The sequence below is a fragment of the Loxodonta africana genome, chromosome 11 (assembly GCF_030014295.1).
Source record: "Loxodonta africana isolate mLoxAfr1 chromosome 11, mLoxAfr1.hap2, whole genome shotgun sequence".
NCBI lineage: Eukaryota > Metazoa > Chordata > Mammalia > Proboscidea > Elephantidae > Loxodonta > Loxodonta africana.
The window spans coordinates 53,158,256-53,302,434 of NC_087352.1; the positions used below are offsets into that span (position 1 = coordinate 53,158,256).

The 144,179-nt window shown below is 39.0% G+C and overlaps 1 protein-coding gene across 1 annotated transcript; it reads left to right on the forward strand.

Moving 5' to 3' along the window:
* Nucleotides 1–3,329: 3,329 nt before the first annotated feature.
* MBD2 (methyl-CpG binding domain protein 2) lies at nt 3,330–65,331 on the forward strand. Its single transcript, XM_064294505.1, has 7 exons — nt 3,330–3,889; nt 17,721–17,880; nt 35,229–35,366; nt 52,625–52,715; nt 54,068–54,245; nt 61,048–61,186; nt 64,847–65,331. Exons 1-6 carry the CDS (start codon nt 3,345–3,347, stop codon nt 61,172–61,174), a joined length of 1,239 nt encoding a protein of 412 aa, XP_064150575.1. The 5' UTR covers nt 3,330–3,344; the 3' UTR covers nt 61,175–61,186; nt 64,847–65,331.
* The last annotated feature ends 78,848 nt before the right edge of the window (nt 65,332–144,179 follow it).

The following is a 144,179-nucleotide window of genomic DNA, read 5'->3' on the forward strand; positions in this document are numbered from 1 at the left end:
TTCATCAGATCTAGGATCCAATCCAGGAACAAGCATAACATTTGATTATCATGTCTCTTTAGTCTCCTTTGATTGGAAAATTCTTTAAATGCTCTTTGACTTTCGAGACAGTAGTGTTTTTTTCCCCCTTTCTTTAAATTTGATGGTCTTTTCATTTATAATTTATTTTTTGTTGTTAAGAATATACACAGCAGAACATAAATCAATTCAACAGTTTCTCCGTGTACAACTCAGTAATATTGATTACATTCTTCGAGTCCTACAACCATTCTCACCCTCCTTTTCTGAGTTGTTCCTCTCCTAGTAACATAAACTCACTGCTCCCTAAGGTTCCTATCTAATTTTTTGATTTGCTGTTGTCAATTTGATCCTCATATAGATAGATCTTGAAAGAACATAATGCTCAAAGTATTCTTTACTAGTTAAGCTAAACTTTATTGTGTGGCTTTTAAGAAGTCTTCAGGGGATATTTTTGGTTTAAGCGTTTTAAAATTTTTTTTTAAGGTCAGGCTCAGTGTCATGGATTGAATTATGTCCCCCCAAAATATGCGCCAACTTCGCTAGGCCATGATCCCCAGTATTCTTTGGTTGTCCTCCATTTTGTGATTGTAGTTTTACGTTAAAGAAGATTAGGATGGGATTGTAATGCCATTACCAGGTTACATCCCTGGTCCAATGCAAAGGGAGTTTCCCTGGGGTGTGGCCTGCACCACCTTTTACCTCTCAAGAGATAGAAAGAAAAGGAAAGTGAGCAGAGAGGAGGCACCTCATACCACCAAGAAAGTAGCACTGAGAGCAGAGTGTGTCCTTTGGACCTGGGGTTCCTGTGCAGAGAAGCTCCTAGTGGGGAAGCGGGGGTGGGGAGATTGATGAGAAGACCAACAGAGAGAGAAAGCTTCCCCCTGGAGCTGACACTCTGAGTTTGGATTTTTAGCCAACTGTGCTGTGAGGAAATAAATTTCTTTGTTAAAAGTCATCCACTTGTGGTATTTCTATTATAGCAGCACTAGATGACTAATACACTCAGAGATAGACAAGCTGTGTCTATTAGTTAGAGTCTGGCCGCACATACTGTGAAGGCAAATGAAATAAATTTTCTATTATTTTATATTAATCAAATTCTTCTACACCTTAAACTTGGTCCTCAGCACAGAGGAAACCCTGGTGGCATAGCGGTTAAGACCTACGCTGCTAACCAAAAGGTCAGCAGTTCAAATCCACCAGGCACTCCTTGGAAACCCTACGGGGCAGTTCCAGTCTGTCCTACAGGGTTGCTATGAGTTGGATCGACTTGATGGCAACGGGTTTGGTTTTGTTTTGATCATGTACACAGAAACCCAAGATACTGTATTATCAATATCATAAAATATGCTTTCCTTTTTTAGTCTTCCAAACACTTCATAACATACTGTCTTGAATTTCTATAGCACATTTCTATAAACGTTAAACAACATATACAAAATGTTTTTCTAAAATTTAAATCAGTCTCCTTAATCACTTTGTCATTACCTTCAAAATCACACTTCAATCAGGAGTTGGCTGACCCAAATGAATCCCAGTCAGATTCTCAAAGGCTTGTGACAGTGGGTTAAATTGGTTATTCAACATCAGGGAGTATTTACCAAGTCAAAAGACTTCGGGTTTTTTGTGTTAGACAAGTAAGCTCGAGTTAAGGAAAAAATAAAAATAAAAAACTCATTGCTGTAGAGTTGATTCCAACTCATAGCAGCCCTATAGGACAGAGTAGAACTGTAATTTAGCTTGAAATTTTTCTTCCTTATGTATCCTCAGGTCCTATTTATTGTTCAAAATATGTTAATGACAGTGTTCTACAAGTTGGGTGGCTAATAACAAATGTATCATAAACCAAAACCAAACCCATTGCCATCAAGTCAATTCCGACTCATAGTCAACCTATAGGGCAGAGTAGAACTGCCCCAGAGAGTTTCCAAGAGTGGCTGGTGGATTCGAACTGCTGACCTTTGGTTAGCAGGCAAGCTCTTAACCACTATACCACCAGTGCTCCACGAATTAAGAAAAGACCGTAAGAAATCTGGTAAATTACAGATGGAGTCACAGATTCTGATCATTGTAAGCAAAATCTAGACACGAAGCCAGCGTGACTGGCCTTAGAAAGTTATGAAAAAGCTAGTCAATCCAGAGTTTTAGGGCTCTGAAAGCAGGTCCTGGACGATAGTGATACATCTTATGGGATACTTTCTGCATTCCTTCAATCCGAGCACCTAGACCAGCCTTGGTGGTGGAGGTGTTGCTAGTTCCGCGGAGTCATTCTGACTCGTGGCCACCCCCCGTGTCCAGAGAAGAACTGCTCCATAGAGTTTGTAAGCCTGTGACCTTTTGGAAGCAGCTCACCAGACCTGGCTTTTGAGGCATCTCTGGGTAGGTTCGATCCATCAAACTTTCAGCTAGTAGTTTAGCGCTTAACCATTTGCACCACCCAGGGGCTCCTAACCTTGGTGTAGAGGTGGGAAGCAGAATGCCAGACCTCTCTTCTGGAGTGCCTCTGGGAGGTTTCAAACTGCAAACCTTTTGGTTAGTAGCCAGGAACCAAGTGCACCACCCAAGGACCTTCCCTAAGATTTAAGCCCTTGAAAACCCTGTGGAGTACAGTTCTACTCCAACACACATGGGGTTGCCAGGAGTCAGAATGAATTGGATGGCAAGAATGGCAAGGCACCAGGTTTGTTTTTGGTAAACTTATGGAAGTAGATTACCAGGCCTTTCTTCTGCAGCACCGGTAGGTTAATTTGAATCATCAACCTTTCAGTTAGTAACCAATCACAAACCACTTACTGTGTCATCAAAGTCGGTATTTATCACCCAGCTAAACAACGTTAACAGTCAAATTATTGACTATAAATTCACATATATTTTGTTCATTAATTGGGAGTAAATGTAGGTAAAAAAATCACATAATGTGGGCGGTTAACCCTATTTGAAACGAATAACCGCAGTCACGTTGACAGTCCTCCACAAGCGACTCGGTACTCAACGGCCCACCGAGCCTTCCTCGCTCAGAGCTCCCTTGGGGATGTACGGGGCCGGGGGGGGGCACGGTAGGGGGGAGGCCGGAAGGGCGCGGCCGGGGGAGGAGCGGGGGCGGGTCCCCGAGGAGGCGGAGACAAGATGGCTGCCCAGGGTGCTTGGAGGACTTAAGAGGCGCGGCCGGGGCCACGCCCCGGGCAGGAGGGCCGCTCTGTGCGCGGCCGCTCTATGATGCTTGCGCGCGTCCCCCGCGCGCCGCGCTGCGGGCGGGGCGGGTCTCCGGGATTCCAAGGGCTCGGTTACGGAAGAAGCGCAGCGCCGGCTGGGGAGGGGGCTGGATGCGCGCGCACCCGGGGGGAGGCCGCTGCTGCCCGGAGCAGGAGGAGGGGGAGAGCGCGGCGGGCGGCAGCGGCGCTGGCGGCGACTCCGCCATAGAGCAGGGGGGCCAGGGCAGCGCGCTCGCCCCGTCCCCGGTGAGCGGCGTGCGCAGGGAAGGCGCTCGGGGCGGCGGCCGTGGCCGGGGGCGGTGGAAGCAGGCGGGCCGGGGCGGCGGCGTCTGTGGCCGTGGCCGGGGCCGTGGCCGTGGCCGGGGACGGGGCCGGGGCCGGGGCCGGGGCCGCGGCCGTCCCCCGAGCGGCGGCAGCGGCCTTGGCGGCGACGGCGGCAGCGGCGGCTGCGTCGGCAGCAGCGGTGGCGGCGGCGCCCCCCGGCGGGAGCCGGTCCCTTTCCCGTCGGGGAGCGCGGGGCCGGGGCCCAGGGGACCCCGGGCCACGGAGAGCGGGAAAAGGATGGACTGCCCGGCCCTCCCCCCCGGATGGAAGAAGGAGGAAGTGATCCGAAAATCTGGGCTCAGTGCCGGCAAGAGCGATGTCTACTACTTCAGGTACCGCCCCAGGGACGGGGAGGGGCCGCGGGGTCAGGCTGGGGTCAAGGGTCAAGAGCTGGTCGGGCTCGGGATAAGAGATTGAAGGGCAGGGGTCCGGTGATTGTGGCCCAAGCCCCGGGGTGACAGTTGAGCCCTGTGCAGTGACAGGTACAGTGTTTGAAAGGTGAGGGCCCAAAGGAGGGAGTCTTCGTTGAAGGTGTCAGAGGAGGGAAACTGGTTTGCCAAGAAAGGGTTATTCTGGCAGGGATAGTTTGTCCACTGAAGGGTTAAAAGAAGGTGTAATTCATCGAAACTATAAAACCCAGTCACTGTTGGCTTCTGTCCCAGCCTGTCCCAGATTCATCATCTAAGAGTGTTTAATCATACACATGTGGAAGAATTAGCTGTCTGCAGTAACAAGGTTTTGGTTACTTCGGGAGAGTCAGGAAAGTTTCCTGTGATGTAGTTATTTGGACTGCCCGAAGTTTCTTGGAACTCCCTTGTTGTTGCAGGACATACTCTCTTTTGAGAAACACTGTAGTAAGTTTAGACTTAATAACGTGATCTCCTGACCTCCCCTCCCAAAAGTGTATTGTGTAGAGCATGGTTGTTCCAAGAATCACCCATAATGATTCTAATATACATCTCTTGATATTCTACACATATTTTTAGGATATTTTCTCCACCTTTAGCTTTCAGTCACAATCCTTGTCTTTTAGCTCCTTCTGAGTTTTGTAACTTTGCATACTTGAGGGTAGTTCCCCTCCTTCTCCAAGTCATTATTTACAGCTTCCCCCATTTAAACCTCTCAACTGGGGGCAAGTTTGCACCTCCCCCCCCCCAAGGACATTTGGCAGTGTCAGGGGACATTTTTGGTTGTCACAGCTGGGGAGAGGGTGACTGGCATCTAGTGGGTGGAGTCCAGGGATGCTGCTAAATTTCCTATAATACACAAGACAGAGCCCACAACAAAGAATTTTCTGGCCCAATATGTCACTAATGTCAAGATTGAGAAATCCTGGCCTAGATGATTCAAGATTTTTCATCTTAATGTGATCTTGCAATCCTGTGGTTATGCTCCCCATATTTTTAGTGTAGATGACCCAGTAAGCTCAGAAAGGTGTCTGGGGCTGTTGATGTCAGTGGAATTATATACAAATTCACTGAATTTTCTTAGAAACCAGCTATTTATAGAAGGGCATATAAGCATGTTCTATTCAGTGGCTGTGGAGGGTGTGTTTGTGGGTTGATTGAAGCATTTTTCAGGCCATATAGTTGAGTGTTGGAGCTGGTTGCTGTCAGCCATTTAGGAAGAAGGGTTTCAGTAATGTTATTAAGGAGTTCCTTTCTTTCTTCATCAAGTAGGTTAATGCATTGCCCTTGGAAAAATGTGTGTACGTACATGATATGATATTTATGAATTGACAACACACTTAAATAGAATTAAAAATTAAAAAATACACACGTGTGTGTGTATATGTACACACACACACAAGGATATCATCACTGCTGCTGTAAAATGCAAATACGAACATATCCCTGATGGCTGCTCAAATATATGAGTAGTTTCAGTAAATTTGTTCAACCTTGTCAAGTGCAAAAAAAAAAAGTGGTGTTGAAATAAAACTTATTTTTTCTCTTGATCCAAGACTAATCTTGAAATCTCAAATGATAAAATAGAAAACTTATTTTAAATAAATATATTAATTTGATTATCTTGTTTTGTATTTCCCCATCATTTAATGTTTAATTTACTTCAATAATAATGCTAAGAACGTTATTATGGAAAAAATGGCCACTCCTCTCAAAGCCCCTTAGTACTATTTATAATTGTTCACTTCTGTGTATTGTTTCATTAACAGCCCGTTTGGTGTTTTTTCTAAGGAGGCAGTATGCATAACCTGCCATGAACTATGGCTGATGTCTTGTAACAGGCAATTATATTTGAAAAGAACTTTCTGTATGTGAAGTTTTTGGAGAGTAGGTAACTAGTCTTTTGTCAGTAGAGCATCTTAAAGTCTGAATTCTCGCTCCCCGTGGCAGATCTCCTGGGATGTGGTTGGTCGGTTTTTGAGATAACGTACTTGTTCAAACTAACTTTTGGTTACTGCACAGCTTTTTTGTTGTTTTCCTTGCAGTAGCTGACACAGTTATTTTGGAAAGTCAAATTACTGTAGTACCCGTTCTGACTTGTTGCTTTGCATTTTTTTGGATGTCCTGTAAATCTTTTGATGTTAGCTTTTTTATACAAACTCAATGAATATAGTAGAAAAGCCAATATGATCAATTTAAAAGCAACTTTCTAAATAGATTTATCTTAGGGTGAATCACAACCAGTATAGTGATAGTTACTTACTAAAATTAGTTTTTTTATGAGGTACCGCTGTATAATTTTCTTTTTACTTGTCTATGCAAAATGGAAAGGACACACATGAGCAGATTCATGCCACGTGTATGATTCAGAACTGAAAGGAGTGTTATTTATTGTTTTTTATTGACCACCTAAAAGTGTTAGGTACTATGCAGGATCTTATCATCTAACCTTGATTTCCTTCTACAAGATTATGTTCTAAGGCAGTAGGATACATGTGAGGAGTCCCTGAGTGGCACAAATGCCTAAGCACTCGCCTGTTAGTCTAGAGGTTGGCGTTTCCAACCCAAGTAGAGGCGCTTCTCAAGACAGGCCTGGCGATCTGCTTCTGAAAGGTCACAACTTGGAAACTCTTTGGAGAGTTCTACTCTGCACTCAGAGCCGTCACGAGTTGGCAGCTAGCAACAACAACCACAGGATTCATGTGAGGGCAGTGGTTGCTGAGTGGTAGAATTCTCGCCTTCCACGCAGGAGACTTGGGTTGATTGCTGGCCAGTGCACCTCATGCGTAGCAACCGCTTGTCTGTCAGTGTCAGTGGAGGCTTGCATGTTGCTGTGATGCTGAACAGATTTCAGCGGAGCTTCCAGACTAAGACAGACTAGAAGGAAAGGCCTGGAGATCTACTTCCAAATGTCACCCAGTGAAAACCCTATGGATCACAACAGTTCACTTCCATTTTGTATGGGGTTGCCATGAATATGGGGCTGATTTGACAGCAGCTAACAACAGGATACATGCAGCATGATGTGATACAGTAGTTAGGCTGACTTGTGACTTCAGCTTTCAGTGATTATTTTTCAATTTACGGTGTTACTGCTTTACATATCAGTGTCTCTATATACCATTCTGCCCTTAAAAAAACCAGTAGCTCACAAAACATCTGCCATATCTGTTAACAGGTGGGTTAAGAGTTAGCTTTCCCATTGGTAATGTGAACATCTGCACCCAGCTGTTCACACAGATTCTAATAATGCTAACCCCTGAATTAGCCTACCCCTAGGGAGATTTTTTTTTTTTTTTAGGGAGATTAATTTATACAAATCTGTGCCTGTTAACGTAGGGTGTGGCTGGCACTTATTAATTGGGCTGAAATTAAGCTCATGGAGAAAGCTCAAATTTTGGTAGAATGTTTTTGACTGCTTCCTGAATCTGCCAAGTTCTCATAGGAAGGCGTGCCTCTGATTGCGAGTTACGCAGTATAATTATGGCTTCTGTCAGAATTACTGATAGTATTGTGGCAGTTCATATATTATCATCCAAAGTGTCTTTTTAAAAAGGGTGTGGTTTGATAAGGCATTGGATCCATTTGTATAGTTTCTGAGAAAGTTCCTTGACCATCATTTAAACCCATTATTTGAACAGTCATTTTCTAATTGGTCTACTTAATGCTTGTCATTTCTGGTGTTTGGTTTCCTGCATAATACTTGTAGATAGATTTTTTTTTGAAATATGGTTGTCCTCTGCATAGGAACCTTTAGTAGCTATATCTTTTCTTGTTTATCAAGTCTAAATTTGTTCGGTTCTAGATTCTAGTTTATAACCTGCATTAAAAACAAGGGAGCCATGGTGAACTATTATAGTTGCTATCATAAAACATCCACTAGTTGGATATTGGAAGCAGACTAGTAAACATTTTTGACTTTTTATCAAAATTATGATGCATTTGCCCCTGAAATATCATATGTAGCTCTGAACTTTTCTCTGAAAAAAAGATAAAATGGAAGTCGAGAACAATTAAAATAACATACAGAGCAGGTGCATGAACAGAGACTAAAAATATTTTCTTGGTCTGGAAAGAAGAGAACTCGGAGGAAGTGTAATTGAGGTCTATAAAATCATGAGTGATACTGATAAAAGTAGGGGTCTCTAGGGAAGGCAGCAGGGCACAGGAGTTCAGAGCTCTGGGGTTGGTGTTCCATCTTACCAGTGGTGCAGCCTTGAGCACATGACTTAACTTCCCTGTGCTGTGGCTTCCCCATTTGTAAAATGGGTATGATTGCCCCTATAGCTCACGGGGGAGTCCCTGGATGGTCCAAACAGTTGACATGCTTAGTTACTGACCGAAATACTGACAGTTGTGTCGTACTCAGAGGTGCCTCGGAAGAAAAGCCTGGTCATCTACTTCCAAAGAGTCAGTCATTGAAAACCCTCCTGAGCATAGTTCTACTTTGACACACATGAGGTTGCCCTGAGTTGAAATCAACTAGACGACAGGTGGTTGTAACTTATTGTATTATACAGGTCGAATTCCAGAACAGTAGGATGAATATCTTGAAGCCTAAGATCAGTTTAGGATTAAGGGAAATAATTGTATGGGCTGAACATATAAATAGATTAAAAATGTAAAGGTATATACCATTTTTTACTAAAGGCTGGTGTGATGCTTTGAGGGGATGAGTTCTGAATCATAAAAATTTCAACCAAGCTCTTTTTTTTTTTTTTTTTTTTGGCCTGGTAGGGAGGGAAGACTCTCCCACGTTGTAGCCTTTGTTGGAGAAAATTGGCTGAATGGACCAGGGTAGAGACCCATTATCACAGTTCTTATATATTTATGTTAAAATCTTCTTTGGCTTTCAATAAACTGGCCTCCCCCATACCATTTTCTTTCTGGTTATTCCTATGTAGTTAAACTAGATGTTCCCTGTATTAGTCTCCATATTCATTTGCACAGAACCTGTGGTTTTTTCATATAGCTCTCTTCTTTCTCACAGGGCACTGTGCTAAAGACACAGATGCTAGATAAGTGTTTTCCAATTGACGTGACACTCAAAATTTTGCAAAACAAGCCTTGAATGATTTCTTAGCTTTTGCTTTATTTACAATACTGTGGTGTTGTGTTGGGATGAAATTGGTTGAGATTTCTTATTAAATCTAAAATTTTTCAAGCATGTAATTTTCATCATTAAAGTGAGGGTACTGTTGAAGGACACAAAGCCTTTTTCTGGGGTTTTGGATATTATTATTAACACAAACCAAAACCAAACCTGTTGCCATTGAGTCCATTTTGACTCATCGTGACCCTGTAGGATAGAGTAGAACTGCCCCATAGGGTTTCCTAGGCTGTAAATCTTTATGGAAGCAGACTACCACATCTTTCTTCTGTGGAGTGGCTGGTGGGTTTGAACCGCCAACCTTGTGGTTAGCAGCTGAGTGCTTAACCACTGTTCCACCAGGGCTCTTTATTATTAACACTATAAAGGTAATAACTAAATTATTAATGTATTATTAACATTATAGAAATATAACAAATAGTGAATAAGATGCTCATAGTCCATAGCACAGTGCCAGACACAGAGTAAAGACTCAGCATTTGAATTTCATTGGTGATGTAGTATAGGGTCTTGTGTGCCTAAATTCTCAATGCATGTGGCACTATTTTGTGCCACACTTGTAATTTTGGCAGCTATTAATATTATTTTCTTAAATGCTTTACATGCATGTATTATCTCACTGGATTCTTATAACTCTATGAGGTGTAATTATCTTACTAGCTGGTGAAATTAGCATAGGGAAGTTAAGTAATATGCTCAAAGTTGTACCCCTGGTTAAGTGTGGTTTGAACTCTGACTCAGACAGGCTGACCTCAGAATGCTCAACCTCCATGCTCTGCCTCTCAGAGATCCTTCCTTACATTTTCAAATACTACAAGACCTCATGCCTAATCCACTTTATTGAGCTTGGTGTGTCACTAAAATAATGTAATTATTTGCTCTTATACTTGCAACCAGGAGTTGTCAAAGGATAGATTTAAATCCAGTTTGGTGGCAAAACCATTGTACCAAAAGATGACCTCAAGCTTTAAGTAATGTTGGAGGAGAAAAAATGAAAAAAATTGTGGTAAATTAACACAGTTAAAACAGTATTATTTTGGGTAATAAGAGTGATTATTTTATTCAGAAATGTATTTTTTTGATATATGCTCAACCTAGGATTGACCCTGTTATTTCTCAGCCATTCAGATAGGCAACATATATTCCCTAAGGGGCAAACTATAGCTTCTTCTTTATTTTAAAAGCTTTCACTTAAAATAGAAAAAATCAAGTTATGACTTGCAGACTGTAGCTCACAGGCTTGTTTTATATGGTTCCTACAAAAAACAGTAGCTCAAATGCATCTTTCAGAGTTGAGTTGAGTGGAAATGTACTCGAGACTAATTAAAAAAAAATTCTCTTTAGTTTGAAGTAAATCCAATATTGAGTGCTTATTGTGTAGTAGAAAGTCTTCTTGCTTTTAGTCTTTTCTATTAATATTGCCTGTTTAAAGCCTAGATCCAGAACTAAACCAAAAACCAAACCCATTGCCGTTGAGCCCATTCTGACTCATAGTGACCCTATAGGACAGAGTAGAATTGCTCCATAGAGTTTCCAAGGAGTGCCTGGTGGATTTGAACCGCCAACCTTTTGGTTAGCAGCTGTAGTTCTTAACCACTACGCCACCAGGGTTTCCAACTGGAAGACAAGTAAGTGTGGTGGAAATTATGCTCTGATTATTCTCTCAGCTGAATCATCACTATTTTTTTTAACAATCCTGTCTTTTGGTGATGCTTTATACAAATTTTTGTTAGGGTGCAACATTGCATCTGCCCTACATTTAATTTTTGAACTCTGACATGCAAAGGTTCACCTACCAGCACACCCCCCATACCTGTTAGTTTTTGGAGGAAATACATAGCTCAAAAGGAACTGATACACAGACATTCTAAAAATAATCTACAGTAGATATTTACAGATGATTTTTCAGATTGCTTTTAAAAATCTCATATGAAATATGTAGTCATAATTTAATTTTAATTAATGGAACGTAACAGGTGATTTGCAAAGGAGGTGATTTTTTTTATTACTGTTATTATTATTTATGTTTTACGTCTTATCAAGACCTGCATGATGAACTAGAAATAAACGATCAGCTTTTATCATGGATTTACTGTTTGGTTTGGAATATTCTTTGCAGCTCTAGCTTATGGTCTTTTTGTTGCTCTTTGCCACCTCCACTAAGAAATGATTGGGGAGATTGTCAAATGAAGTTTTATTAATTTCATCAGACCTTCAAAAAACCAAAACATTCTTAAGGAAGGAGAATAAAAATATGGAATAGAGTGAAATTTGAATTATAGCTGTGGCTGTCAAGACTGTCTTTTTCCCTATTGTAATATAAATTCAGATTCTTGTTTGGGAACTTAATGTATATAAGCTCAGTGCAAATATAAAAATCAATAGTAGATAAAATTTAAAATTAGTTTTTAAAATTGAGCACTTAGCATTTGTCGGGAACAATTATGAATGATTTACAAATGTTAGGAAAAATGACCTCTTTCCCTTTTAAAGAAAAGAATGTTAATCTTCATAGAAAATTTGCGAAGTAAAAAAATGTGTAAAGGACTGTTAACATATTGGAAAGTTTTCTACCAGCCTTTTTTCTGTGTAACCTTAAACATTTAGGTGAAATTGTGAAACTACAGTCATTTGTGATCTATCCATATAAAATATGAAGTTTTACAGACTCAAATTATTATCAGGGAGGATAACTTGCTTTGGTATATGAATGGTTATATGTGGTTTTGAAGGATCCCAGGTAGTGCAGTGGTTAAGATGCTCACCTACAAACTGAAAAGTTGGCAGTTCAAACCCACCAGCTGTTCCTGGGGAGAAAAGACCTAGAGATCTGCTCTCATAAAGATTACCGCTCAGGAAACCCTATGGGACAGTTCTACTCTATGCTGTAAGGTTGCTGTGAGTTGAAATTGACTGGACTGCACACAACGAGAACATGCAGTTTTGAATGAAGTATCTTAGTATTCTTTTTCTTGATCTTTTTGTACTGGAAGAATCCATAGATAAAGCGAGGGTGAATGTCTTTAAAATTCTTTTTTACGTATATGCACTTGTATGTACCAACTTAAAAAAACCTTTCCTGGAGGCCCTAGTGGAATTAGGTACCTTCTGTGACATTCTGAACATAATTCTGTTAACTCTTAGCACATTTGCTGTCAAAAAGAGTTGGTAAGTCTTTGTAGCCCACCAGATTCTGAACCTCCTCCAGTTTAGGGGATGAGTTGGATTCATTTTGGAAGCCTCTGGTACATGGAAGGCATCTTAATAGATGCTTACTGAAGGAAGCAAATGATTAATAATACTTCTCTCTCATATGTGATCCCAGAGACTTCTATTCTGGTTAAGGCTGGCTGTAGATAGGCCTGACTGTACTGTATGCTGCCTTGGTCCCCTGATGTACCACAGCCTGCCTTGTATATAGAGTTTCTGAAACTCTAATTTTTCTTGAAGCAGACTGCCAGATCTTTCTCCTGCAGAGCAGTTGGTGAGTTTGAACCTTCAACCTTTCAGTTAGCAGCCGAGTGCTTAATCACTGTGCCACCAGGGCTCCTAGACATATTGAATAACTGAAGTAAATATTGTTATTTCTCTTTAAAATGATGTGTGTGTAGTGTTCTTGTGTGTATAGTATATATTTATATGGAATTTTAGACCTGAAAGGAACTGTGGAACTTATGATTTCTCCTTTAATATTTTTTTAAAAAAAATTATCCTTTGCCTTAAAAATCTACCATCAAAAATTGCTTTTGTATCATCTTGGGAGGATGATACGTAACAAGTAAGCTTTAATATTTAAAAAGGTAAAAAAAAAAAAGGAATAGTTGATGTTTATTCTCAGACTTTTTTAATGCTATGGTTTATAGAATTTTCAGTGTGAGGATTTTTATTCCTCACAAAGTACTTCCTGATATTGTTAGGTGGTGACGCACTTCTGAACACTGTGTAACCGTGTAGCTGACCATCTGCCATCCCTGATCCCCCTCACCACTCACAGGCCTGTTCATCATATTCTACTCTGATCACTGCCACCCCCACAGTTCATCCTGTTAGAAATTGATTAGAAATATCTATATTATATTTGCTTAGACCTCAGGTCTGCTCAGAATGGTTTGACAAAATATCATGATTATCCATATAACTGAAAAAAAAAAAATAACTGAAGTAACATGAAAAAATATATTCTGATGTACTAAAGGGATGGTTTCAGAGTACAGTTTCACCTGCAAGCAGCAGGCCTTCTTTAACAGTTCATTTTTGCTTCACAGACTGGTAAGGCATAGCATGGTTGTCTACTTCAGTTAATGGTGATTACAGTTGAGTTTATAGCATGGCAACATGTGAAGACCACTAAATTAAAGTGACCATAATCTTAAGTATTTCTGATGTATCAATTAAATTTTCTTTGGATTTGAAAATAAGCATCAGATAAAATTTCTTTCTCTTAGATAATCTGTACTTTAAAATCTCTTAGAGTTAGGTTTAAGAGTTCCATTAAGCCCTGAATAGAAATGAAAGCAGGCAAAGACATTGTTCAACTGATGAAATGTTCTTGTAACAACTGGAAAAATACAACTCATGTTGTTAGTTTTCATTTAATTACACTTAGTCATTTCTTTTCCTCAGGGTGTTTAAACAGTGGGTAGGAGGAGTTAAAGGTGTGATCAGAAGTGGTTCCGTGATGGCCTACCTAGGGGGCAGCTTGTAGGGAAGTTTTCTTGTGGTCGAAAATGAAATATTAGTATTTAATTACTGAGATTAGAAATAATCACTTTGGGCATAGTAAACTGAAACTGACTAATACTCCCCACTAGCCTGCTGGAGTTAAGAGAAGTAATTTCCCTAAGCTATGACTTGATGATTTTAAAATAAAAGCTTAGTCACTTTAGATAATGGTGTTTCAGAGACTGAGAGCCGCAGCATCCATCTTAGAGAGCAGAACGATGACTGTGTCACTCTAAGAGCAGAGTTTAAACGACATTTGTTCTTTTTGTTCTTGTAGCATTTACTTCCCCAGTTATTCACTTCCAGAGTCAGGTTACTGTTTTTAAGGGATTTGTCTCTAATGGGCAGAGGTTCTGCTGAAACAGTGCCTTGTGCCTTGCCCACTATATGCTTGCTTTTCACTCATGCAGAGAAAGGTCCCTGGTCTTAAAATCCCTTGGAGCAGCTGGGTTGACTTTCCTTATAACACCATGTACAAGCTGTAGTGTTTAAGAAAAAGAAAATGCTTCTCCTGTTTTCTGAAGGGACCAATATATGTGACAAGCACTTGTAGCTATCCAATATAGATGCTTAATGGAATTCCATCTTTATGACGGGAAGTAGTGATTCAGTATGAATAAGAGATTATTGAATACCAGTTGATATTCAGACTTCCTTTTGGATATGCTAATAGTTAAAATTTAACTTCTGTCCCATTTCCTTCATTGCTAATGTAGTCTAGCAGTAAAAAAAAAAAACAAATCAAACCCGTTGCCATTGAGTGGGTGCCGACTCATAGGGACCCTATAGGACAGAGTAAAGAACTGCCCCGTAGAGTTTCCAGGGAGCACCTGATGGGTTTGCACTGCGACCTTATGGTTAGCAGCCATAGCTCCTAACCACTATGCCACCAGGGTTTCCAGTCTAGCAGTAATGAGTGTCAAACCAAAAACCAAAACTCTTATCATCAGGTAGATTCCTACTCATGGCAACCCCATGTGTTACGGAGTAGAACCGCTCCATAGTGTTTTCTTGGCTGTAATTTTTATGGAAGCAGATCACCAGGCCTTTCTTCCTCAGTACTGTTGGGTAGGTTCAAACCACTAACCTTTAGGCTAGTAGTCGAGCACAAACTATTTGCTTTACCCAGGGACCTAGAGAGTGTCAGTACTTTCCATTTGATTTTTAAGATAATACATTTAAGAAATACTTTAAGCCACATTAAACTGCTAATCTAGAACGTGTACTATGCAATCACATTTCATGAGTATAGCCTTTTAATTGCGTTCTCAGGTACTTAATTACATTTCCTTGATTTGGAGGAAGAGTGTCTGATTTATCCTCTAAAGGGTTTTGTTCTGTAGAGGAATGCTGTAGTGACGCTCTAGTATATTTTCAGTTGCAGTAGATAACTGGCATTTCCACTCTTATGTAAGGAGCCAGTACTTATAGCGGGGTCCAGTTTGTGAAGTTGGTCAGTTAGGTTCCTTCAGAAGTGACCTTCTAGTTGACTCTAAGTCATATGCTAATAGTAGTAGTGCTTATCTTTTTGTTTAAAGTTGCTACCGTAATATTCTTATCTTCTGGAAAATTAGTTTTGTCTAAACAAGGCCTGGAGCCCTGGTGGTGCAGTGGTTAGCAGAGCTTGGCTGCTAACCAAAAGGTCAGCAGTTTGAATCTACCAGCAGCTTCTTGGAAACCCTGTGGGGCAGTTCTACTCTGTCCTGTAGAGTTGCTGTCAGCCGGAATCGACTCGGTGACAACGGGTTTGGTTTTCATTTTTTAAATAAGGTCTACTCTTGAGCTCAGCTTTTATTGCACCTTTGAGTTAATCTTAAATAATTAGAAGCTTCCTTACCTACTTGAAATACTCATTTTGTGCAGTTTTTTTTTTTTTTTGAAGTATATCAAATAGTTTATCAGAACTACAGTAAAACCTTCGAAAGCTAGAACATGTGTAAGGTGATAACCTATCAGAAAAGAAAAAATGAAATACTTTTCACAAAAACGAGTGATGCAAAAGTGGTAAGATTGTACCCTACCAAAGGTGGAATACTTGCGAGACCCAGAAAGACTAGGCAGTCCCATCGAATTCCTTGCTTTCACGGGTCTCAGTGTACTAGTTTAACAGTAATTTTAATATCCAGTTATAAGAACTGTATGGCTATTACTAGTTTAATGAGATTAGTGCTTGGCTGTTTTAGAAAACCCTATGGAAGAGCTTATTCTGTAACACATTGGGGTCACCGTGAGTCGAAATTGACTTGACAGCAGCTTTTTTTCCTTTAGGTGGTGAAACCGTTTTGTCAGATCTGAGTCTGAAAGTTTAGAATTTGGTACTGGATGTGTGGCTGAGGGACGGGAGTATTAAGGATTATGATCTAGCCTTCTAGCTGGGATGAACAGATACTAGATGGACAATGGTGTCACTAACAAAGATGGAGAGTACTAGAAGAAGATCAGGTTTAGGGGTGGAAGTGTGTGATGGGTGGAGATGATTTAAGTTTTGGATAATATTGAGTGTTACACATGGCTGTTTTATTTTATGATACTGAGCAGCATATTTGGAGATCTGTGTTAGAACTGAAGTTGAGGTTTGCTAAACCCTACACTCCTTGCTCTGTTACGTTCTGGTTGTTTTTTTCACTGTTCCATTATGTTTCCCTCTGGTTATCTTCATCTGTAGTCTGAATTGTATAGCTTAAATTGTGTTTCAGGAATACTTAGGTCATGTGGTTGTGGAGAAAGAATGTTGATGGTATCTTTAGTTATTTTGAAGTCTGTAGTAGCAGAATTCCATAGCTTTTGTGACAGGATGGCATGATGTATCCTTTGGATTTGACCCAGAGAGAAATAATTCGCTGTACAGGAGAGTATTTTATTGCTTGGTTTCCCTGCCTTTTCCCCTTTGTCTTCCTGTTCAGTTATTTTCCTTTCTGTATGGTCAGTTGTTACAACATTAAGTTCTATATACAATATGTTGGCTTCTTTGAATGAGAGGTATTCTAGAATTCTCTTAAGTCTTTTCTGGTGACATACAATGCTGATTTTAAGTTTATTCCATCACATTTGGCTAAGAAATTTTACTAGATAAGACTGGGCACATTCTTCATATAAATTTTTTTTTTTACAGATCATTGCTACATAGGAAAAATTTTTTTTTTAAGTGAAGGACTAGTTTAGTTAACCTCTGTGTAATTCTGAGACGTGTAGTTTTCCAGCTTTGACAGTATTTCTTGTAAGTAAATTATTTTTGCTCTGCTTCTCTAAGGTACGAGTTGGGCTAACAAAACATATGTTCAAAATGAGTTCAAATGTATTTACAAATGTTTACCTTAATTTCCTTGTTTCAGTAGTTATATTTGGGAGCATTTAAATATTGCTGGCATTCAAGATTTTTTTTTTAATTGTAAATGTTATAAGCCCAAATATTATATGGATACTAAGTATTTGTAGGCATATGTACATATTTAACAAGGGATGTTGGCTCAGGGTATTTTGATGGTGCTCTTTGATTACTACTGGCATCTGTGCAATGCTTACAGAAAAAATAGCATTTCCGAAGTCAGTTTGGAGAAGAAAATACGCGAGGTTGAAGATGTTTGCGTTACGCGTGTTGTGCTGTGCACGCAGTTAGCGTTAGGATTCTGTCAGTGGTTGGTGAGTGAGTGACCAGTGGGATAATCTGCGGTTACATCTGCTAAGGAGTCCAGTGTTGTGCCTAGTGGAGCGTTGTATTAGGTGACACATTATCCCTTCTTACAGGGAACTTAAGAAGTTTCTTTAAAGCATTAAAATTTCTTTAAAAATATTGACCTACCTAAAATGATACTATGGTAACAATTGGAGGCAGAAAGGAAGGCATGAAGAAAAGGTGTATTGTAGAGGTCTGGTATTAAATATTGTCTTTTATACAGTTACCCTTATCTGTATTTATTTTTCTAGTCCAAGTGGTAAGAAGTTCAGAAGCAAACCTCAGTTGGCAAGGTACCTGGGAAACACTGTTGACCTCAGCAGTTTTGACTTCAGAACTGGAAAGATGATGCCTAGTAAATTACAGAAGAACAAACAGAGACTGCGGAATGATCCTCTCAATCAGAATAAGGTTGGTTAATTTACTTACTGCATGTGCATGCTATTTCAGAAGTTCTCTGCAAATTTTTTATTTTAGATTGTCACTGGAATTTTGGTTGCCTGAATATGCTTTCCCCCTTCCTCTGCAAAATATTCGATTTTTAAATCTGATTTAGTTTCTCATAGCTGGCAGTATTTATGTAGGTAGGTATTAGCAGTAGTAAATTGTGCATAATTGAAAACATGTCAGTATCTCTCTAGGCCAACATACATTAGCCACGCTTTTGGCCAGTTGGGGCTATTATTTGCAGAAGATTTTCTTTATTGGTTAATTGGCCTTTTGATTTATTTATTTCCTAATAGTCCCCATTACCCCCCAAATAGGCAAAATTTTAACTTGGCAAGCATCCTTACCACATACTTGATAATTACATATAATTTTTTAGATTTAGGATTTGAGGATGTTTTTATTTTCAACTTTTAATGATGTTGACGATATTAGCTTTTAGGAGTAATAGTCTCATCCTAATATTGTGATTGGAGATTTTTCCATTAGCTCTAAAATTTTTGGCTTTTTTAGCTCTAATTTTTATTGAGCTGGTTAGTTGACAGTTTAATGTTTAGGAATCTAAGCAAATAAGCATTCTGAATTATATTAATTTAGCTGTATTGAAACACCCAGATATCTTTACAAAGAAACTTCTTGCCCCCATCCTCTGCACACTGCCCCTCACTCCCTCCCTGCACGTACCCCATTCCCCGCATGCACCCCCGCACCCACCTCCCTCACGACCAGCTGATCTTTACCATTTTATCTCACGTTTTTCTTTCTCTGCATTTCAGAGATACGTGTGTATGTGTGTTGCCACCACAGTTGTCTCACACCCAGGGTGTGAGAATAGTGGAGGGAGAAGTAGGAGCTTTTTTTCCTGGGGAGATGACTGGTAGAACCTTGCTTGCACTTTGGAAGTATTGTGTAGGAACCCAGAGGCAATGTAATAGAGTGGAAAGAACCTTGGACCCAGCCAGGCATGGTTTGATGTGTGACTCTGCCACTTATTAGCAGATACAGTCTTGGCTGAGCTTCTTAACCTCTGAGGGCCTTACGTTTCTCATTTGTAAAATAAAGGCAATAAGATCTTACCTTTAGCAACATTGTATTGAGTAAATGGGAGTTCATGTAAAAATACTAGCTATAGTGTTTGACACATGTTGGTGCCTTTCCGTTCCCTGTTGCCCCTTGCATATGCTCCACCTTCCTAAATAGCAAGCATCTTTGGTGAACGATGTCAGAGAGGAAACTTTCTGATCTAAACTCTCTTATTCCTCATCTTTTTACTTTTCTGAAGGGTATGGGGGTCTCTGTTTCATATCTGTCTTTATTCAGAATGTCATGTATGCAGTTGGTTGTACTGATTGAGAGGTCTGAGCTGGAAAGTCATTAGCACATAGATAGTATTCATAGTAGTAGGACTGGAGAAGATCACCCAGATACAGAAAAGCTTCCAGGACTAATAGTTTGTTTTACTATTGGAAGTTTAATTTCCAGAAATTGGTATGAGGTCAGAACGCATTCTTTTTTCACATCATAATACCTTGCATTGGTTTCCTTAGGGGCCTTTGTGGGCACGAACCTCATTTAGAGAGGCAGAATGGATAGGGAAGGCTGAAATTGCCTCTGTATTTCTTGCCTATGTTTGGGTTGATCATTATGAAGATGTTACGAAGGATAAGAAATAGGGATAGGAGCAGAGGGAGCTCAAGTTAGGACCTTGTGTGTGTATAGAGGTGAAGATCCCCAATTTCAGCTTAAAGAAACCTTTATTCTAGGTTTATTTTGCTTCTTAAGTGTACAGAGGAAAATTAAAATTTATTCTAAAGCTGCTTTTTTAAAATGTAGTTATTTTAACCACATTGCTAGGCATTTAGAGAAGGGGCTCAAATATTTAAGAAGTGAATGAAATACTTTCAGATTGGCCTATTTGTTATCAGTCACAGTTTAGCTACATTAAGCGTAATGTGAAGATTTACTTTCTGACAGTTAATGATTCATTAAAAGACAAAACCAAAAAAACTAATTCGTCTCTTTAGTTTGTGTGCACTTTTATGCTCTAGCCACGCTGGACCACTCATCATCCTGCACCATGGCATGTACTTTCAAGATTCTGCTTGCTCATACGCTGTTTGCTCTGCTTGGAATGTGCTTCCCCCCTTCCCCTCCATGGCGAACTCCTCCTCATCCAAGGCCCAGCTCCATTGTCTCCATCTCTGTGAAGCCTGCCCTGCATACTCCAGGCAGAACCAATCCCTCTTCCATAATGCTTCCCTGGTGCTTTGCCATTGTATCTGTGGTGGTTTGTCTGCTTCAACTAGACTGTGAGCTCCATGAGGGCAGGGACCGTGTCTTTTTTTTGTCTTTGTATCTCTAGACCAAAGCCTAGCAGCTGGTAGATACTTAATAAATGCATGCTTTGTGTTTATTTGATTTAGTGTCTACCTCTTTCCAGAAGTTTATAGTGGTAATAAATGTTTGTTCAATGAATAAATTAATATACCAGATATTATTTTGGAATTGCTTTCATTTTCATTGTTTTTTTTAAGATTTCTATCTGAATTTGGGTGGGGGGCATGGTCTTACTTTTTGCATCTGATTTTAGATAAGTAGTCAGAAAACAAAGTTTTGCCTTTTTTAGAAATAAACTCTTTTGGAGCGACACAAATGTTAAGTACTTCTGTAAAGCAGAGAACATATTTCTGGCTAAGTAATGACTGTATTATATATTTTTTATAACAGTACAATATAAAGAAAGTTTCAATGACCAATATGTTGGGAGATTTAAAGTGATTATTTAGAATCAGAGATAGTGTGTTACTATGTAGTTATAAACATGGCTGAAGTGCAATACTATAATTATGTTGTTTTTGAGGTGTTTTTTTTTTTAACTCCCATCTTGGAAGACTTGGAGATGTATTAACAAATAAACTTTGAAACAGGCTAAATTGTAGTTTATATGGACTGATTATAAGCTGTGGTTTTAGTATTTTTTCCATATCAAAGGTGACTTTATTAGTGGTGAATATCTTCAGGTGTGATTGGAAAGATATCTTTTGAAGGTCTTGCAAAGTATTTTTTTTTTTTTAGGATGGGTGAGTGGGGTTGAGTGGGTACTATCTTTTCATTAATATCTCCTACTGTTTTACAATAACCTATTCCTGCTTGTCTCAAACTCAGTCTTAATTTTTCCCTGAAAATCCTTTCCATCTTTGATTATATTGAACCTGGGTAATTCTCCTGCCACTGTCATAACCATTTGCAGCCACCACTCCCATCTCCATCTGACGAAGTAGAGTAGAGGTAGCAAGTAGGTTACTGAAGATATTCCATTAGGTTAATTAATAAGAAAAGACTAGAAAAAGATTTGGAGATCATCAAAGTAGAGTTGATATTTGAAGTCATGAAAAGCTTTCTGGGTTGTTAGGTGCCATGGAGTTGGTTCTAACTCATAGCAACACTGTACAACAGAATGAAACACTGACCAGTCCTGTACCGTCCTCACAGTCGTTGCTGTACTTGAGCCCATTGTCGTAGCCACTGTGTCGATCCATTTCGTTCAGGGTCTTCCTCTTTTTCACTGACCCTCTACTTTACCAAACATGATGTCCTTCTCACCTCCAGGTACTGGTCCCTCCTGATAATATGTCCAAAGTAAGTGGGACAAAGTCTCGCCATCCTTACTTTTAAGGAGCATTCTAGCTTTTTCCAAGACAGATTTGTTGGTTTTTCTTACCCAAAGAGCAAAGATTTAGAGCAGCACTATCCAATAAAACTTTCTGGGAGGATGAAAGTATTGCAGCCACTAGCCACATGTGACTGTTGAGTACTTGAAAAGTGGCCAGTGTGACTAAATAACTGAATTTTTAATTTTATTAATTAGTCACATATGCCTAATGACTACATTATATAACTGCATAGCCTCTCAACATTTAAGTAAAACTTTTGCTTCAAAAGTTAAAAAGGCAGTCTGTTCAGATTTGTGAATATAGACTTATATGTGTTCTACACATCTATGGAATCTTTTCAAGCAATACAGAAGATATTATTTAGACATTTATGTAGGCTTTGATTTTTCAAAGAGGAGATGCATCAAGGTCTCAGAGATGTGACCCTCCACATTTTAAGAAGGAAGCTGAAGAAGCAAGTAATGTTCATCTCAAGATCGTGGTTCCTAGAAAAAATTAGGATTTAATAAAGAACAGTATAATGATTCTAAGTGCAATATGTGTTCAGGGAGCTGCAACTAGCTTAGTTTGGTTGCTAGAAATCCCTTTTATTTTCATCTTCTGGATGTATAAACATAAAACTGAATTCCTTGTGTTTCTAGCTTGTAGCACCACCACCAAAATAAAAAGCTACAAAACTAATAAGTTCCCTAACATTAATGTGACATATGCTGTACTTTACAAATTACAATATGAATATGGTATGGGACAAGTTATTTTTAGTTTGCTTGCCAATGCTGCTAATACCATGGGAAGACTCGGTTCTGTCACCACATTTCTCTGTTCACACAAATTAGAGACATTTGGAAATACAGAGCATCATATTCTCTTGGTTGGATGGAATCACTTGTAGTATGAAGTCTGCCATCATTCGCTTCTCATGAATTGATTTAAGGCAGTATGCCATTGTGGTTATATACACAGACTTGAATTCTGTATGACTGGTTTTAGGTACGCATCCAAATGATCTAGAAGGTGCTTGTTTTAAATATCCTCAACAAAATAATAAGCAATTTTTTGTAGAGAGCTCATATATCTTGGAGACAATATCTGTGGAGTTCGAGAAGCTCTTAAGTGAGGAGGTTGGGATGGTGGAAATCATTTGGGTATTAGATTGGGATGCAGTGTGGTTAATGGATCTGAGAAGGGGTGAAATTGGGAGTGGGGAGACTGGGCGGTTGTGATTTTGGGAAGAAATAATGACCTGAATCAATGCTGTGGCGGAAGGTACGGAGAAGTGAGGATCAAGGGAAGAGACTAGTAGGTATAAGTACCTGTTTGATTGTAGAGAGAATTGTTGCATGACTACAATTCTGGCCTGGGTTACTTGTTGGAGGGTGTTGTATAGGGAATAGAGGAGGAAGAGTAAGTTTGGAGATGGGATGAGGAAGATTGAGTTAAAATAGTTTTGATTTCTTGGACTTCTGAAGGATCTTTTGGACACTGGGCATTCCCAGGCCTCTCTTTGAGAACTGCTGCTGTTTGTCAGAACATGTTGGTATTGCCCAACATTGTAGGACAGGCAGAAGAAAAGTATCTTGGCACATTGAAGGTGGGTGAATGTTTATTAAATGAATGAATAAATCTTGAGAGTGAGAAGGAATTTCCAGAGATGTAGTATGACAATCAAGAGGATGTGGTGTTCGAAAAGCTAGGGAAGATTTTTTGTTAAAGGCCGTGATCAAAGAGGATGGAGTCTTCGTAGTGTTAGCCATTGGATTTTCAAATTAGAAAGTGAGTGGTGACCTTTGCATAATCAGTTTCAAGGGATGAAAAGGGCCAAAGAATTTCTAGGAAATGAGAAAGTAGAAACAAAATATAGCTTTCTCTTTTAAAAATTTAAGATTTTGATTTTTTTTTTTCTGATTGGTAATTGATGCACTTGGTACATGGTACATGACACAAGAAAGAGAGAAAGCAGAAACAACTCATTTGAAAGAACTTTAGGGGAGGTAGTTTTCTTCTAGGGACAGCCAAGTTTCACTAAACCGGGAACTGGAGAGAATGTTTAGAAAAAATATTGAGAATATAGGAGAGCCTACTGATCAGCCATTCAGGAGTGCATGGTATAAGGATTGAGGGTGGAATGCGTAAGGTTACGGGATTGTTTTTCAAGCTTAAGATTATTAAATCAGCGTAATGGCTCATGACTAAAATTTTTAGGATATGAAATATAATAGGATGAAAAATAAGTATCACATTTAGTCAGGATAAGTATTGTTTTATGAGGCTTTTATGATACACATTTGTGTGTACATGATGTAAAATGTATTCTTACTCTTAGTTGAGGTTAAAAAAGTTTGAGAGCCACTGAATTAAGGGGTGGGTGTACGGGGTAAGAAGAGGATGAGTGGTGAGTGATATTGGGTTATCTAAGAGACATGGCCATTTGGTTATTACCTAGGTAGACAGATGTGAGGCATACGGGATTAGTTTTGATAACTACTAGAAGATAGTACACAGTTTAAATATTACAATCCTGACTTTTTAGAAAGGAGGTATGTATACCTCTGCAGAATTATTGTTATGTACAAATTTACAGAACGTTTCTTATGCAACTGTGACCTGTATAACTCTTGAGTCCCAGAAAACTGACTATTCCTGACCTTAGTGCTCAGTCTTCTACAAAAGTCAACTGTCACAGGGCTGCAGAGGGGAGCATGTGCTCCTTTAACTCCTTCACTTAGATCCCTAAGGGACAGTAGTAGTTTATCATTTGGGGCAAAGTTGGTTTTCATCTAAGTTTATTAGTTTACAAGATCAATTAGCTCTATTTTTCTCCAGGTTGCTATGGGTTTCTGTGCAACCCATCCAAGGAGTAGCCTTGGCACATCTCTCTAACTTGCCCATTGACATCCTTATGAATTGACCTTTCCACTTTGCCCTCAAGTGTGATTAATCTTCATACCAGTCTTTTCAGTTCCACTCTTCCAAGGAGAGTATGTAAGATCTAAGGCCACCCAGAGGGCCTGTCATTGGGCTGCCAGGGATTTATGAACCCTTGAAATTAAATGCAAAGTTTTGGCGTATTGTATGTTTTTCTCCAGAGATTTCTCAGGGTTGTTTGATAAGACCACTGTGCTAAATTTAGGTTGTTCTCTTTTTTTTTTTTTTGTAACTATAAAAGAAAAAATTACTGTGGCAAGTTAGTTTCAATGAGATGATCTAAGCTCTCAGGTTCATAATGAAGAAGATATTCCTCCTGAACTCTTCAGCTCTAAGAGCAACATGACAAGCTTCTTACCACATACTACAAACAGTTTGTTTTATTGGCTTAATCTCGTTTTGGCAATCTGCTTAGTTCTAGATTCTTTGCCCTCTTTATTTCTCATTATTTCACGCGCTGACGGCACTATGATTGACAGTGATTTTGCCAGAAATACCATCTGGAGACTGAGGATTATCTTCCCCTGGGACACTTGGGCAGGGCCAGCTGTGTGATTCAGAAGAGGATGCTGGCCATGTAAATCAAAAAGCTTCGCTAATGTTAAATAGTAATAGAACAAGTCTAAGTGTTATCGCTCCTACATTCATAATCTTGAGGCAGATAATACAAATGACTCCATTCCTAATGATTTTGAGATGGATATTGTGGATTACAATCAATTGTAGTACTATCCACTTAGCTCTTGTAACTGGTTTGAGCCACTCAAGGTTGGGGGGCTGCATAGCAAACACAGGACCTTACACGCAATAGACGTTTTCTCCATTCCACAAAGATTTCTGATCACATTCTATAAGCTCAAGTATTATTCCAGATTCTGGGAATATAGAAGAGGAAGTTTCTGTGTTCATGAAGCTTATATTCTAGTGGAATGATAAAACAGTAAATTCTATTCAGTGAATTAGAGTAATGTAAGAGTGACTGGCTAGCTATTTGAGTGATCAGGAGAGATTTCTCTGAGCAAATTTTATAGGCAGGCCTGAAAGACAAAAAGGAGCCAACTACAGAAAAAACAGGGAAGAACAGTCCATGCAGAGGGAATACCTACTGCAGTGTGGTTGATTCCAACTCATAGCAACCCTATAGGACAAAAGTAAAACTGCCCCGTACAGTTTCCAAGGCTGTAAATCTTTATGGAAGCGGACTGCCACATCTTTCTCCCATGGAATGGCTGGTGGGTTTGAACTGCCGACCTTTCGGTTAGCAGCTGAGCGCTTAACTACTGTGCCACCAGGGCTCCTTGCAGAGGGAATCCTGTTGCCATCGAGTGGATTCTGACTCAGTAACCCTATAGGACAGAGTATGACTGCTGCATAGGGTTTCCATGGAGCAGCTGGTGGATTCAAATTGCTGACCTTTTGGTTAGCACCCAAGCTCTTAACTGCAGCGGTACCAGGGCCAAACCAAACCCACTGCTGTCGAGTCGATTCTGACTCATAGCGACCTAGGACAGAGTAGAACTGCCTGATAGAGTTTCCAAGGAACATCTGGCGGATTTGAACTGCCGACCTCTTGATTAGCAGCCGTAGCACTTAACCACTACACCACTAGAGTTTTCCTACCAGGGCCATTCAGTGCAAAATCCTAAGACAGATGCACTTAGTACAGGAGGACAAAAAGCAAGCCAGGGTGGCTGGAGTTTAGTGAGTGGGAGAGTAGTACTAGGTGAGGTCAGAGAAATAGACAAGCCTGATTACAGGGCTTTGCAAGCCAACATGAGTGGTATGGAATGCTATTTGAGGTCCTTAGATAGGAGTAAGATTACTTTGGCTGCTGTGTGGGTAATATAGAGATGTAGAAGTCAGGGACCAGTTGGGAGGCTATTATATTTGTCTAGGCAGAGATGATGGTGACTTGGACAGTGTGTGTTTAATGAATGAATAAAGGAAGGAAGGTAATACGTACCAAAGGACACTGGAACTATATAGTTTTTGTCCAAAGAAGGAACCCTGGTGGTGTGGTTAAACACTGGGCTGCTAACCAAAAGGCTGGCGGTTCAAATCCACCAGCCACTCCCTGGGAGAAAGATGTGGCACTATGCTTCTGTAACGATTTACAAGTTTGGAAACCCCACAAGGCAGTTTTACTCTCTCTTATAGGGTCACTGTGAGTTGGAAGCTATGAGTTGGAATTGACTCAATGGCGCTGGGTTTGGTTTTGTCCAAAAAACGTCTAACCTCCTGTTATATGTATAAATATCCATAATAAAGGATATCTGTCTTTAATATTTTCAGCTAATTAAAGATAACAGGTTATTGATTAACAGCACTGACCCATTTATTTTGTGGCAAATTTGTGCCATGTATTTAGATATTGACTGGACAAAGATTACTGGGAACCAAAAAATGAACAGAACTTTAGCCATTTTAGCAAATAAGCTTCCTGGTTAGTATAATCTGGTCAGTACGATGCTAGGTTTAAATCATAGTACTTCAAATGTATCCAAGTGTTGTAGAAACTATTGAGAATGCTTGGGCTTGCCTATGTGCTAATAATGACAGTAGATATGGGTCATAGCTGCCCAGGCTTTGGCAAGATTTATTTTGGATGCCCAAGTTTCTGTTGATGGTTGAGGTCTATTTCAACAAATTTTATAAATCCAGAAGTTAACTAACTTTGTAAACTCGAGGTCAGAGACATAATTAAGCCCTACAGAAAATGATTTTATGACTTTCTCTGGAGGACAGGTACATAGCTAATGCCAACCTAGACGTAAATGAGATTAATTACACATAGTGGCTACCTTAGTTTGAGTAGTGCTGCTTTATGTGTTTGGTTGAAACTCATGAGTGCCTTTTGCTATAGTCTGTTAATAACTAAAGCTCCAAGAAGTTATTTTTGAAGAGTTTTGAAGCAGAGCTCTTCAGAGCTTGTTTTCAATGATGACTTCTAGTCCTCCAGCTCTTGTATAGCCTGTTTAAAATGAACTCAGAGTTCATCCTTCTAATGTTTTAATGTGATACTGTTGATCTTAAAAACAAAAGGAATATCTTGTTCCTCACATAGGTTATTAGACTAATTGGGTTTTCCATTAAAAATTATAGATGCCAGTTTTAGTCTTCTTTACTTTCTGCAAAAACCTGTGAAAATAGTGTAATCTTGTTAATATACTAAGAATCACTCAGTTGCCACATTAAAATGATAAATTTTATGGTGTGTGCATTATCTCAATTAAAAAAATGAAGGATTTTAAGGCACTTTGCGTTGTTGGTTTTTGATTTTGTGGAAGGGCATTAGCTGTTGGCCACTGTATAAATCTAAAATTACTTTTTGAGGATAATCTTCGTTTGACCTAATGGTACCATTCAGGGACACCTTTGTGTGAACTAGGGCTTTCCTTCTAGATAAGCTAGTTTTCTAAATTTCAATAAAAAACAAACAAAAAAAACCCATTGGCGTCGAGTCGATTCCGACTCATTGCGACCCTGTAGGACAGAGTAGAACTGCCCCCATAGAGTTTCCAAGGAGTGCCTGGCAGATTTGAACTGCTGAAATTTCAATAGCACGTTCAAAAACCAAAACCAACCCGTTGCCGTTGCATGGATTCCAATTCATGGCGACCCTATAGGACAGAGTAGAACTGCTCCATAGGGTTCCCAAGGTTGTAACCTTTACAGAAGCAGTTTTCCACCTCTTTCCCCTGCAGAGCGGCATAGTGTGTTCAATAGCATATTAATGCTAATGATAGAAATAAACTGTTTATTCAGTTTATGGGCCGAATAACTCTATAGTAAGCCTATTTTGTTAATTTTCTCTCTCCTACCCCAGAATGTAAGCTCCCAGGGCAGGGATTTTGTGTATTGTTCATAATGGTACACTCAGTTTCCAGTCAGTGCCTGTCAGATAGTAGACATTCAGTATTTGTTCATGACTGACTGAGAGCTGCATCAGTAGCAGCACCATCAAACTGGTGTTATCCGTTTGATCTTTATAAGAATCTTGTTCAATAGTTATTGCCATCTCCATTTACAGGTGAGGAAACTGACCTTAAAAAGGTGAAGTCTTTGCCTTTCACATTGGGGTTTGAATATCTCTTGGGGAGAAGTGGTATATGCAGAACCACAGAATAAATGGTACTTGAGTGATACTTGGGAGGGTCAGCTTCAACATTATGGGTGGGAAGAGCAACATTTTTACACTAAAACAAACATGGTTAATTTTTATAATTGTGTACTTTGCACGGATTTTAAAAAGATGAAACGAGCCTTCCTGGCTCTTGTCATTGAATGTGTACAATTTAAAATTTCCTGTCATACACCTTCATTCCAAAGGCAGGCTGAGAAAAGTGGTATTTAGAATATATAGTTTAAATCCATGGTGTTCAAATTATGTTATAATATGTTATGCGAAGGCTTTATAAGGTATATGCAGACGTGGATGGTTTTAAAGGAGTCTGTTTTGATATCCTGAACTTCCCTATGAGACTCAGTGGTAGAATTTTGCCTCCCACGCAGGAGACCTCAAGCACAGCCATCAGCGAAGGCTTGCGTGTTGCTGTGTTGCTGAACAGGTTTCACTGGGGGTTCCAGACTAAGACAGACTAGGGAGAAAGACCTGGTAACCTACTTCTGACAATCAGCCAGTGAAAACCCTGTGGATCACAACGCAGTGATCTGATCCTTTGAGCATGGTGTTGCTGAGAGTCGGGGGGAGGGGCAACTTGGTGTCAGCTAACAACCACAACGACTTCCATATACTTTTACTTTTGGTTAATCTGAGAATGTACCTGTGACGGCAGTACAGGTTCTTTTTTCCCAATTCTCTTTTTGTAGTCACCCTTCTCACATTTAACGAAAGAAAGGCACACACATACCTGCAATATTACCATGGTGTGAAAGGTTTGATCCCAGTAAAGGGACACTTTGAAATACTGGTGTAATGAATGACTCGGTAACTGTCAAATCTCTCAAGTACAATTCTTTGCTTTAAACAAAATTTACAGAGGACAAGGTAGACATCAGCTGATTATTAAAATTTTTTGGTGGTCCACTACAATATTTTGACATATGACTCAAAAGAAGTTCAAAGAATTGAGTGACAGAGTAAAACTTATCTACTCATTTATATAAATAAAGTTTCTCAGTGCTTTATCTGTAAAACAAAGAATAGGAATAGAATTGATCTGCTCCCACTCTAAAACCCATTGCCATCGAGTCAATTCTAACTCATAGCGACTGACTATAGGACAGAGGAGAACTGCCTCATAGAGTTTCCAACGAGCACCTGGTAGATTCAAACTGCCAACCCTTTCGTTAGCAGTCATAGCACTTAGCCACTACGCCACCAGGGTTTCCATTCTAGCAGTTATTAATACCCATCTAAGGATTTTTTTTTTTTTAAGGATGTGAAGTTTTTTTTTTTAATAAAACATTTCATTAAGGTCTATATTTCCAGTAAAATGCTATCTTTTATGTTTAATTATTACAATTTATAATTTACGATTTTTAGTTAGGTATGTGGTAATAATGGTAATATATTACAAGAAATTTATCACTATGCTTTATGGTCATAAAAAATAAAATTTTTTTCACGGTATGTATTTAATCAATTGAAGGTCTTCAAGTTTTAAATAGGAAATAACTATACTGGAATGGAATTACTAGTTCAAAAAGAAGAAGGAGTGAAATAAAATTTGTTACCGTTGGAGAGTTTATTCATGTCTTAATGGTTGATGGGAGGTATATTTAGATTCTGTTAGATACATTTTAAAGTGATGTAACAGTTTTATTTAAAAATGCCTAAGATACCCTGTTAAGTGCTTCCATTGCAACTGTTTACATTAACACAAAATGTTCAGGATGTCAGTTTTAAAATACAGATGAGGTACATGAACATTTTTCAAAATTCTTTTAGTAGGTACCACTAGTTTTTGATACATGTTCTTCAGGAGCTCAGTTATCTGGTTTTCTATTCTTAAGTTAAAAAATCAGTTGCCATTGAGTTGATTCCAACTCATGGTGACCGTATGTGTGTCAGAGTAGAACTGTGCTCCATAGGGTTTTCAATGGCTGACTTTTCTGTAGATTGTCAGCCCTTTCTTCTGAGGCACCTTTGGGTGAACTTGAACCTCCAACCTTTTCGTTAGCAGATGAGCAGGTTAACTGCTTGCACCACCCTGGTACTCATTTAGTCAAGTTAGATCACTGAAAGGCTACCCAATAATTAGGCCACACTAGTTTAAGTCTCTTTCAGAATCACTCTCACTGAATTGTCCTTTAAATGTTATATTCTTGGCTTTTGTGGAAGGACATTGAAAAAGGAAACTATTTGAAATCTGCTTAATATGTGTTATGATGTTGAGTGCCTTTATACATTAGTTAGATGTAATACCAGGACAGTTTTTATTTTCCTCATTAATTTGAGGCTTTCCCTTTTCTGACCATTATAGCTATATAATTTAATGTTCCTCTTTTTGCCCACATCCTGGGAAAGTTCAGATCTACTTTTGAGCTCAGCTCTAGTATCATTATTGACCTTGTCAAAAGGAAATTTGCTGTCTTCTTGTCCTTGATTTCCTATTTTTAAAAATTAATTTTTATTGCATGTTTGTCCATTGTGAGTATACAAAGAGCCACCTCAAATACTTGTTGAAGAGAGAAGAAATAAATGTTTGAAAAAGAAAAGATTTGTTGTTGTATTTAGAGGGATAGAATAAATCCAGAAGACCCTCAAAAATTGTTTGAGTTATTTAAATACTTTGAGCTTAATTTACATATCAGTGTAAAAATTCTTTAAATTTTAATTTGAGGTCTAGTCTGAAAACAAGATTTATCAAAGATTGGAAACTGTTAATTTTAGTCTTAGAATGTGTGTGTTTATCGATTAAATTTTGTAATATGAAAAACAGCTTCACTTTTTCATATATTGAAAGGGAAGAGTTCAAATATACAGTAGCTTTAATCTTGTCCCATACAAAAGTGTTTGCTTTTTAATTCCTAATTTCGTGACAGATTGGTAGTTATGAAATTAAGTAGAAAAACTCTGACACATAAACTGGGCATGACTCAACAGTAACTTTTTGGCAGTTCTTAAGGGTGAGTGGTAATAAAATTCGCTGTGACAGATTCCGGGAAAACCAGTTGGTCCATCTTTACAGATTACTCAAATTTACATGATACTGTTTTCGAGTACAAAATTAGTAAAAAAATTCTGTCTTCTGATTTCAAGCCAGTTAAAAGAGAAAAGAAAAAACCAGAATAAGATTGAGAGAAGAGTACTACAGCACATCTGGAATAATGCCTTGGTTATCCCATGCTACTGGAGAGTAAAGCGTCTGATTGCCAGACAACAGAAGTTAATTGTGTATCTTTTTCTTCTAATTTTATTTATTGCACCAAAAACAAGTTTATGAAAAATTCAGTATTATCACAGGATCAATAGTTTTACATGTTCCACGCCTTCTTCCTGACTTTGCAGATTCAGGAGCCATAGTTTAGAATAGTCCCAGCTACCTCCAGTCTTCCCTTGTAAGGGGAATCTTACAGACACTAAAATGTTTTCTCATACAAATAATTGAATACACTTCTACTGATGTCATTTTGCTTCTAATACTAGAAGAGTATATTCTTTTTTTTTTTATTGTGCTTTAAGTGAAAGTTTACAATTCAAGTCAGTTTCTCATACAAAAACTTATATACACAGTGTTAGGTGACCCTAGTTGCTCTCCAATTAATGTGACAGCACACTCCTCCTCTCCACCCTGTTATTTCCCGTGTCCATTCAACAAGCTCCTGTCCTCTGCCTTCCCATCTCACCACTGGACAGGAGCTGCCTACTTAGTCTCATGTATCTACTTGAGCTAAAAAGGACACTCCTCACCAGTATCATTTTATGTCCCATAGTCCAATCTAATCTGAAAAGTTGGCTTTGGGAATGGTCTCAGTTCTGGGCTAACAGAGAGCCCAGGGGGCATGTCCTTTGGGGTCCCTCCAGTCTCAGTCAGACCATTAAGTCTGGTCTTTCTTCTAGAATTTGAGTTCTGCACCCTACTTTTCTCTGCTCCATCGGGGCTGTCGGTGGTTTTCCCTGTGAGGGCAGTCATTGGTGGTAGCCAGGCACCATCTAGTTACTCCGGTCTCAGGCTGATGGAGTCCCTGGTTTATGTGGCCCTTTCTGTTTCTTAGACTCATATTTTCCTTGGTGTTTGGTGTTCTTCATTCTCCTTTGCTCCAGGTGGGTTGGGATGAATTGATGCATCTTAGGTGGCTGCTTACTAGGTTTTAAGACCACTGACGCCATTCACCGAAGTAGGATGCAGAACGTTTTCTTAATAAACTTTGTTATGCCAGTTGACCTAGATGTTCCCTGGAACCATGGTCCCCAGACCCTCACCCCGGCTACTCTGTCCCTCGAAGTGTTTGGTCGTATTTAGGAAACTTGTTAGCTTTTGGTTTAGTCCAGTTGTGCTGACTTTTCCTATACTGTGTTGTCCTTTCCTTTGCCTAAGAGAATTCTTGTCTACTATCTAGTTAGTGAATACTGTATTATTTATTAAAGAACAAATGCATTAAACATGAAACAAGGTATTGTTTAGTGATAGATAGTGATGTATACTGATTAAACCCGATTAGTGACAGAAGGAGTTATTAATTTCCCTCAAGCATTTATGTATTAAGCTTCTTTAGGATTGAATAACCACCAAACCAAACCCACTGCTGTCGAGTCGATTCCGACTCATAGCGACCCTAGGATTGAATATTGACTATTTTATAGGTTTTTGGGGCTTCATGTATGGCCTCAGAGAGCCCTCTGAGTGTCATTAATCAGAGCTGTTCAAACCTGCTATGCATCACAGAATTACCTGGCGAGATTTTAAAAATACATATTCCTGGGCCTTCCAATCTTAGAGATGGCATCCTGGGTGGTTATTTTGTAGCCAGCTAGTCAAGGTTTGTGCATTTCTGGATTAAATGATTTATTTTAAAATATGTAAAGATAAGAAAGCTAGATACTTGGGAAATAATATTTTTAGAGTCATCTGAGATGACTATCTTTTAAAGGTAAGCACATACATTGGGAGAATATTGAGTGAGAAAAGGAATGACAAGCCTGCCTGATACAAAGAGGGAGGGTACATGGGGGTACATGTAAAGGTGGGTCCAAGTAATACTGTGATTTTAGCAATTGTCAGATTAATTTACGATAAGGCTTAGCTTTCTAAGCATGATAATGTTTAAGCAGAGGTTACAAACTCAATGCCTACAGGGCCTGGGCAGGTAATGCAAACGTGAGTGTTGCGGAATGTTGAAAACGGAGAATCCTTGACCCCTCTATTGGGCAGCCATTACTAATCAGTCATGGCTTGTTGCAAAACCAAGTCCAGTATTTCTAGATCTTTCAGTGTTTGAGAGAAACTGGAATCCTGGATTTTTGTGTGATATCTAAAAAATTTAAAATGTTGGCTTAATTTTTTAAAAACACTAAAAACCAAACCAAACACACCTTTGGGTTAGACCTGGTCCACCTGCCACCAATTTGCCATCTTTGCTTTTAGAACAGTGGTTTTTCAAGTATGGTCCCAGGACCAGTGGCGTCAGCATTACCTGAGACTTTAATTAAAAAACCATTGCCGTCGAGTCTGACTCACAGCGACTCTATACGCCAGAGTAGAACTGCCCCATGGAGTTTCCAAGGAGCGCCTGGTGGATTCAAACTGCCCACCTTTTGGTTAGCAGCCCTATTCTGATACACGCTCAACTTTGAGAACCACTGTTTCAGAGTGTGGATGTTTATATTGCGATTTCTATCCGGAGATAGTGGTAAAGTTCATAGAATTTCCTGTAAATCTATTGATTATGTATTTACATAAAATATATCAGGTTGTATTGTTTTCAGATATATATGCCCTTTTATTTATCTTTGCTAGAATCAGGATATACAATGATTACATTTAGGGTTTTGCTCCTTTCTTTTTCTTGTTGTTAGGGTATTGCAAATCAACTTAATAGCAATTCTGTGCCACATTTTGATTTCACTAGAACATTGTATATGTACTGATTGATTAAAAATAGATACGCATGTTGCTTGGCTTTCCAAAGGTTAAATTTTAAGTCTCTTTGAAAAAATATTAAATGTGATATATTTTAAAAATAAGGAATACTTCCTATTTATCAGATTTTTTCAAAATTGTGTTCTGTTTGTTGAAATTAGAAATTCCATTTCTAACTATCTTATTTACATACAAAAAGGAAGGCTAATTTCTGTGGCTTTATATAAACCTGGCCTCCTAACAGCTGACCAGGTTGTCTATATTTTGATGCCCAAGTACGCTAAGATTTTCCTCCATTGCCAGCACGTAGAAATGATTGCTATCCTGATAGCTAGCCTTAAGGTTCTCCTACCATTTGTATAACCCAACCTTAAACACGTTTGTTCAGTTAGAAGTGTCTTGCTAATAAAAGTAATTATGAATGTTATATAGAAAGAATTTTATTACATTTATATGCATATACAAAAAACTTTTTCATTTATTATGAGAAAACTTCATCTCTGTCTTATATAATAAAATATTTAACAATATACTTTAGAGTATTTAAAATGCATTTGATGAACTGAGAAGTTTGGAGTAATATAATTAAAGAATATTGAATTTGAAAATGAATTCATCTTGTGTTTATATATAATATTTATTAATGAAACCACACTTGTATTCACAGGGTAAACCAGACTTGAATACAACATTGCCAATTAGACAAACAGCATCAATTTTCAAACAACCCGTAACCAAAGTCACAAATCACCCTAGTAATAAAGTGAAATCAGACCCACAACGAATGAATGAACAGCCACGTCAGGTAAGGATCTAATTGGTTCTTCAATCTTATTTTTCAGAAAATTCTGGTATTTTTACCAGATATAGTTCAAGTAAATTCTGGTTAAAATGGAATATATTTGGAAATAAAATTATTTTCTACCCTAGGCTATTACATGATTACAGAATAACTATAATAACATAAAATTTAGATAAAATGTTTTAAGAATTTAAAGTTAATTAAAAACTAAACTAATGGAACATTGTGGACTACATTTTTATTGTTTTTATGTGGTAACATACATCAGACTTGGTTCAGCTAATTTTAATTTTTTTCAAGATGACCTTTCCAAGGATAATATCTTGTAGAGGGATGAAGCATGCAGTTTGTGTTGCTTAGCTTAAAATTATTTTCTATTATTTATTTGGAAACTACTTTTTGTTCTGATTTCTTATTTCATGAAATCTGTCCCTACCCTTTTGAAAAACATAATTGAATAACATTTGTCGATATAGTATATTGTCCTGTGACTTCCATTTTTGTACAAATTAAATTTATTTTTCTCTTTCTTTATTGCTTCAAGCTGTATTCCACCAAATCTTTTCTTAGGAAAAAAAAATATCTGCAAGGCCTCCCTGCTGGTTAATAATGTCACATAGCCAGGGGAAGGACACTTGATAAAATGCTTAAACCTTCCAAATAATCTTGCTTATTCACTCCCTAATTGTGTTCATAAAGTTTAGGTACTTAGTGAATTTTTAGTGGTAACTGGGGTGAGGGAGTGGAGGGAGAAACATCTGTGCATTTTTTTTCTCTCCTTTCTCTGCCTCCTCCCACCTAAGGATTAGAAACACTGATTTACCTATGACGATTGTCTTTTGCTCTCAGATTCCCCTTTTAGATATCTCACTCCACCTTTTCATTTGAATTTTGTTTTTCACTAGTCCCTCAAGTGTCTCATCTCCAGACTTCATAAAGGATTGGGCCAAAACTTTCAGACAGTTGCTCTTAGAAGAAACTACATAAAGAAATTCGGTTCCCACATCCTCTGTAGTGTTTTTTCCTCTTCAGGTGAGCCAGGAAAACAGAAGATATTTGGAGCCACATTGGATCAGCATCTTGCTATAGATGTCTCAAGATTTGAAGTTCTAAACTTGCTTTACTGTTGGTCCCCAAGAGATTCAACAGGGGCCATGTAAGTGTATCACATCCAATATAAAAGATGCGTACCTGCATGTGCCTTTAGGTTCTTGACACCACTTAGGTTTTCTTTGGGCCATTCAGCTTTCTGTATGAGGCTTTTACCTTCTGTTTTACTACTGTACGCAGTAGTAGTCACCAAACCCTCGGTCATTGTTGAATATTCATTACAGTAGGAAAGGAATTCTGCCATTCTGAACTTTGCCCACCTTGATAAAGCCTTTCCTTGGTTGTACTCTTTTTCAGATACTGTCTAAAGTCTTGAACATCTTGTCTTTTGGCTTTTTGGCGATTTAAGAATCATTTCCTCACAAAGATTTTTATTAGTTAATATTTATGCTGGAAAGTATGTGATTGGGTAAGGTGGTTTGCTTAAAAAGCCCCAAAGATAAAGAAAGTGGAATGTAATCTCTAATGACACCATTCCATATTGGAAACTTGAGTTGTCTTACTGAGAACGGATAGTATTTAATGAATTTTATCCTCATCTTTTCTTTGCCAAATCATTCTCAATACACTCTATAAATCCAAATGTTTTGGTTAAAGAGTCATTGAGTAGCAAATTTTGGGCATTTTAACAGTAATTTATTTTTTCCACCTAAGTTCAGTTACAGGTTTTTAAAAGGCTAGTAATTACATTTACTGGGTGTTTACTTAGCTGTAGATATATTGATAACCTTATATATTTAAGTAACCAGGCTAGTTACCTTATTTTTTAATATGTTAAAGAATAGTCTAATTTTTCCTTCTTTTATTATGGTTTATGAGATTTTTCTCAAATGAAGAGAATATTTCAAAAAACTAAGTCCCATTCCTTTGCATTTGCCCCCCTAAGAACTTCTCCCATTTTAGCCCAGAACTTCTGGAGGTTTAATCTTCCCTTTAGCTTGTATGGACAGGGAGTGTTCAAGTTATTTAGCAGGTTACTTCTGAAAAACCTTGAGCTGCTTTTCATTTTATTCTTATGTCACCTGACAAGTTTTGCTAGATGCTTTTGATTATACTAAGACCTTAGTGTCTTTCCCCCTTCTTTATCTTCAACATAAGAATTGAGGTAATACTTGACTACTTTCTCACCAATTGACTTCAAAATACAGATGTGTGCATTGGGCAAATACAGGAAAATAGTAGAGAGACAATTTTTGTATTGATGTTTTAAAAATCATGATCTGTCACCCCTATTGTTCCATTTTAGATTTGGGTTTTGTAGTGAAGGAAAGATGTTGATCTCAATTCTATTTTGACATACAAAACTGTTAATGATCTATTAGATAGTTGGCAAAAAATATGTAGGCAGAAATGACTTTTCTGATTTTGCTACATTTTGCTTAGATTCATTGAATTAAACTGAAAATATAAGTCGCCAAATAAGATATTCAAGATATCATTCCTTTTAAAGCATTAAATTTTGAGGCCTAGAACTAGGTTTCTGAATCTTAATTTGGGTTATACCTTGAATAAACCCATAAAACCCATTGCCTTGAATAGGTGCGATTAAAAGAGATGCAATCAAAGGAATTAATAATTGTCTCATGTCATGAACATCTTATCCCCAGTCATTATATGGCAGTCTAATTTTGATTTTCTAAAATATAAAATGATGAACTACTAATACATTGATTCCTTGGTAATGCCTTAGCTTTAAAAGTGCAAAATAGCACATGTAGAAGAAAGTGTCTTAAACAGAATTCAGTGGTGATTTCTGCCTATAATCAAAATTACAAGGTAGAGATGGGATTTGTAAAACCTGTTGGTTGTAGGAAAAGGAGCCAGCCATATTTCATACATACTGTTAGCATGTTTAGTGAGTGCTTGTCTTTTCACTAGATTAAAAACCAAACATGGAGTTAGGTGGAGGGAACTCCACCAACTGTCAGACTATGAGCCCAAACAGTAAGATCATCAGCATGGTCTTTATCAGCCAAATACATAAAACACATCCAAGATTGTTTTTAGTCTAATTGAATTGCGATTTTACTATTAAGGGCACCTTTCCTAGTTTACCCCTTTCAATACATGAAAAACTCACATTTCTGTTTCTTAGTTCTTTGATACTGTCATCTTTGATATGTTTTGGTCTCTTGATTGCTTATTTCTCTCTTTTATCCTCAAAGCGAAGAATCTTCTTTGAGATATTACTTCTTCCTCTTAATTATTAGGTTATAGGGTGCTGGCAGGCTTTAGGTGTTTTTGATAGTCTTTGAATATTAGTTGCATTTCTTATAGAATATTTACTTTTTGCTGGGAGTAAATTTTTAAAGCTAGTGAAGAAGGAGGTTTGAATATTCCATTTAATTCTAGATGTATTTCCTTTTTGTTTTGCTAATTCTCCTTTCAAAAGATATGGATCTTTCTTTTACTTCCTTCCAGAAGTCAATGTTTTCTTTTAAAATAAATGTTTTAAAATGTATTAGAAGAAATTTTCCAAATGAAAGGTAAAATTTTAAAACGTGACTTTTGAAGACATTGTTGTGTGAAAAGTTTGTAAAATATTTCTGTATTGAGTTATTACAACCTAGAAAATCACTATTCATTCCAGGCATTCTAGCAACATTTACTTCCTTCTAACCCCTGACAATTATTTCTAGCATAGCCTCATAATGTTTTTATGATTGAGAAAGGGATACGCTTAAGCACAGAGTCCCATAGAAGACTCTTCTCTAGGCAGAAAATTGGCTACCTGGGAAGGGGAAGGAAGGAAGTCCTAATAGCCTTGAGGTTTCTAGTTCGTTTGACTCTATAAAGGACAGGTTGTTACACTTTACTTAAAAGCATTATTCTAATGATGCTGGAAAGATGGCATGCAAAAAATGTCAAATAAATGATTCAGACAAGTGCTATAGGTGTTCAAGAAACGCTAGGTTTTTATGGCTAGGAGGTTTGGGAAAATCTTTAGGAAAGATATGAGACATATGCTAGGCTTTGAAGATTGAATGGAATTTGGAAAAGCAAATGGGAGGGAGAGAACATTCCAATTAGGGAGAGTAATGTTAACAAGTTGTTATTTGGGAATGCGCAAGGAATGAGGAGACAAGTTGGTTGAAGATCAGGGTTTTTAAGGGAAGGAGTGAGAACTCTTCATGTTGTCAAAGGTTTCCTTAAATGTCAGCCTTTTAGAAGTTTTAAAATGTTACCATTTGCCTCATTTATAAGAAAAATTTGGGACAGACAAAAAAAAAAGCTCATAATTTCTTCTTTTTTTTTACAACCACAACTGCATTTTCTTTCAATATTTTTAATGCAGGGGTCCTGGTTGCACAGTGGTTAAACATTAGGGATTCCAGCTTAAAGCTGGAGATGTGAACCCACGAATTACTGGAGGGGGAAGAGACCTGGTGATCTGCTCCCATAAAGATTTCAGCCTAGGAATCCTCATGGGGCAGTTCTACTCTGTCCTACAGGGTCAGCGTGAGTCAGAATCAACTCAATGGCACACAACAACAACAACATTTTAAACGCATCTTTTGAAAATATAGTGCTGATCATAGCATATATATAAAAAAAAACACCACCCAGTGCCGTCGAGTCGATTCCGACTCATAGCAACTCTATAGGACAGAGTAGAGCTGCTCCAAAGAGTTTCCAAGGATATACACCCTTTAAAATTTTTCCTCTACCACTATATTATACATATTTTACCCAAGTTTTATGTAATTTTTGTGCTATAATTTCTAACTGGATATGTTCCATCAACTACTTAGCATATGATTTCTAACCATTTCCACACGGTTGAAGATTTAAGTTACTTTCAATTTTTCGCTATTATTGGTAGTATTGCGATGAGTATCTGTACGCATATAAGTTCCTTCCTGTAGTTTGCAATGTTTCCTTGGGCTAGATTCCCAGAAATATAATTTCTATAAACATTTATGATGCCAAATTGATTTCTAAACAGTTGTACTTAAATAAAAGTCTACCAACATATGCATGTGTTTTGTGCATTCCAGTTTCGCCTTACCTCCTGTAGAATTGAGTATTATAATTTTTTTTTATAATTCAATAGATCAAAAAAGATATTTTAAATTTGAATTCAGTTGAATGCTTGTAAAGTATTTGTGTTTGATTTTGCAAATGAGAAATGCTTAGAAGATTTTGAACAAAAGAATGGCTTTTCTATTACCTCTCAGAACTGAACTTGAACTTACCCCTTGTGTGGCCTAAAGCTAATTCTAACATCTGTACTCCAAGGGCAGATTCCTTCCTACCTTCTCAGACACCTCACTCAATGGGTTATGTCAACTACCTGTTATTTTCAACCTTTCTCTCTAAGCTGGCTTCTTCCCAAGAGTATTTAAATATGTTCAAAACTTCCTCATGTTAAGAAATTATTCACTTTACTTCATATCCCCTTTTAGCTTTTGTTCTCTCTCTCTTTCTTCCCTTCTTTATAGTCACACTTTTTGGTGGTGTGTGTATTTACTATGTACATCCTACCAAACTTTCATTTCTCTTTTGCTCCCACTATGCCACTGAAACTGTTCTTATCTCCAGATCGCTGATGATCCTTGTTAAATTGAGTAGATAAATTTCAGTCCTTAAATTACTTGAGTTGTTTTGGCATTAGGAGGCACTATAACCACCACACCTTTTGAAAAGCTCTCTTTTATTCTTTGATACCATACTGTCTTGGCTTTCCTCCTTTCTTTTTTTCTCAATGTCCTTTTCAGTTTCCTCTTTCTCTGTCTTTTAAAGTTGTTGGGTTTCCCTAGGGAGTAACAAACCTTCTGCTTTTATGCAAGTTCTCTATGAGTGATTTCATTAACTCCCATGGCTTCAGTTACCATCTATATGTTAATGATTCCTAAATCTATATCTTTATCCTGAGCTTCAATTGTTTGTATCTACAAAACTGTACTAAATTTCTTTACTTGGAAGTCTCACCAGCACTTCTAATACATCTTACTTAACTCTTTCATCTCCCCATCAAACCTGCCCTGTCTTCTATGTGCTCAGTGAAGGTACCACTGTCCACTTGGTTGCCTAAGCCAGAAGCCTGAGCATCATTTTTCCCTCTTCACATCTCTCACCCCAAACATCTAATCAGCCAACAAGCCCTATTGACTCTACTTCCTAAGTGTTCTCTTGCTCCGTCCCCACACCAGGCACTATTATTTTGTTTCATCTTGCTGCTTTTTGTCTTATTTCTTTCAGTTCATTCTTCATACTGCAGTAAGAAGCTCTCATTGACGTGAAGATGGTGCTATTCTGTTGAACACTCTTTAATGCTTCCTGTTAGTTTTTAGAGTGAAGTCAAAAAAGTAGTCTCCTACTTAACTTTTAATGTCTTCTAGTCCAATTCCTGGAAGCATTTATTCTCAATTCAGGTCATTCCCCTTTGTAATTACCTCCATATTTCTAAATAATGCCCTTAATGGTATTTCTTTACTTGTTAATTCTTGACATTATTTCTTGACTTCTCACAATGGTTGATGAGTACGTAATTCTCTGTGCTCTCATGCTCCCAACATAGCTGTATCACAGTTTTAGTTAAATAAGTTAAATAGAGTTGACATTGTTATGACTGCAGATACCCATGGGTAGGGCAAATAATGCCCAATCACCACCATTTCTTTCACAATTCTTTGCTGTTGTTTTTAATCTTATTAATTGTATGCTTGGTTTTCTTTATAATTTCTACTAATGCTACAACCTTTCTGCCAAATGCCCATCAATAATATCTTCCTTATGCTGAAACTTAGGGGATTTGTTCTTATGTTTTTTCTGGAGTCATCTCTGCTCCCATTCCAGTCTGAATTACTTCTCTGGTCTTGCTGTTCAGTTTTATTTGTTGTTCTCTGTTGAAGTTTGTCTTCTGGATTCCTGTCTTCTTTCTTATTATTATATTCCCTCAATTTGCAAGCACGTCCTCCAGTAGCTTTCAAATAAAACATAATGGGAGGTACATTTTTTGAGAACTTGCCCATTTGCAATAATGTTATACCACCTGAACACAACCAAGTATGTCTAGGTATGGAATCCTAGATTTTAAATAGCTTTCCCTAGAGTTTTGAAGGCTTTGCTTGATAGTCCTGTAGCTATAATGTTGCCGAGGAAAAGTCCAATGCCATGCTGAATCTCTGTTCTTCTTATTATGGACTTTTCTTTCTTTCCAAAAGTGTTAATATCTTTTTTTATTATCTGTGGTGTTTTAAAATTTACTCATAAGTGCCTTGTAGATTTTTTTTTTTTCATTCACTGCCCGGGAACTCAGTAGGTGATACAGTTACAACTTTTGTCTTTCGGTTAAGGAAAATTTCTTGTGTTAGTTCTTTGATAATTTCTCTTTTTTCTGTACCCCTCCCCCAATTTTCCATGTTTTTTATTTGGTTAATGTTAGGTTTTCCTCTTATCTCTGCATAGGCTCCCTCCCGCCGCCCCCCCCCCGCCATCTTTTCCCTTATTTTGGCACTGCCTTTCTTGTTGGCTATTGTAAATGTTTCTTGAATGACTATTCTAGTACTTGTTTTTAGTTTTGGATTTATACCTAGGAGTAGAATTGCTGAGTCATAGAATATGCATGTGTTCAGCCTTATTAGATACTAAACTGCTCTCCAAAGTGTTTATACAAAGTTACACTTCTTCCAGTAGTGTCCAATTGCTTCAAATCCTTGCCAACACTTGACATTTTCAGTCTTTAAATTTTTAACCATTCCATCATGTGTTTAAGTGTAGCTCACTATGGTTTTAACCTGCATTTTCTCAGTAATGAATGGTATTGAGTACCTATTTATACGTTTATTGACCATATGCATATCCTTTTTTAATGAAATGCTGGTTCAGGTCTTTTATGCATTTTTCTAGTAACTTGTCTTTTTCTTGTTGACATGTGGGAGTTCTTAATATAGTCTGAATATGAATCCTTTGTCAAATATATGTATCACAAATTTCTCTCAGTTTGTGGCTTACCTTTTTACTCTCTTAGTGGTTCTTTTGATAAAAAGAAATTCATAATTTTAACAGAGTTGAGTGGTGGGGTAGAAGGTGTATGGGAAGGTGCTAGTAATATTCTATTTCTTGATCTAGGTGGTGGTTACACAAGTGTGCTTACTTTGTGAAACTGAGTAAGCTGTATACTTAACTTTTTTTAAATACTTTTCTGTATGTAATACGTCAGTAAAGATTTACAAAATGTAATGAATGAATGTACTTTAATTTATCAACTTTTTCTTTTTTTTCTATGACCTATTTAAGAAAATTTTGCTTACCCCAAGGTTATCAAAATATTCCCTTGTGTTATCTTCTAAAAGCTTTGTTTTACATTTAGATCAACAGCACATCTGGAATTGACTTTTGTGTGTGATGTGAGGTGGATTTTTTTTTTTCATATGAATATCCATTTGGCCCAGCACATTTATTAAATGACCATTCTTTTTCCATTGCTCCGCACTGTCACCTTTGTCATACATGAAGTGTTTGTGTATGTCAGAGTCAGTTCTTGGTCCCTCTGTTCTATTTTTTTGTTCTGTTTGTATACGCGAACCTGTTTCTGAACTCTCTATGCTTTTCCCTTGGTCTGTTTGCCTATTCTTTCCCAATACCTCAATGTCTTAATTACTGCAAAGAAAAAAAAAAAATACTGCAGCTTTATAAAATTCATGATATTTGGTACTATAAGTTTTCCGGGTTTTTTATTCTTGGATCAAGATTGTCTTGCTTATTATATTGTCTGTTTATATTCCAGCATAAAGTTTAGACTCAGCTTATCCATTTTCCTCTAAAACCTGCTTGGATTTAAATGTATAGTGAAATCTGTGAGATCTGTAACTTGTATATTCTTACAATATTTAGTCTTACAATCCACAAATCTTGTATATCCTTCTATTAAAATTTTGTAATTCTTAGTCTGGATATCTTGCACATCTTTAGGATGATTCCTAAATATTTGATATTTTTGATGCTTTTTTTTTTTGTAAGGGGTATCAGTTTTTAAAGTTTTTGTTTTCTAATTGTTTGCTGTTAATTTGTAGAAATAAATCGAGTTTTATATATTTACCGTGTATTCAGTGATCTCCCTAAATTCATTTTTAATCACCTGTGATTCTGCTGGACTTTATACTTGCACAAACATGTTATCTACAAATAAGTATTTTATTTCTTCCTTGCTAATCCTTAAACCTTTGCTTTCCCCACTCCCTTTTTCTTATGTCATGGCTAGTGCTTTCATACAGTCTTGAACAGAAGAGGTGATAGCAGGTATCCTTGTCTCATTCATGATACCAGGAAATATTTTAAATGTTTCTCCATTAAATATTTTTCTATAGATTTTTTCATGAATTATCAGGTTAAGGAAATTCATTTATTTTCCTAGTTTACTGAGGATATTTTTCATGAATAAGTATTGAATTTTATCATTCTTTTTCTCCATTGAGATGACCAAATGATTTTAGCTATTTATTCTATTAAAATAATTAATTACGGTAAAGAGTTTTTATGTGGTGAATTGCACTGCTTGATTTTTTTTTTTTTTTTAGTGTTAAACAAACCTTGAATTCCTGGAGTAAGCCCAACTTGGTCATGATGTATTATCACTTTTGTTTATCACTGTTTAGATTTGATATTATTTTGTTTGGAGCCATGGTGGCATAAGATTTTTTGCATTATATTTGTGCGATTGACCTGTATTTTTCTTTTCTGGTAATTTTGTTGTCATGTTTTAGTATTAAGGTTTTGTGTCCTTGTAGAATGAGCTGGGAGGTGATCCCTCTTTTTATATTACCTGGATGAGCTTGTGTGAGATCAGTATTTTTCTTTAAATGGTTGGGAAAATTAATTGTGAAGTCTTCTCAGCCTAATATTGTTTTATGGAAATGTTTTTAATTATAGATTGAATTTATTTGCTAGATAAAGGGGCAAATATTCATATTTTCTATTTCTTCTTATGCCAATTTTGATAACTTGTATTTTTCCAGGAATTTGCGTATTTCATAATTTTCCTTTAACAACAGATCACGTTATAATTTGCATAGCCATATGAATCAAGTTTTTCCTTGAGGTACATAATTTTCAAATTTAGTATAAGTTCATAAAATTTTCTTATAATATTTTTAATGCTTTTATTGTCTGTCGTGATACCCTTTTTTTCTGATATTGGTGATGTCTAGATGGAAGGTGGAGGAGGTATTGGGAAGACTTTCTTAACAAGTTTTGAACTCAGTTTGTACATGTACTTTTCGCCATGGAAATTCAAACTCCATTTTATCATCAAATTTATTGATGAGATATTTATCTTTTTTAGAATTTAGTTAATTTAAGGGATTATACTTTATCTTCAAACTTGTTGCCTTGAAGTAATCTTACTTATAAAAATATTGGGATTTTTGCTTTTTTCATATTTGTATTTTCTTGCTGTTTCTTTTTATTTTCACCCTTCTGAGTCCCTTTGTTTTTAGTTTTTTTTTTTTTTGCATGAAATATATGGTTGAGTTTTGTTTTTTCTTCTAATCTGAGGGTCTTTTTTTTTTTCTTTTATAAGTGAGTTTGCATTTATTGATATCACAGATATGTTTGGTCTTAAATCTATCATTGTGTTCATATACCGTTTCTTGTTTTCATTTTCTGGTATTTCAGTCTTTGCTCTATTTCTGGGTTTTCCATTTAAATTTCTCCTTCTGGTAATTTAGAGGATTTATAACTTGATTTTAGTTCTAGTGGTTGCTTAGCGTCATACTTTAGTGCATATGTATCCTATTTCTTTATTGGTATTAAATTGATATTCTAATTTAATATTCTCTTTCTTGATTTATTAGTATTAAAAAGGGAAATGGTATCTATTAATATCCAGGTATAAAAAGTGAGGAATTAAGTTACACTATTGAAATTAGTGGAAACCCCTGTGGCGTAGTGGTTAACTGCTACGGCTGCTAACCAAAGGGTCGGCAGTTCAAGTCTGCCAGATGCTCCTTGGAAACTCTGTGGGGCCATTCTGCTCTGACCTGTAGGGTCACTATGAATCGGAATTGACTCAATGGCAATGGGTTTGGTTTTTCTTTGGATTGAAATTAGTTTCAAGAAAGATTTTCTGAAGGGCATCTTTTCCGGTAAGCAACTAACAATAGTTCTCTATTAGAGATCAGTGTTCCTGCAATTGAATGAGTTTTGAAATCATTAATGCATTTATTCAGCATCTTATATTGCTGATTATATTGCAGGTGCTGTGTAAACAAAAAAGTCAGACGTGCTCCTCATAAAACTTTCACTCTGCTAAGGAAAACAAACACTGAACAAATAATTCCAAGTATGCTGGAGAAGTGACACATAAGTGAAAGTGATGGAGCATGTCTCAGTCCCCGTATGGGTGTATGTGTTAATAAGAACGTTATTATAATAACTTTTTCTGTGGGTATTTATATGAAGTACTTCTGAGGTACAATGACTGAGCACTCTTATTCCATGGTCATCTTAGGATAAGCTTCCCTTTTCAGACATTTGAGAAGAACTACATGCCCACTTTGTGTAAGTTAGAGAGCATTCATGTCAGGTTTTAGACAAACAAATGTAGCAGATGTTACTGCACTGCCATCTTGATCAACCCTACTTTTACCTTTTGCTGCAATCTTCCATCTTCTTCAGCCACAGCTGGTTTTTTGTGTTTTAACAACAGATCACATTATAGTTTGCATAGCCACATGAATCAAGTTTTTCCTTGATGTACATAATTTTCTTGTCATTATCTAGTCTTTTCTTCCTAGGCCACCCTGAAAAAATAAGGGGGTAGCTTATGTTTGACTTTTGGTGTTTGTAAACCATGGTATTTAAGTTAGATAGTTTTTGCCAACCATAACTAGACAATTCAGATATAATATGGGGCTGATTTAAAATAGAACAGTTATAAGTTGGACAGTGAACTCCTTCTGGACAGGAAACAAGGTTCTTCTGTATAGCCCTAACCCAATGTCTTGCATACTTAGCTTTCCATGAATTGGTGAATATAAAATGCACCTTTGTTTTAGTCTACAAATAAGTGACAAGACCTTTTGTTCTTTGATTAGACCTGGTAAAACCCTTAGGAAAGTGACTAAGATAGTCATTAAATTTATGAAATCCTAATATTAGATAATATTATTCTGAGCAATTCAGTGAAAAACTTATATTTTCAAGGAAATTTCACATATTTTATCAGTGTTTTGGTAACCTTTTTGAGATAGATTAGATATGGCAATTATTAGTATTTCTATTTTACTAGTGAAGATACATGCAAAGAGATTAAATGACTAGCTTAAGATGGCAAATCTACTTAATAGTTGAGTCAGGCCTAAGAATTTAGCTCTCAAACCAGTGCTCTATTACTGCATACCTGTTGCCATCAAGTCGATTCCGACTCGTAGCAATCCTATAGGATGGAGTAGAACTCTTCCATAGGGTTTCCAAGGAACGGCTGGTGGATTTGAACTGCTGCCGGTTAGCAACCAAGCTCTTAACCACTGCACCACTCCGTACTCCCTCTATTTACACAAATTCATTACACAAACATGTGAGGGCTAACTATGTTTCTAGCGTCATGCTGTTGACAGAGATGAAGGATGTTCAGACTAAAACTCTTAAAATGGTGACATTTTATGGTAACTTTGGTTCTTCTGTTTTCCAAAATATTCGCACTCTTGTCCTCACATACTTTAAGAGGTATGGTATATCATCTATTTTATGTATTCTAAGTATTTTTTCACTAGAAAAAAAGAAAAATTCTTATAGTCTTGATTCTTTGACAATTTCTGTTAGAAGTTGTCATTTGTTGCTTAATAGTGGTAGAATACAGCAATGTGCTGAGGCCCATCATAAAGGGCCAACTTTCATAAGTACCCTGGCTGTAGGTGAAAGCAACAGTAAGGTAGGGAAAAAGGAGACTTGATTCAGGAATTGGATTTGGTACTTAGAAGTTACAGTGACCTTGGGCAGGTCAGTGTTAATACAATGGTAGGGGGGGACCTCAGGTTACAAGGAAAAGAATGAATGGAAGGTGAGGCAATGAGAGAGTTTTTCTGCAAGTGGAGAATGTAAGATTGCGGTGGTTTGAGTCAGAAGCAGTATAGATAAGGACATTTTTAAGGTTGTCAGTGTTTGAGTATATTCATCACTTCTGGAAAAGAAGCCCCAGGAGAGGAGAAGTTGGGTGAATTGATGGAGCAAAATCAGGAGAAGGCAGGAGAAGATGTGATAAGAGCACAGGTGTAGGGATAATCTTAGAAAGGTGGCAGGATACTGACTCCTCTGAGCTAAGAGATGAGAACATGGAAATGTCAGATGGTTCAGAGGAAATCTGAGGTGGAAGGGAGGATATTTAAAGAGGTTCAACCCTTAACCTTGAGCTGCTATCTTGTCTAGTTAGCTGTAGAGTCATTTATTACTTACTTTCTTCTTAGGGGCTACTATTCAGCTTATGGAATTTAACATAAGTGGTAAGAAATAGGAGTTTAGATACATAGGAGTTTTAGATGAACTTTAATTTGCTTAGTTTTCATTATTGAAATGTCAGTGTGTTCCACTGGAGATTATAATTTCAAAAGATGCATTTAAGATGATATATGAAGGCTAAAATAAGTTTTTGTATGGCTCAGTTTGGTGAGATGATTTTTCTCTGGCTTTTAGTTTAGAGTTGCTCAGGTCCTACTCCTAGCTATATACTAAGAATTTATGGAAATTAACACCTTCAAAATGAACCTGACTTATTTTGTTGCTATACCTGTACTTGAACACCTAAAGGCATTCTCAGTAGATCTGTGTGCTTCTCAGTAGTGAGTGACAGATTTGCACATGTGTGTGATTCCTCATCCTGTGGTAAATAGCTCAGAGCTCCTTCCGAAATCTATAGATGGATGTTTTCTAACTTATAGGTTATGCTACAAAAATTCATGTTTCAGCTGTTTGGAACTCTACATTTTAGAGTATAAACAATATTCTAAATGGTACTAACATCCCATACTGACCCATAAAAGACCATGTAATCTAAAGTGTGTCTAAATTATTAAAATAATTAGTTTATAACCATGTTTCTATCAGGAAATGCTTGAATTTCAACTTGTAAGGGTAAGATATATTTCTCCCCACTTCTAGTAGATCTCCCCTTTTCCTCCTCTCCTCCCCAGTTGTCTGGTAGTGAAAAAGAGGCATCTAGCTTTAAGCCACTTATGGTGGTTCTTGTAAGGCTCAGGAATAAGCTATTGGGATAGAGACTCTTGAAAGCTAAGGAGGGAGAAGCTGGCTGCAGTGATGCTGTTTGCCAGTGGAGGGGTCTCCTTTCTGTTTCTGCTGTGATTTCTAGTCACCTACCATTTAAACTTCTCATTCTCTTTCTCTTTCTCTGAATCAGTGGTCCTCAACCAGAGATGCCCAGCCACCCACCCCACACCCATCCCTAGGGACATCTGGCAAGGATCTGGAGATATAATTTAGTTGTCACAGTTGGGGTGGTGCTAATGGCATCTGGTGAGTAGGGACCAGAGATGCTGCTAAATATCCAACAATGTTAAGGACAATCCCACAACAGAGGATTACCCAACCCATAATGTCAGTAATGCCTAGATTGAGAAACTCCCTGCTGGACCATTGCTGCTGGTTGAGGTTTTTCCCCCCTCCCTTCTTGATTCACTGCAGAACAGAAATGTAGTAGCCTGTGTTTCCTGGTTCCCTCCTACCTTCTATTCTTGAAGGAAGTTCAGAGCCCTTTTGAAGTTTTCTAAGTTTTACTGTCACCACAACATGAAAATAGATGGAGTAAAAATAGGAACAACAACAAAAAAAATAGTTTCAGGAAATCGTAATTAAAAGCTACCCATGTTATCCACTGGGCTTTAAAATAGAACAAGATTTTGATCCTTCTTTAACCTTCAATCCATTCGCTCCCCTTATGGTTTCTTCATTTCCTAGTGTCTCTCCTTCCTTACCTATATTTTTCAACTGTGGAGAGCCTTGGTAGTGATCCTTTTCATTGTTCTTCCAAATGAGGACTGACAAGCACGAAAAGTCCTTGGCTGGTGGTTATTTTAACAAGGAATTAAGGGGAGGGTCCTTTGTATTGCATAGATCCAACCAGAACTCTTTTCTGTTGCCCTCCCTCTTTTAAGAATTCACAGAATGGTATTGTATCACAGCATTTCCCTAAGTACTGCTACACAGCACAGAGTTTCCTTTCTTCACTCTTCTTTCCTCCTCCCCACAAACTCACTATGTTCATCACCAAGGCTGGCTTCATGGGCAGGTGACCTTTGTGGTTGCATAGGGCCCTGGACTTAATTAAAAGGGCCCAATGCCTGGTTTAATACTCTGATGCTGCCATCTTGAAACTCTTAATAAGTTTGAGCAAGGGATTCATATATTTTTTTTTTATCATTTTTCCCTGGGCTCTGCAAATTATGTAGCTGGTCCTGCCTGCCCTAGTACTCCCAGCTGTCTTTGGGCCCAGGTGAGTGGCAGTCTGGTTTGGGTAAGAGGGAGAAGAAGAAGTTTTAAGACATTTGTAGCTAATTTTTTATCTTCATTATTGCAGTTACCATAGTCTGTCTTATACAGTTGTGCTTGTTTTCCACCAAACAGTAAACTCCTAGAAGGCAGGGATCATCATTTTTCCTATTACCTAACCATCCCTGAGGCCCAGCTCAATGCCTGGCATATGATGGACACTCAAAGAAGATTTGTTGAATTTTGATTGATCCTCAAGTTAGTTTGTTTTTTCCTAACCTGTCTTGTTTTGACTTCCCCAAAAGAGCTCGAACCCCTTCAGAGTATATCTTATTAAGCTCAGTGTGAAGGAGAACAGTAGTAATAAACACTATCAGCCTTAGTTGCCAGTGCATCAAAATAGAGGTGTGTGTTTGTGACTGGTTGTGAGGATTGTGGTTTGTGATCCCTGTTTCTTGCTCGTCCTTCTCTTTGGATATTCTTCATGAGGCAGGTTGAACAATTGCCCCCCAAAGGTCAATTAAGGAAACACTGCAATTGTATTTTGGGTTAGTTTTATTCTCAGTAAAGAGATTTCATCATTCATCTCCCTAAAGAAGCAGCTTTATTAACACCCCATCATGTCTGTCCTCTGGGACTCTAAGATAGATGAAGTACATGGAGCTGGGCTTCAGGTAACAATCACTCCTATTTCCAGTCATTCCCACAAATACTTTTCAGGACCTACTATGTGACAGGCCCTGGGTTTCCAGGATAAAAGACACATAGAGAGTCCCAAGGAGTTATCCTGGCCTGTAGTAAATGCCAAGCAGAATAGAAGAGATGAGACTCGAGGACAAGGACAGTGTCTCTCATATATACTGTCGTAACCACAGTGCAAGCATTGCACACAGTAGGAGCTCAATAAATATCTGTTGAATGGATGAATGGTATTAGTGAGCTGTGATAGCTAACTATGAGGAGAGAGAAAAAAGAATAAAAAGGATATAAAGATCAAAAAACACTAGCTGTCTTGGACCATTTAGTGTTTGAATAAGCAACTGTGTACTTTCATAGTCCCGGAGGGCGTGAAGAGCTTTTCTGTACCCTCACCGATGCCCGTGATGATGATCTGGCGCTGCTGAGTGACTGTGGCAACCCAGGCCCTGTGCAACAGGGAGAAAGTCACTTATGAGCGTGACATCCAGTTTAAAAAGCAAGGAAGTATGTAAGACATTTTAGAAAGGTTTCCATTTTTTTAAAAAATGGTCTTTTTTCCTCTTAAATTGTGTGAAGGGGCTTTACTATCTTGGAAAAATCACATATGTGGAGCAACTCTTTGCCTAATGCTATTGGATAAAAGATAATATAATTTGTTTTCTTTTTCTTTTACCTTATAAATTGTAACATGAAAATTTCATGCCAAATGCATCTTTGACAAATTAGAAATATTTTTATAAAGAACTCTTTATAGCGTACAGCAGTGTAACAATATATAGTACTGTAAAAGTGAATAGGTCGCATAAAATAAGAAAACATGTTTTCAGTAATGTCACTTGAAAGAATTATGACCTATAAAAATAATTCATGTTTGGAGTATCATCCAGATTTTTATAAGGAAAAAATTAGGAGACTATTGAAATGATTTCAATTTCATTATTCAACAGCATCGATGTGCTACTTTCTTGTTTCAAGAATGTATCTATTAACAGTACTATTTTGCCTTACAGCTTTTCTGGGAGAAGAGGCTACAAGGACTTAGTGCATCAGATGTAACAGAACAAATTATAAAAACCATGGAACTACCTAAAGGTCTTCAAGGTATTATCGAAGTTCAGTTGAGCAGATATTTATTAAGTACTTACTGTGCGCCAGGCAGTGTTAGATGCTGTGGATTCAGAAATGATTGAGATAAGGTCCCTGCTCCGGGGGACCGTATGCCCTGCTGGACGACATACCTCTTGTTTTAGTAAACCCAGGGAAAAGGTACATAAAAAACTTGAATGTTGCAGGGATGCTTCAGTCCAATATATGACCCAAGATTTTTTTTCCGTGTAAAGATATTGGCTGACGATAGGGCCATCACGTCAGTTAACCATGTGCTGCTTTTAGCAACAAATGAGGATGAGCAGCAGAATGTCCCAAGCTTCCTGCTTGAAGCAACACCTGCCCCAGCACTCATTCTTTCTCTCATCCTCCTACCAAAAGAACAACTAAGAGCTCTGCTTCCACCTCTCCCTCCATGAAGTGCTACTGTAAGTAGCAGTGGCAACAGAGTACACCTTGGTCCAGTAACAGCCATGAGTGAGATCTCGGGTGGAAAACTCAGTTGCTGGTCTACCTGTCACATCATAATGAACTCTACATCTCAGAGAAGCATTATTTTTCAAGTCTTAGAACTTAGGCTTCTGAATCTTGATATATTTTGGTTCGCTCAAAACTCCTCTCTCTGACTTACAGTTAGAATATTGTCTCATCCGTTTATGTTCTTGGAAATCATTGCTTTAACTAGTTTAACAAATTCAGGACTAAGCACTGAATTTAAATGTGGCCATGGTGCCTGTCTTCTACAAATAGCCAAGGCGTGCAATTATTAATTCTATTAATTTAGATACTTTGTTGTTGTTGTTATTAGCTGCCCTCAAATCAGTTTTGTTAGGTGTTTGAAAAAGTTACTAAAGCTGCAGCTACAGCTTGCATTGGCTTTTCCACTGAAGTCCTGAAGCGAAGAGATAAGCATTGAGATGTCGCTGAAAATTGATGTTCAAAGCTTCAAGGAAAGGCTGCTCCAGAACCCTCAGAATACATTAATAAGGATACTTGAGTTCATTATAATGACTTTAAAAGAGACTGAAATCATTAAAATAATTGACCTTGCTTGAGGAAAGGAAGCCAACTTCTTAAAAGTTTAGTACCTTGGAAAATGTATTTTAAAGTTATGTTAAGGTTTTATTAAAATGTTCAGCTATTTTATTACTATTTCTTTACTGTTAATTCTTTGGTGCCTAATAACTATTAAGTGTGTATGATGGTGTTCTCTGCTGCTTTGACTTACGTCAGTTGTAAAGGGATGATCCCAAATGAATGTCAACATCTCAGTTGTTTAAGGTTGCATGACGTTTGCTCAGTGCAGCAATAGATTTCCTTTACCTAGTGCATATTTCTAATTGCAGGAGTTGGTCCAGGTAGTAACGATGAGACCCTTTTATCTGCTGTTGCCAGTGCATTGCACACGAGCTCCGCACCAATTACAGGGCAAGTCTCCGCTGCTGTGGAAAAGAACCCCGCTGTTTGGCTTAACACATCTCAACCCCTCTGCAAAGCTTTCATTGTCACTGATGAAGACATTAGGTAAGGCAGTTTAGCATAACTTCAAAAATTTGGGTTTCACATTTGGATAAATTTTATATTGTCCATTAGGTTTAGCCAGAATCAACCAGAAAGCTATAATTTTTTTTTTTTAAACAGAGCTTTCGTGAAAAGCATGGAAGGTGGTACAGGGCCTTTTTAACAAATGCATGGTTCAAAAAGGTAGAAGTGCTGTGTATAAGAGACCTCATTTCGATCGTGTCCGAAGGACAGGCACCAGCTCAGTTGTACTCAGTGAGCATCGTTTTTGCAGTTTGGATTCTGACTTCGCACTCTAAAGAACCCTTTCATGCAGTCATGCCGTTTGTGATTGCTCCCTCCATTGGCCTGTCTGCAAACCAGTCCCTCTTTAAAGCAGACCATAGCTACGGGGCCTTAAGCTCATTTGCATTTTCAAAGTTCCATTTGCTTATCTTGATTATGTTTACCTCATTTAACCTTCAATTTAGAGATTTATTTATCTTTACCTTGTTCCAAGTAAAGATTTAAAGTGGCTCCAAAGACACACACGCACACACAGTAGAGCAAGATGAAAAGCAAATGAGAAAGCTGAACAAGGATAAAGCCATTAAATAGAGCCAGGAATGGAGAGAGGACACAAGCTGCGTCTTTTAACATCTTTCCCTCTTTCTATGGTTGGGCCACAAATTAGGTTTTTAGCAACAAATAGAAAAACATTCAATTCAGATATTGTTTGCAAGAAGAAGTACAGCTCTTCCAGAAGAAGACCGGAAATAAATTCTCATATGGGGTTTTTGAACTTTAATATCATTACTTTATAGTGACACTGTATTATACTGTATTTTCTTTAAAAATGGGAGTTTGTATACTTCACTCTTTCTATCCTCTGAATAAATCAATTCCTAGGCAAATCCAGCAAATGGCATTTTTTTTTTCACAAAAAAAGCTATTTTTTTTTCAGATGGCATTTTTGAATCATATAATTTTAAAATATATTTTATACTTGTATTTGGTTTTTCTAAAGCCGTAAAAAGTTGGCATGAAAATGTGTTTAAATGCATGGATCTAGTTAGGGTTATAATTGAAAAACCCTTTTTTGAAGTAGTTCCTTTTATAAAGATAAAATGATTCAAAGTTGTATTCATATGCCTTGATTTCATGGGATTTATGATCAGCTTTATTTTTAAAGAAAAACAAAATGTAAAATCAAGGAGACGATCAATTTGCTCTTTGGATCGTGCTTACCATTGAGGAAGAAAATTCAGAGAAGGACCAATTCTTCTCCAACTTGGAAGAGTACCCAAGTTATCAGCAGGGATTCCACCAGCTCTCCCCTGCCACCGCCAGAAACAAAAGTTCCTGTCCAGTTGACTAGGCCATGATTCCCAGTATTGTGTAGTTGTCTTCCTTTTTTTTTTTTTTTTTTTAATTGTACTTTAGATGAAGGTTTACAGAGCAAACTAGTTTCTCATTAAATGGTTAATACACATATTGTTTTGTGACATTGGTTGGCAACCCCAGGACATGTCAACACTCTCCCCTTTTCTACCTTCGGTTTCCCATTACCAGCTTTCCTGTCCCGTCCTGCATTCACATCCTTGCCCCTGGCCTGATGTGCCCATTTAGTCTCGTTTTATTTTATGGACCTGTCTAATCTTTGGCTGAAGGGTAAACCTCAGGAGTGACTTCAGTACTGAGTTAAAAGGATGTCTGGGGGTCATATTCTCCAGGTTTCTCCAGACTCTGTCAGAACAGTAAGTCTGGTTTTTTTTTTTTGTGAGTTAGAATTTTGTTCTACATTTTTCTCCAGCTCTGTCTGGGACCCTCTATTGTGATCCCTGTCAGAGCAGTCAGTGGTGATAGCCAGGCGGCATCCTGTTTTCCTGTACTCAGGCTGGTGGAGGCAGTGGTAGTCATAGTCCATTAGTCCTTTGGACTAATCTTCCCCTGTGTCTTTGGTTTTCTTCATCCTCTCTTGCTCCAGATGGGGTGGGACCAGTGGAGTATCTTAGAAAGCTGCTGACAAATGTCTAAGACCCCAAACGTTACTCATCAAAGTAAGGTGTAGAATATTTTCTTTATAGACTATGTTATACCAATTGAGCTAGATGTCCCCCATGTCCAGTAGGTCTTTATGGGTATTGACTGAGGTTGTCTGAGTGATGCATGAGACTGCTGATGACTGCAGCACCACATCTTTTGATAGTAAACAATCTCAAAACCACATCTAGGTGGCTTCCTTTTAGGGTTAACTTGTCTAACAAATTGTTCACTTGATTTAATTATTGTAAAAAATTATTAAGCAAACATTTCCTGCTGAATTAGTACAGGTTCAAAATAAATTGCTGCAAATAAAATTGTTACTCTTTTTCTAATTGCATAGCTAGTATTATGTTTATTTTAAACCTTCAACTGAAGATCTCCACATGAAATATATATTTTTCAATATATTTGATCATATTTTTCTCCATGGGTGTATTTATTTTCTAATACTGTGTAACAAATTCTAAGACACTTAGCAGCTTAAAATAACACCCATTTTCACCTGCCCGTTCTGTAGGTCAGAAGTCTGGGCACGGTGTGACTAGGTTCTCTCTTAGGTCTTGCAAGGTGGAAAGCAAAGTGTAGGCTGGACTGCATTTCTTTCTGGAGCTGGCATCCTCTTTCAAGCTCACGAGGTTGTTGCAGAATTCACTTCCCTGTGGTTGTAGACCTGAGGCCTCTGTCCTCTTGTTGGCTATCAGATGGTGACAGCACTCAGCTCCTACAGGCTGCCTGTGTTTCCTTGCTGCATGGCCCCTTCCCGATGCCTTTGTACACTTCTTTCAGGAAGCCCCGTTTAAGGGTTCTCCCTAATAAGTCATGCCTGTTAGGATAATCTTTCTTTTAATTAATTCAAGGTCAATTGATTAGTAACATAATTTTGGAATGATATCTCATCATATTCACAGGTTCTGCTTAAACTTTTGGGGGTAGGATTAGACAAGGAATGTATTCCAGAAGCAAGAATCTTGGGGGCTTAGAATTTTTCCTACACAAAGGGCAAATTCTTTAATTTAAGCTTTCATAAATGTGGAAAGTAATACTCAATATCAATAGCAATTGTTAGTCTTTAAGAAATACCTCTCTCACCAAAGGCTCCATTCCCTCCATTTTTCCTATCTTCCTAATGGGACAACTCTCGCGCAATTGTGCAGACTCTAATATTTCATTGTTAGGTATGAGGGACTGCCACTGAGACATATTCCATTTGTCATAGCCTTGAGTCTCTGAGCCAAAGGCAAAACAACTACTTTCTTCCTGACCCTACTCTATTATGTGAGAATGTGTTGAGTTCTAGTATCTTCTGCTATGACAGAGGCTACAAAACTCAGGCAGACTAAGAAACAGCTACCCTATTTTGAAGATCCATTTAAAAAGTGGAAGTCTATACCTCTTAACTCTTTGTGCTGTTTTGGGAGTTTAATAAAGATGGTTTCTGAAGTTTTTATGGCTTCATAATATATGTGAACTTCACTGCCTTGGGTGTTGGATCATTGGATAAAGAGAAATGTTTGCTAGAGTATGTACAGTCAAGGTAACTTTCCAGCTGCTTCAGCACCCCGGGAGTGAGTATTTCATGAATCTTTTTTAATGGAGTCATCCATAACATTGCTGTCCTACCTTTTTGTCCAAGGTTTGGGGCAGTGCTACTTTCTCTCTTCTTCAATTATTTGTAGAAAAAAATCACTTTTTTTTTTTCAGGAGAGCTCAGTATTACTTGTCACATCTCTTGTCACTGAACTGCTTCATCTCCCACTCTGCATCTATCCTTCCCTCTGGTCTCAGGAGATGAACTATCTGGTCTCTTCAACGCTAACCATCCTACCTGTGGCTCTGCCTCTCTTCCTTCCTTGTTTTATCTGCGACCTTTATTTACCAGCCTTCTCCCTTCTCTTGTGTTTCTTCAACCTCTTACCCTTACTTGGCTCTGGATGTGAACTATTATTTACCATGCTTTGCTTGCTAGAACTGTCATAGGCATCCTTTCTATGCTCTGCCAGGGAGCTACACTCAAATTTGTTTAGCTTTTTCAAATTTAAACTGCATACCAGTATCTTTTTTCCTGTGCCTTGTTCCCCAAATAAAAAAAAACAGCCCATTGTTCGAACTGCTGACCTTTTGGTTAGCAGCTGAGTGCTTAACCATTGTGCAACCAGGGGTCCTATATATGTATATGCATGTATATCTTTCTATCTATTTATACACATATATGCATACATAGGAAAGAGATTAAATCAATGTAAAATGTTAACATTTGTGAAATCTAGGTGAAGGGTATACAAAAATTCTTTGTATTATTTTTGTAACTTTTTCATACATCAGAAATTATTTCAAAATAAAAAGTTTTTTTTTAAAAAATCAGAGTACAGAAAAATGTGTAAAGTCAGCTTCAGTTTGTGTTAAATGAAAAGGGGACATACATACACTCTAGTACATACACAGATTGTTTCTGAAGAATACAGGACATGGGTGATGGTGTTTACTTCTGGAAGCATGGGGGTCTGGAGTTGAAGGGAAAATTGTCGTTCACTGCATACTCTTTTGTACAGTTTATATATTTTAAAGTATTATGTGTATACTCTTCCATAAAGAAAAAAAAAAACTGCTTAAATATTTTAATGCCGATATTGCTGTTTACCCTGGGCCCCCTCTTTTCTGTGAGAACTTAATCTTGCCAACCCAGTTTTGCTGTCCACAGCATTTTCAGGATCCAGGCAACAGGCGAAGGCTGCTGTACTGTAAGCCCCATAGGGAGCAGGGCAGGCCTCCGAGTGTCCTGGTGCCCTGGCATGTCTTCCCGGTGAGGACTGAGATGGGGGTGCCATCTTTGGCACTGCCAGCAAACATCTCTGATACCTCCCAACGACGTTCACGGAAACAGCACATCTCATCCCTTGGTTCAGTCTTAATCCAGATAACTCTTCTTCCTTTTTTTTTTTTTTGTTTTTTCATTGTTAATTTTGGTGGGGGTGTGCACAGCAGAATGTGTACCCATTCGTCAATTCCTGCGTGTGCAGTTTGGTGGCATTGGTTGCATTCTTCATGTCGTGTCACCATTCTTGCTGTCTCTACCCATGTTATTTTACCACTATTGACTTAGACTCACTACCCCCTAAACTTCTCATCTGTGCTTTAGAGTTACTGTTGACAATTTGATTTCATATAGACAATTCTTTAAAAGAGCAAAATGCTCATGACAAATATTCTTTACTAATTTAGCTAAATAGATGTTTAGTTTAAAGATGACTTCAGGGGATAATTTTGGTTCATGGTTTGAAGATTTCCTCAGAGTGATAGATTCTGGGATCTTCCAGTCTTAATAGATCCAGTAAGTCTGGATTCTGTAAGAATATGAAATTCTGTTCCATATTTTTCATCTTTTTGATCAGGATTCATCTCATATTTAAGAAGCAGATAACATTTCTTTGACTCCAATAATCAAAGCCAACATACAGCACCAGAGGGTGAATCTGAACATAAGATATTCTTAAAACCAAATACGAAAATACCACATATTGTATGATTCCATTTGTATGAAATGTCCCAATCTATAGAAACAGAAAGAAGAGTACTGGTTGCCAGGAGCTGGTAGGGGAGGGTACTAGGCGACTAGCTACTATATGGGTATATGGGTGTGAAGTTTCTTTTTGGGTGATGAATATGTTCTAAAATTAGATTATGGTGATGGTTACACAAGTATACTAAAAACCATTGAATCGTACAATTTAAACAGGTGAATTTTAACATGTGTAACATACCTCAATAAACTATAAAAAAATAAAACAAAAAACAACCCCATTGCCACTGAGTCAATTTTGATTCATAGCGACCCTGTAGGGGTGAGTAGAACTGCTCCATAGGGTTTTCAAGGCTGTAATCTTTATGGAAGCAGACTGCCACATTTTTCTCCTGCTGAGTGGCTGGTGGGTTTGTACTGCCACCCTTTCGGTTAGCAGCTGAGTGCTTAACCCTGCACCACCAGGGCTCCTTGATCCCCAACTGGTATTTCAGAATCTTTTTTTATGACTTAGAATTATTAGTTCTTAGTTTTGAGATCCTGTTGCAATCCCCAAGATGCTTGGGATGTGAAATACATTGAGTAGCATGTGCTTAGCCTACTCAGCTCATCTCAATGGGAGAGATGCTTTTCAGTTTCTATCCTTGGTATCCAGGATCACAAGGTATTGGTTCCTTCATGATGACAGGTTGCCCTTGGGCCTGAGAACTGAGACACGGTCATAGAATGCCAAACCAAATCTCAGCTTATTGTGCCTTTGCTTCCTCCATCTTTCTCAGTGCTTCATTGCACAAGCCTCTCTTCCTTCTTTATTCTATTCTTCATTCGATCTGCTTCCAAGTTATTTCTAATTATCCTTTATAAAAACCTGTCAAACCAAATACATTGCTTTTGAGTTGATTTTGACTCATAGCAACCCTCTAATTATCCCTCATAGAAATAACAACCATAAGAAAAAATCTCCTTCTTCTTGAAATTCTTAAAGTTGAGAAAAAGGTTACTGAAATCTATTCCTACTAGAATTCTCTGTGAGATGAGTAACTGCCTGTTTGAATATCCTTCCCTTTGGCAAGGCTCATCTCCTGGGTGACTTGTTTTTGTGAGAGTGTAGAAGCAAACTTTGGAAAGTCTGAGAAGTGTTATTTATTTATTTATTTTTTAAGAATTTAATAACTTCTGAAGTAAAGATAAGAATTCAGTAGCGGCTTCATATTTTCCCTACCGGCCAAATTTTTAGTGTCTTTTTATTCTGTTTTTAAAAAGAAAACAGGAAGAGCGAGTACAACAAGTGCGTAAGAAATTGGAAGAAGCTCTGATGGCAGACATCTTGTCACGAGCTGCTGATACAGAAGAGATGGATCTTGAAATGGACAGTGGAGATGAAGCATAAGAATATGATCAGGTAAACTACAACCAGCGGGAGAGAGAGACCTGGAACTTAAGATGTTTTATGGTCTTGTTACTGCCCTTATATATCCTGTCTGGGCGGTGAATAGAGAGGCTTCTTCTTTGTGATCATCAGACTTGTGTCCCTGCATAGGTTACACATGCGTTTCTGTCTGGCCCTCTCTTTGTACTCAGAGCATATAAATTATTAAATCCTCTTGTTCTCATTGTGAGAACATTCACGTCCCTGTAGCCACTTGCAAGGGATGTAGCTTCCTTTATGAAAACCAAACAGAAAACTTCCAAGGTGTTACTGCAGAAAAGCTCCGGAGGAAGAAAAGGACTATGCCAGGTAGGGAGGAATGGCCACCCTCATAGTCCAGACTGCCCCTTTGGGTGTCCTCTCTCTCTGAAGGTGGCTGTCATCTCCACCATACTAGCTTTCTGGGATATGCTGTCCCCTCTTTAAAATTATGGCCCCAAAGTAGGCAAAATCCATCCCTTTGTCTAGGTTTTCCTTAGCACGACTTGATGCAGGGAGAACAAGAAAGATGGAAGTATTTAGAAGTATAATAAATAGTTTACCTTAAAAAATTTTTTTGATTCCATAGCTTTTTAAGTTTACTTAAAAAAAATAATAAACTCACATATAAGGCTCGTTCCATTTGGGGATCTATTCCCTGTAGACGATAACACTCAAACCCCTAAGGGCTTATGTAGCATCTTGCTTCCCAACTTGTACCCTGCTTAGCTATGGCAGGCATTGTCTTAGTTTCTGCACCCCATAAGCTGATTATTTTTTCTTTTGAAGCCAAAACCAAGAAGGAGGAACAGGAGGAGGGAAAGAGAAAAAAGAGAGAGATTGAGAGGGAGAGATGATAAGAGAGAGCGTTCTAACTCTGTAGCTCTGTTGGAAGCCTTCCTTTCAGTCTGGTGGACATGCGTGGTATCCTGATAGTCATTCTCCAGTTCAGGGCTAGTTGCAGGGGATACAGTGTTGAACACACCCACTCAGTCCCTGCACTCACTGAACTTATAGTGTAGTCATAGTAAACAAACGCTCACCTAGCTCTATAACTACCAGCTGTGATAAGTGCTGTAAAGGAAAAATAAAGGTGCTGTGAGAGCTGATAGCAGGGGACCAAATGTGGCTTAAAGGGTTAACCAAATAAAGCCCCTCTGAGGTGTGACTTTTACATTGAGCCTTGACAGGTGAGTAGGAGTGAGTCAGGGGACAAATGGGTAAAAAGTGTTCCATCAGAAGAAACAGCAAGGCAAAGCTTGGTTCCTTTAAGGAGCTGAGAAAAGAGCAGTGTGGTTAGAATGTAGTTAAGTGAGGGGAACGCGTGGGAGATAAACCTAGTCATGCAGGGCCTGTGGGTCATCGCTAAGGATTTTGAGCTTTGTCATTAAAACCAGTGGGAATCACAAAAGGGTGAGCAACATGACCAGATTTGCTTATTTTAAAAGATCTGCGTGGCTGCTGCAGGGAAGAAAAAAAAGATTGAAGTAGGGCAAGCTTGGAAGCTGGAAACCAGTGAAGAGGTTATTGTGGTAGGCCTGCAAGTGATGATGGCGACTTCACAGGGTGCTGGCGGTGGATGTGGAAAAAGAGGAAAGGGTAGACATGTATTTGGAGGTGGAATCAATTTGTCCAGGTAGTTGGACGTGAATGTGAGAGAGTGGCCGGGACGACCACTGGGTGGACGGTAGTCCTGTTTGATGAGATGAGAAGACTGGCTGAGGCACAGATTGGGGTAAGGGGTGTAGGGAAGATGAGTTTAATTGTTAACACAATCTCCCCTTTCCGTGAGTGCTGTTGTCTTAATTCAGAGAGTGGCTCGTGCCACAACGATGCAGAAATCAGGCAATAAATATAATGTCCTGTATTTACATGTTCGGCAATAGCAGCACCATTTGGTCACACGGAAGCGTGTGAATCTAGGCCAGTACTGTTGTAATTCTTTTTTTTCTTTTTGAGCACAGGAAGATGATATGTTGACAGTTTTAGTTTCATTTTCCACTCTGACAAGGGTGTGTTTTATGGGCTTTGATGAATGTACTTAGTATGTGTAAAGTCTTTCAAAGAAAAGTCTGAAGCTTGTTTTGTTTTGTTTGTTTGTTTAATCAGAACTGATTCTTGGAAAGCCCTCCTCTTCTCTTGAAGTTTTTTAGCCTTTTTCCCACCTCAGACTTTTCTCCTGAAGACAACTGAGGATAATTAAAGGCCATCTAATTGAGGTTTTACTAGACCCTAACTCTGCAGACAGAAACCCTGGTGGCATAGTGGTTAAGTGCTAAGACTGCTAACCAAGAGATTGGCAGTTCGAATCTGCCAGGCGCTCCTTAGAAACTCTATGGTGCAGTTCTACTCTGTCCTATAGGGTCGCTGTGAGTCGGAATCGACTTGACGGCAGTGGGTATAGTGGTTAACTCTGCAGACTGACATCAAGCCAGCACTCTAACTTACGTCAGCAAGCATGTGTTTTAGACCCTAGGCACTTTGTTCTTATAAAAGCTGACAGTTGCTCACTGCCTTGAACAAATGTGAGTAATGGTAGTAACAAACTAATATTGGGTGAGTAATTTTTATTGATTCTGAAAAAGTAGCCATTGTGGCTTGTTGAATGTGGGGAGATTCATATTATGTATGTTGTACAGTAAATTTGAGAATGGCTTCAGTATTACTAGGCCATTAGACAATTTAGAAGTACTTCTTAATGATAAAAATTACACTTTCCATGCTCACTCAGTTTAGCCCTATATGCCCTTAAAGTGTTTAATAAATTAGAGCACTGCCACATGACTTAATTAGATGTTTGTAATAACCCGTAGAATAGGTAGGACAGGTTAGCTTGGAGAAGGGTGGGGGCATTGCCAAGTTCATATGGCTGGTAAGAGATGGAACCTGAGTCTTCAGGTAACAGTTCTGTTCACGTCTGGCTACCTCATCATGTTCCTTTTAACGCTGCTTATTAGCGTGATGGATTGTAAAATATATATATATATATATATAGTAACTGGCTGAGATTTACTGTGTTACTTAGATTGTACAATTTTAGGGAAATACCCAGGTTATCTGACAAACGTAGGAGAAGGTAACTATAAAAGACAAAGATGTTAAAATACTTAGCTATGAATGAGATATAGTATTGAATACATAAACAGTTTAATTTATAATTGCACAGTACCATTGGCCCAGGTTAAGCATCTATCATCTATAAATGCTCTGAAGTAAAATAAATGAAATCTTTGAGAAGTAAAATATATCATTAGAAGTAGAAACTTTCCTGAATTTTCTTAAAATATGTTTGGATTTGGCTGTATCAATTATGTTTTTTCATTTGTATCCCCTTTGCTTTCTCTTTTAATGCTCATTTGGTTCATTGTGGATAGAAAATATTTACATAAGCATACAAAGGAATGCATAAATGGGTATTAAAGGTTGTTATCAGAATAAAACACTTGAAACAATGAAGGGACAGGCTGGAAGCTTTTTATATACTAAGTGTTGTAGCTAAAAGCTGTGCTGAAAAGAATGCTAATTAAGGCTTTAAAAACATATAGTTTTAAGTGAAATTTAGTTTCAAATTACTTTTTCCAGCTTTGCAGACCACTTACCAGAGAAATCATTGAACTACTTAAGCTTTATTTTTGTTTGTTTGTTTCCTTACAGGTAACTGTCGACTGACTTTCCCCAAGAGCAAATTCCTAGAAATTCAACACAAATGTTTCCACTGGGTTTGGTTTGTAAGAAAAAATGAACCCGAACATATAGAGCTTTTTAATAGCACTAACCAATGCCTTTTTAGATGTATTTTTGATGTATATATCTATTATTCAAAAAAAAAAAAATGATGTTTATTTTGAGTCCAAGGACTTAAAAGTAGTCTTTTTTAATATCAAGCAGGACCCTTCAAATGAAGCTGAGCTTTGATGCTAGGTGCAATCTACTAGAAAAGCAGCACTCACATGGAGTATTTGTTCCCCCCTCCCTCCCCGGTTTTAATATGAATGGATCAGGAGTACCAAATAAATTTCCCAATTAAAGATTATTGTGACTTCACTGTATATAAACAGATTTTTATACTTCTATTGAAAGAGGACACCTGTACATTCTTCCATCATCACTGTAAAGACAAATAAATGATTATATTCACAGACTGATTGGAATTCTTTCTGTTACAGAGCACACACAATCAATAGCCCTCCCGCCTCCTTAGAATTCCCGATTTACACTCAGCTTTGCTCCTTGGGCCTTAGGTTTGAAGTGGAGGTGGTGGAGATAGTTCATACTTTGGCAGTATGCCTCCGAATAGATACAGGAGAATTGTGCTGCTTTCCCCAGAGTTTCTAACTTGTCCCCTAGCATGTGCTAGTACTCCTGATAGTTCTATAAAATAAGTCTTTTTCTTTGCTTGACTGTGAGTAAGGTACACAAGTACCCCTTGGATGCTACTAGAAGCTTGTGTTCGTTTTTTCCCAGAACATTTTGCACTTTCTAATGTTCACTAGCTTACTGAGGTAACAGATGAAGGTCAGACCCTTTGGCACAGAGAGCGGCGGCCTCTAGGCAGAGTTGCTTGATGAATCTTAACTAGTCAGTACCTGGCCTCCAAAGTATTAACTTTTTTTTTTTTTCCTGTTGAAAGTCATAAGCATAGCTTCCATTACCACTTAAATTCCTTGCTATTTAATGACTAAAACTGGCATAGCATTGTTAAATGAGTTTGTTTTTTCTTCAGCAAAGCATACTTTAATTAATCTGATGCCAAGGAAGGGAGGAGGTGGTTATAAGCAAATTTAAGCAATTTTTGAGGAATAGAGCACAAATAAGATCTTTCTATAAGAAGGACTTATGTGTTTCTCCTTAACTTTGAGTTATTTTTAAAGTAGACCCAGAAATGATGTGATCAAGGAGGTGACCAATTCCACATCAGTGTCACCTGCACATTTTACTGCCACTACCTTCAACATCCTTCCAGTCCCCAAGGCAGGCAAAGAAGAGGGAAATAGTCAAAGCTATATATGACTGGCTAGGTTCAGGCTGCTGTTTGTCTGTACTAAACTATATAAATAGCCCCTTCCTGGAATTCCTGATTTACATTCAACTTTGATCCCTGGCCTGTAGGCCACCAACTTCCTCGGAGCAGTCCTGCTGACGAATGAACAGGGACACTTGCAGGATCTGGGAGGACTATTGGCAGAGAGAACGTTGGTGCCCATCAGACTGTCCCAAGTGGGGTGAGGTGGGGGTTAGTATCGATTTATTTTTAAGAGCTGGTTTAACTAGTTAGAACGGACATCCAAAGGCTTTTCTCATCCTCCCCAAGTTCGTGACTCTTCATTTGTAATCAGACTTGGGATGACTTCACCTTGGTGGCCATAAATGTTTTTACAAAACAATCCAAGCAAAATATTCAAGTTCTTGTCAGCAGCTTTTGTAAAAACAAAAACACAACATACAAAACTTCGATTTTTTTTTCCTCATATCCTATGCTCAGGTGGAGAACAAGATATGAAAGCCATTACATGGTGTCCAACTGGGGACCATCCCATAAATCCAGAGTGTTCCCAGTATTACCCTAGGACAACATGTCCCAAATGAAATTCATCATCTTATCCTCACAAACCTCCTACCATCTTACATTCCCTGACTCAGGTAAAAACAAATCACCATCTTATCCAGTTGCCCAAAGCAGAAAAGCCCAGGAGTCATCCCAGATGCCGCCTCCAACGTCCATCCCACCAGTCCTGTTAGAATTGTTGACTGCACTTCTCACCGATCTCTGTCTTCTCCATTTGCACAACCACTACCCTCAAGAGAGCCTCGTTTCCTCTCTGGACTTTCAGTGGCCTCCTCAGGGGGTTCTTGTCTACCTGCCCACTGTCCTCTTTCCTTTCACTTTCCCTCTCCATTCCTCCTTTTTCCTCCTCCATGTAGTCGTCAGAGTGATTCTCTAAACAGGCAAATGTGACCTGATCATTACCCTGCTCAACATCCCTCACTTATCTCCTTACACAGTTTAGAATAATTTTTAAGAGCAAGCACTTTGAAATTAGGAGAACCTGTGTTTGAATCCTGGTTTTTGCCATTTGTGTGACTTGTCAGGTTAATCTCTTTGAGCCTGTTCCTCCTCAGTGAAATAGGAATTATAATACCTACCTCATAGAGCTGTTGTGAGGATTAAATGAGATACTGTCTATAACGTCTCTAGCACAGTGCCTGGCGCATGGTGACTGCTCACATTGTAGCCCATCGTTGTCATTAACCCTGCAGGTGTCAGTTTTATGTCACTTCAAGAGACATTTGCTGATAATCCTAAATCCTCCCTCCGACACTTTACTTTCTGACAGAGCACCCTGTTTATTTCCTTTGTAGCGATTTTCAAAATCTGTATTTTATTTATTTGTTGCCTTTTTGTCTATCTCGCCTTTAGAATGTAAGCTCCACGGGAGCAAGGATGTGTCTGTCGTCTTCCCTGTTATAGCCCCAGCGCTTAGCCCAGTGCCTGGCACATAGTAAGCACTCAATAAATATTTGTCGAATAAATGGAAAAATGATCAAAGGCTCCTCATGATCTGATACCTACCTATTTGGTCTCATCCTATCACTATCCCCATTGTACCTTGGGCTTAAGAAAAACCGCATTACTTGCTCCTAGGAAGTGCCCACTGGGGCCTCCATGTCTTTGCACAAGCTGTTCCCTTTGCCTGAAACAACCTCCGCCTGCCAGTCTACACAGCAAATTCCTGGTCATTGGTCAAGTCTCAGTTCAATGGCTACCTCCTCTGTGAAGCTGTCTCTGAGTTCTCTAGGCAGATAGTCTTTTCCCTCTTCTAAGTTCAGATTGCACTTTGTAAATACCTCCATGGAAGCACTTTACTGTATTGTATTGTAATTTTTTTTGCATGTCCATTTCTACTATCAAACTGTAAGCACCATGAAAGCAGAGATTGCGTCTTTTCATCCTTATGTCCCCAGCACCTAGCACAGTGCCTGGCACACAATAGCTTGTTAATAAATATTTGTCAAATGAGTTCCTGAATGGAGTTCCATGCAGTTGGAAAAGTGTTGCAAGATGTATGTATTATCAAGGAAGGGAGTTCCCTAGTGGCTTCTAGAGTATTTTTTGTTCTAGAGAGGAGATCTAGAAAGCATTATGTAATTTCTTTGAATATAAGATTACTTGTTAAAATAAAAAAAAAGTTTAATAATATAGACCTTCATAAAATGAACTGCAAAAGGTATCAAAAAGCTTTGTGATCTCTCAAATGCTACAAAGTCCAAAATAAATATTTGCACTATTAGTATTTCCATAGTCAATGCTCTGAGAAAATGTACAGCAATAAATTTTGAAGCTTTAAAAATGTTTGTGTAAGTCATCTTCAATGACTTAATTCATGAAGGATGTCTTTGGCCTTTGTTTCCCAGATACAAGGAGCTTCAGCCTGGGGTGTAGGGTCCCCAAACCTTCAGAGCTTATGCAGTAACACTGCTTTTTCATTTCTGAGATGGTTGTGCAGTCATTCTGCCAGCATTTCTAGTAAACCAAAAGGACTGAAAAGTTCCCCACAGAATCAGGTGGAAGCCATGCTAGATCTCATGAAGTTACATAGCCTCCTGACCTCTAGGGCTATCATAGCTTCCTCTTCCCCTGCCTTCATTTCTGGGATGTGTATAGGACCCCTATACAAAATCTCCTTCAATTGCCTCTACAAGTCCACAGGTGGAGTGGGGAGCCTTGGTCAGTTACAGGAGAAGGCAGGGAATAGCTGTGAGAACGATGTGTCAAAAAGTCTGGGTGGCCTTTAAATTTTTAAGTCACACGCTGATCTTCCTTAAAAGGGCACCACTAGGACTTAGGTCATAGTTGCTTTTTCAATAATTTGGCTTTTGTTTTTAATATGACGAGGACAAATGTTTTTATTTCCTCTCATATCGCATTTTGTAATTTACAGAACACTTTTACCTCCATTAATACCTTGTTTGTATTTTAACCTACAGGTCAACCATGGGATACGCACATATTATTATTATCCCCATTTAAGAGTTGAAGACTCTAAGGAACCTGGCAGGTTAAATGACTTACTTAAGTCAGTGAGGTGCAGAGAGGAATTTGAGTGTGGGGGTCTTCCGGGTCTAGGTTTGGTATATTTTCTAGAACACCAAGCAACCTTCCAACCCTATCTATCCCCTGCTCCCCTACTCAGGTCTCAAGCTGCCTTTCTGTGTGCAATGTGATAAACAGCTTGGTTTATCAAGGACAGAATGACTGTGGCCTGAAGGCTTATATAGGAAAGGAGTGATCCTTCCTAGGAAACCTGGTCCTTTCATGTGTGAATAGTCTAAGCTCTTCGAGTGAACCTTTCCACTCAGAAATCTTTAGTAGGATTATTTATCTTACATAAGAGGTGGGAGCAGGTGCAGCGTCTTAATCACAGAATGCTGGGAGTTATTTTTATCTGGGGGCTAGCGTTTTCTTTCTGCTGCAGTACTTTCAGCTTTAGGCTTCCTGAGTTTGATGTTCTGAGGAGGCTTGGCAGCAAGATGTGACTGGACCCTACACTGTGGGGTAGGGGTTTTCAGAGTCGGGTGCGTTCATCTTCACAGTGAGGGGCATGTATCTCAGGGGATGCGTAGAACTATTGGGGAGGTAGGAAATGCTTGACCTTTTAGCATTTGTTTTTCATCTCCTCTGTGATTTTGATTTTTGAGTGTTTTATTATACATATAGTATTAATATTAATAGTATTGTACGTGTATATAATCTAAGAAATACCCATAAATTTGGGATGTGTGCTTTGGTTTTGAAAGGGTATATTATTGAAAGACCTTTGAGATCACTGCTCCAGGGCAGGACTCATTATCTGGGGTTCAGGTACCTCTGGAGTCACCTCTGCCATGGTATGCAAAGTTTTGTGACAATGTGCCCTTCTTCTGGGGTATTGTCCACGGCTTCTATAAGATTCTCAATATGGAATATGTATCAAAAAAGAATGAAACACTGAGGGGACTATGTATCTAAAAAGTTCAAGAAACACTGCTCTAATTTTCATTCCACTCATCTAAGGCTTGGGCTGGTTTAGGCTTGCACATACAAATTCAGATAACCTGTAGCTTGATGTTCCATTTTGATTTAATGAAATAATGCTTACAAAGTGCCTAGTGTATGGTAAAAAAAGAAAAATGAAAGCTGTTGCTGTCATTGATTCCAACTCAGCCACCTTCTCCCTCAAAAAAATCCTGGTCCCCCAAGATTATGGCCCCTAGACACCCTACTAACTTAGAACTGAAGCTACTCCCAAAGTCCACCTTTCAGCCAAAGATTAGACAGGCCTGTAAAACAAACAGTAACATGCACGAGGAACGTGCTTCTTAAATCAAACAAGTATATAAGACCAAGTGGGCAACACCTGCCCAAAAGAAAAGACAGGAAGGCAGGAAGGAACAGGAAAACTGGACAGATGGACACGGGGAACCCCGGTGGAAAGGGAAAGGGGGAGAGAGCTGACTCAATGCTGGGACTGCAACCAATGTCAGAAAACAATTTGTGTGTAAATTTTTGAATGAGAAACTAATTTGCACTGTAAACTTCTACCTAAAGCATAATAAAATTAAAAAAAGACAAGAAAATTGGTATTCAGAGGTAAATACCTTGAATAATGATACAAGTATTCAGACACAGAAAAAATTCATTCTCATTATAGATTAAAACATTGATTTTCTGGTTTTAAAAAAAATCCTGGTAAATTTTTAGGGATCAGAATCTGCTTTTTGGGGGTGGGGGTCACGCTGAATTTTTGCTGACTGAACTGATCCTCCTGGGACTGAGAGAACCAAAGCTGGGAATTGAGCATGTATGTTGGTGAGGTTGATGGCAAGCTGGGAGGAGCCTTGTTGAACACAGCGTAATTTATAATGAAAGGTCTTAGGCCCAACAATAGCTAGTTGTGTGAAAAATAGAAACATTTGGAAACTTTAAGGGAAGAATACAAATATCAACATGGCAGAATGTGCTATTTATGATGGGAATGAATGGTTTCTTTTAAAATCCTTTCTCTGTCTTGAAAATTCCATACTAAGTCAACCCCCTCCCCAACAAAATGCAGAGTCACTTAGTATAGTATTATAAATGAGAAAGCCACAACCTTCCACCTATGACTGTTATTTTTTAAAAAACTATTGTGGCTTTTTGGAGCAAACTAGATTTTGGTTTATCAGAAGCTGGTCTGAGAGGGGGACGAATTAGTCACCTTGAACTGAAAATACTTAACCCTAGGTGGGGAAATGCATTTTAACTTGGTGAGTCAAATGAGTCAAAGACACACTCAACTTTTCTGGAACTTTAAATTCATTTGAGGAGTAGTCACAATCTTTGTTCCTTTGATTTTTTTTTTTTTTTTAGTGAAATTCTATAGGCTGTACTACCACAGTACAATAGAGTAGCAAGAGCAATACGGGTGAGAGTAAAAGCCAAACTAAAAACCCACTGCCGTCAAGTCACTTCTGACTCACAGTGACCCCATAGTGTTTCCTAGGCTGTAAATCTCTGTGGAAGCAGACTGCCACATCTTTCTCCTGCGGAGCCGCTGGTGGTTTTGAACCGCCAACCTTTCGGTTAGCAGGTGATTGCTTTAACTACCTCACTACTAGGGCTCCTGAGAATAAAAGAAAGGGAGATTATTCAAACCAATTGAGGAGATTTCTACCTGATATAGAAATAGATACTTCAGAGGATATTTGGGAAAGAAATAAATATGACAAGAAAGAGACTTAGAGTCTCACAAACATGTCCACCTGTCAGCATGTCCTCTTATTAATTCAAATGTCCCAAACTAAGCTTAGCTCATATCCTCAAATAAAAGGTGAAACCTCTTTTCCATCTTTTTATTTAATCACCCCACATACGGCAGATGTAGAAGGCTGGCTAACGCAATAGCCATTCATGCCCCTAATGAAGAAGACCTGATGCCTGCATCTTCAGCAGCTGTTGTGTGGCCCTGAAGAGACAAATGTGAGGATGAAAGCCAATACTACAAGGATGGTGCATTAGAAAGCCAGAAAACGCCCAGGTTCTTGATGACATCATTCAGTTCTTGGACCGACTCTGATAAAACCTCACCCTGGGCTGTTTGTTAACTGAACAATGCATGAATACATATGTCTATTTTTTAAAAGCTACTCCTAACTGCTCCATTCCCCAGACTAGACTCACCTTGACCAAGAATATTTAATTAGTCACGGGAATCCCTGTCAAGCTTTTTTTTCTCACTGTCATGGTTCCATATGCTACAATTCCCGTGCAGAATTTTGTTAACCCCTGCCTGGGTTACTACAATGATTTCTATCTGCTTCCACTTTGCCAGCCTTCGTTCCATTTTATATGTTACCTCCAGATCTTTTCATATACCTCTTAGATTGGCTGATATTCTGGGTCACATTTACAATGGCCTTCTGTCTTTTTATAGAGCCCTGGTGGTGCAATGGTTGAGAGCATGGCTGCTAACCAAAATGTCAGGAGTTTGAATCCACCCTCCCCTCCTTGGAAACCCTATGGAGCAATTCTACTGTGTCCTAAAGGGTCACTATGAGTCAGAATCGACTAGACCACAGTGGGTTTGGTTTTATTTTTCTCTTTTTGAAGTTCATCAGAGTTCCTCAAACGATATTCATGGCCATTGGTCTACATGTCTTACCTATGGATACTCCCCAACTAAACCCATTAATCAATTCAGATACTGTATGTTAATTTTCTAGTGCTGCTATGACAAATTACCATCCATTGTGGTATTTCTGTTATAGCAGCACTGGATAACTAAGACACCATGTAACCTAACATGTTTACAGGTTCCAGAGATTAGGACGTGGACGTTTGGGGGTGCCATTCTGGCTCCACACACAGCAGCAAGGAAGAGAAAATCAGTCCTAAATGGCTTGAACAATAAGAAAACATATATAAATTCATATAAAAGACAATTCTAGCATAGGACAGATCCCCAGTGCAGACCACCAGGGCTTCAGCTTTGCTTCTGTGTAGTCCTCTGGCTCTGGCCTTCCTTCTATGCATTAACTCCATCCTCAATTCCGTAATAGGATGGCTATAGTATGTCCAGGTGACACGTTCTGATGTGACAATGGCCAAAAACAGAAGACAGACTGTTTCTTCCTGTGACTGCTTTTTAGAAGCCCCTGAACACTTTCCCATACACTGCATTGGCTAGAATTGGGTAACATCCCATTCCTAACTCAGACTCTGGGAAAGGAGGTTGGAATTACCCCAAATAGTTTGGATTCATCGTATAAGAGTGATATGGCTGTTGGGGAGTCAACCACAATAACTGCTTCAATATTCCATCCCAAACTGCTCGCTATTCTTTTATGCTGTGCTTTTCCCTAACTTTGTGCTTTCATTTTTACTGGTTTCTTTGTAGAATTCACTCATCTTTTTCACAATGAGTCTAAATTCTATATTTTATTTTAGCCCAAGAGCATCACATTTCTTTCCTGAAGACTTGTCAAATGCATTGCTTCTACAATCTGTCCCTTTTTGACCCACACATTGAAACATTGTGTATGAGTACCAATTACCTTTTCCTCAAATGTTTATCACGTTAACTAGGTTATAAATTCCTCTAGGACATGAACAGTGACTTTTAAAAATAGTGAATTTGGAGATGAGTTTATCAACTTTGTGATAAGTGCACCCTCTCCTCCCTTATGGACATAGTTAGGTTCTAAAGACCAGGTTATTATGCGAAATCAGTGTTAAGCAAAAATGGAGGATTACCACATCAGATCACAAAATGATGACATCATTATGTAACTGTCAAGTGACATCATTACATAACTGCCAAGTTACATCATTGTATAACTGCCAAGTTACATCATTATGTAACTGCCACACCACTGAGAATCATGGCCCAGCCAGTTTGACACAACCTTAACCATCAAAACCAGTCTTACTCTTATCTTGCACCTTGGTGTTCATTACTGCCCAATGTATGTTGTTAATGCACAAAACAGTCAGATAGAGGATTTTTTACTATTGTCATAGATGTGAGACAGTCAATAAGTGAGGGAAAGGTGTATTTTGGCAGCAGATGCTAACTTGGTTATCACCAGGGCTTTTAGAAAAGTTCCGTTGATAATCAGATTAATATTTAGATATTCTAGAATGATAAAATTTAAAGAGCTATTAGCATTTAGTGCCATTCCAATAAAGCTTTATTTTGCAACTTTCCTCTTACTATGCGGAGATTCTCACCTGCAGTCATCACATAAAATAAGCAAAAGAAACTCTCTGCTGCTCTTTCTACACAAATTATATAAGATAATTAAGACACAATTGCTTTCTTCTTTTTTTTAATCTGGAGAAAATAAATGATTTTAGAATAAACAACAAGGCCACAGACTGAGTAATCTTGCAAACACTTTACCTCCTGGAAAGAAAAAGCAATGATTTCTGTTAGACTTCAGCAACAATACTTAATTTACAGCAATTACAAAGTCTTATGGTTTTCCTATCTTTAATTTAATACAATTTAGACCTTTTTTGTTCGTCTTTTACCTGTATTACATTAGAATATTCTTGGTTTTAATCCTCTGACTCCAGTAAAATGGACAAACTAACTTCGTGAGTCTTTAGGATAGATGAGGTTTTGACTTATTTTATTTCTACCAGCCCATCTATCTGGGGGTTCCTGAGATTCCAAAGTCAAGCCATACGGTGAAATGGATGTGTTGTGTGTGTGTATATTCAAAATCATCCTAGAAAACTCTTTAAACCTCCTATAAAGTACATCATAAATGATTTGTCATATAGGACTCTTTAAAATAATTCTATAAAATAGTCTATATCAGTGATTCTTAATTTTGCCCTCCAGGGGACATTTGGCAATGGTGACTCATTCTGGGTTGTCACAACTGGGAGTGGTGGTTGCTACTGGCATCTAGTGCGCAGAGGCCAGGCAAGCTGCTAAAAATCCTACAATGCACAGGACAGCCCCCAAAATCTCGGTGGTGTTGAAACACTGGTCGAAAGAAAGAGATGTAATAATAAAAAAAAAGGTCTATATGGCAGTATCTGGGCACTTAATTTCGCTTTTCAAATAAATTTCGGTCTCCAAAGGTGAATGGAGGGTGGGTGGGTAAAGAATTTTTAAGTGTCCCTGTTTGACTGAAGAGTTACATGTCATTCTGTTATTTATTTACAGTAAAATTCATCTTTTATGTGAGTGTTAACGAATGCATAGTCATATATGCATCACCACAGTTGACACAGAACACTTCCATCACCCCCCAGATTCCTTCATGCTACCTCTTTGTAGTCAACCCCTCCCTACACCGACCTCTTGGCAACCACTGGCCTGTCTGCTGTGCTTACAGTTTTGCCTTTTCCATAATGTCGTGTAAATGGAATCACGCAGCATGTGGCCTTCTAGGTCTGGCTTCTTACACTGAGCATTATGCACTTGAGAGTCATTCATGCATTAACAGTTCATTCTTTTATTGCTTGGGCTATCCCACAGTTGGTTTATCTAGCCATCTGGTGGAGGACATTACTCCATTCTGTTTTAATATCAAAGCACCATAGCCTTAACACATCTTTAAAGATTTGTTTATTATTCAGCGGATCAAACAAAAGAGCTGTCTCATATCCTGTGCATGGTGAAGTTCCAAATTCAACGCTCTAAATCAAATGCATGTAGGAGGCAATTGCTCTGTTTTTAATCATTCTGTATTTTGCTTCAAAGAGCTGTATGCATTCACCTTAATATACACTCAGGATTATGCTGGATATGATACTCTCCAAACACAGCACATATCTCAGCATAACAGTGAGTGCCCAGCAAAAAATTAATGCCATTCTCAAAGGGATTAATGAAACGAATTCAATGAAGGGGCTATTTACAGACCTGTGGGCAATGTTAGAACCAAGTGCTGTGAAACATCCAGAGACCAGCCACACCAAGAGGCCATTAAGACTTCTGGCCCAAAGGGGCAAGTTGGGAAACTATTACCTGATCCCACTGAGAGCTGGAGCCCTGGAAAAAGGGCCACCCAACAAAAGCTGTAGCCAAAGAAGGGTATAGCCACTTCAGAAATGCAGTGAGGCAGGAATAGAGTAAGGGAAATCAATTCTCTGACCTCTTTCTATTCCTTCATTGCATACTCCTTGGTGTCTCTCATTAGCTGAACCCAACAGGAAACCAGAGGGCAAGGGTAGTACAGTTGCAGAGGCCAGCCTCCTGGGGCACCGGGCAGGGCAGAGAAAGATGGGGTGGGAAAAAAGGGGCAAACTGCAGTACTAGCACACTCAGTTAGGCTGGTCTCTCAGTCTTGCCTTTCCATCTGTGTTGGTTTGTGCTTTTGTCCTCACCCCAAAGCCATCCGACCAATTCTTTAAGGCCTTTTCTCCATTAATCACTTCCCACTCACTTCCATCTTTTCTCACTCCTACTTTTCATAGCAGAGCCCTGGTGGCACAGTGATTAAGAACTTGGCTGCTAACCAAAATGTCAGCAGTTTGAATCTATCATCCACTCCTTGGAAACACTATAGGGCATTTCTACTCTGTCCTATAGGATTCACTATGAGTTGGAATTGACTCGATGGCAATGGGTTTACTATTCATAGCACTAATTGTATCCTACATTCTGGCATTGATTATTATCATTTGAGGATATTATTTTATGTGGTCTTAACTGATTCCTATCTTTTTGTCTCATCTCCATAACTAGATTGTAGCGACCAAATATGTATATATATTTATTTATTCACCAGAGTTTATGATATATAGGAAACTAGACATTTTTGAGTGGATGGTAGCCAAAAAACAAACAAAAACTCTACTTATCGCTAACTTTCAAGCAGCACTTCAAAAGTTGTGTCAGAGAATGAGTTAGACATCATCTTTGTCCTCTGGACTAACCCCAGTATAATATGGGAATGCTATTTGCTTGATAATCACAATCTTTGTAAGGTTAAAGAGGAAATGAAAACAGTATAAGTTTAATGACATTTTTATGGACTCATAACTTAATCCTGGTGTTCATTTTCATATTTCCCTATCAAATGGTTTTGAATGATATTTTCCTTGTCTTAAACTACTTTCATCCTTGGAGATTAGGATTTCTTTGGCTATCCTAGCATTAAGCCAAATGTGAACAGGAGGGCTTCCCAGCTGCAACACCTATCTTGCCACTGACCCACAGGATAGACTCAGCTGGTCTGACTAGAAAAGGGTCTGTTGCTTTTCCCATTTATTAATGTGTGACTCTCTTGAATTTCTGTGAAAAGGCAGATTTTTCAGGTAGATTTTGGTCGATGGTAATAAAATGTGGAATTTAGAAGTCATAATAGTATCTTCCCACTGCACAAATTTCAGTTTTAATTTCTTTCCTCTCTTCAAGGAGAAAACCGACAGCTAAGTACAGAAAGTATCTGGTTCTCCCTCCCCTCAGGGATTGCTGTTATTGCTTGATGTAGGCTGTGTTCTGTTTGTTTAGTGCCTTTCCCAAGCTATTTGGCAAATGTGAGTTCTAATTCTATTCTTTTTGCAATCAGCCAGTGCTCTGACCCTTTGATTCTACTGACAATGACATCAAAACCAAACCCATTGCCCTCCAGTAAATTCTGACTCATGAGGACTCCATGTGTTACAGAGTAGAACTGTGCTCTATAGGTTTTTTTTTTTTTTTTTGCTGTAATCTTTATGGAAGCAGATTGCCGGGATTTTCTTCCTCAGCACTGCTGGGTGGGTTCAAACCATCAACCTTTTGGTTAGTAGCCTAGAGCAAATGATTTGAGCCACCCAGGGACCTTGACAATGACACAATGCTGGGAAAAGCCCAGAGTCTCCACCCTTGCTTGAACGTTTCAGAGCACCCCTGGGCTAGTCCATCTCTACAACCTGTAAAACCCTGAATTTTGGAGGTTAAAGTCCCCACTGCCTGCTCTGTCACCAGTCAACTAATCTGGGAACACTGGTTACCACCCTAGCCCTGTGGCAGGCCTGAGAAATGGGGGATGTTGAGGAATAGGAGATGTTGGCAGGTTGGTACCTGTTGTTCCCCTAGAAAGATCAGTGCCTGTCCTTCATATGGCACTTCCCTGATCAATTTAAAAGTCTGGTCTGGGCCCCAGAGTATTTCCCAGGGCCCCAAAGTATTTCCAGGAGCTCTTTCAGGGGCAATAGATACTTTAGTGGAGAGGTGAATCCTTACAAATACCAGATCCACTCTTTTTTTGTTTTCTGAGTTTTAACCCATGGGGTTGCCCTGTATCAGAACTGAAACCAATAACTTTTACCATAAATTTTCCCCTCCCAGCACAGGCCATTCACATGCTCAAGCTCTGGGAAGTTTATTGTTTATAGTCCTTGCGGTAAATTATTCCCAATTGTTTCATGGTGCCTGCAGTCATTTAAAGGAACCCTGGTGGTATAATGGTTAAGCACTGGGCTGCGACTGAAAGGTCAGCCTTGACCCCACCAGCCAGTCCCCGAGAGAAAAGATCTGGAAATGATTAAACCTGTTGCCATCAAGTTGATTCCGACTTATAGCTTCCATAAAAATTACAGCCTAGGAAACTGTATGGAGCCTTCTACTCTGTCTCATAGGGTTACTATGAATTGGATTTTATGGTGGGTTTGGTTGTTGTTTTTTTTTGTTTTTTGGAGCTATTTGTAAGAGACACTCCCTCCCACCCCCTTCCTGCCAGGAGCATGGAGCTGGCTTTTGCCTGAAGACTGTTATCCTTCTTAGTCTTTCTGGGTGCCCCCAGACAGCTATGAAGCAACTGACACAACAAAATCTAAGTCTTTTTCTCACACTCCTGTACGTACAGGGAGAAGGGGTGGATGGTTGCAGGTCATGGGTCACAAATCAAGGCCTATGTTGAGAAGAGACAAATTTCCCTGCCTTTTTTTTTTTGTTGGCTTGCTCCTCGCTCAGCTTTCGTTAGATGCTGTGTCCTTCTGACCGATTTTCAAAGTTCTAAGTCCCTTAGTTTCACTACATTGTTTATTTTATATTTGGCTTTCCGCAGTAATTGTTGTGGGAGTGTGTGAACATTCAGCTGTGTATGCCGCCATCTTGGTCCCTTCTCTCCCCCTTTCATCTCTTCGTGGAAGAGCTGTTTATTTTGTTGGACAGTTTCGGGACAGTTTGTGTTACTTCTTGAAGGAAAAAAGCTGAAGTCTGACTTCACCTTCTATGGTGATGCTAAATAACAGACAACTGCCAGGCTGGATTAAGGTCCCTGGGTGGCACACATGGTTTGAATGGCTGTTAATCAAAAGATTGGCAGTTGCAATGTACCCAGTGATGCACAGAAGAAAGGCCTGGCCATCTGCTTCTGTAAAGATTGTTGTTGTTGTTGTTAGTTGTCTATGAGTCAATTCCAACTCATGGTGACCCCGTGTATGCAGAGTAGAACTGCTCCATAGGATTTTCAAGGCTATGACCTTTTGGAAGCAGATCACCAGGCCTGCCTTCTGAGGAGCCCCTGGGTAGGTTCAAATTATCCTCCAAAGTTTTGTTTAGAAGTCCAGCACTTAACTGTTTGCATCACCCAGGGACTCCCAAGAAAACCCTATGGAGCATGACTCTACTCTGTAACACATGGGTTTGCCATGAGTCTGAATTGACTCCATGGCAACAGGCTTTTTTCCTTTATTTTGGCAGGCTGGATTACTGAGCATAGTAAATAACAATCAGTGTGACCTGCTTTTAGAACTGTGTGTGAAGATACAAAAGCAAAGGGGAAAGGGCACACAGGGCATGGGTGGAGGCTCCCTGTGCAGTCATATTAAGGTGCTGCACTTGGAGAGGGAGATGGTCTCCTGCAATGAGTGGGCCTTTCTGCCCTACCTTTCTGCGACTGCAGCAGGAAATGACGTGCATTAAACACCTCCTGGACAACATTACTCCCCTGTTTCCTTTTATAATCCATTTTTATCTCCAAGAAAATGGTTTATTAGTTCTTATTAGAGAACTTTCTTCCAGAGGATGACTTGTGATATAACAGTAATGATGCTAGATATACATGTGATCTCTCTTTAGACTCCCAATAACCCTGCAAGACAGATATTACTATCTCCATTTTGTAGATGAGGAAGCTGAGTCTTCGAGGACTTTACCAACACCACTCAGAGCCAGAGCTTGAACCTGGGCAACCTGGTGCCAGGGTCCACACAGGTTACCATCTTTCCCTCTCCTTTATCCCTGTGTGGATGAGCTTAGTTATATTCATAGAAAGGACAGTCTGGAGAGCCACCACAGTCCTAGAGAAAAATGGATAGTTTTCAAGGGAGAGAACAAATGTTTTTGCAATAGTCTAACAAAAAACTCACAGTTGAGGGAAACACATGACCTAACAATTGGAGAATGTGGCATTTGAGGAGGGTAGGAGAACTGGGAATAAGGGTAGTTTTTTTTTTTTTTTTAATGTGGAAAGAGAAAGAAAAATGTAAAGTACAAGCTTGTGCCAAAGTCTGAAAGAAAATAGAGGGAATAGTCCCCTGAAGAGGCCACCTTTAGATACTTTAGAAAATATTGCTTCATCAGCATTTTGCATCTTTGCTTAAATGGCATGCTTTATTTCTGTAATGCTTTCCTTTTCCCATCTTGGGGTTGGAGAGACAGCCTCATTACCTTCATTTTTTACAGGCTGTCGAGATAGCTCAGGTTAGATGGGCCACGTTGAGGTAATGACCCAGGCAGGGTAAACGGGAAACTTTCTGTTCTCTTGGGAATAAGTCATCAATTTCCTATCTTTCCTGAATGCTACATTCTTTCCAAAAATAATTTAAAAATGTATGCAAGCTAGTTTCTGAACTGTTTTTATTCAAGAAAATTTAAGATGAGCTTTGGAAGCTCATTCATCAATGTCCACGAAACACTTAAAATGAAATGTGCTCCAAGAAGCAGACGTTGAAAATAACTCTTCTGAGGTTCTGTCCAAACTTAACCATACTCTCAGACATTTAGTCCTGATTCTTTTCTGGAGCTCGTCTGTAATTATTACCCAGGCTCAATCAAAGGGAACCATTTCCATGGTGGGACTGCTAGCCCTTCTTCTCATTTCCCTTCTACTCTCCTTTCCCTCATCAGTTCATACCACAACGTGCACAGCTTCCTCTTAGGACCTGTTCTCAGAGAGAAGAAACCCATACCGCTATTAATGGTGACCCCCTGTGTGTGTCAGAGTTGAACTGCGCTCCACAGGTTTTCAATGACTGATTTTTCAGAAGCAGGTCATTAGGCTTTTCTTCCGAGGTGCTCCTGGGTGGACGGAACCTCTAGCCTTTTGGTTAGCAGCCAAGCATGTTAACTGTTTGTACCACCCGGGGCCTCCACATGGAGTCACTATCAGATGGATGCAATGGGAAGTCAACTGGTAAATGGTAATGGTACCACTATTAATGCAGCTCCAGGCTTGGCTCACAGAAAGGGGCTATTATTTCATTGGAACGAACATTTGGTGTTAACATTCAGGTACTATTTTCCTGAAGTAGCAGCCCCACTATTAACCCCCAATTATGTATGGTGATATGTATTATGTATGGGTAGGTATGGGAATGTATGATGATAGCGTAAGTATTGTACCGGGAGAAGCAATCTCTTCTTCTGGCCACACATGACTTGTGCTTTTGACGAAGGTCAACCATAGTTTTCTCCCAAACATAAACACCTACATCTACATCATTCGAGTTGGATGTACTTGCCTTTGAAGACTTTTCCCCTTACCACGTAATTCAATTTCTCTGGATATGAAAAGCTTTGGATTTATTGCTAGCTCATTGGGATACTTATATACCATCCCATATTGTAATATTTTAGGAATTTCAAAGGATGTAGCATTTTGAAACAAAGCCCCAGTTAAATTCATAACTATTTTTCTTAACTTTTTTTTTCCCCAACAGGTGCGCATCAAAGAAACAAATGTTCTTCCTCTTTTTTGTGACCATTTGGAGCAGTGGATCCTATTGCTCCCACGATTCTTATTACCCCAAATACTTGGTAATGCATCTTAGATATTGACACTGATTATGATTTATATTAACGGTCATTATTCTAGCATATTTTCACTGTAAACATGACTTCAAAGTAATGCAATGCTTCTTATCTAGAGCCCATGGGCAACTTGAAGTCCATAAATAAACCAAAATTGTATGCCTAAACTTACTGTGGTATACATATGGGGACCTTTCTGGGACCTGAGTCCACATTTTCATCATACTCTTAAAGGATTTTTTTGGGGGGGGAGGTAGAATCTAATGTCTGATGTAAAAGGTTTTCTGAATGTTTATCACAGAATATCTTTTCTATAAATAACAAGCACTCCATCATTTGATCCTGCCTTCAACATACTCTCGTATAGCATGTACAGCCCTTATAACATACCAGACACTGTTCTAAGTGCTCCATAAATATGAACCCGTTTAATCTTCTCAGGGATGGTATAAGGGAGGTAATATTTACAGATGAGTAAATTGAATCCTACAAAGGTTAAGTAACTTAGATCACAAAAGCTAGTGAGTCACTGAACCAATATTCAAATCCAGGTAAGCACCCATGGGCTAACCGCTACCTTCACTGACTCCTTTCTCGGCTTACTAAGCATGAGGAATCCAAGCTGTGGTATTTGCGCCTATAGAATCAATGATCTTCACAAATGTTGATATGACTTACGTTTTCATCCACAACTTACGTTGGAAAGGAATGTGAAAGTTACACAAATGCCTCTGCTGGGTATGCATGTCACTTTTGGTACCCTTCAGGATCAGCTCCCTCCACCTCCATTTAGTCAATAGTTTCCTGTTACTTCAATCACACATTCAGATAATTCTCATACCTCTTTTTAATGAAACCCTTTTATTTGGCTGTAATGTGTGGACAATGAATAATTGCTTCTGAATTGAATAACAATCAGTAAATACTTTAATAATATAAATAACACCTTTAAAACAGGCCTGCCAGGATGTTATAATCATTTTATGTTGGCTCAACATTTTGAAGAAAAAAAAAATGCATTCTCAATACAATGTTTACTTTCCCCTAGCTTGGAACAATAGTGTTATCATAGGAAAAGGAGCCCTGGTGGTGCAATGGTGAAGTGCTTGGCTGCTAACTGAGAGGTCAGTGGTTGGAACCCACCCAATGGCTCCACGGGAGAAAAGACCTGGCAATCTGCTCGCATAAAGATTATAGCCTAGGAAACCCTATGGAGCAGTTCTACTCTGTGATATGGGGTCCCTGAGTCAGAATCAATGGCATACAACAGCAACAGCATTGTCATTGGGCTTTTTTAAATAGAACATTATTCCCTGGAGGAGCCCCTGGTTGCACAGTGGTTAAAGCACTCAGTTGCTAACCGACAGGTCAGTGGTTTGAATGCGCCAGTCTGCTTCTATAAAGATTTATAGTCTTAGAAACCCTACGGGGCAGTTCTACTCTGTCCTATAGGGTCGCTATGAGGGGGCATCAACTCAGCAATGGGTTCATTTTTTTTGTGTATCATTTTCTGGCCAACAGATTAAATTAAAGGAGCAGCTGCATCTTGCCTTGAGCTGGGGTGGGGACAGGAGTTATCTAGTCCCTACTTGGCTGCCCTCCCTTTTCTTCTATCTTCCAGTTCCAGGGGAGAACAAGGAATGCTTCATTGCCTTCAACAAATGATGCTTAAATAACAAATGAAAAATTGAAAATAGAAGTAAACGTAAATCTCTTTTTTATGTGATTTTATTTTCCCAGCCTTTCAGAAATTATAGATGTAACCATGAAACCGTACAATTTTGTGGCAGGGGTTTTCCTGAAACTCAAAATATGTCTGGGAAAAGAGATATATTTTAAGGCACATATGTGCCCTAAAATTTTGCTGAAGATCATTCAAAAATGACTGCTGCAGTATATTGACAGGGAACTGCCAGAAACTCAAGCCAGATTCAGAAGAGGACATGGAATCAGGGATATTACAGCTGATGTCAGGTGGATCCTGGCTGAAAGCAGAGAATACCAGGAAGATGTTTACCTGGGTTTCATTGACTGTGCAAAGGCATCTGACTGCGTGGATCATAACAAATTACGGATAACATTGCAAAGAATGGGAATTCCAGAACACTTAATTGTGCTCATGAGGAACCTGTACATAGATGAAGAGGCAGTTGTTCAAACAGAACAAGGGGATACTGCATGGTTCAAAGTCAGGAAAGGTGTGCTTCAGGGTTGTATCCTTTCACCACATTTACTCAATCTGTATGCTGAGCAAATAATCCAAGAAGCTGGAATATATGAAGAAGAATGGGGCATCAGGATTGGAGGAAGACTCATTAACAACCGGTGTTATGCAGGTGTTGCAACCCTCCTTGCTGAAAGTGAAGAGGACTTGAAGCACTTACTGATGAAGATCAGAGACCACAGCCTTCAGTGTGAATTATACGTCAACATAAAGAAAACAAAAATCGTCACAACTGGACCAATAAGCACCATCATGATAAACAGAGAAAAGATTGAAGTTGTCAAGATTTCATTTTACTTGGATTCACAATCTATACCCATGGAAGCAGCAGTCAAGAAATCAAAAGTGCTTTGGGCAAATCTGCTGCGAAAGACCTCTTTAAAGTGCTGAAAAGCAAAGATGTCACCTTGAAGATTAAGGTGTGCCTGAACCAAACCATGGTGTTTTCAATCTCCTCATATACATGCAAAAGCTGGATGATGAATAAGGAAGACCAAAGAAAAATTGACACCTTTGAATTGTGGTGTTGGTGAAGAATATCGAATATACCATGGACTAGCAGAAGAACAAACAAATCTGTCTTGGAAGAAGTACAAGCAGAATCCTCCTTAGATGCAAGGATGGCGAGACGTCGTCTCACGTACTTTGGACATGTTATCAGGATGGATCAGCCCCTGGAGAAGGACATCATGCTTGGTAAAGTACCGGGTCAGTGGAAAAGAGGAAGGCCTTCAATAAGGTGGATTGACACAGTGGCTGCAACCATGTGCTCGAGTATAACAATGATTGTGAGGATGGCGCCGGAACGGGCAGTGTTTCGTTCCGTTGTACAGAGGGTTGCCATGAGTCGGAACTATCAGCACCTAACAACCAACAGCAACGTGTGCCCTGTATGCATTAGGACTAAAATTGTCAGGATTCCTTAGTAAATGAAAATGAAGGAGGCCAACAGTAAGTTAACAGTAAATTAATAGTAAATTGATGTGTTAATATATTCCTTTAGCTTAGCTTCTTGGCTTACTTTGAGTGACAACTACAGTGGCAAATTGGAAATTTCTGTGAGTAATTATGATGCTCTTTTAATCTATTGGAGTAAATGGCATGAGATCCTAATGGATAAAAGATGGCATGTCAGTGAACTCCTCATCTGTGAAAATTGTCAATCCAATTATTCCAGCTAACTCGCCCATCAAATCAGATCACCACCCAATCAGTTACTAGATTATCAGTTGTAAAGACAGCCTGGAATTCCAGAGGAATAGTGTCTGGGCCAGTGTATAAGTCACAACTGTAATTTTCATGAACTGGGCAACTGGTTAGCCACAGGACGTGAGGTCTTTAATTACATCTCATGTTTTTATTTGGTGTCAAATCAAATGTCTAGATTAGAAACGACTCCCTCCCTTTTTAGGTATTCATTTCTAAAAAGAAGAATTTCACCTGTATATTTACATGCTCAGAAGCCTTTCTTCCACAGTTCATAGGGATAAGATTTCCCCGAGGCAATGTTTCTCAGGCTCACCACTTCTCAATATATTCAGCCTCTTCCCAGGTGTCTGCTCTGCAGAGGCTGGCTTTGTTTGAGATATTAATGATTATCCCTGCTGAAGAAAGGAGCTTTAGGGTAGCTGTCTTATAGGTGAGACTATTACTACCCAGAGGAAGATCAATTAAGAAGGAGTCTCTTCCAGACTTCAATTCTTGTATCCTCAAACAAAGGCAATGTGAGAATGAGGAGCCCAGACACCACTGATGGCCAGAAACCTGCATGGCAGTCCATGTCCTCTTTGGGGGGCATCTTCAGAAGATTGTGCAAAGGGGCGAATTAACCAGTAAGCAAGGTATGCACGGGCTTACAATGAGCAAGTTACACGTGGGTTTAATTGTGTTTATTTACTAATCTGTAGAGCACAATTTCACATAGGTTTCACCATATCATTGACATAGTGAAAAACAAGTGAAATTGTGCACTACAGATTAGTAAGTAAGTTAGCGCAAGTAAGCCCATGGGTACCTTGCTTATTGGGTAATCTGTCCCTGCTAAGTGATGGTCCAGTTCCATCATGTAGCCCGGAGCCCTGATGCTTGGCCAGATGCAAGCAGAGCCACTTTGAAACCACAGCTGCTACCTGGGAAGGGCAGGCCTAGACTGCTTCAAGGATAAAAAGTCTCCACGTGTCGTTAGAGAGTGACTGAGCTATTAATTTAGAGCTGTGGTTTTCCAAACACCTTTAAATTTTTCCTTCTTTCCTACATGTATAGATTCTCTGACCACAAGTGTGGATCATTTGAATTTTAAATACATATCCCAGTCCCCTTTATACCTCTTACTCAGTGCCATCGAGTCGATTACCTCTTACTGGGTTGGAAACTGATTGACTCGGACTATCTTCCCTCACTCCCTGCCACAACCCTGGACCAAAAACTAAGTCGAAACATTTCCCAACAAGTTGATTCTGACTCCTGGCAGCCCCATGTGCGCAGAGTAGAACTGCTCTCCACAGGGTTTTCAAGTCTGTGACCTCTTAAAAGCAGATAGCCAGGCCTTTCCTTCGAGGTGCCTCTGGGTGGGTTCAAGCTGCCAACCTTTTGGTTAGCAGTCTAGTTACTAACCATTTATGGCACCCAGGGATTCCTCAACCTTAGACATTTGCCCTCAAAATTGCCCATCCCCCAAAGTCAGGCTTGCCAAGTTTAAATCTCAGCCCTGCCCGCTCATTGTCCCGAGCACTCCGTTTCCTTCCTTCCCCTTGCGCATGGAAGCAGATCCCTGGCTGGCTTGTAAGTTAAAAACCAAACTTTTCAGTTTCCAGAAGTGTGTCATTAAGATTCTTGTGAGAATCTGACCTGCCCCGTTTTTTCCCCCTCCCCTGTGGCATTGACGAAGCTTGCGTCCTTGTGCAGGGTTGGCGTTTCACTTCAGGGCCACACGTGGGCCCTCTGGGATCCGACCTTCCACTCTGGGTGAGAAGTGAAGCCAGGCAATCCAGGCGGCTGGGGCTTCCACGCAGGGACCCCACCTCCTGCCTCCTTCCCTGTCTTGGGAGGGGACCTGGCGGGTTGCAGCTGGCTTAGGGTCTCAGCTCCTACATGGGGCAGAAAATCAAAGATGCGCGTTTAAAATGCAGGCGCTTGTTTCCAATCTGCCTGATTAATATCGTAGCAAGTTTAAGGGCTAAAGCCTGGGGCCTGAGAAATACTCTGACTGAGTTTGCTTAGATTACCGATGTTGAATGAGAACACTCGGCAGTGAGATGGCGCTTCCCTCCCTTCCCCGGCTCTCTAATCCCTTTGGATTTTAAGAAAGCAAAACAACCTTTTAATTTATTTTCCTCTTGGAAGAGCTCATGGCACATTCTGCAAGACAGGGAGACCCTCTAGGGGTCAGTGCAGCATAAAAAATGGCCACGGCTCAGGCGCCCCTCGCTGCATCCTTAACGTTTCCTTCATAGCTTCTCTATTTCATTCTAATGAGGGAAGGGTTTCATTATTGCATGCTAAGCCTGGCTCCAGAAGCAATCCCCTCGATGGCCATTTCCCTTTAATATAAGTTTAAACATTTGCAATCAAAGGCAGCTCTAATTTGAAATTTAGGACTTTCAGCGCTGCTTTCAGTGTGTTGCTTTTCACCTTTTCTTTTTGAATTTAGAAGGTTACCCCCTCCTGTTGTCCTTTCAAAGCTTCATTCCAGAGGCCCTTTCACCTCGCTTTAGCCTCTTTTAAAAAAATTTCTTTTAGTAAAAGAGCTGGGGTGTGTGTGTGTGCCCTTGTGTAAATATGCCTTCTTAGCCGTTGTCTTTCACATTTGAAAAGTCCTAATTTCTTTCAATATATTATGGAAGGATAGGTGTCCCTGAGTGGTGCAAGCGGTTAGTGCTAGCGGTTCCAGCTCACTCAGAAGTGCCTCAGAAAACAGGCCTGGCGATCTGCTTCTGAAAGGGTCACAGCCTTGAAAACACTATGGAGTGCAGTTCTACTCTGCACACATCGAGTCACCGAGTCAGCGCCCACTTGATGTCAACTACCAATAACAACAACAGAGTGAAGTTTTAGGGCATGGAGATGTGTGGGTGTGTATGGAGAGAATGATAAACAAGCACATGGTGTACTAACATGGTAGGTGGGTGGGAAGAACCTCTGGTGAGATATCTGGGCAGACATCATATCTAGAACATGAGGGAGGATGCTGGGAGTCTCTCTAAGGCTTAATGTTTCCTCACTGAGATAATTTCAACCCCTCCTGCTTAGTCCTCAGCCCTCCTCAGTGTTACCCCCACTACACCACCGAGACATCTCAATTAAGTCACAAATGTCCAAATTCTAAATCCAGCATCTCCTTTTCAGCCCTTAATTTTATAGGATCGCTTGATACTGCTGACTATTTCTTAGATGTGCCTTCTTGCCATTCTGTTGTACTGCTCTCATAGTAACACTGAAAACAGATTAAAAAAAATTTTTTTTATAGGCAACCCCATCTTCCTAAGATCCTAATTTAAGGCCAGAGCTCCCTGGGCCAGAGGATAGTCTGAGGGAAGGATACCTGCAGGACCCAAAATTATTCCTCCTCTCAGATTTGAGGTCTTTGCCATTGGACCAAACATGTGGACCTGATGGGTTCCTAGGATGAGTTCTCCCCCAGGCTCTCGCTTCCGACTATAACCCTGCAGAGCCTACGAGACTAGCCTGCAAAATGCTCCCAGATGTGACTTTTCCCTAGTATGAGTGTAATATCCAGTCAGGATGGAATCATACAACTCTGCCAGTTCAATAAAGCTGTCCCTCTAGTTGCAGGCAAATTTCAGTTTCGGGAACCAGAGTAGCCAGGCCTGATATGCTAATCCCATCTTTCCACCAGAGGGCAGATATGTCATATCTATTGAAACACACTGAGGTTACGTTTTTACGATAAAGAAGAGCATGTTAAGAAAAAAAGTAACATAAAAATTATGCCTCTGTGTCTTTCACTGCATATCTTTAATATTTACAAGCATCTACAGGGTATATATATATATGTTTTTGGTGGGTTACAGGGGTATATCAGTGCATATAATATTAATATCCATCCTTAGCAAATATATATATACTCATAGTGATTTTATGGGCGTAGAAAGGATATTTAGCAGTAGAAATTGTTTTGTATTACCCTGCTTCTCCATAAAACATGCATCATGCAAAAGGAGATTTTAAAAAGAAATAAATGTAGAATTAATTGGTATGGTGTGCTGTTTTGCAAGAATTTTTGCTCTCATTTCCCTGCTTTTACCTACTGTATCTTTGAAACAATTTTGAAAGGCTGATTTCTTGTAGCTTCAAGATTTTTTTTTTTTTAAATCAGCTTCGAGAAGAGCCGTCTGCAATTTCAGTGGCACTATTTTGGTTTTGAGTCTCCTTTTTGCCAGTTTACTTCTGTTGAACAGGAAATCAAAACCACTTGAATGTTATGGCTGACGTGGTTTTAGGAAGTTCTATAAACCATGTGGCCGTGTGGAAATGGAAGCCTTATAATGACAACGTGGGGAATGTCTTATTTTGGATTTCTCTTTGGCTATGGAGAAGACCAAAGTGTAGAAATTATCCTAAGGTCCAAGTACATTGAAGGTCTTTGTGTGCTGCTATTTGGGCCATGACATTTTTTTTTTTTTTAAGTGGTACAATGGGAATATCTACAGTTTTCCAGTAAATCTGTGTTTCTAAAAATATAGAGCTATAGTCTCATAGTTTCAAAGTTGATGCAGTGCTTAAAGCCCAAAGGTGCTCTGGGGCTTATGTACTCCCTTAGCCCCAGTTCAAAGGAAAACTTTACATACCCAGCACCTCTGCATTGTTCCAGAGACATCTCAAGAGGAGAGCAAGAGTAAAAGGCATTGCATTAATTTTGTTAGAAGAGTGAGCATAGGGTGGTTCAGTGGAACGATACTGCATGAGATCAAAGCTGAAAACTTTGGCCATCCCTGGTATGCCCTGCCTTTTTATAGCTGTTATGAGATACAAAGACTCTGCCTAAAACTTCATGGTAGCCGATTCTTTACTTTAAACAGAGTCCCATAGCAATGGTGGGGATGGGAGTGTGATAAGAGAAAACACAAAGAAGAGAAAATGTCTCAGTGAGTCCCCTTTTTCTCTAGTCCTTTTCCTTCACTGATATGGTTTGGAAACCTCAAAACCTTTTTGCCTGGATATTCAAGCTGCTAATGAACTGCACAGATGCTTTGAACTACCCACCTCAGCAGCGTGGCTTAGGTCCTTGCTACTTAAAATGTGAACCAGCAGCGCGAGCATCATCACGTGGGAGGTTGTTAGAAATGCAAAATCTCCAGCCCTCACCTCAGAGCTACTAAATCGGAATGTACATTTTAACAAAATCTCTAGGTGACTCGAGCACATTAAAGTCTGAGGAGTGCTAGCTTACAAGATACTTTGGGGTTTCCTGGAGTAGAGTTCGTTCCTTCCTAGTGTGGGTATTTCCTGGAATACTAGTCTACCTGGTATGAGTTAGCCAAAACTGGAACAATTGATCTCCTGAATCTACTGACCAGAATGCATATAAAAATCAATTCAGTCGGTGTTCTACCATTACCTCAATACTTATTTTTTATCATAAAGTATAAGGTGCAGTTTGCCTTTTGTTAAGCAAACTTGACAAATTACAAGACCTAAAAATGAGGAAGTGATTATTCACGTTATAAAAAGGGTCTTTGCTTTACAGAGAAATTTACTAAATTATTCCTTTAAATTGCCCTGGGGTGCATTTGAAATAGAATTTGACTTAAATGTTGATTCCCACCCCAATCTTTAAGCTGCCGTATGATATGGAAATTGAAACATGATTGCACAGATAGTAGTTTTGGGCACATCATTAATATTTCTGGAAGAGCTCTTGACCACCCTATTCATTTCTTTCTCCCATTTCATCCTAATTTCTCTAAATCTACAATCTGGAAGCACAACTCTTAATTCATCTGCCAGCCCATATAACTCTAATGCTTCATATCTCTGCAGAATCAAAAACTCCACTGAGGTTGAATTAGCAGAGGAGACACCTAAAGATGATTCCAAGAAAAATGACCCTTCAGCCTGATGAATAGTTATAGTGGTATTATGCTTGAATTGAGCTTGTAAAATCCTTGCTGGTAGTAAAACCTGGCCTAGGTAAAGCCGATACCTTCGTGTGGAACACTGAGCAAGAGCACAGAAATAGTTCTTGGGCCCAGGATATTTTCTATAGGTGGTGAACCACATTGGAACAGCTGCTCCGGGTCACCAGCTCTTCTGTGTTCTCATGGCCTTTGTAATATCTCTATTATGGTACCTTTATTTCTATAGTGTAATTCCTGTGCTTTTGACTCTTTCCCTCAGGAGTTTTTGGAAGGCAGGGGCTGTGTTTTTCTCATCTTTATGCCTCCAGTGCCTAGTACATAATAGTATTTTACACAAGCTTGTTGGAGGAAAAACTTAGAAATCTACTGCACATTTACTAATACCTTTAGAAAGGACCAAGAATATGACATCTGAGCAGAGCAGCTACAAGGAGCTGGTGAAATGCCGATCTGTTACCTCTTTTCACAAAGGCAGCAGTAACGTGGATCATCAAAGATATGAGAAAATAAACATTAGTATTTAGCTTAGAAATTGTGGCTGTATTTGAATATTAATAACTATGAAGTCCTGGAAGCATTAAAAAATAATAAGAAGAAACAAAACACTGAGCTTGCTTCCTTGAAAAGCTTTGACTATCTGGTTACATATCAGATTGTTGTTTATCTCAGCGGCTAACCCAGCTTTTTGAACTGGATCACTTCTCAGGTCAGTCCAAAGGGGTGCTCTACTCTGCTTGAAACCTTGCTTGTTCATGTAGGCAGATAAGATTTTTTAAAATAATAGGCTTTCTTTTCTAGGTACTGTTCAGAAAGAAGAATCAGAATCATACCTTTCTTGTCTAAATATTGAACTAAATGGTAAGAGCACTCCTGGACAGACAAAAGCTTGCTAAGGTAACATTCTAGGAAGTGGGTGACATTGTAGAGTAACATTCTTTAAGTGGCATCCTCTACGTGCTAGAATCTGACAGCTGTAGTCTTTTGAATCCACATGTTCAGATGCCTTCCTACCATCCTACCTGGAGGTATTCTTTCATTCAGAAATTTGTGAAAACAAAAATACGTTAGTTCATAATAACTGAACACACATTTTGGAATGAAAGCTATGTAAGTTTTCTACACAGTTAACATAAAATAATTATATACAACAATTGAAAAGTGAAACGGTAGGGTCCTGGTAGAAACTCCCAATTCCTTCCCACTCAGCAAATGATAGGTGAATGTAGAGAGAAGGGACCTTGTTCTTGTCTAGTCTGGTTATCTTGTCTCTGCATGAATTTTGGTTCTCCCCTTAAGTATTTCTCATACTGTTCCTTTTCCATACTGGTAATTATGAATTGAATTGTGTTCCTCCAAAAGATATACTGAAGTGCTAGCTCATAATATCTGTCAATGTGACGTTGTTTGGAAATATCGACTTGGAAGATGTTATCAGTTAACATGAAGCCATACTGCAGTAGGGTGGGTCCTAATACAATCCGAGTGGTGTCTTGATAGAAAAGAGGTAGACAGAGATACAGAGGGAAGATGGAGGCAGAGATTTTGAGCAATGCTTCTGTCAGCCAAGGAATTCCAAGGATCTCTGGTCATCACCAGAAGCTAGGAAAAAGAGGCATGAACAGGTTCTCCCTCAGAGCCTTCAGAAGGAATCAACATGACCACCACTATGATTTAGGACTTTTAGCACCCAGAACTGTGAGACAATACATTTCCGTTCTTGTAAGCCAAGTACACAGTTTGTGGTGCTTTGTTACGGTAGCCCTAGGAAACTAATACACTGGTATATCTCAGGATCTCACCTGCTTCTATTGGAAAATACACAATTTTTGTTTTTAAGAAGAAGCAAAAATTATTTTAATTATAGTCTTTATCCACTGTATTTCTAAGGAAGCTCGTTACCTCCTACAAGCTCTGAAACTGTTTGTTGTTGACTATTATTATCCCAAGGATGGTGATTATAGCTTTTTGTTCCTGCTGTTTTCTCACCATCATCAGAGGCATAACTAAAGCACGGCAGGGAGGGCTCGCCTGCACACTGCTTGAGGAGGGGGTGCTAACATAACAGTTTCTATTGGCCATCACAGTTTCCATTGCCACCTGTGAGAGATCATATAGCAATTTAAAACTAATTGCCATAGGCGTCATTTTCCATAGATGGGCCCCTACATCCTCTACTGCAATTGCTCTCAAGACCTTGAACATCTGCCCTTGTGTTTTTTATGATCCAATCTTGACGTTAGTGATGGGAAGAATATTTCACAACTGTTCACGGGAAAAGTAACTTCCTGATTAGAGTCAGAGCTGAACACGGGCACTGAGGTGGTTCCCATGCAACACAATTCAACACTTCCCATCCCCAACTGCAGCAACCACTTGGTGATTTTCTCTAAAAATTCCACATCCAATATCTCATAGAGTTCTAAAACCATAGTGGCAAGAAGATTTTGGAGGGACAGAATACAGAAGATGGTAACATATAATGGGGGTAAATCTTTGAAGTTGATTGAGCTGGCATACGCAGTGGTCCAGGAGCACAAGATTTCACATGACTGGAACAGAATAGGAGATTAAGGCTTCCTCGTTAGTGATTTGTGAACTGACATGACAAGCCATCCTCTCCCATCTCCTTTCGAAATAGCGGACACTTGGAGATGTGAAACTTACTGTGAGCATTCGCTTTATTCAAGCCCATTTTTATTTATTTTTTAAGAACTTCCAGCACATTTACCTGCATATTTCAGAGGTGAAACGAAATATACACTTGATCGATTCCCTTGAATATCCATCCCTTTTTTGCTTGGGTGATGCATGAATAATTTATGAGAACATGGGCTTTAGCCTAAGACCTGGAAGGGAACGGGAGCTAATGAGGCAGGTGACGGTCCTCTGCATTTTTCTACTCTGGGACTTTACAAGCTGCCTGATCCCTTGGACACCTGTAGCATATGAGTCTAAACCCCTTGCCATCGAATCAATTCGGACTCATAGCGACCCTATAGGACAGAGTAGGACTGTTCCGTAGGGTCTCCAAGGAGTGGCTGGTGGATTTGAACTGCCAACTTTGGTTAGCAGCCGAATGCGTAACCACTGTGGCACCAGGGCTCCATGATGAGTCTAGGGAACCTTTTTGTTGCTGTTGGTTGTGTGACCAAAATTGCTATGAAATGTAGCTCAAGCAGCTGACAAATGATAAAATGGTTGATCTCTCTCTTTTATGGGCTGTTTTATGCTCTAAGAACTCTTTTGAAGGAGGCAGGAAACAAGGCTATTCATGTTTGTTCCATGTGGGATGGGACAGGCTTTAGTTGTATTGACAGATGCTTGTCCCCAGGGAGCTTGTTGGGAGGAATAAATACTTCTCTGGGTAAGACAGACCCTTTCTCCAGAGGGTTCTAATGAAGACTGAACATGGAAGGATTTCTCAGATTCATGTTTTAAACTACAAAGGATCACTACCAGTAAGCAGGGGAAGTAGGCTCTTATTATTTCCTTTGCATAAAAGGATTTGGAGCCTTTGGGATTTTCCTATAATTCAGGGTCATCAATCCCGATTATCCAAAGATCAGAACTTCTTGCCACAGGCTAGAATCATAAGAAGAAGCTGTCTAATGATGCATCCAGGTTCCCCAACATCTGCCAGCCATCTAGAATTATTAGATTAGCCTGTCATTGTTGGTTTCAGTGTTCAAATTGTTTTCAGACAGGAAGCTGTTTGTAGTACATGATGTACTTCTTGGAAATATTTATAAGAGGAAAATAAAACTGCAGCATATTGAGGAAGTATACAGTCAGGCTTGAACCATGACAAAATGGGGAGGGAGGCAAAGCTTAACTTCAGTGCTTCGGTCTTCCCATTGGGTGTTATTTTTTCTTTTCTGTGGTGTTTTCCTTCCCTTAGGTATACAGTGTCCCTGTGTTTTTCCACACATCTTCTTATCAAAATTCACTTTCAGAAAATTGTCTAGTTGGAGAAATAACTATGCTTTTAAATTTATTCAACCAACACTTTATGAGTAAAGTATAGTGGTGTTGGGGTAGGATGGAGGGATAAGGGGAAGATGTTAAGAGGGCTGGGTGGTGTCTTAGTTTATCTTGTGCTGCTATAACAGAAATGCCACACGTGGATGGCTTTATCAAATAGGGATTTATTCTCTCACAGTCTAAAAGTCCAAATTTAGGGCCCCAGCTCTAGGGGAAGGCTTTCCCTCTCTGTTGGCTCTGGTGCTTGTCATCAATCTTCCCCTGGTCTAAGAGATTCTCAGCACAGGGACCCTGGATCCAAAGGATGTACTCTGCTCCTGGCCCTTATTTCTTGATGATAGGAGATCTCTATCCTCTCTGCTTGATTCTCTCTTTTATATCTCAAAAGAGATAAACTCAAAATACAACCTAGTTCTTTAGATTAAGTCTTGCCTCGTTAACATAACTGCCTCTAATCCTGCTTCATTAACATCATAGAGTTTAGGATTTACAACACATAGGATAATCACATCAGATCGCAAAATGGTGTACAACTACACAGTACTGGGAGTCATGGCCTAGACAAGTCAACACACATTTTTGGGGGACACAATTCAATCCACAACAGGTGGGAATAAGATAAAGCATACCCTCAGTGCTTGAATTATGTGATATTTTTCCCAGAAAAAATGTAATTTTATTGTTATATCTAGCCCTACAATCTTATTTTCTCTTAAAAGAATTTTAGTCTCCACAATAGGGAGGAGTGCAATTGTGGGAGTAGGGAGACATTTTCAACCATGTGTGACTTTCGCAGGTGAGGTCTAGTATGTGAGAGTTGATAAGTGCTGTCAAGTTGGTTCTGACTTATAGAGACCCTGTGTACAACAGAATGAAACACTGCCCAGTCCTGAGCCATCCTCACAATTGCTGCTATGTTCGAGCCTATTTTGCAGCCACTGTGTCAGTTGATCTCGTCCAGGATCTTCCTCTTTTTTGCTGACCCTCTACTTTGCCAAGCATGATGTTCTTCTCTAAGGACTGGTTCTTCCTGATAACATGTCTGAAGTAAGTCTCACCATTTTTGCTTCTAAGGAGCATTCTGGCTGTATTTCTTCCAAGGCAGATTTGTTTGTTCTTCTGGCAGTCCATGGTATATTCAATATTCTTTACCAATACCATAATTTTCTGTAAATTTTCGCCTAAAGCACACACACACACACACACACACACACACACTACGTTAGAATTCCTTTTCCTCCAAACCCAGCCTGTACTGGTCTTTAGAATTTCTTTTAATGTTCATTAATTGGAGAGGTAAACAATGGTTTTTCATTATTACAATTTTTGTTGATTTATTTTTAAAATAATTTTTTTGTGCCTTACATGAAAGTTTACAGCTCAAATTAGTTTCTTATTCAAAAGTTTATACACACGTTGTTTTGTGATAGCTGTTGTAATGCCCACAATGTGACAGCACTCTCCCCTTTTCCACTCTGGGTTCCCTGAGTCCATTCATCCAGTTTTCCTGTCCTTTCCTGCCTTCTTATCATTGCTTTTGGACTGGAGTTGCCCATTTGGTCTCACATATTTGACTGAACTAAGAAGCACGTTCCTCACACGTGTTATTGTTTGGTTTATAGGCCTGTCTAATTTTGTCTGCTAAGTAGGCTTCGAGAGTGGTTTCAGTTTTGAGTTAGCAAAACTGTGTGTGGGGGCCGTAGACTCGAGGGTTTTTCCAGTCTCTGTCATACCAATTAGTCTTGTCTTTTTGTGAATTAGAATTTTGTACTACATATTTCTCCTGCTCTGTCCAGGACTCTCTATTGTGCTCCCTGTCAGAGTGGTTGGTGGTGGTAGCCAGGCACCCTGTAGTTCTGGACTCAGGCTGGTGGAGGCTGTTTTTCATGTGGTCCTTTAGTCCTTTTGGCTAATATTTTCCTTGTGCCTTTTATTTTTTTATCCTCCTTTGCTCCAGACAGGATGCGACCAATAGATGCACCTTAGATGGCTGTTTGCAAGCTTTTAAGACCCCAGACGCTACTCACCACAGCAGGATGTAGAACATTTTCTTTATGAACTATGTTATGCCAATTGACCCAGATGTCTCCTGAGACTATGGACACCAACAGTTTTTATTTTTTAATTACTAGTGGTCGTAAACATCTTTTTTATGATTTCCAAGATTTTTATAATTTTAGCTCTTACATTTAAATTTTTGATTCATTTTGAGTTAATTTTTGTATATGGTGTGAGGTAGATGTTCGATTTCATTCTTCTGTGTGTGGATATTCAGTTGTGTTAGCACCATTTTTTTTGCCCATTAAATTATCTTGGCATCCTATTGAAAATAAATTGACTATAAATGTAGGGGCTAATTTCTGGATTCTCAGTTTTCCTATTAATATATACGTCTTTTCTTATGTAAGTCGCACACTGTCTTGATTACTGTAGCTTTGTAATAAGTTTTGAAATTGGGAAGTGCGTCTTCCAACTTTGTTGTCCATTTTCAAGATTGTTTTGGCTAGTCTTTTCATGAGTTGATTGACTATTCTATTTCTCTTTTTGAGTTGTCAATTTATGGCTACAGCTATTTATTTTTTACTTGATTTTTGAAACTAGAAGCTTCTGAATCACTCTTGGCTTTGGGGACCACATCAAATGAGCTCATGGAGAGGGAAGGACCCAGTACAGCACTATGGGCATTATTTATCTTTTACTGACTTTATCGTGAAAAAAATCTAAATCAGGCCAAGTTGTGAACAGGAAAAAAAACAACAAAAAAGACAAAAACCAAAAACTTCAGTTACTATCATGATTAAGACAAAGATGGCAAGAATTAAAAAAAAAAATCAGACACAATATTTAAAAACAGACTCCCTCAGTCAATTCATCATTGGCATCCAAATAGAAGGGTGAGTGTATTACAAGATGTATAATGATCTATTGGTGTGTGGAAAAAGAAGGTTAACTTTTATTTTTACACTAATTTCATCTCATATTTTGTGGATGTCGTTTATAATGTTTGTAATATGTTAATATAGTGACACATGTATATGTGTTATAAATATGTAAGATGCCTATATTAAATACATATCATGACAACAGAGATTAGGGTTCAGAAAGTTGCTGAAAACATTTGCTTCCCTCACTTAAAAAAAGTTGTAAAAAGTCTTGCATCCTAGACTAAATGAGCTAGACATTATCCTGTAAGCAGTGAGGAATCAAAACAGATTTCCAACAAATGGGAGTGACAGTCCTTTTTCTTTGTTTTAATAAGAAAATTTTGGCAGCAGTATGCGAGATAGACTAGAGGGAGAAAAAAAGTGGAAAGAAAGAAATCTATTGAGAAACTTCTCCGAATACCTAGAGTAGAGATGATAACAAACCTACATGAAGGCAGTGGCCTAGAAATATAGGAGGGATGCAGAGATATTGTCATGGATTGAATTGTGTGTGAATGTGTGTCAACTTGGCTAGGTCATGATTCCCAGTACTGTGTTATTGTCCACCATTTTGTCATCTAAAGTGATTTTCCTATGTGTAGTAAATCCTACCTCTATGATGTTAATGAAGCAGGATTCAATCTAGAAGATTAGGTTGTGTCTTAAGTCAATCTCTTTTGAGGTATAAAAATGAGACAGGGGGACCTCATACCACCACAAAAACAGTGCCAGGAGAATAATGCATCCTTTGAACCCAGGGTTCCTGCGTGGAGAAACTCTAGAACAGGGGAAGATTGATGACAAGAACCTTCCTCCAGAGCTGACAAAGAAAGACTTCTCCTGGAGCTGATGTCCTGAATTTGGACTTGTAGCCTCATAAACTGTGAGAGAACAAACTTCTGTTTGTTAAAGCCGTCCACTTGTGGTATTTCTGTTAGAGCAGCACTAGTTAACTACGACATATTTACCAAATAGTACAGACAGGACCTGATGCCCAGTTGGCTGTAGAAAGTGAGGAAAAGGGGGAGTCATGGACGGGATGGGAGAGCAGTGCAGTAGAGGTAAGACAATAAGTTTAGTTTTGCACATATTAGGTTTGTGATACCCATAAAATTTCAGGGAACATAGCATAATTGGTAGGTAGGTAAAAAATAATGGTGCACTTATTTAAATACACACTTACATAAATTTACACATATGTTTAGAGTGATAGTATATAGACATATAAATCCCTCAGTAGAAATCCACCATTCACTGCAATAATTTCTCTATAGATTTGTCTTCATATTATTTATTGTAGAAAATCTAGAAAACAATACATATAACTTTAAACATTTCAATACATATAAGCTCATATATTAGAATTACCATTCATATGGGGATATATAATAGATATCTTGGAATACAGAGACTATTAGTGCTAAAAGAAATGGAAGACAGCAACTAGCTCAACTGCCTCTATTAATACATGACTACCACACTTCCTATTCAAAACTGCACGGTATACTGAACAGTGAATTCTTCAATACAGTTGCTTCAGAAGAGGAAAAACAGAAACATTATAAAAAACTTGGAGGGAGGAAAATAATACAGGAGAATAATGGAAATACTTGGAAAACCTGAGTTTTATGACCAATTCAGCCATTAAATAGCTAAAAAATCTTGAATAAATCAGCTAACCTCTCTGGAAAAAAAAAAAAATTCCTTAGTGATGAAAAATAAAGAAAATCGGAGGCCACTGGTCTGATTCTGTCCTGGCTGTCTGCTCTTTAGCATCTTCATGCGTTTTCTTTATTTCTGTGCACATCTCAATACAGACTCAATTTCCCTGTAGCTTGACTCAAGCTGCTTGGCAATCCAGTTTCCGTTCCTCTTGGTTAGGCTGGTCAGTTATATTTGAACTTTTTGGCTTGATGCAAGTCTCTGCCTTTGACAGTTACTCTTGGCTTCTTACATGTTGGCAGGGCATTCTCAGATGCATACTGAGGGCAAGTGGCAATTAGAAACACAGCGCTGTACTTCTCTCACTCCTTCCTGCTCTCCTCCTTACCCTGTTGTTGCTGTGTGCTGTCAAGTTGTTTTTCAACTCCTAGGGACCCCATGTAACAGAGTGGAAGTGCCTCACAGGGCTTACAAGACTATAATATTTATGGGAACTGATCATCAGGTCTTTCTTCTGCAGAGCTGCTGGATGGGTTTGAACCTAGTACTTAATAAATATTAACTCTTATTGTTTTTGGGTATTATCATTATTATATTATCATAAGTATTATGAACATTACACAGTTTCCTTAATGAGAAAATGAATTAAAAGTAAATATTTGAAAGACAAACATCAGTAAGTCAGGATCTGCCCTTATTGGAGATTTGTTTGATCCTAATGAGTGAATTGTGATAGGCCGTTGTGTCATATCAGTGAACTCAATCTCTCTGTGGGCCAACAAACCAGACACAGGATGGACATCAAGGTGGACGGTTTCTTTTTTTCTGAACATAGCATAAACTCGGATGGACTGTATGTTTCAGTAGCCAGTCTTCGCATCACTCAAGCCAGTACCGTGGGGTCCTATAAAATCTATTCTGCTTGAATTCCCCCTTACATACCTTTTGGATTGGATCTGTTTCATTTTATTATAACAGCATATTTATGGAACACCTCAGAGGAGAGTAATCTTTCAAGAAAATGATGGCTCACAAAATTGCCCTGGGAGAAAAAAGCAAAACAAAAAAGTTCTAGTCTTTGAAACACCTGTCAGAACATATTTTTCTATGTGCCAGTTGTTTTAGAGAATTTCTCTTCACAGGCATGCACATACATATTTTTGGTAGGGTTAGAGCTCAAGTTAAGTAGCTTGAGGTTCCCTGCATAATTATTTGTAAAAAATTTAAAGAAGAAAAAGAAACACACACAAATACATACACATGCAAACACAAAGAAAACCCATATTCACTTTCCTCCTCTCCTTTACAAAGTTTTTCTGGTGTGCATCTTAACCGAATGTTACATTTTCGCAATTTTTTTTTTTTTTTTTGACTCAAATCTCTTGAGAGAATTCTGTGCAATTTAAAGACCATTATAAACCTTTGGGAACACATTACTATTATTTACAACAGCTCTCACTGGAGGGGGCAAGGCGGAATAAGGTCACCACTGTTACTGAGGTAATTTTTTTTCTTAGGAAAAAAATCTAAATTGTGCTGACAAGAAAATTAGATCATAAAGGAGAAAATGGGACAGCCTGGTTTATTTTGTAAGAGTAGCTATTTAAGAGATACACTTTTTAGTAGGAGTTTTATAGTATTTCCAGCATTATTTCCTTCTGTCATATTTAGTGAGGGCATTTATAAGGCAAAAAAATGAAATACCTTCTGGTTTTTTTTTTTTTGCTTCAGACTCTTCAGGCCAACATTACTATTGTGTTTAGAGTTTGGTTAATTCAGTGAATGGAAGATTACCGAAAATACAACTCTAAACAAGTTTTGTTGTTCTTAGGAGCTGCGTAGTCAGTTCCAACTCATAGCGACCCTATGCACAACAGAACGAAACGCTGCCCAGTCCTGTGCCATCCTCATAATTGTTGTTGCGTTTGAGCCCATTGTTGCAGCTACTGTGTCAATCCATCTTATTGAGGGTCTTCCTCTTTTTCACTGACCCTCTACTTTACCAAGCATGATGTCCTTCTCCAGGGACTGATCCCTCCTGATAATATGTCCAAAGTACATGAGACAATGTCTCGCCATCCTAGCTTTTAAGGAGCATCCCGGTTGTACTTCTTCCAAAACAGATTTGTTTGTTCTTCTGCAAGTCCATGGTATATTCAATATTCTTCGCCAACACCACAATTCAAAGGTGTCAGTTCTTCTCTCTTCCTTATTCATCATCCAGCTTTTGCATGCATATAAGGTGATTGAAAATACCATGGCTTGTGTCAGGCAAAACTTAGTCCTCAAAGTGACACCTTTGCTTTTTAACACTTTAAAGAGTTCTTTCGCAACATATTTGCCCAATGAGATATGTTGTTTGATTTCTTGACTACTGCTTCCATAGGCGTTGATTGTGGTTCCAAGTAAAATTAAATCCTTGACAACTTCAATCTTTTCTCCGTGTGTCATGATGTTGCTTATTAGTCCAGTTGTGAGGATTTTTGTTTTCATTATGTTGAGGTATAATCCATACTAGAGGCTGTAGTCTTTGATCTTCATCAGTAAGTGCTTTAAGTCTTCTTCACTTTCAGCAAACAAGGCTGTGCGATCTGCATATTGTAAGTTGTCAATGAGTCTTGCTCCAGTCCTGATGCCATGTTCTTCACAGCAACTTCTTAGATTATTTGCTCAGCATACAGATTGAATAGGTATGGTGAAAGGACACAACCTTGACACACACCTTTCCTGATTTTACACCACACAATATCTGCTTGTTCTGTTCGAATGATTGCCTTTTGGTCTATGCACAGGTTTTTTTTTTTTTTTAAATTGTACTTTAGATGAAGGTTTACAGAACAAACTAGCTTCTCATTAAACAGTTAGTACATGTATTGTTTTATGACATTGGTTAACAATCTCATGACTTGTCAGTACTCTCCCTTCTCAACCTTAGGTTCCCTGTTACCAGCTTTCCTGTACCCTCCTACCTTCTAGTCCTTGCCCCTGGGCCGGTGTGCCTCTTTAGTCTTGTTTTGTCCTATGGGTCTGTCTAATCTTAGGCTAAAAGGTGAACCTCCAGAGTGACTTCATTACTGAGCTCAAAGGGCGTCCAGGGGCCATACTCTCGGGGTTTCTCCAGTCTCTGTCAGGCCAGTAATTCGGGCTTTTTTTTTTGAGTTAGAATTTTGTTCTACATTTTTCTCCAGTTTTGTCTGGGACCCTCTATTGTGATCCCTGTCAGAGCAGTCAGTAGTGCTAGCCAGGCACAATCCAAGTGTACTGGACTCAGTCTGGGTGGAGGCTGTGTAGTTGTGGTCTATTAGACCTTTGAACTAATCTTTCCCTTGTGTCTTTAGTTTTCTTCGTTTCCCCTTACTCCTGAAGGAGTGAAACCAGTGGAGTATCTCAGATGGCCACTCACAGGCTTTTAAGACCCCAGATGCTACTCACCAAAATAGAATGTATATGCAGGTTTTGCATGAGCACAATTAAGTGTTCTGGAATTCCCCGTTCTTTGAAATGTTTATCATAATTTATTATGATCCACACAGTTGAATGCCTTTGTGTAGTCAATAAAACACAGATAAGCATCTTTTTAATATTCTCTGCTTTCAGCCAAGATCCATCTGACATCAGCAATGATATCCCTTCCCTAGTTCCACGCCCTCTTCTGAATCCAGTTTGAATTTCTCGCAGTTCCCTGCCAATATACTGCTACAGCCATTTTTGAATGGTCTTCAGCAAAATTTTACTTGTGTGTGATATTAATGATATTGTTTGGTACTTTCTGCATTCTGTTGGATCTCCTTTCTTTGGAATGAGCACAAATATGGATCTCTTCCAGTCATTTGGCCAGGTTGCTGTCTTCCAAATTACTTGGCATAGATGAATGAGCACCTCCAGCACTGCATCCATTTGTTGAAACATCTCAGTTGATATTTCATCAGTTCCTGGAACCGTGTTTCTTGCCAATGCCTGCAGTGCAGCTTGGACTTCTTCCTTCGATACCATTGGTTCTTGACCATATGCTATCTCCTGAAATGGTCGAATGTCAACAAATTCTTTATGGTAAAGTGACTCTGTATTTTCCTTCTGTCTTCTTTTGATGCTTCCTGACTTGTTCAATATTTTGCCTACAGAATTCTTCAATGTTGCAACTTGAGGCCTGAATTTTTTTCTTCAATCCTTTCAGCTTGAGAAATGCTGATTGCGTTCTTCCCTTTTGGTTTTCTAGCTACAGATCTTTGTGCATCCGTTATAAAATTTTACTTTGTCTTCTCGAGCAGCCCTTTGAAATCTTTTGCTCATCTCTTTTACTTTTTTTCCTTTCCCTCTAGTTGCTCTATGCTCAAGATCAAGTTTCAGAGTCTCTTCTGACATCCGTTTTGGTCTTTCCTGTCTTTTTAGTGACCTTTTGCTATTTTCATGTATGTCTTTGATATCATCCCACAACTCATCTGGTCTTCGTTCATTTGTGTTCAATGTGTCAAATCTATTCTTGAGATCTTCTCTAAATTCAAGTGGGATATAGTCAAGGTCTTATTTTAGCTCTCGTGGACCTGTTTTAATTTTCTTCAGCTTCAACTTGAACTTGCAAATGAGCATCTGACAATCTGTTCCACGGTCAGCCCCTGGTTTTGTTCTGACTGATGATATTGAGCTTCTCTATCCTCTCTTTCCCCAGATGCAGTCGATTTGATTCCTGTGTATTCCTTCTGGTGAGGTCCACTTGTATAGTCACATTTATGTTGTTTAAAAAAGGTATTTGAAATGAGTAAGTTGTTAGTCTTATAACATCCTATTGTGTGATCTCTGGCATCGTTTCTATTGCCAAGTCCATATTTTCCAACTAAAGATCCTTCTTCTTTGTTTTCAAGTTTAGCATTCCTATCACCAGTAATTATCAATGCATCTTGATAGCACCTTCGACCAATTTCAGACTGTGGACATTGGTAAAAATCTTCCATTTCTTCATCTTTGGCATTAGTGGTTGGTGTGTAAATTTGAATAATTGTCGTATTAACTGGTCTTCCTTGCAGGCTTATGGGTATTGTCCTATCACTGACAGCGTTGTACTTCAGGATAGATCTTGAAATGTTCTTTTTGATGATGAATGTGACACCATTCCTCTTTAATTTGTCATTCCTGGCATAGTAGACCATATGATTGTCAAATTCAAAATGACCAGTACCAGTCCATTTCAGCTCACTAATGCCTAGGATATTGATCTTCAAGTATACCTTTTTATTTTTGATGACTTTCAATTTTCCTAGATTCATACTTCATGCATTCCATGTTCCAATTATTATTGAATGTGTGCAGCTGTTTCTTCTCATTTTGAGTCATGCCACTTGAGCAAATGAAAGTTCTGGAAACTTTACTCTATCCACTTCATTAAGTTGGACTGTACTTTGAGGAAGCAACTCTTCCTTAGTCGTATGTCTTCCAACTGAAGAACTCATCCTCCGACACTATATTAGACAATGTTCTGCTGCTATTCATATTGTTTTCACTGGCCAATTTTTTCAGAAGTAGGCTGTCAGGTCCTTCTTCCTAGCCTGTCTTAGTATGGAAGCTCTGATGAAACTTGTCCACCATGAATATTTACTGATATTTGAAATACTGGTGGCATAACTTCCAGCATCACAGCAATACGCAAGCCACCACAGTATGATAAACTTACAGATGAGTGGTGGAAACAAGTCTTACAGTTTGGAATTAGGTATTTTAAAAGGTGGACATGAAGTATAATATTTTTTTTTTTTAGGACGGCTGAAGTAGTGCCAAGAACACCGAAGAAGGAGTCAAAGTTCTGGATTCTTATAGTTTTGCCACTTTCTAGCTGTGAGTCTTTGGGGGAAGTTCCTTTATTTCTCTGGGCATTAGTGTATTCATACATAAGATGAGGGCATTAGGCCACATCACTGGCTTTCAAACATTTTTAGTTACAACCCACAGTAAGAAATAAATTTTGTACCGTAACCGAGTATACATATACACATGTATGAATAGATACATAAACATAATTTTTTTTTTTTTTTTTACAAAAAAGACTCTTGTCTAAGACATGGATATTTTCTAATCCATTCCACCCCATTCCGTCTCATTTAGGGGAAAATGCTGATTGAGGCTCACTAAACTGATTTCACTCATAGGTTGTAATCCATAGTTTCATAAACACTGGGATAGATGATTTTTAAGGTCCCTTTAAGGGAGAAAAACTCTAAAAGGAATAATGAGATCATGCATTTGCTCTTAAGTAAGAAAATACTACTTCCCAGTGAATGAATAACTCTTTCCTTTCTATGAGACTTGTTACCATATTTGAAGTAATCAGTGTTGCCAGACGAAAACATGATTTCTTTTATGTTAGGTGTGGTAGGAGGAGTGTCAGCTCCTAGTATCCACTATGTTAGTGGTTGCCCCATTGGCCACCAGGCCAGCTTTAAGTGAAATCATGAAATAAGTAACATTTGTTTGCAGAATCTGCCCCTCTTACTTCGTAAGGCCTCCATTGCAAGGTTCTTGCTTCCCTCTAGGAAGTCCCAAGTGACATACATGGTCACGTTAGCATGCAGCTGGGCTTGGGCCAATCATGTCCTTGGGGATTCAACTAAGTTCAAAGCTTATTTAGTAGAACAGAAGCTCAGAACTCATCCTTCATGTCTGAGGACAGACTTGCGTGAAAACAAGTATCAAGCTATTCAGAGAAAGACTCAATTCCTCTCCTTAAGCCTTTCTGACTACTTCAGTATTTACTGTTCCCTTATTTTCCTTGTGGATGTTTTAATCTATATCACCGTTTTGAAGGACTCCAGAAGAATTATGATAAAATGTGTCATGATAACAGCATCTAAAAAGAATGAGACATTTTGGTAAAACACAGTTAACAGATTTATTTATTCCTAATGAATATTGTGAATCTTTGAGAAGGGGATACAGTATGCCATATTTACCACATGTACTTGATCATGAACCTTTTTTAGTCTCCTCTGGACTTATTGGTGTGGGCAGGGAGCTTACTGGTCTGTCTCAACAGTGCTCTGAACACCTGACACGTATTTGTAATCATTCGTGGAATGAATGTTGCTGAATGTAAGCTCTATGAGTCTGTTAATGTATCATTAAAAAGAGTGAGTTATATGAGTCAGAATCGACTCAATGGCACACAACAACAACCTGTATTTGTTCAACTGGCCAACAAGTACCCTAAAACAAATATGAGAAGGTAAGGAAGCAGGGAAACTAGATTACTGGAAGAGGAACAACCAGAACAGAATTAATGAGTCTTTTGATGAATTGTGGAAAATGTAACCAATGTCACTGAACACTTTGTGTACAAATTGTTAAAATGGAAACCTAATTTGGTGTGTAAACTCTCACTGAAAAAAAAAAATTATTAAAAAAAAAGAGTGAGTCAATCTGTCTTAGGCTGGGTTCTCTAGAGAAGGAAAATTGGCAATGGCTCATACGATTGTAGAGGCTGGAAATTCTCAAGTCCGTCGGTCAGGCTGGAGGCTTCTCATGACTCAAACAGGTGCAGGGGCTATGGGACAAAAGATTGGCAGGTCAGACAGCAGGCCTCTGATTCATAGGCTGCAGAGGCTGATGAGCTCCAAGATCAGCAAGTGCTCACAGGCTGTGGAGGCTGACGTATCCCAAGATCATCAAATAAACTGCTAGCTCAAGTCCCATATACAGGATCCAGAGTGAGCAAAAGCCAGTGAGCTTTGCCAGAAAGTCCACATATATTTGGTGCAGGCCACGTCTACAAGGAAACTCCTTTTCAACTGATTGGCTGCTCAGAGCAGATCTCATCATGGAGGTGATCACATTATATCAGATCTCATCATGGAGGTGATTACATCATTACATAGCTGCTAAACTACATCATAACTACCAAACCACTGAGAATCATGGCCCAGTCAAGTTGACATCCAACCTTACCCATCACACAATCTAAGGCAGTTGGTCTGTGAAAATACTGGAAAAGTGGAGCCTTAACAGCACACATTAGCAGGCCTAATGGGAGGAATTTTAGCTATTGAATACTTCCAGTCCTAGGGATTGGGTTATCTTTCTACTGGAGTTTAATGTTGAGGACTCTGGTCAATGAATTTTTAGTGTTGATCTTCCACTGTATGAGATGGATATGTCAGACTAGGTTGGTGCATTAAATATTGAATTCACAAGATGCCTCCCTCAGATTCATTATTCACTGAGCCTCATTTTGATTTCCATGTAGGCCTATATAAAGAGTTAATGGGCTAATCACACTGCACAAGTATTTACTGTCCACATGATGGTAATTTCAATCAAAAATTAATCCTTTACCATTCCAGCATCTACCTTAGGTTTGTGTTTGTTTTAGCGATCTTGAGTCTTTCTCCCAGGGCCTGGGGATCACTCCTGGACACTGATAAAAACTATTTATTTTTCTTGAAATGGAAGCTCAGATCCTACCAAGGTCTTTAGGATTACATCACTGCCAAATCAATTCAAGATCTTCCGGAGTCATTCATTCCAGGCACATTTGTATATTTAAAGTACACCAGCATTTCACCAAGTGTGGGCCTGGACCAGTCGCACTGGCATCACCTGGGAGCAACTCACAGGACACCTTGGGAGAGAACTAACATATATCACATAAAATGTTCCATTAGGAAACAAAAAAAATCCCAATTCTTCAGAGTCTTCTTCACCAGGGATGGCTATAGTCCGTTGGCGACTGGTGACCTAAGAATTAAAATAACAAGATATCTACCTCACACAACAAATATACAATGGTGGAGCAGCTGAGTTTCTAGAGATTCAAACCTCCCATTCCTGTTTTCCTCACCCAGGATCTTGCTTCCCTGGTGAGTGGATAGAAAATTTCAGAAAAGATGTTAATAGTTGAGAATGACCCACTGGACCCTGTCTTCCAAATATTTAACATTTTTTAACAGCCTTCTATATTGCCAATCAAAGGAATAACTAATGTTTGAACTTCAGGTCAGAGCTTAAGAAAAAGATCTGGAAGAGACCTATGAAAAGCCTGCTAACTCATCCAGGTAAAAGGCTTGCCCTGCCTAGGAATATCATATTTCAAGACTCATAAACAATAGACATGGCAAAATGATGGTTTCCAGTTTGTTTAACCATCTTATTACTACTTGAAAAGAATGTTGTTGTTTTGGTAGGTGCTGTTGAGTTGGTTCCAACTCAAACTGACCCTATGTACAACAGAATGAAACACTGCCCGATCCTGCACCATCCTCACAATTGTTGTTATGCTTGAGCTCATTGTTGCAGCCACTGTGTCAACCCATCTTACTGAGGGTCTTCCTCTCTTTTGCCAACCTTCTACTTTACCAAGCATGATGTTGTTCTCCAGGGACTGGTCCCTCCTGATAACATGTCCAAAGTATGTGAGACGTAGTCTCACCATCCTTGCTTCTAAGGAGCATTCTGGTTGAGTGACATCTTTGCTTTTTAACGCCTTGAGGTCTTTTGCAGCAGATTCCCCCAATGCAATGCATCATTTGATTTCCTAACTGGTGCTTCCGTGGGCCTCAATTGTGGATCCAATACATAGAAATTATTTATAGAATTATATATAGAAATTGTTTATAGAGTTATATATAGAAATTGTTCACAGGGTTATATATAGAAATTGTTTATAGAATTATATATAAAAATTATTTATATATATACCCAAAAACCAAACCCAGTGCCGTCGAGTCGATTCCGACTCATAGTGACCCTATAGGACAGAATAGAACCGCCCCATAGAGTTTCCAAGGAGCGCCTGGAGGATTTGAACTGCCGACCCTTCAGTTAGCAGCCGTAGCACCTAACCACTACACCACCAGGGTTTCCTGTTTGTATATATAGATTATATATATATAAATTTTATATATATATATGATGTTGAATGGCTTTATACATAATCACATTTAATCCATCTATGAAGTAGGTATCATTCTTATTTTACACATGAACAAATAGAAGTTTATTTAATGTGACTTGCACCCATCTTGCACATCTAGGATGTGAGAGAGTTGAGAGAGCATCCTGTACAGTTAAACTTCTGGCTGGGAACTGTTGTTGCTTACACACGAATTACTCCTTTTTGATAAACATTTTATTGAAGTACAATGTGTATGAAGAAAAGTGTACGTATGATGAATTTTCACAAAGTGGACACAGGCATGAGCCAGCATCCTGTACAGTTAAACTTCTGGCTGGGAACTGTTGTTGCTTATGCACGAATTACTCCTTTTTGATAAACATTTTATTGAAGTACAATGTGTATGAAGAAAAGTGTATGTATGATGAATTTTCACAAAGTGGACACAGGCATGAGCCAGCACCCAGAACATTCCCAGTCCCCAGAGGCCCTTCTCATGTCCCCTTCCAGGTATTAGGTCTCTGCTCCCCCACCGCCTCTAATGCTGATAAGGATAACCACTATCTTGACTTCTGACACCATTATATTCACTTGCTTTGGTATTTTATATAAGTGAAATCATACAGTGTGTCCCTCTTTGTATGCATTTCTAGAAAGGAAATATTAGGTACTAATAAATATTTCTTTAGTGAAACATACACACTATTTCAGATGATTTTAATTGATTCTCTTAGATGCAGATGTTTTGTTCTTCCCTGAGGAGTGGAGATGGCTGGCTTTGAGATGAAGATGAATACACTTCTGTCAAAGGGAAGTTATGCTTGATTTCAAGCTCTGTTTGAACAGGTCAATTAATCAGATTGTAGTGGTAAAATATTGCTACTTTCAGGAATCATTGCAGGTGGTATTATAGAGTCTAGTCTTGATGTTTATGAATAACTCATAATAAATAAATAGTCTTAGCATTTTTACAGAGTGACTAATAGAGTTTGACTTATTCCTGTGGACTGATTTAATGTGTTCAATCAGCTACCGGGAATGGGTGCCAGAGAAGCACTGCCGGTGAATAAAGTTAGGAAGAGGCATGTCTATTAAGGGAGGATGGGGCCTTGCTCTTAATGATGAAAACCCCTAGACCTTTTAAACAAGCTACATGGAACTCATCACCTTGGAGATTTTCCTCATTCTCAGGGTGAGTGACTTTAGCAACTAGACAATTTGTTTTTCAAATCTATCTAGGGAATCACCATTATGGTTTAAGAATGAAGCTACACTAGACTGTATCTGTGCCTCAGTTTCCACATCTGTGAAATGGGGATGATAAAAAGAACTGCCTCACAGTGTTGTTCTGAGAATTAAATGAGATAATACATGTAACACTTACAGAACAGTGGCTGGATCATAGTAAGCACTCAACAAGTGTTAGCTACTACAGCCATAGGAGTTTCTGGGTGGTGCATATGGTTAAGTACAAGGTTTATGGTTTGAACCCACCCAGAGAAGACTTGGAAGATAGGCCTGACGATTTGCTTTAGAAAGGTCATAGCCTTGAAAACTCTATGGAGCCATTCTACTCTGCACACATGGGGTCACCACGAGTCGGAATCTACTCAATGGCAACCAACAACAATAACAACCATTGGCATAGTTTTGTTATTTTATACCGTAACTAGAGGTAGGTTAGCATTTACATAGAGTGTTTGACTGACCACTTGGTGTCTTTTGAGGGGTTCCAAAAGAGCTATATGTACAAAAAGAATTTTGGAAATCCCCCATCAAAGTTTTTCCTTAGCCTGAAGAGCCAAGTTCAGAGCTCTTATCTTGGTGTCTCTGACACTGGCCCGTGGCTCCCACTGCAGCAGCATTGCTCACCTTTCTCCACTTGCATCCCACAGTTTATTCAAATTTACCACGTCTCCCCTATTTCTGGGTTGCACAGTTTTACCATGAGACAGGGTTGACTCTACATCAACTGCTTCCTTTGTTTGCAAATTCCCTTTGCTGTTTTTGTTGGGCTTTTTTTTTACCTATTCTTTGAAATTTGGCTCCTACTAGCCCCACCCTCTCCAAGTCTGAATGAGATGGCTTCACTGCATGCCTTCACAGCACACCCTTCTCAACTCCCATCCCCGCAAGCCTCTCTCTATTCAGGCGCTTGTTGTTGGGTGTCATGAAGATGATTTCGACTCATAGCGACCCCATGTGGTAGAGTAAATCTGCCCCGTAGGGTTTTCTAGGCTGTGATCATTATGGAAGCAGATCGCCAGGTCTTTCTTCTGTGGAGCCACTCGGTGGGTTCAAACCAACTTTTAGGCTAGCAGCAGAGTGCTTAACTATTGTGCCACCTGGTCTTATTGAGGAACTTACTACCCTTTAATGCAAATTTCTTTTCTTTTTTTTTTTTAATAGGTTTTCCTTTTTTTTTTTTTTTTTTACAATTGTTTCATTTTTATTGTTGAGAATATACATAGCAGAACATAAACCAATTCAACAGTTTCTACATGTACAATTCAGTGACAGTGATTATATTCTTTGAGTTGTATAATCATTCTCGGCCGTCTTTTCTGAGTTGTTCCTCCCCCATTAACATAAACTCACTGTCCACCTAATCTTTCCAGTTGCTGTTGTCATTCTGATTCCATGCAGATAGATCTCAAAAGGGCGCAATGCTCAAGGCAGACATTTTTTACTAGTTAGGCTAAACGTTGTTTGATTTTTAGAAGACTTAAGGGGACGTTTTTTGTTTAAGGTTTAAAGATTATCTCAAGGCAATAATTTCAGGGGTTTATCCAGCCTCCGTGGTTCCAGAAGTTCTGGATTCCATGATAATTTGAAATTATGTGCTATATTTTCCCGCTTGACCAGAACTCTGTTTCTTGTCTTTATGCTTCACTAGCATGTGAACTCTGTGTAGGCAGGAATTTAGTCTCACTTGTTTTTACAGTTCCAGCCCATTGCCTGGTCCAGAGTAGTACTCACTAAATAATTGATGAATGAATAAATAAAAGGATGTCACACAGAGAGCAGGGCCCTGGGGCAATGGGACTGAGAATGGATAGGGTTTGCTTGGTCGAAGAAGGGGGCATGGGGTGGCAGATCAGTAGCGTTTTCCCAGTAGCTGGAGGAACTCAACAAAGGGTAGGATATGTTAAGCAGTTGCTGTCAATTTGATCCCAACTCGTGACAACCCCATGTGTGCCAGTAGAATTGTGCTCCATCAGGTTTTCAATGGCTTATTTTTTTGGAAGTAGATTGCCCGGCCTTTCTTCTGCGGCACCCCTGGGTGGACTCTGACCTCCAAACTTTTGGTTAGTAGCTGAGTACATTAACCTTTTATGCCACTCAGGGACTCCAGGACATGGTTACCTACCAGCAAATAGAGTGATAAAGAGGCATAGAGACCCCCATGAACTGTCTTGCTGGCCTCTCAGTAGTCCTGTAATTAGCCATGATTTTTATTATTCTTTCATTAAATATGCCCCATGGTATTATCCAAGATGGTTAATAATTAAAAAAGACAAAAACGAAGCAAAACAAAAAAGCGGTCTTACCATTCTTCCTCCCTTTCCTCTTTCCTTCCTTCCCCTTTACCTTCCTTCCTTCTTTCTGATATTAAAATGACCTTTTCAAAATTACAAAATCAGTATATACGCACTGTTGAAAGTTAAAACTTACAAATAAGCAGACGTTGAGAAAGCATTATGTTCCCACCACTCAGAGATAACCACTAGTAACAGTTTGTCATAAATCTTTCCGGGCTCTTTATCATATATGTATATATGTAATTAAAATGAGATGATACGGTATATGCTGCGTTGTACGCCTGATTTTTGTTTTTAGTTAGTGATCTAAAGTGATTCGCTTTTATTATCTGATGCCTTTGTTTAACTTTGCTACTCTTTTATTTGAGTTTATTTATTGTGTTTTTTAGCCATTATATCTGAAATGAGATCCTGTAACACTCTTTTGAATTGCTAAGCATATTTTCTGATTATTAAGGAAACTCGCTCGGTTCCCCATGGGGATAAAAAAAGAAAAAAAAAAAAACGATTTAAAGGCCCATTTCATTATGCATAATCCATGTAAGCACGTCTTATGGACATTTCTGCTCTAATTGACATTCTGAAATTGAGGGCCAGTCTGAGCCTCCACTAGCTACCCCAATGGAAGAGGGCTGAGGTCAAGTGTGACTCTTATTTGAATCTTCCCGATTAGATTCAATGAGCTGTGTGCCTAATGAAAAGTTCCATCGAAAGGCTCGTTTGTTCAGAGGAACTTTTTCTCAACCTTTCTTTCCTCTATCTAATGCAGAAGTCTGCAACAGACTGCAAAAGAAGGACGCTTTACTGCTTAAGCATAACCTAGTAATAGTGCAAGAGAGCTAAATCAAATGAGACATATTAGAAAAGAGAGAAGTGGATCTAATCTTTATCTTCCATCTCTCTCTCTCTCTTCCCCCTATTCATAAGGAAGATGTTGCAGCCGACCCTGGCGCTTTTCAGAAATAGGAACATGTTTTCTGCCTTAAAAAAAGATTGAATACATAATATTTGTGATGGCAGAGAGGACTGAATAGTAGCTGTCCAGCTGTGCTAATGGAAAATTGATCCCCCAATGATCGTGTGGGTAATCCTCCTGAGACAGGAGTTTGTCTCTGAATGCTTTACAGACAGAGAGAGGCAACCACCAACGTGGGAGGATCTATGAGATATTGGGAATAAACTTCCTGCCTGCAAATATTTTTTTCCTACTGCTCTACCAATGATGCCTGAAATTATGACATAATGCGCTTCTTGGAGAGATGTTACATCAGAACAAATTTAAAACACAAAGATTATCTGAGCTTTGTTACCATGTGAGCCTGGATCAACGAGGCAGCTATGTCAGGAAAGGACACAAAAGTGTTACGTTTTGGTGGGGAATGGAGACGGAGAGCCTGGGAGCCTTTAATTGTGAAGTGCTACAAATGAGTGGGTATCATTAGGGAAGCAAGAGCTGAGGGGATTAGAATGGTGGCGAGAGGGGAACATGTGGTTACAGGAAAGTTGATAGAGTGCTACTGAAGAGCAAGTATAGCGCCACCTTTGGGAGTCAGACTGCTACAAAGTGTGAGACTTTGATCAAGATCTAGTTTCAGTTCCTTCATCTCTAAAGTGGGGGTACCAATAGGACCTGTTTCAAAGGGTTGACGTGAAGATGAAATAACATTGTGTAACATGCTTAGCACAGAGTTTGAAACATGGTAAATGCCCAATAAATATTAGCTACTACTTTTATTAATGTTAACATATCAGAGAAAAGGTGTCCAGCGTTAGCCTAGGAGCTTTCTTATTTTTTGATTGAGAAAAAATACATATAACAAAACATTTGCCATTTCAACTATTTTTATGTGTAAAATGCAGTGACTTATTTATGTCCCCCATGTCATGGCACCATCATCACGATCTGTTTCCAAATTAACAGAAACCCAGCACTCCTTAAGCAATTCCTGCCCATTTCTCCCTCCCACCAGCCCCTGCTAACCAGTAATAAACTTTGGTCTCTATATATTTGCCTATTCTGGATATTTCATGTTAAGTGGGATTATATATTTGTTTTTTTTTATCTTACTTATATCTCTTAGCATAATATTTTCAAGGTTCATCTATGTTGTAGCATGTGTCAGAACTTTATTTCTCTTTAAGACTGAATAACAGAATACACAGAGTCACTACACCAAAAAGGATTGGTCTATGTTCAACTGTTTCAAGAGGTAGCATATGATCAGGAACCGATGGTACCGAAGGAAGAAGTCCAAGCTGCACTGAAGGCATTGGAGAAAAACAGGGCTCCAGGAATTGATGGAATATCAGTTGAGCTGTTTCAACAAACGGATGCAGCGCTGGAAGTGCTCACTCGTCTATGCCAAGAAATATGGAAGACAGCTTCCTGGCCAACTGACTGGAAGAGATCCATATTTATGCCTATTCCCAAGAAAGGTGATCCAATCACATGCAGAAATTATTGTACAATATCAATAACATCATACGCAAGTAAAATTTTGCTGACAATCTTTCAAAAGTGACTGGAGCGGTATATCGACAGGAAACTGCCAGAAATTCAGGCTGGATTCAGAAGAGGACATGAAACCAGGGCTATCATTGCTGATGTCAGATGGATCCTGGCTGAAAGCAGAGAATACCAGAAGTATGTTTACTTTTTTATTGATTATGCAAAGGCATTCGACTGTGTGGATTGTAACAAATTATGGATAATATTTCAAAGAATGGGGATTCAGAACACATAATTGTGTTCATGAGGAAACTGTACATAGATCAAGAGGCAGTTGTTCCAACAGAACAAGGGGATACTGTGTGGTTTAAAGTCAGGAAAGGTGTGTGTCAGGGTTGTATCTTTTCACCATACCTATTCAATCTGTATGCTGAGCAAATAATCCGAAAAGCTGGACTGTATAAAGAACGGAGCATCAGAATTGGATGGGGCTCATTAACAACCTGTGTTATGCAGATGAAACAATCTTGCTTGCTGAAAGTGAAGAGGACTTAAAGCACTTACTGATGAAGATCAAAGACCACAGCCTTCAATATGGATTATACCTCAACAAAAAGAAAACAGAAGTCCTCACAACTGGACCAATAAGCAACATCATTGCTAAAAGGAGAAAAGATTGACGTTGTCAAGGATTTCATTTTACTCGGATGCATGATCAATGCCTATGGAAGCAGCAGTCAAGAAATCAAAAGACATATTGCATTGGGCAATAAGGCTGCAAAAGATCTCTTGAAAGTGTTAAAAAGCAAAGACATCACCTTGAAGACTAATGTGCACCTGACCCAAGCCATGGTGTTTTCAACCACCTTGTATGCACATGAAAGCTGACCAATAAATAAGGAAGACCAAAGGAGAATTGAAACCTTTGAACTGTGATGTTGGCGAAGAATATTGAATATACCATGGACCGCCACAAGAATGAACAAATCTGTCTTGGAAGAAATATGACCAGAATGCTCCTTAGAAGTAAGGATGGCGAGACTAAGTCTCACATAATTTGGACATGTTAGCAGGAGGGATCAGTCCCTGGAGAAGGACACCATGCTAGCTAAAGTAAAGGGTCAGTGAAAAAGAGGAAGACCCTCAATGAGATGGATTGACACAGTGGCTGCAACAATGGGCTCAAGCATAAAAACAATTGTGAGGATGGTGCAGGACTGGACAGTATTTCTTTCTGTTGTAAATAGGGTAGCAATGAGTCGGAACCACCTCAACGGCATCTAACAACAACAACATATATACAGTGTAATGAATTACTTAATATGGCCCTTCTAGCCATGGCCTTTGTGACTCACACACAATGATTGAGTAACCCAAATAATGATTGAGTGGGACTATGCAAATAGGGTATATGGAACCTGTGATGGTTGGGGTTGTGTGTCAACTTGGCTAGGCCTCGATTCCCAATATTGTATAATTGTTCACCATTTTATGTGTTGTGGATTCTGACCTTTACATGTTGATGAGGCAGGATTGGTGTAGGGTGTGTCTTGGGTCCCACCCTTACTCAAGTTTACCCTCCCCTGGGGTATAGCCTGCATCTAAGTTATATGTGAGGATGACCTGGTGGGGCTCTCTCTCTCCACATCTGGATCCTGTGTCTGGTTCATGATCAATGGATCTCTGGTTCTTGGGACTCTAGCCAGAGGCCTGCTGTCTGACCTGCAGATTCTGGGATTTTTCAGCCTCCACAGCCCCTTGGGCATATTGTCTGACTTTATTCGCCAGTTTCCACAGACTTGTGACCTAGCAGCCGGTGGTCTGAACTCCTGATTTGGGTTTATCATTCCTGGCAGCCACGTGGGTCAGGAGAAGCCTGCACCTGACTCATGTATTTGGGACTTGCCAGCCTCCACAACTATATGAGTCATTTTCTTTATATGATTTATGAGTTCTGTTCTGAATCGACTCAACGGCACTGGGTTTTTTTTGGGTGAGACTTTGCAGTGAATTAGGGAACCCAAGGATGGGAGAGAGAGTACTGAGGGGAAAAGGAGTAGTTGATGTTAGAGATGATGGAGTGGACAGTAGTTCGGAAAAGTTGGACAATTGGGACATCCTTAACCTCTGCCTCGTAGGAACAAGCTTTATGCTGATTCTTATAAAAGAAATTATTCATTTAGTATGGAATATTTTTTTATTGTATGAAATTTTACTTATCTATTCATCTGTCGATGGACATTTGGGTTGTTTCTACCTTTTGGCTATTGTGAATAATGTCTCAATAAACATTGGTGTGCAAGTATCTGTCTGAGTCTCTGCTTTGAAGTCTTTTTAGTGTATACCTAGGACTGGAATTACTGAGTCATATGACAGTTCTATGTTTAACTTTTTGAGGAACCACTATACTGTTTTCCACAGCAGCTACACCATTTTATAATACCACCAGCAATGGATGGGTGTTCCAATTTCTCCACGTCCTCACCAACACTCCTTGTTCTCCATTTTTCTGATAATTGTCGTCATAGTTGGGGGTAAAGTGGTATCTCATTGTTTTTTAGTTTGCGTTTCCCTAATAACTAGTGACGTTGAACATTTTTTTCATGTGCTTATTGTCCAGTTGTATATTGTCTTTGGTGAAATGTCTACTAAAGTCCTTCGTCCACTTTTTAATTAGGATGTTTGTCTTTTTGTTGTCGAGTTGTAGTTCTTTATCTATTCTAGAGATTATACCCTTATCAGATAGAGAGTTTCAAGTTTTTTTCTCCCACTCAGTAAGTTGTCTCTTCACTTTGTTCATAAAGTCCATTGATGTACGAAAGTTTTAAATTTTTATGGAATCCAATTTATCTGTGTTTTCCTTTGTTGCTTGTGCTTTTGGTGAGCCTAAGAACTTTTACCAACATTATAACTTTCAGTTTTCACCGCAATTCTCTACTAGCATCCCCTTTAAGAGATTAGGAAATTGAAGTTTACAGAGATTAAGAAATTTGGTCAAATTAGGTAGCTAGTAAATCCCAGGATTTGGATTTAAATCAAATCCCTCCAATGCTCATTATGTGAGGTGTTGACCATGCCAGGGGCTGGTGCACTGCAGAGCTGGCCTGCAAGGTCAGCTATCTTAGGCTGAGTTCTCTAGAAGCAGAGCCTGAAGACAAGGATTTAGATGCAAGTCATTTAATGAGAAAATACACTTCGGGAAAAAACAAAACAAAAACCTGTAAGAAAGCAAGCAAAGTAGGATAGGAAGAGGAAGGGACCAAGTGGAGATGTGGCCTCAGGGAAAGTCTAGTCTTCACATGACCCATGGGGCAAGAGAAGGTCAAGAACATAAATCAAATCACATACCATTGTTGTCCCTCCTTGAGTAAATGCGCTGGGCTTAAGTGCTCACTGAATGTGTCAGTTTTTGGCTTTGGACTGCCTCCCTCCTTTCCTCCACCTCTGGGGTGAGGTGTCTCCTGTTGGTGGACAATTATCCAGAGAAGGTGCAACTATGAGCCAACACTCCCAGCAGCTGGAATGGGTAGACCAGCTCAGTAAAGGTGCTCTGGGCTAGGTACCAACAATGAATACTATACCAGGAAAATCAGGCAGATGAGCCCCAACTAGGGTTCATCTCTGAGGAATGTCACTTGAGGCAGCCTGTGGAAATACTGTTATTGTGGAACCAGACCCCCAGTTACATGTATTAATTGAATCTAAGAGCTGAAGAATGGTATAATGAAGGAATAACATGCGAGGCTATTGACAAATCACAAAGTTGTGAAAAATGTGATAAGTCCAGCTGAGGTATAAGGGCTGAGATCAAGCGTAACTCTTATTTGAATCTTTCAGCTGACTGACACCAATCTACAATCTTAAGGAAAACTGAAGACTGGAAACCGAGGGAAAGGTTGACCCTATAAAGTGGCTCCTACCATATGCTGCAGAGCAGGGTGGAGTTGCTTAAAGGACTGAGCAACATCTGTGTTAGCAAGGGGTGGCCCTAAATGGAACAAGTGGAGCCCTGCTAAAATGGTGGTGGGGATTTAGAGGAGAGCAGAATATAAATCAAAGTTCCAGTCATAGCTCTGTAATGCCCTCATTCCCTGAGCCTCTTACCCTTCTGGTATGTGGGTTTCTCACCCATGAAATAAGGTGTCCTCTCCAGTTCTCAAACTGGATTCCATTTTGTGGGTACTTAAGCCAGACATCTCCGACGTGTGGCTTTCACCCAGATTAAATGCAGTGCCCCCATATGCTTCACCAGTGATGAATGAGGGGTTTACTGCTTATTCTTTGTGTTTTACTTGGAAAAATCAATGAAAAGCTTTGACAAATTGGTTTTAAATAGCATTTAAAACCCAAACCCACTGCCACTGAGTCGATTCTGACTCATATCGACCCTACGGGACAGGGTAGAACTGCCCCATAGAGTTTCCAAGGAGCGCTCCAAATAACATTTAAAGAGCACATGTTTTGGTAGAGATGGGTAGTCACAGCGTGGAAGCATTATGGGCTGGGAAGTGAGAGAGCGCTTGAGACCGACTGGTCCATTGTCTTTGGGGCAGGCCTAGCCATGACCACTCTAAGCAGGCAAGAATCACAACACCGAACAGTGTATATAGAGGGCCACTTGATGGGGCTCTTGCTGCATTCAGAGCAAAAGAGGGACTGCAGGAGTGGGGACTGCTGCCTTAATGATCTAACAGCAGCATCCTGGAAGCAGTAATCTGGTAGGTTAGTGGATGTCTAGCAGCTGTATTGATTTCTAGGTTCTGTAATGTTGCCTTGCTTATTTTTATTTTTAAGGAGATAATATCCCCTCAGTTCTCTTTGTATTCATTGTATGCTTTCTTTTTGCTTATTTGTCCACCTTGTCTCAATTCACTCAGCTTTAGCTATGATAATTGGAAAGTAGTACCTTGAATATCATGATCTCAATGATGTGCTAATACTTTCCAGGGTATCTTTTGAGGGTCAAGTAGGGAAACTCAAAAAAGGACACTCAGAGGACGACCTCAAGCTGACATCCTTTAGTGTCTTTGGATTAAAATAGATCCTTCAAGCTTAAAGCAGTAAATTTTTTTCCTTTACTGCTTTAAGCTTGAAGGTGTGTGATATTTATAAATTGGAGTGTTTTTGTTTTTCTTTAATCCTCTAATGCTTAAGCTCTATTTCAGTAAGGAACATGGTACCATGCTTATGTAGGTTTTTGCTTGCTTTTCACTTTTGAATTTTATCTGCCATTGTTGTATGTTTGGAATATCTTTGGAAGTCACTGGGCCATGTGAATTCCTTAATAAATTGATCTTCCATGTTTAGGAGAATTCTTCCCTTGGATCATTGGCGGTAAGCACATGGGAGACCAGCTTTCAGCAGCACCAGTATGTGGGAAGCAGATCTTTTCTTAGTAACCATTGCAAAAGGTTTTTGGGCCCAGGGTCCAGGATTGGGGTGAATTGTTCATTCAATAAATGTACTGAGTGTCTACCTATTACCATTTGTTTAAATTGCAGGAATCAACCAGGGTCTACTTATATAACAAATATAATTTAGCTTTGAATTTTAAAGGAGATAAACTTAGATCACCCTATAAACTTGGTTACTTTGTGTTGTACAGTATATAGCCTACCTGCATATGTGTAAGGAGCACTGATGGCACAGTGGTTAAGCACTCACCTGGTGATCAAAAAGTTGACAATTTGAACCCATCAGCTGCTCTGCAGGAGAGGAATGTGGAGTCTGCTTCCATAAAGATTTATAGCCTTGGAAATCCTATCGGGCAGTTCCACTCTGTCCTACAGGGTTGCTGTGAGTCAGAATCAACTGGATGGCAATGGAATGGGTACATCTGTGTGAAAACAATAGCCCATTTGTCCCCACATTCAATGGGTTCCTCCATTACATAACCCCATAATGCTCTGATTCCTATCTTGAATGTGAGATTGATCTACTAGGTCAGACGCTTCCTCCTATTCCATCAAGACCACCCCCTTCAATTCTTATTTGCTCAGTGTCTTACCTGACCTCTGCCTTCCAGACAACCATTAACTCCTTATGAGCCCTTAGGTTTTAGTTTTGGGAAAGCAAATATAATTATCCTTCCCACTGCCTTCCAAGTTCCTGTGGGCGGCGGGGGAGAAGGGGACTCCTTCCAACACAGCCCCTTCTGCATAGTCCAAGCAACAACGGTGCATTAAAAATCAGCTGAGCTTAATTTTTTTGGCAGCCTAATGAATGAGAATTAGAAATTATGGAAAAGAAAATAAACTAGAGATAGTTTATAAAATAATTTCACATGGGATTTCTTTGAATCATAGATATGAATGTATGTACTTGATTCATTGGTAAATTAGCTAGACTTCCACAAAAAAGAGGTATACTACCACCAGTGAAGGGATCCCATTAGAATTCAGAGTGGTTTATGCTGTTGCTGTTTAATAAAGGCAAAATAGTCATAAATGAAATGATCAAGTAATTTGTTAATTATTAGTGGGAGACCAGTGGCCCATTACTGTGTTCCATGAAGAGCTGAAAACACTCCCAAAAGAAAAACTCAACATAGGAAGTCTTATTAGCTGCTTAAACAGAACATTGTACAATTTTACTGCATTTGTTAAACAACCATTGAAACCCTGACTGCATATATTGGGATGAACAGATAGTAAATTAGTAAACCTAATTTTATTCTAAAACAGGACCAAAGCTAACCATGTTTTGATACCTGGACTAGTGCCTCACATTCCGAAGGGGTGAGGCCTAGAAGGATGTCAACACTAGTGAATGTTTGTTACTTGTTTCTGATAGTTTTGAATATTAATTTTGCGGGTTTTGTTTAATAAAGCAGCACCTGAAATTGAAGGTAGAACGTGGCTATTTTAATAGCAGGACCAAAGGCGAATTGAGTACAGCATTAGAATAGCCAGGTGGAATATGAAAAATCTGGTCATGTGAAGATCCTAGCTCTTAGAGAATGCTAGATCTGGAAGGACTCCAGTTTTCAGAATAGAAAAATTAAACCCAGATAAGAGTAACCAGTTTATTGAAGACTCTGATTTAGGCAAGAAACATAGATGAAATCGTTTTATTTTCCTCCAATCATTGCCCTCAACCATTCTCAGTTGAATCTGCCTTTTCAATCCCTCCAAAACACCTCAGGAGCCCTGGTGGTGCAGTTGTTAAGTGCTCAACTACTAACAGTAAGTTTGGCAGCTGGAACCTACTGGTCACTCTGCAGGAGAAAGATGGGGCTGTGTGCTTCTGTAAAGATTTAAAACAAACAAACAAACAACACCAAACCCATTGCCAGCAAGTCAATTCCAACTTATAACGACCCTATAGGACAGGGTAGAATGGCCCCATAGGGTTTCCAAGGCTGTAGTCTTCACAGGCGCAGACTGCCATGTCTTTTCTTCCTGCAGAGCGGCTGATGGGTTCCAATCACCAACTTTTCAGTTAGCAGTTGAGCATGCTTAACCACTGCACCACCGTGTCTCCTTCTATAAAGATTACAGCTTTGGAAACCCTATGGGGGCAGTTCTGCTCTGTTCTATAGGGTCACTATGAGTCCAAATTGACTTGACAGCAACAGGTTTGGTTTGTTTTTGGATGTCATCTCAGTTTTACCCAAAGCTTTCCAATTTCGGTTATCAAAGACTCCAGTCAAGACTAAAAAAAAAAAAAAAAATCTTAATGGAGTTTGACTGCTGATCCTCTCCCCTCCTCTGAGCCTAGTCTAGACTTGGTTCTGAAGGATAGAATGGGGAGGTCATCACTGGCTGTGGCTTGCTTTCTCTGTCCCCCCTCTACTGTGTCTCTAGGCAGGTTGGAGACGGCAGGGGGAATAGGAAAAATGATATCTTTCTACTTAACTGGGCACGGGATTGTACTCCCGTGTTGGGTGTTGCTGCTCAGTGTTCTCTCTGTGGTATGTGTCCAAATCCTGGTTCCCTTGGGGCACACGTATGAGTTGTTTGGAGGATTTAGTGAAATTCTATGAGCTCTGGTTGTGGGTTGTCAGCACTTTCAGCTCCTGAGGCTGGTAGTGTACTCTGCAGGCCCTTTTGGTGGGGTCCATTCACCTGATGACCCGAATGCTTAGGTGGGACATTCACAAGATTGCTCAAGCCCATTACCATCTACAGTGTCCACATTGCCCATGGGACACTCATCATCCTTGCTCTGCTAAACCTTGCAAGTGCTGACTGCTCTCCAACAGATGTGTCTCTATCATGTTATCTGTCTCCATTTCCCTTTCCCTGCTTGGGAAAGTGCCGGGCATATCAACCAGTCTGTTCCCTAAGCTGGTGTCCAACCAGGCCATAAAAGTCAGGCTCCTGTTCTTGAAAGTCTTTCTACCCCTTTCTAGCTCTAGCACTCCCTACAAGGCCAGTAACTCAGGGCTCTTAGGATTCTCCTCTCCTCCCACCTCCCTAAACCAAAAACAACAACGAAAAAAGCAAAAAAACAAACCCATTGCTGTTGAGCCGATTTTGACTCATGGTGACCCTATAGGACAGAGCAGAACTGCCCCATACAGTTTCCAAGGAACGCCTGGTGAATTTGAACTGCCGACCTCTTGGTTAGCAGACTCTTAACCGCTAAGCCACCAGGGCTTCCCTCCCACCTCCCACCTCCCTAGCCTTGTTATTATGTAGTCTGGAGGAGGGTGTAACACAAACCTAAGTGATACATTCATAAGAACAAAAGGGACCAAAAGGAAACAAGTGTACATTGCCAAATGTTGGTTATAATTTCTTAGTTGTGTGAGGATTGTCCTGATCAAAGCTTCCGCTCAATCATGCCACTGCATCTGTTTCAGAGGCCAGATTTTCTTGTAGTTCTCAATGATTTATTACTCTTGGTACCAAATGTGCCGTGGTAATGAACTAAAATGTAATGGACTATGCTGGCAAATGGCATGGCTTGTGACAGTCCTGTTTAAGGTTTTCTAAATTCAATCTAATGGTATTTTGATTACTTGAGAAGCTTTAATTTCATTTTAAAAGTTAGATTGCAATGCCCTCTTGAATCTGTACATGTAAAACCATAACAGATAGCATGTTTGCTCAAATACTTTTCATCATTTGCCAAACACATAAAACAACACATTTTCTAGCTTCCAGGCCAAAAGAAAATTATGCTAGGTTCACCACTGTTTTTACGAATCCTCATGAAGAGTTTAGCAAGATCATGCATTCGCATCCAACACAATGTTCAATGTCTTGTTCTATTGAGCAAATGTTGTTAAAGAGTAGTGAAATAGTTATTTAAAAATATAGAGCTTGTGTTTGGAATTTATAAAAAATTTCATTGCTTTTCACACGGATTTTTAATTTTAAATCAGTCTTTTATCTTTACGTTTTCTTAATATTCTCTTAAGTTTGAACAACAACAACAAAAAAGCATTAGAGTCAGATATGCCAGTGTTTAAGTTATACTCTGTCATTTACTAACACTGGCTACATAATCAATCTCTCTAAAGTTCAGTTTCCTCATCTATAAAATGGAGATAGTAATTCCTACATCAAAGTATAAACCCCCAAAACACTCAAACCCCATTGCTATTGACTCACAGCAACTCCACAGGACAGAACAGAACTGCCCTGTAGAGTTTCCAAGGAGTGCCTGGTGGATTTGAACTGCTGACCTTTTGGTTACCAGGCATAGCACTTAACCCCTACACCACCAGGGTTTCCATGTCAAAGTAGAGCTTTGAGAGTCAGGTAAGAGACTGTTGCGAGGTGCTTGCACACCACTCAGAACGTTCTATTACATTCTATTACAGCCACCACTGGCTCTTGTGGTAGATTGATTGCACTGCTGGCCCCAATTCTTCACTCCTCTCCTTGTATCTACACCCTTTGCCACTTGACTTTGCTGTTCCCATCACTGTACAGCTGAAGTCCTGTTTTTCCATTTTCCTTCTGAGTTTTGTCATGTGACTGGCTTTGGTAAATGGGATACTAGCAGCAGCTTAAAAAGGCACAAATCTGTTTTCATTTCCCATCTTGACTCTTTGGCTCCTCTGTGAGAACTGCTAGTGGTTGAGACACGAGAAGAGGACCACGTTGCCCTAGTCATTCCAGCCGAGGCTATCCTAGAAGTTGAACCACAGCTGACCATCTGGCCATGTGAGTCAGCCCACCTGGAACCAGTCTAAATCGCTGACCAGTGTGCTTGAGAGTGATATAAATGCTGATATTTTTAAATGCTTTTGTGGTGGTTTGTTGGGCAGCAGTATTGTGGCAATAATTGGATACAGCCGTTAACAATGCTTTGTTTGAATTTGTGGCAATCTTCTTGTGGGTATGTGGTTTATCTCTCCAACCACATTTATACCCCTTTGTTTTCTCCACAAGACAAAGCTTCTTTGTATAATATATTGCGATAGTAGGTACTCAACAAATGTTTCTCAGCAAATGATAATCCCAGGCAAAATTAGGTAGGTGGTGTGCTTGTCCATTAATGGAATGAGCCGTGGGCTTTTTTTTTTTTCCCCTCTTGTATTGTTATTATTTTTTATCGTGGCAAATATATACGTACCAAATCATTTGCCATTTAAACATTCTTCATGTATACATTTCAATGACCATTATATTAGTCATGTTATTCAACTATTGCTGCTGTCGAGTCGACTCTGACTCGTGGTAACCCTGTGTATATCAGAGTAGAACAGTGCTCCATAGGGTTATTTTATTTTTAAAATTATTTTGTTGTTGTTGTTGCTGAGAATATACACAGCAAAACATATACCAATTCACCCATTTCTACATGTACAATTCAGTGACATTGATTACATTTCTCTAATTGTGCCATTATTCTCACCCTCCTTTTCTGAGTTGTTCTTTCCCCACTAACACAAACTCACTGCTCCCTAAGGCTCCTATCCAACTTTCAAGTTGCTGCTGTCACTTTGAGCCCATATAGATAGTTCTTAAAAGAGCATAATGTTCAAGGCAGACCTTTATTACTAGTTAAGCTAAACTATTGTTTGGTTTTAAGGAGGCTTCAGGGGATATTTTTGGTTTCAGTTTTGAAGATTATCCTAGGGCAAGTGTGGACTTTTGTAAAACACATTTGGACTTAAGTCGCAGCTCTGTTATTTTATAACTGGGTGATATCGAATAGATTTGCCTAACTTCTTTGCCTTGTTTCCCTATATAAAAATGGAAATAATAATAATTGTTTTTTTGTTAAGTGAGCTAAGATATACAAAACACAAATTAGGCACTTACGAAAGCAAAGCCTGTTAGTGGCTTCTGTAGAATCTTAACAAATAGACTTGAGGGCTTATTTGGAAGCTTTAGCAAGGGAATGCTAGTCCCATATTTTTGGCCAAAGGATGATGTTCCTTCATGAGACAATTCATTTTTACATCCTTATTAAGGACATGAATGAAGATGGGTGAAGGAAGGGAACCCCAGCAACCCCACACAGGTCAGCAAAATTAACCCTAGATATCAACAGGCTGACAAATGTCCCACAGTCCCCTAGTCACTTCCTTTCAGCTTCCATACTATTCTTTCCACTTTTTTATCCCCAGCACACCTAGCACCCTCTGCTGGCTGCCCAGGGCCCTCCATGGAGCTTTCCTTCTAGGTGGGAAATGATCCATGCTTCCACTCTCCTCCTCTCTCACTCACACACCCCACTTCCTTTCACATGCAGATTTCATACTCTACTCACTTTAGAACTTGCCAAAGGATTCTTGTGGGTTAACTTTCATGGACTGGTTCAAATGCTGAGTGGGTATTTAATTCATAGTGGCAGGTGTTGGCTGGTTGGTTGGATGGCCTTTTCTCAGCCCTCCTCAACTCATACTTCATAGGTTCTGTTTTAAAAAGTCAGAGAGTTTATGAACTGTAGTCTCCACAACTGTCAGAAAAATAACTGGCATCCAAGCCTCTAATCAGAATAAGTGGTTTCCAGTGGTGAAGATGCTCTATTGAAGCTTCCTAGCCCCTCTGTGCTGAAGTGGTTTTGAGCCCAGAAGTGGAGCAAATTGACTGCTCTTGGTTTTCCGCTTTCATGTTTCTAACATGTCCCCAACGAGACTGAGTGGTGCAAGTGGTTTGCATTTGGTTGCTAGCCTAAATGTTGGTGGTTCGAATTTTCCCAGAGGTGCCACAGAAGAAAGCCTGTTGAACAGCTTCCATAGAGATTGTTGTTGTTAGGTACCGTAGAGTTGGTTCCAACTCATAGAGACCCTATGCACAATAGAATGAAACACTGCCCAGTCCTGTGCCATCCCCACAATCGTTGCTATGCTTGAGCCCATTGTTGCGGCCACTGTGTATATCCACCTCGTTAAGGGTCTTCTTCTTTTCCACTGATCCTGTACTCTACCAAGCATGATATCCTTCTCCAGGGACTGATCCCTCCTGGCAACATGTCCAAAGTATGTAAGACACAGTCTTGCCATCCTTGCTTCAAAGGAGAATACTGATTGTACTTCTTCCAAGACAGATTTGTTTGTTCTTTTGGCTGTCCATGGTATAGTCAATATTCTTCGCCAACCCCACAATTCGAGGGCGTCAATTCTTCTTCAATCTTCCTTATTCATTGTTGAGCTTTCACATGCATATGATGTGACTGAAAATACCATGGCTTGGGTTAGGTGCACCTTAGTCTTCAAGGTGACGTCTTTGCTTTTCAACTTTAAAGAGGTCCTTCGCAGCAGATTTTCCTAATGCAATGTGTCTTTTGATTTCTTGACTGCTGCTTCCATGGCTGTTGATTGTGGATCCAAGTAAAATGAAATCCTTGACAACTTCAATCTTTTCTCCGTTTATCATGACGTTACTTATTGGTCCAGTTGTGAGGATTTTTGTTTTCTTTATGTTGAGGTGTAATCCATACTGAAGGCTGTGGTCTTTGATCTTCATTAGTAACTGCTTCAAGTCCTCCTCACTTTCAGCAAGCAAGGTTGTGTCATCTGCATAACTCAGGTTGTTAACGAGTCTTCTTCCAATCCTGATGCCATGTTCTTCTTCATATAGTCCAGCTTCTCAGAGTATTTGCTCAGTGTACAGATTGAATAGGTATAGTGAAAGGATACAACCCTGATGCACACCTTTCCTAACTTGAAATCACTCAGTATCCCCTTGTTCTCTCTGAACAAAACCTTATGAATACCATAGAGATTACAGCCAAGAAAACCCTATGGAGCATAGTTCTACTCTGTAACTCAGGGGGCTGATGGCAGCGAACAACAACAAAAACAGCATGTCCCCATCAGTTGTTTTTCTTTCATGCATGCATATGCTTCCCCTTTTTCATCTTTCTGGTTCCTCAGTCTTTTTTTTTTTTCCCCGTGCTTTAGATGAAGGTTTATAGAACAAATAGTTTCTAATTAAACAATTAATACACATATCGTTTTATGACATTGGTTGCCAAGTCTGTGACATGTCAACACTCTCCCCTTCTTGACCTTGGGTTCCCCATTTCCACTTGTCTAGCTTTTCGGTCCCCTCCTGCCTTCTTGTCCTTGTCCCTGGGCTGGTGTGCCCATTTAGTCTCTTATACATGGTTGAGCTATGGGTATTATTGTTTGTTTTATGGGCCTGTCTAATCTTTGGCTGAAGGGTGAACCTCAAGATTGACTCCAGTACTAAGCTAAAAGGGTGTCTGAGGGCCACACTCTTGTGGTTTCTCCAGCCTCTGTCAGACCCGTAAGTCTGGTCTTTTTTGGGAAGTTAAAACTTTGTTCTACATTTTTCTCCTGCTCTCTCTGAGACTGTCTGTTATGATCCCTGTCAGAGCAGTCAGTGGTGGTAGCTGAGCACCATCTAGTTGTGCTGGACTCAGTCTGGTGGAGGCTCTAGTAGTTTTGGTCCATTAGTCCTTTGGGCTAATCTTTCTCTAGCGTCTTTGGTTTTCCTCATTCTCCTTTGTTCCAGATGGGATGAGACCAGTGTAGTATCTTAGATGGCCGTTCCTTAGTCTTGACTATCTTTCTCAGGCTCCACGTGAAAATTCTTGGCTTTCCTTAAGTGTTGGTAAAAATAAAAATAGCTAGCATTCATCAGACATTATGTTCCAGACATTGTGCTTGGTATGTATTAAACTCATGTAATTATCAATAAATCTCTAAATTAGGTATTATTATCTTAATTTTTGTGATGAGAAAATGAAGCACAGAGAAATATGTTATACAATTTTTATAGTTTGCTCTCAAAATTTGACCCATACTTTGGGAAATAACATTCTTAAAATTGAGGCTTTGATCATGGTCCGTAGAAGCTCCTCACCAAAGAGTGTTCTGTGGAATTCTGGCCCCATGAATACTCTGTGAAAGGAGTCAAATCATCAGTTAAGGTTGGAAAGGGTCACAATATGCATCAGCTTATAAGAGACTAAGAGAAGAACTCCAGGAAGGAGAGTCATCATTTCCCAAAGTAATGTGACCACAGAAACGTTCTGTTTGCCCAACGTCTATGGAGCTAATATTTAGTAGTGTAAATGCTGAGAAATGCTCCTAATGGTGATGGGACTGATTTTTAATCAAACACACTGAAATACGTATCCAAATATATTCTGCCCCAATTGGAAGAAGTCACCTGTGAGTTTGTACATTTCTTCTACTGATGTTCTAAATCTTCAGATGCTTGTCTGTTTTTTGAAACATTTCTCTTGAAATTTCTTTTAGAGTCAGAGCCACAATGGAAAATCAACCTTATTGCTTTATAATCACATTTTGTTTCTGGCCCAAAAAAGTGTCTGTAAACTTGGTTACTCATCTCATTCACCAGATTTGGCACCGAATAACTTTGTACTTAAAAAAACCCAAAACTTCAAATGACTAAGAGTTTTCAAGGGTGATACTGAAGGTAATTTGGTTTCTTGGCCACACTGGGTGAAGTGGTTTTGAGTCAAGGCATTGGGCAGGATTGACTGCTCTGAGCCACCACCCTAAAAGGAGCCTTTGTCCTTAGGCTCACTGTCCTTTTGGTTTCTCCCCGGCCAACAACTTTAATCAGCTTTTTGGTTCTTGACTTCACGTAGTTCCTAGCTCTGTCCCATGCTTCATCTGTGCCATGCAAGCATTAAATTCTTTTTGGCCCATGCCGCCCTTTCTGGTTGGTGCAATCCTTTGCCTTTTGTCTTTTGTATGTATCTTACTTTCTGCTTCTACCTGGTTTCACATTTGATTTTCTGTATGGTACAAGCCTTGACTATCATTTTTGGGTTTCTGTCCCTGACTTGAAATTTCTCAATTGCTATTCCTAGATGTCCTGACTCCTGGCCAAAGTGTCCTGTTATTACCTTGGCTGGGCATCTCTAGTGGCCCTAACACAGTCACTCTCTATGCTCCCAACTGGCCTCAGTGTCATTTATAAAACATCTAGTTTGGACTTTGAAATTGAATGGTTAATATATGCCAGGTACTGTTATGGCTATTAATATTCAAAAGTGGTCATGAGACATTGCTACCTTCTCAGTTTAATAAAGTAGAATAGATGCTGTGATTCAAAACTGTGTAAGAGGACTGTGGTTCATGATAAGGGGTAAAGGTATTGCACAGAGACTAACATGTGCAATGGCACAGGGGAGAGCATAATCAGGAGAAGGCATGAGGTTCATTATGGCTGAAGTCTAAGGTATAAGGCTCTAAGGTTATATGTAGCCAGAATCAGGATTGGAGAGGTGAATGGAAATCAATTAGGTCAGATAGGGGACTTAGTGTTTGTAGGAAAAGGGAATTCTTAAAAGGTTTAAGTATGGGACTAATGTGATTAGTCGAATGTTGTGAATCTGACAGCAGTGTGGGAGGTGGGGCAGGCTGCCAGAAGGGAAATGAGACATGTGACTAACACAGGGGTGAAATGATGAGTTTCTGAAATAAGTTAGAAAAATAGGAGTAAAGAACAGGGGCTAGGTAGGAGAGCGATTATGAAGAGAGAATTGACAGGAATTAGCCATTTATGAAATGGGGGTGAGGAGGGTGGATGAAAATGTACATGACTCCCAAGCTTCTTTATGAACAACTGGCCAGAAAGTTCTCTGAGACTGGGGACATGGGAGAAGAAGCATGTTTGAGGGATTGAGAAACCTCAACATGTATTAAATGCCACGGAAGTACTAAATATTACTAGCTTAAGAATGAAGGAACCCTGGTGGTACAATGGTTAAGCACTCAACTGCTAATCGAAAGGTTGGCAGTTGGAACCCACCAGCTGCTCCATGGGAGAAAAGATCCGCTCCTGTAATGATTACAGCCTAGAAAACCCCATGGGGCAGTTCTACTCTGTCTTATAGGGTTGCTATCAGTTGGAATTGACTCAACAGCACCTAACAACAAAGACAGTTTAAGAATAACAACAGCAGCAACACTAATGACAAAAAAGAATATTTCCAGCTGATGATGAATTTACTGGATGACAGTCCAGTAAATTGCAATTACCTAGCTGCGTATTTTATTCCTGAGTATATGCTCCAGTGTGAAATCTGCAGATGTAGGAACAGAAGGAACAGGGTAAGATCTAAAAGGCGAAGCAAAGAAATAAGCCAATTGTGCCTGTGACCCAGTATGCCAACATCTCCGTTTATGCAGCGGCTCTCTAGACAGTGATTTGTGTGGGGGCTTGGTGCACAAAGATGCATGGTTGGGTAAGGCTGTAAAAAATCTTTTTTGAGGAAAGTTACTACATTATGAGTCGTAATAAACCTGTATTTTGGCAAGCAGAATGAACAAATTTGTTTCCAAGATTAGGAGAAAACTCCAGCAAACCATCAAGATGTAGAGGAGTTGGCAGCATGTGCATTTTTTGCTTGTTTTTCAGAAACATATTTATTTCTCCTCAAAGGGAAAGAAAAAAAATCCAGATGATAACATTGCCAAAAATGAGAGATTACGGTAGGTGCTTTCTCTGGCTACAGCTGAAATGACTTCTCCATCTGTATGCAACATGTTTCATGTTCTGCTACCAAACTAAAGTGTTAATAAAGGGGAAAACGTGTGAAAGGAAAATTTCTTCCAAATTGTAATTCACAGTTGGAAAGAGTAAGCAGTTAAATGTTAATGACAATAATACCATTACTTCTCTTCCTGAAAATAAATCTAGGTATGAAGAGATCAGTCCATAATTAAAAGAAATTAAGTTTGCATCAGAATCCTGCTGAAAACTCACACCCCCCGTGAAATGTCAAGGTCAGATGCCAACTCTATTCTGTCTCTTAAAGTGCCTTTCAACACAATCTGGTCAAGATAGAACAGGAGGATCTAACTTGAAAAGAATGGGAAGTTGACATTTCTATTCATATCAATCTTGTGGGTTGTTTTAGTTTTCTTTTTTAATTTTGTAATAATTTCAAACTTACAGAAAGACTGCAAAGAACTCTGGTATAGCTTTCACTCAGACTCCCAACTGCTGGCATTTTGTCACATCTGCTTTGTCATTCTGGCTCTCTCTCTCTATATACATACTACTATTATCTTTTTCCTTGAGTCTTTTGATAATAAGTTGCAGACGTGTTGCATGTCACCCTTAAATAGGTTAGGATGTATTTCCTACAAACAAAGAGGCTCCTATATAACTACAATACAGCCATCAAAACCAGAAATTACACTGATATGTGGCTACCATCTAATCTACAGATCCCATTCAAATTTCTCTAATTTTCCCAGTGATGTCCAGGATCCGATCCAGGGTTGTGCATTTCATTTAGCTGTGCTGTCTCTTTAGTCTTCAATTTGGAACAATTCCTCAATTTTTCCTTGCCTGTCCTGATCTTGACTTTTTTTTTTTGAAGAACATAAGTCAGTTAGGTCACAGAATGTCCCTCAATTTGCTTTTATCTGCTTTTTCTTCACAAGCGAGATTATGCATTTTTGTCAGGAGCACTTCAGATAAAATGCAATATTGTGCACTGTTGCAGCAGACACGTGATATTGCATTTCTGGTGATACTAACTTTTATCACTTATTAAGTTGATGCCTTCTAGGTTTCTCCTCTGCAAAGTTATTAAGTATTTTGTATTTGTTAATATAAGTAAATAGTATTAGTTTGGATTCTTTGATGAGCTAGAGCTTCATTTATATCACCGTATACTCCTGGATTCCTACTCTATTCGATAGGTTGTGATCAGTTATTATCGTTACAGACTTTGATGCTCATATTGTCCCAGATTTGGTCAGGGATGCTCCTTCCAGCTGGCTTCCGTGTCCTTTTGACATGTCCCCATCATTCTTGTAGCACTTCCTCACTTTCTTGTTCGATAAGATGTTCTAGTTTTATCTGTGCTTTTCCTGGCCCAGCCCTGGAACTAGCCATTTCTTCAACGAACACTGATTCCTTTTAGTGGAGAATGATATTTAAACACCAAGATGTGGGTGCTAAACATGCTTGTTGTTACTGGGGTATCATTGCTTCTCACCCACTGGATGAGCAGAGTTGGGAAACATATGTATACATATTCATACACACATGTGTGTGTATGTGTGTGTATTCATTTAATGGTTTTCTCTGTAAAGTCGAAGGTGAGCCATATGCAGAAAATAAAGGGGAAGCTTGAGGAGGCGAGAGCTCAGAGTTTTGAGGTGAGCAAAGACATTTTAAAATAGGTTTGTGAAGAGCAGCATCACAAGATTCATAGAGTTGTGATTCTTTTTGAGTTTGTTGTTCATGAATTTATAGAGGAATTGATCTACCTTGTATGGAATTTTTCAGCAACATTCAACTGCTTAGGTCTAGGTGCACATAAAGTGGATGTTTGTATTCACTCAGGAGTTTTGCCAGATGAATGCAATGACGAGACAGAGGGTCCAGGGTGCTTTGGATAGTATCAAAGACACTGTACATCCAAGAGATGTACAGTGGAATCTAAGCCAGGTAGGGAGGAAAGTGAAGAAGACAGATGGCTTATGGATTGGGGCAAAGAAGAAGGAGTCAATTCTCTAGAGCAAAAAAAAAGCCCAGTGCGGAACAGCTAAATAGAGAGAGGTGAGATCAGCCAAGAGGATGTCTGAGTTAGTAACTTTGGAGGTGGAGCCATTATGAATGTAACTATAGGAATGAATGACTGAAGACCAGCAGCGGAGGAGGTCACTGGGGACCAACAGGTTGAGTCAAAAATAAGCCATGGAGCCTTCCACATGGACAATGAAATTACTCAGAATGATGACTGGGCATGAGTTGATACTTTAGCAAGGTAATACAGCCTCCAACGAATGAGGTTAATGGCTATACTTTTCTGTTTTAAGATGCAAACTCTGTATTTCACATTTTAATGTTTCTTAGGTCTAGATGCAGTTTTTAGTTGTCAATGTGTCTATTTATTATGGTTTTTTTTTTTTTTTTTTTGCCCTCCCCCTCTTCCTCCCAAGCAGTTACTTAAATGACTGGAGAAGCTTATCATTATTGGCTTCTCTAAATTGAAGAAGTATGACACTTAAAAAAAAAAAAAGATTTAAAAGACAGTTTAATATCATTTGAAATCAGGTTTGAAATCTAATTGAATCACTTACTGGCTGAGTGACTGACTAGGTTCCTTAACCTTTTACAGGCTCAGTGTCCTCATCTGTAAAAAAAAAGGATAATGGCACCTCCTTCCTTCCAGGGATAGTATAAGGGTTAAGGTAGTTAAATTATGTAAAACTCTTAGCACCGCATTTGGCAGATAGTAAGTGCTCCATAAATGGTAGCTATTTTTATTTTTGATTTAGAAGCTGCAGTATTTCCCATAGCAAATGAAACACTAATAGATATTACTGTTAGGGCTTGATAACTACTGAAACAGACCCCTTATTTGCATATTATGGCTCTAGAGCTTGGCTGCTAACCAAAAGGTCGGCAGTTCAAATCCACCTGCTATGCCTCAGAACACTTATGGGGCAGTTCTACTCTGTCCTGTAGGGTTGCTATGAGTCGGAATTGACTTGACAGCAATAGATTTTTGGTTTAGATTCATCTAAGTTTCCTGTCACATTCATCTACAATAGAAAAAAAGTACAAGAATCCCTACATTGGCTCTTTGGGATCCTTATTGTCTCTTTGGTTTTGTATTTCTGGTTAAGTCAATTACAAGACCATAGAGTTAGAGTGTTATTGTAATAAAGTATTTAAGTAATAAAGAAACTTTAAGAAAATCCCTTCCTTTATGAAATTATCTGTGAAGTACAGTGGCTGAGAATTCAACCTTAGGTGTCAGGAAGTTCAGATATACAGTCCTTGCTTCCTACCTGCCCAAACTGCTCCTGAATTTATGCTTACCTTTGGCAATCATTCACGATTACCTGCAGAGGATATACAGTATCTCTCTATGAACAAAGCACTGATATTCCTAAAATCACCTATTGAAGGGAGAAAATACTTGAGTTCCACGTGTTGCCAGGGCTATTGTATAACACTGAATTTCTTAACTAATTTGCACTTTGCTTCTCACCAACAACTTTATGTTAATATAAGGTTTTGTGCAGAATGTTTTCTTAGGCCATTTTTATTAGTTGCAGAACATGGGTAGTGTTATAAATATTGTCTTGTTTGGAGGACAATAACTTAGGTAGATTCAGCCTCCCTCACAAACAAATCTTACTTGTACACTGTCTTGGCCACAACTTTGGTCCCCATGTTTATCCATATTTTTCTTCATAAATAAGAAGACTTCTTAGAATTCTAACATGTCTATGGTGCTAAACTCTAACTTAGGGAGCCAGACTGTTATAAATTCTGGGACTTTATTTGCTGAGATTTAGATTTTGGTACCAGATTTTTTGACACATAAGATGTCCCAGTTTTCAAACTTGAAAGGTGTGGTGTGACAGACAGTATCAGATAACTAAGAGTCAGTCACTTGAAATGTTGACATAGTCTCCATTTTTAGGTATAGCCAGTACTCGGTGAACTTACAAAGTAGGTGACATTTACTTATGAATCCCGGCTCCAAATTCTGAGTTGTCCTATAGTCCTATTGGCTCCTTTCTTCTTCTCTGTACTCAGAAGTTCCATGCTCCTTCTGCTTTTTTCCCCCAACAAAACTGTTAAGAGTAGATTCATACTTCTATCCCAATATGGCTTCCTTCTCCAAGTGCAGTCCATTGATAGTCTACATCTGAGTTATCTGGGAGGCTTGTCACAAATGTAGATTCCCAAGCTCCATCATACTATCTGGAGACAGAGCCTGGAAATCTGCAGTTTATGAATGTTCCCAGGTAAATATTAAGCATAAGTTTTCAAACCACTTGTTTATTCAATAATTCTAACAATTATCCCTGCCAAAGCCATTTGCCTTTTAATAGGAATTTCTCAAACTAACCATTGTAGCTGTAGTTATGCAATTTTCGGCATTAGTGCAGTTGCTAGTCTTTCACAGTACCCTGGAAATCAGGCCATGGCAGATGGCATGGGAATTTCTGGATACGAAATTCTGGGGAAAAAAATTTTTTTTTAGGATCTGAAGAAGCCAGGCTAAATGAAATGATCTAGCTGTTAACAGTGATAGGAAATTGAATTGATTGTCTAGTTCCTTATAAATCTAAGATCATATCCAAAGTGACTTTCCCAGTTACATATGTTATAAAATAGCATTTATTTTCCTGAAAGGAAACGCTGGTGGTGTAGTGGTTAAGTGCTATGGCTGCTAACCAAAGGGTCGGCAGTTCGAATCTGCCAGGTGTTCCTTTGAAACTCTATGGGGCAGTTCTACTCTGACCTATAGGGTCGCTATGAGTCAGAATCGACTCGACAGCACTGGGCTTGGTTTGGTTTTGGGGATTTTCCTAAAGAGAGGAGAAAACAGATCACAATAGGATAAATGCAAACTAGATGCTAGGGTGAACTTCTGTGTCTTTTTGAAAAGCAAAATGCATCTTTGAGGGAATTATTAGGATAGTTTACATTTAAAAATTGTTCACTCGAAATATCCAGTGAATCATTACAGCAATAATTTTTAGGGGCCTTGTATTACTCTGATAATTCCTTAATGAACTCAAATTACTTTTTGGGGGGAAGTGATACAGACTTAGAGACACAAGAACCTGAAATATGTTTCCCAAGGAATTTATAGAATTTTTGTTTCCTTTCTTGAAGTTCCCAGGTAAAGTTCCCAAGAGTACTTCAACATTTAAAATTAGTGCATCCAACTGATTCATTAGAAGGTGTTTGAATTCAGCCGATTATTTATTTTGAATGACAGGGTGGGGTCGGGTGGTGGTATTTTATTACACCAATAACCAGTATAATCTATTTTTCCATTTTTGGTAAATTGTTTTGGCATCAAGGGGTGCAGGCTGAGCTTATGCAACCTATCATTTGAGAAGAAAAGTTTTTCTAGACACTACTCAGAACACTTGTTTATGTTGTAAAATGGCTAGCTGGAGATGCAACATGCGATACATCTGCTTCCTGATGAGCCTTTTACCTTGTCAAGGTGGAAAATGTCACCTTGGGTCAGCCCCGAGTTTTAGCCAACTCAGAACTCTGCTGCAGACAATGGAAATAAGAATAGATTTAGAGAGACCATAGAAATTTTCCCCTGATGCTTATCCAAGATTGTTGTGTTTGAACCAAAAAAACGAAACTTTTTTTTTTGTCTGAGTAAAATATCAGGCCCTGACAGAGATATTAAATGTTTACATTGTAACAATAAAAGAAAAACAACAAGAAAATTTGCATTTTTCTGTAAGGACTTTTTTTTTTTTTAAGGAACTAACAAAAAACACGAAATTTTCTTCTTCTTCTTCTTCTTTTTTTTTTTTAAAGGAAATTAGAACCAAAAATAAATCTTCTGGACGTTTTTCTTATTTCTGCCTCAGATTTTATCCTAAAGTCTTCACATTCTAGTCACCATTGCCTTAAAGAGCAATGTCTTCTCTCCCCTTCTCCTTCCGTTTTTCCCTTAGAATTTACCTCACACCAGTAGTGGTCTTAGCAAATTGCCAGGTTCTGAGGTGCATTCAGAGAGGACTAAAATACACTCATTGTTTTTTGCCAACTCTCTAGTTGGTGAAACAGAATAAGTGAAAATACTATTGGAGATGATTAAAAAAAAAATTGGAGATGATTATTTATTAAAAATCTACGATTGTTTATACCTTTGGCTAGACACTTCACACACGTTACCCAATGTCATCTTTGGAACAATTTTGGAAGTTTGGAATTATTATTCTTGTTTTATTATAAGGCAACTCTCGTTAGTCAAGACTGGGATTCAAACCCAGGTCTGACTGCAGTTCATACTCCTCCCATTACATCAACACTGGTCAAAGAGAAGGCAGACAAAAATATCTTAGTGTTTGTTGAAAGATGTAAATCTCAGTTGTATAATTATGACCTTTAACTTTTCAAGTGATCGGATTTTATAATAATTTCCTTTGTTGAGTAATGTAATTTTTACATTTTTATGTTTTGATAAAACATGTCTTGATAAGCATTTAACTCATATTGGCTTCAATCAACCATTAGTAAATTAGGGCAGATATTCCCATTTTACAGGTGATGGGCTAAATGAATTGTTATAGTCAACTAGCTGACAAGTAGCTGGGGAACTAGAATCCATCTCTCTGTGGACGTGTTTAGAATGAGCTAGTCCCAAAATCTTTATAAATGTGAAATGTTGAACAATAAGTATAGCCATTACCCACATCTTCTGCTCTGAATGGAATGGATGTTCTCCTCCTTGGCTGACACGTAAAAAACCAAAAGCTGAGGCTTCATGGAAGGACTTGGGCTTCCCAGAGGAAGGAGATGTACAGAAGGAGGGCCAAGAACGGAGGAAAGAGCTTAGAAAGGTGAGTTTGAAGGGAGCTTTGCCTTGGGCCAGCCCAAGCTTTGAAGTCCTTCCAATTTTGAAGAGACTAAGAAGTATCTAATGAAACTGAGAGGTAGAACATATCAATCAATTTCATAACTTCATTCTTGTTTTTAATCATCTGCATTCACATATCTAAAAGTCATTATACATGAAGAAAAAGAACTGTTGAGTTTAAATAATAACTAACTTGGAGGGGCTGGGTACATTAATTTTATGATGAGCTGTGTGCCTCTGATAATTAGCTTGATGATACTGATGTTATTAACAAATTATATAAAATAAATGGGGTTGAAAGACACATTATTCCAAATTAAAAATATGATATAATATGCTAGTATGAAAAAGTGGTGATTGTGTGTTAGGTTTTGGAAAGGAAGAAAGGAAGTCTGATTTGAAAGATGTTTTTTGTGCAGATTTTGACTCACATTATGCCACTTGTATATTTAGGACTTGCTGGAAAATACCATAGGTTTTGTTATAAGAAATAAAATCAAAGGTGAGTTTATTAGATCCAAATTTTTTATGTTAAAGTTCTCAGAGGTGTATTTGAATGAGATTGATAGAGACTTTTTACAGAGAAGTGCAGCCCCTCTGTTCAAGCAATGGGTAGACTAAGTACTTGGTTCTAGTTTCATACTCTCCCTTGTCTTTAAATGCTGTAGTATTTTGCATAATAAAGAGCTTTGAAAACATTGGTATCAGACTCTGATACCAAACCTCATAGAAGCTGGCAGGTTATCAATACGTATATGCAGAATTAAGCTTTTAAGCTAATTAAGTAATCACCTATGTAAAAAAAGATTTGCATATTACTTACTTTAGTCTTATTACATTTTACTTAATGTCTTTTGAAACCCTGTTAATTGATGTGTGTATACCACCACATGTCTGTCAGTTTGTCGTACTGTGGTGGCTTGCATGTTGCTGTGATGCTGGAAGCTATGCCACTGGTATTTTCACATACCAGCAGGGGTTACCCATAGTGGACAGGTTTCAGCAGAGCTTTCAGTTTCAGATTAAGACCGACTAGGAAGAAAGATCTGATGATCTGCTTCTAAAAAATTGGCCAGTGAAAACCTTACGAGTAGCAGTAGAACATCGTCCAATATAGTGCCAGAAGATGAGTCCCTCAGGTTGGAAGGCACTCAAAATACAACTGGGGAAGGGCTGCTTCCTCAAAGTAGAGTTAACCTTAATGATGTAGATGGAGTAAAGCTTTCGGGACCTTCATTTGCTAATGTGGCACTACTCAAAATGAGAAGGAACAGCTGCAAACATCCGTTAATAATTGGAATGTGGAATGCACAAAGTATGAATCTAGGAAAATTGGAAGTCATCGAAAATGAAATGGAATGCATAAAGACCAAAATCGTAAGCATTAGTGAAATGAAACGAACTAGAATTGGCCATTTTGAATTGGATCGTATGATCTACTTTGCCAAGAATGACAAATTAAAGAGAAGTGGTGTCATATTCATCATCAAAAAGAACATTTCAAGATATCCTGAAGTACAATGCTGTCAGTGTTAGGATAATATGGAACAAGGAAGACCAGTTAATACGACTATTATTCAAATTTATGTACCAATCACTAAGGCCAAAGATGAAGAAATTGAAGACTTTTATCAACTTCTGCAGTCTAAAATTGATCAAATATGCAAGCAAGATGCATTGATAATTACTGGTGATCAGAATGCAAAAGTTGGAAACAAAGAAGGATTGGTAATTGGAAAATATGGCCTTGGTGATAGAAATGACTCCAGAGATCACCTGATAGAATTTTGCAAGACCGATGACTTACTCATTGCAAATATCTTTTTTCAACAACATAAATGGTGACTATATACCTGGACTTCACTAGATGGGATACACAGGAATCAAATCGACTACATCTGATGAAAAAGACAATGGACAAGCTCGGTATTGTCAGTCAGAACAAGGCCAGGGGCAGACTGCGGAACAGACCATCAATTGCTCATGTGCAAGTTGAAGTTGAAGCTGGAAAAAATAAAAACATGAGAACCAAAATGCATCCTTGAGCATATCCCAGGTGGCTGTGCAGACAACCTTAAGTATAAATTTGATGCACCGAACACTAATGACCCAAGACCAGATGAGTTGTGGGATGACATCAAGGACATAAGATATAAAGAAAGCAAAAGTTCATTAAAAACACAAGAAAGAAAAGACGCAAATGAATGTCAAGAGAGACTCTGAAATTTGCTCTTAAATGTAGAGTAGCTAAAGGGAAAGGAAGAAATGATGAAGTAAAAAGCTGAAGAGAAGATTTCCAAGGGCAGTTCCAGAGGGCAAAGTAAAGTATTATAACAAAATATACAAAGTCCTGGAGATAGAAAACCAAAAGGGTAGAACACTCTTGGCATTTCTCAAACTGAAAGAACTACTGAAGGATTCTATAGGCAAAATAGTTAATGACACAGGAAGCATCGAAAGAAGGTGGGAGTAATACACAGAGTCATTGTACCAAAAAGAATTGGTTGACATTCAACCATTTCAGGAGGTAGCATATGATCAAGAACCAATGGTATTGAAGAAAGAAGTCCAAGGTGCACTGAAGGCGTTGGTGAAAAACAAGGCTCCAGGAATTGACAGAATACCTAGTTAGATGTTTGAACAAACGGATGCAGTACTGGAAGTGCTCGCTCGTCTATGCCAAGAAATTTGGAAGTACAGCTACCTGGCCAACTGACTAGAAGAGATCCATATTTGCACCCATTCCAAAGAAAGGTGATCCAGCAGAACATGGAAATGATCAAACAATATCATTAATATTACCAAAAGAACCCATTGCCATTTAGTTGATTCTGACTCACAGGGACTCTATACGACAGAGTAGAGTTGCACCATAGGGTTTCCAAGGAGTTGCTGGTGGATTTGAACTGCCAACCTTTTAATTAGCAGCTAAGCTCTTAACCACGGCACCACCAGGGCTTCATTTATATCACATGCAAGTAAAATTTTGCTGAAGATAATTCAAGGACAATTGCAGCAGTTCATTGACAGGAAACTGCCAGAAATTCAGGCCTGATTCAGAAGGGAACATGGAATAAGGGATATCATTGCTGATGTCAGGTGGATCTTGGAAGAAAGTAGAGAATACCAGAAGGATGTTTACCTGTGTTTTATTGTCTATGCAAAGGCATTTGACTGTGTGGACTATAACAAATTATGGCTAACATCAGAAAGAACGGGAATTCCAGAACACTTAATTGTACTCATAAGTAATCTGTACATAGATCAAGAGGCAGTCATTCAAACAGAACAAGGTAGAACTGTGTGGTTTAACACCAGGAAAGGTGTGCTTCAGCATTGTATTCTTTCACCATTATTCAGTCTGTATGCTGAGAAAATAATCTGAGAAGCTGGACTATATGAAGAATGGGACAACAACCTGCATTACGCAGATGACACAACCTTGCTTGCTGAAAATGACAAGGACTCGAAGCACTTACTGATGAAAATCAAAGACTACAGCCTTCAGTATAGATTACACCTCAACACAAAGAAAACAAAAGTCCTCATTAATAGATTAATGACTGAGAAGTACTCATTCTACATAGTAATGGTAATTTCTGCCAATTTTAAGAAGTTAAAAAATGAAATTTTACATTGTATTTTAAGAATAAGTCCATTAAAACTGCCAATTTATTTATTTATTTTTTTTAGCAAAATAACGTGAAGGAAATAGGTTTAGACATTTCTCTAATAAGTCATTCACAGTTAATATGCTAGTTAGGTCAGTTATAACTGGATCAGTAAGATCATATTCAGCTGGTTAATTATCCCAAGGTCGGTGAGCAAATGTAATGTCCCATGAAAATATATACATTCCTACAAAGTTAGGTGTCGTTGAGTTGATTCTGATTCCTAGCGACCCTATGCACAACACTGCCCAGTTCTGCGCCATCCTCACAATCGTTGCTATGTTTTGAGCCCACTGTTGCAGTCACTGTGTCAGTCCATCTTGTTGAGCCGCTTCCTCTTTTTTGTTGACCCTTTAGCAAGCATGATGTCCTTCTCCAGGGACTTGTCCTTCCTGATAACATGTCCAAAGTACTTAAGACTAAGCCTTGCCTTCTTTGCTTCTAAGGAGCTTTCTGGCTGAAATTCTTCCAATACAGGTTTGTTCATTGTTCTGCCAGTCTATGGCATATTCGGTATTCTTTGCCAACGTCATAATTCAAAGGCATCGATTTTTCTTGTCTTCCTTATTCATTGTCCAGCTTTCACATGTATATGAGGCAATTGAAAATATCCTGGCTTGGGTCAGGCGCACTTAGACCTCAAAGTGACATTTGCATTTTTAACACTTTAAAGAGGTCTTTTGCAGCAGATGTACGCAATGCAATGCATCTTTTGATTTCCTGATTGCCGTTTCCATGGATGTTGATTGTGGATCCAAGTAAAATGAAATCCTTGACAAATTCAATCTTTTCTGTGTTTATCATAAGGTTGCTTATTGGTCCAGTTGTGAGGAT

What these genes read in the sequence shown, in the direction of transcription:
- MBD2 (XM_064294505.1), top strand. Translation starts at nt 3,345, where the DNA reads ATGCGCGCGCACCCGGGGGGAGGCCGCTGCTGCCCGGAGCAGGAGGAG. An exon ending in TGAATGAACAGCCACGTCAG is followed by an intron (nt 35,367 to 52,624) that starts GTAAGGATCTAA and finishes TTTGCCTTACAG; the next exon opens with CTTTTCTGGGAGAAGAGGCT. An exon ending in ACTACCTAAAGGTCTTCAAG is followed by an intron (nt 52,716 to 54,067) that starts GTATTATCGAAG and finishes TTCTAATTGCAG; the next exon opens with GAGTTGGTCCAGGTAGTAAC.